Source organism: Fundulus heteroclitus, unplaced genomic scaffold (genome assembly GCF_011125445.2).
Source record: "Fundulus heteroclitus isolate FHET01 unplaced genomic scaffold, MU-UCD_Fhet_4.1 scaffold_227, whole genome shotgun sequence".
NCBI classification, from domain to species: Eukaryota; Metazoa; Chordata; class Actinopteri; order Cyprinodontiformes; family Fundulidae; genus Fundulus; species Fundulus heteroclitus.
In genome coordinates this window covers 132,499-262,016 of record NW_023396639.1, presented here as the reverse complement: position 1 = coordinate 262,016, position 129,518 = coordinate 132,499, and the positions used below count along the sequence as shown (strand labels likewise).

General features: G+C 41.8%; 2 protein-coding genes across 3 annotated transcripts in view; one reads left to right on the top strand and one right to left on the bottom strand.

The window, feature by feature from the left end:
- Nucleotides 1-16,594: 16,594 nt before the first annotated feature.
- Nucleotides 16,595-85,219, bottom strand: cldn19 (claudin 19). 2 transcript variants are annotated; one of them, XM_012852686.3, is made up of 5 exons: nt 84,375-85,219; nt 78,949-79,113; nt 78,572-78,656; nt 27,314-27,460; nt 16,595-19,191 (listed from the first exon to the last, which is right to left on the bottom strand). In XM_012852686.3, exons 1-5 carry the CDS (start codon nt 84,595-84,597, stop codon nt 19,155-19,157), a joined length of 657 nt encoding a protein of 218 aa, XP_012708140.1. In that variant the 5' UTR covers nt 84,598-85,219; the 3' UTR covers nt 16,595-19,154. The 2 variants fall into 2 exon arrangements, with proteins under 2 accessions (XP_012708140.1, XP_012708139.1); XM_012852685.3 differs by having other exon boundaries at nt 16,595-18,725; nt 84,375-85,201.
- A 34,062-nt stretch (nt 85,220-119,281) lies between these two features.
- Nucleotides 119,282-129,518, top strand: part of LOC105924473 (prolyl 3-hydroxylase 1-like) — a 25,008-nt gene continuing 14,771 nt past the window's right edge. The window contains exons 1-2 of the mRNA XM_036129834.1: nt 119,282-119,311; nt 121,106-121,201. Of these exons, the coding sequence (XP_035985727.1) occupies nt 119,282-119,311; nt 121,106-121,201 (126 nt within the window). The remainder of the gene's footprint in view (nt 119,312-121,105; nt 121,202-129,518) is intronic.

Sequence of the window (129,518 nt, the reverse complement as noted above, 5' to 3'; positions counted from 1 at the left end):
CTTATTCAATAGCCAGGAAGTGAGCGGCTTGCTCCTTTATTATCTTCTTACACATTTAGTCAGCATTTCTGACTGCTTTGAATCCGGTGTAAAACTAGAAAAGAAAGAATTTAATAAACAGCCATGTAAATATCAGTATTAACGTATCAAAGTATCAGCTGCTTAATAGTAACTCAACAGGTATTTTCACAGCCGGCTAGAAAAGCGGCAAATTAGCAAGTAAACACACACACTCTGCTGTCACACAGACCCACGACATTTTACTGTTGCTTTTATACACAAAATAACCATAAAAGATATTAACATATCTTATCGAATCTGTAAACAATGAGCAACACTTACAACCATTGCTTTCGGAGAGATTAACTGCATTGTTGCTGCCCTGGGACGATGCACACACGCTCTCTTCCTCTGTTTGCGTCTTTACTTCCTACTTCCGGTTCGGAAGATTTTCAACATAAAAGCACCGCAAATTCATTTAAAACAGAGAACGGTATATTAACATTTCAAAGTAGTTTTTTAAATGTCTTTTTAAACATATTAAACATATTCAGGGCAGCAGAACAAAGATCTAGAGAGAGTAAAGCAATTTAAATTCTTAGGAGTATGGTTTGATGAAAAACTATCCTGGAAAGTGCACATAGATAAGGTTATTGAAAAATGTAAAAGGATACTTAATATATTGAGATGTTTAGTTGGGTATGAATGTTACAAAAGAAAGGGTTCATAATAAGGTTGGACAATTATTCAGAAAGCTACAGAATTAGGATTAAATAATTTAAATATTAGTCCAACAGTACCATTATCAATAACACCACCATGGATTTACCTGAAAACAATAGTAGATTTAACAATATTGGAAAAGAAAAATAAAGATAAAATGTATATGTGTAATTCTATAATAGTGGAGGAATATATAGAACAGTTTTATAATTATGTAAAAATGTATACGGATGCATCAAAACAGCAATTACGACAAACTGGAGTAGGTGTAATAATTCCAGAGTTTAAACTGCATATAGAGAAGAAATTAAATGAAGGAATATCTGTTTATACGGCAGAAATGATTGCATTATTAGTTGCTGTAGAATGGATTGAGGAAGTGAGACCATTAAGAGCTGTCATATGTTCAGATTCAAGTTCATAATTGATCAGTTTAAAAAGAAATCATTCAGAAAGCCGTCCAGATATCTTATAGTAATTCAACAAATATTATATCATATTCAGATGATGGGGTTATCAGCTGTGTTTCTTTGGGTTCCTGCACATATAGGAGTGAAAGGTAATTAAATGGCTGATAAGAAGCTAAAGAGTCGATAAATAAAAGTAAGAGTGATTAAGAATAAACATGGGTAAATCAGAGGTTCAAAGTATTATGCTGCCATCTTGTGGTCAAAAATAATACCCGTTTTTATGACAAAATGACATCTTTGATAAAAATTAATTGACTTTCTTTAGGGTTTACACAATTGGTCCAAGAGACTTTTTTGTAGGGACTTAGAAGTTACATCTGCTTACCGAGTTTCATAATTCTCAGACAAAGCATGGCTTGGGGCTTACTGATTTAATGCGTTTTTAATGGTTTTCCACAAACCTGATTTTTGCAATGTGACAGCTCAGGCAAATATGCATATTTCATAAAACCTTTGATAACTTTTAACCCTCAAGGTCTCATCTCCACGCTGAAAAAATTTGAAAGTAATATGTTAAAATGCCTAGGACTAGTTCGTTAAAGTTTGAGGCAGAAACCGCCAATATTTTACCCTTTGACCCAAAATAGCAGACTTCCTGTGGGTTTTAGAGCATACACCCAAGAGACTTTTTTTCATAATTTTAAAAAAGCTACCTAGGTAAAAAATTTCAGCTTTCTACGTGTTACGGTTTGGCCCAACTCACTCTAGTTGGCGCTGTTGAGCAGGTTTGCCACGCCCGTTTTCAATTACACTAAAATCATGCGATTTCTCACGGGGGACAATTTTGGTCAAAGTTTGGTGAGTTTTCATGCATGTTTAGGCCTCCAAAAAGCCGTTTCAAAAGTCCCAAGAATAAATAATAATAATAATTAAAGCCGCAAGCGGCGATGAGCGGCCCTCGCAGCCAAGCACCGCTGGGGTACGCGCACCGCCTGCCGCCAGCCACCGCAGAAGCTGTCACGCATTTTCCTCGCCCGCCCACCGAGAGAGAGAACAGAAAGGTAAAGCAGAAATGACAACACGTAATGCATAATTGAAGAACAGTAGAACTCTATAGAGTGAGAAAATTAGATCCTAAAGTCCTCCAGTAGCCTAAGCCTTATAGCAGTAAAACTATAAAGGTAGCTCAGAGTAACATGAGCCACTCTAGTTATAAGCTTTGTCAAAAGGAAGGTTTTAAGATTAGTCTTAAAAGTAGACAGGGTGTCTGCTTCACGGACCAAAACTGGGAGTTGGTTCCACAGGAGAGGAGCCTGATAGCTAAAGGATCCTCCCATTCTACTTTTAGAGACTCTAGGAACCACCAGCAGACCTGCAGTCTGAAAGCGAAGTGCTCTGTTAGGAACATACAGGGTAATCAGAGCTCTGATATATGATGGAGCTTGATTATTAAGGGCTTTATACGTTAGAAGAAGAATTTTAAATTCTATTCTTGATTTTACAGGAAGCCAATGAAGGGAAGCTAAAATTGGAGAAATATGATCCCGCTTGTTGATTTTCATCAGAACTCCTGCTGCAGCATTTTGGATCAGCTGAAGACTTTGAAAAGATCATGAAAGAGGAGGTGAAGATAACATTAAAATTCAAAAAGGAAGATGAAAATATTGCTCTGAGCCCAAAAATAGTTTCTAAGGAAACAAAAAAGAAAATAGGGGAAGTTGAAATGGCTAAAACGCTGAGAGATGGAAGCTTGTTAAATGTTTGTAAATTGGAAGAACAAAAAAAAAAAGCAATGAGTGTTGAGAGTATTGGAAATAAAAGAGTGGAAAGTAAAAGAGTGTTGGGAGAAAAGAAAGGATCCCGAGGAGTTATTTATGGAATTCCAGTTAATGAAGATCTAGAGAAATTAAAACATAAAATCATGTTAAAGTCAAGGATATAAAGAGATTGCAGAAAACAGTTAATAATGAGCGAGTTGACAGCTTATCTGTGCTTCTGGAATTTTCTACTCCAGAAGTTCCAGATAGAGTCAAAGTGGGTTTCTTGTGTTATTCAGTTAGGCCTTATGTTCCACCTCCACTTCGGTGTTTCAAGTGTCAGAGGTATGGTCACATTTGCTGCAGTGTGCAGGGGCAAACAGAGCTGTTTAAAATGTGGAGGGGACCACAAAATACAAGAATATGGTGAACATGTTCAGGATAAATGCTGTAATTGTGGTGGGGAACATAGGGCAACATATGGAGGGTGTGAAAGATTATGTAACTGGTAATTTAGTAGAGCAGATTGGGAGAAATATAAGGAAATAAGTGAAGATAAAATTAAGGAAATTGACATGAATCTTGGTATTGATTCATTAAACAAAATCTTTTGTAGTTCAATCATAGAAGCTGTTCAACAGTCAGTTCCAAAGAAAGGAGGGATACATAAAAAGAAGATAATTCCATGGTGGACAATAGAATGTGACCAGGCTATTAAATCCTGAAATAAAGCTTTTAAAATTCTATAAGGAAATCAGAATTTTCAAAATTTAATTGAATACAAGAAAATGCAAGCAATAGTAAAAAGAGTTATAAGAAATACAAAAAGAGAATATTGGAGAAATTATTGTAATTCATTAGGAAGAGAAACAGATATAGGGAAAGTATGGAAAATGATTAAACGAATGAATGGTATTAAAAGGGATTATAGTTATCCAGTTTTAGTTAGTGATAGAACAACGGCAGGTATTAATGAAGAAAAAGCAACAATGTTGTCATAAACATTTGTACAAATACATAGTTCCAATAATATTAGTGAAGAGTAGAAAACGGATAGAGCTATAACATTATTGGAAAAAGGACATATGATAAACAGAGAAGAAGGAAATAGTATTATTAAAATTGATTTTTCTATAGCGGAGTTAAGACGAGCCATGAGGAAAGTTAAGATGTCAACCCCAGGGAGTGATCAAATATGGTATATAATGATAAATAAGCTAAGTGAATACTCAAAATTAATATTATTAGATATTTATAATAGAAAATGGGAAATGACCTAGAAGTTGGAATGAGGCTATTGTGGTTCCAATTCCAAAAACGGGTAAAGATAGCTCAAAACCAGAAAATTATAGACCTATTGCTTTAACATCATGTTTAAGTAAAATTATGGAGAAAATGGTAATTGAAAGATTAATTTATTTTGTTGAATCAAAAGGGTACTTATCAAATTATCAAAGCGGTTTCAGAAGAGGAAGGAATACTATGGATCCAATTGTGTGTTTACAACATGAGGAACTAACAGCAAAAGTTAATAAAGAAAGTGTTTTGGCAGTGTTCTTAGATATAGAAAAGGCTTATGATATGATGTGGAAAGAGGGATTATTGATTGATCAAATTGAGGAAAATGTGAATTTGTGGAAGAATTTATCATTGGGTAGAGAACTTTTTAACAATTCAATTCAATTCAATTTTATTATATAACGCCAATTCATAAACATGTCATCTCGAGGCACTTTACAAAGTCAAAATCAATCATATTATACAGATTGGTCAAAAATTTCCTATATAAGGAAACCAGTGATTGCATCAAAGTCCCAACAAGCAGCTTTCACTCCTGGAGAAGCGCAGTGCTACAAGGGGGAGTCGTCTGCATTGTCCATGGCTTTGCAAAAATCCCTCATACTGAGCAAGCATGAAAGCGTCAGTGGAAAGAAAAACCACCCATTAGCAGGAAGGAAAAACCTCCAGCAGAACCAGGCTCAGTATGAACGGTCATCTGCCTCGACCGACTGGGGTTACAGAAGACAGAGCAGAGACACAACAAGACAGACAAAAAAGCACAGAAGCACACATTGATCCAGTGATCTGTTATACATTAGATGGTAATAGTGGTGATCTGTCTTCCCTGGATGATGTCACAGTTAACAGAACGTCAGACTAGGTGTACCTACTATGAAGAAAAAAGAGAGAGAACAAAAAGTTACAAGCTGAAATGACAACAGTCATTTCAATGTAATGCAATGCAAAACTGGAGAACAGTAGACTGGAGAACAGTAGAAATCAGTAGAGTGAGAGAAATAGGCCCTGATGTCCTCCAGCAGCCTAAGCCTATAGCAGCATAACTACAGATGTAGCTCAGGGTAACATGAGCCACTCTAACTATAAGCTTAAATTCTATTCTTGATATAACAGGAAGCCAATGAAGGGAAGCTAAAATTGGAGAAATATGATCCCTCTTGTTGATTTTCATCAGAACTCTTGCTGCAGCATTTCGGATCAGCTGAAGACTTTGAACTGCATTTTGTGGACTTCCTGATAGTAAAGAATTACAATAGTCCAGCCTTGAAGTAACAAATGCATGGACTAGTTTTTCAGCGTCACCCCTGGACAGAATGTTTCTAATTTTGGCGATATTCCGGAGGTGAAAAAAAGGAAACTCTGGAAACCTGTTTAATATGGGATTTAAATGACATGTCTTGGTCGAAGACAACACCAAGATTTTTAACTTTATTTCCAGAGGCCAGAATGGATAATACAGGTAAGAGTTGGTAAGAGTCTTTCAGGGAGAAATTAAAAAGAACCACACAAGGCAGTATTATCAGTCCTTTATAATTTTCAGTTATGATAAATGATGCACTTAAAGAAATAGAAAATGAATTGGGTTGTTCATTGTTTGCTGATGACGGAGCTATTTGGAAACGTAGAAGGAATGTTAAATTTATTGTAGGGAAAGTCCAAAAAGCAATTCATAAGATTGAACAATGGTCTTACAAATGGAGTTTTAAATTTTCGGTAGATAAAACAAAAGTATTGCTTTTTACTCAGAAAAGAAATCAAGAAGTACAACTGAAGTTCTATAATCAAGATTGTACTGTTCTCTCTATGTGTTTTGCTCTTGCGTGAACACAGATAAACAGCCAGCCAAACTCCTTATTCAAGAGGCAGGAAGTGAGCGGCTTGCTCCTTTATTATCTTCTTACACATTTAGTCAGCATTTCTGACTGATTTGAATACAGTGTAAAACTAGAAAAGAAAGATACAAAAAAATGGCTTAATAAACAGCCATGTAAATATCAGTATTAACGTATCAAAGTATCAGCTGCTTAATAGTAACTCAACAGGTATTTTCACAGCCGGCTAGAAAAGCGGCAAATTAGCAAGTAAACACACACACTCTGCTGTCACACAGACCACGACATTTTACTGTTGCTTTTATACACAAAATAACCATAAAAGATATTAACATATCTTATCGAATCTGTAAACAATGAGCAACACTTACAACCATTGCTTTCGGAGAGATTAACTGCATTGTTGCTGCCCTGAGACGATGCACACACGCTCTCTTCCTCTTGTTTGCGTCTTTACTTCCTACTTCCGGTTCGGAAGATTTTCAACATAAAAGCACCGCAAATTCATTTAAAACAGAGAACGGTATATTAACATTTCAAAGTAGTTTTTAAATGTCTTTTAAACATATTAAACATATTCAGGGCACAACAAAGATCTAGAGAGAGTAAAGCAATTTAAATTCTTAGGAGTATGGTTTGATGAAAAACTATCCTGGAAAGTGCACATAGATAAGGTTATTGAAAAATGTAAAAGGATACTTAATATATTGAGATGTTTAGTTGGGTATGAATGTTACATTCCTGCAGTTAAAAAGAAAGGGTTCATAATAAGGTTGGACAATTATTCAGAAAGCTACAGAATTAGGATTAAATCATTTAAATATTAGTCCAACGGTACCATTATCAATAACACCACCATGTATTTTACCTGAAACAATAGTAGATTTAACAATATTGGAAAAGAAAAATAAAGATAAAATGTATATGTGTAATTCTATAATAGTGGAGGAATATATAGAACAGTTTTATAATTATGTAAAAATGTATACGGATGCATCAAAAAAGCAATTACGACAAACTGGAGTAGGTGTAATAATTCCAGAGTTTAAACTGCATATAGGGAAGAAATTAAATGAAGGAATATCTGTTTATACGGCAGAAATGATTGCATTATTAGTTGCTGTAGAATGGATTGAGGAAGTGAGACCATTAAGAGCTGTCATATGTTCAGATTCAAGTTCATCATTGATCAGTTTAAAAAGAAATCATTCAGAAAGCCGTCCAGATATCTTATTAGTAATTCAACAAATATTATATCATATTCAGATGATGGGGTTATCAGCTGTGTTTCTTTGGGTTCCTGCACATATAGGAGTGAAAGGTAATTAAATGGCTGATAAGAAAGCTAAAGAGTCGATAAATAAAAGTAAGAGTGATTAAGAATAGACATGGGTAAATCAGAGGTTCAAAGTATTATGCTGCCATCTTGTGGTCAAAAATAATACCCATTTTTATGACAAAATGACATCTTTGATGAAAATTAATTGACTTTCTTTAGGGTTTACACAATTGGTCCAAGAGACTTTTTTGTAGGGACTGAAAAGTTACATCTGCTTACCGAGTTTCATATTTCTCAGACAAAGCATGGCTTGGGGCTTACTGATTTAATGCGTTTTTAATGGTTTTCCACAAACTTGATTTTTGCAATGCGACAGCTCAGGCAAATATGCATATTTCAGAAAACCTTTGATAACTTTTAACCCGCAATGTGTCATCTCCACGCTGAAAAAATTTGAAAGTGATAGCTTAAAATGCCTAGGACTAGTTCGTTAAAGTTCGAGGCAAAAACCGTCAATATTTTACCCTTTGACCCAAAATGGCAGGCTTCCTGTGGGTTTTAGAGCATACCCACAATAGACTTTTTTTCATAACTTTAAAAAAGCTACCTAGGTAAAAAATTTCAGCTTTCTACGTGTTACGGTTTAGCCCAACTCACTCTAGTTGGCGCTGTTGAGCGGGTTTGCCACGCCCGCTTTCAATTACACTAAAATCATGCGATTTCTCACGGGGGACAATTTTGGGCAAAGTTTGGTGAGTTTTCATGCATGTTTAGGCCTCCAAAAAGCCGTTTCAAAAGTCCAAAGAATAAATAATAATAATAATAATAATAATAATAATAAAATCTGCAGTTACAATAGGCCTTCGCAGCGCTTAGCTGCTCGGGCCTAATAATAATAATAAAATCTGCAGTTACAATAGGCCTTCGCAGCGCTTAGCTGCTCGGGCCTAATAATAATAATAATTAAACACTACAGATACAATAGGCCTTCGCAGCGCTTAGCTGCTCGGGCCTAATAAAAGCAAGTAGGTAGGAATAAAATGTAGATAGAAAAAATAACAAAAAAGTGGTGATTCAGTTAACTAGAACAGTTGAAGGCAATCCTAAACAAATGTGTTTTTAATCTTGATTTAAAGGAACTCAGGCTTTACGCACCTTTACAATTTTCTGGAAGTTTGTTCCAGATCAGTGGAGCATAGGAACTAAATGCTGCTTCTCCTTGTTTAGTTCTGGTTCTAGGTATGCAGAGTAGGCTAGAGCCAGAAGACCTTAATGGTCTGGATGGTTAATACACTGATAACAAGTCTGATGTATTTAGGTGCTAAGCCATTCAGGGATTTATAGACGAACAGAAGTTTTTAAAGTCTATTCTCTGATATACAGGGAGCCATGGAAGGACTTTAGAACTGGGGTGATGTGCTCTACTTTCTTAGTCTTAGTGAGGACGCGGGCAGGAGCGTTCTGGATCAGCTGCAGCTGTCTGATCCACTTTTTAGGCAGGCCTGTGAAAACACCGTTGCACCGTTGCAAATATAAACGCATGGATTAGTTTTTCTAGATCCTGCTGAGACATTAGTCCTTTAATCCTGGAAATGTTTTTCAGGTGATAGAAAGCTGACCTTGTAACTTTCTTTAGATGCTTTTGGAGGTTCAGGTCTGAGACCATTACTACTCCAAGATTTCGGGCCTGATCAGTGGTTCCTAGCTGAAGCGACTGAAGCTGTGTGTCAACTTTTGATCTCTCCTCTATTGGTCCAAATATTATTACTTCTGTTTCGTTTTTATTCAACTGAAGAAAATTTTGGCACATTTACCAGAGTCGTGGGGGAGCGCTGCCGAACACGTTCGTGTGAATCGCCCAGTGGACGGGCGGGCAAAATGCGTGACAGCATCTGCGGTGGCGGGCGGCCGGCAGTGCGCAAATCCCAGCGGTGGCCAATAGGCCAGAGCGGCGCTTTGCTGCGAGGGCCGCTCATCACCGCTTGCGGTTTTAATTAGGCCCGAGCAGCTAAGCGCTGCGAAGGCCTATTGTAACTGCAGATTTTATTATTATTAGGCCCGAGCAGCTAAGCGCTGCGAAGGCCTATTGTAACTGCAGATTTTATTATTATTATTATTTATTCTTGGGACTTTTGAAACGGCTTTTTGGAGGCCTAAACATGCATGAAAACTCACCAAACTTTGCCCAAAATTGTCCCCCGTGAGAAATCGCATGATTTTAGTGTAATTGATCAACAGCGCCAACTAGAGTGAGTTGGGCCAAACCGTAACACGTAGAAAGCTGAAATTTTTTACCTAGGTAGCTTTCTTAAAATTATGAAAAAAAGTCTATTGTGGGTATGCTCTAAAACCCACAGGAAGCCTGCCATTTTGGGTCAAAGGGTAAAATATTGACGGTTTTTGCCTCAAACTTTAACGAACTAGTCCTAGGCATTTTAAGCTATCACTTTCAAATTTTTTCAGCGTGGAGATGAGACCTTGAGGGTTAAAAGTTATCAAAGGTTTTATGAAATATGCATATTTGCCTAAGCTGTCACATTGCAAAAATCAGGTTTGTGGAAAACCATTAAAAACGCATTAAATCAGTAAGCCCCAAGCCATGCTTTGCCTGAGAATTATGAAACTTGGTAAGCAGATGTAACTTCTCAGTCCCTACAAAAAAGTCTCTTGGACCAATTGTGTAAACCCTAAAGAAAGTCAATTAATTTTCATCAAAGATGTCATTTTGTCATAAAAACGGGTATTATTTTTGACCACAAGATGGCAGCATAATACTTTGAACCTCTGATTTACCCATGTCTATTCTTAATCACTCTTACTTTTATTTATCGACTCTTTAGCTTTCTTATCAGCCATTTAATTACCTTTCATTCCTATATGTGCAGGAACCCAAAGAAACACAGCTGATAACCCCATCATCTGAATATGATATAATATTTGTTGAATTACTAATAAGATATCTGGACGGCTTTCTGAATGATTTCTTTTTAAACTGATCAATGATGAACTTGAATCTGAACATATGACAGCTCTTAATGGTCTCACTTCCTCAATCCATTCTACAGCACCTAATAATGCAATCATTTCTGCCGTATAAACAGATATTCCTTCATTTAATTTCTTCCCTATATGCAGTTTAAACTCTGGAATTATTACACCTACTCCAGTTTGTCCTAATTGATTTTTTTGATTCATCCGTATACATTTTTACATAATTATAAAACTGTTCTATATATTCCTCCACTATGAAAGAATTACATATATACATTTTATCTCTATTTTTCTTTTCCAATATTGTTAAATCTACTATTGATTCAGGTAAGATCCATGGTGGTGTTATTGATAATGGTACTGTTGGACTAATATTTCAATGATTTAATCCTAATTCTCTTGCTTTCTGAATAATTGTCCAACCAAATGACTTATTATGAACCTTCTTTTTCACTGCAGGAATGTAAAAGTCAATTAATTTTCATCAAAGATGTCATTTTGTCATAAAAACGGGTATTATTTTTGACCACAAGATGGCAGCATAATACTTTGAACCTCTGATTTACCCATGTCTATTCTTAATCACTCTTACTTTTATTTATCGACTCTTTAGCTTTCTTATCAGCCATTTAATTACCTTTCACTCCTATATGTGCAGGAACCCAAAGAAACACAGCTGATAACCCCATCATCTGAATATGATATAATATTTGTTGAATTACTAATAAGATATCTGGACGGCTTTCTGAATGATTTCTTTTTAAACTGATCAATGATGAACTTGAATCTGAACATATGACAGCTCTTAATGGTCTCACTTCCTCAATCCATTCTACAGCAACTAATAATGCAATCATTTCTGCCGTATAAACAGATATTCCTTCATTTAATTTCTTCCCTATATGCAGTTTAAACTCTGGAATTATTACACCTACTCCAGTTTGTCGTAATTGCTTTTTTGATGCATCCGTATACATTTTTACATAATTATAAACTGTTCTATATATTCCTCCACTATTATAGAATTACACATATACATTTTATCTTTATTTTTCTTTTCCAATATTGTTAAATCTACTATTGTTTCAGGTAAAATCCATGGTGGTGTTATTGATAATGGTACTGTTGGACTAATATTTAAATGATTTAATCCTAATTCTGTAGCTTTCTGAATAATTGTCCAACCTTATTATGAACCCTTTCTTTTTCACTGCAGGAATGTAACATTCATAGCCAACTAAACATCTCAATATATTAAGTATCCTTTTACATTTTTCAATAACCTTATCTATGTGCACTTTCCAGGATAGTTTTTTTTACCAAACCATACTCCTAAGAATTTAAATTGCTTTACTCTCTCTAGATCTTTGTTGTGCCCTGAATATGTTTAATATGTTTAAAAGACATTTAAAAACTACTTTGAAATGTTAATATACCGTTCTCTGTTTTAAATGAATTTGCAGTGCTTTTATGTTGAAAATCTTCTGAACCGGAAGTAGGAAGTAAAGACGCAAACAAGAGGAAGAGAGCGTGTGTGCATCGTCTCAGGGCAGCAACAATGCAGTTAATCTCTCCGAAAGCAATGGTTGTAAGTGTTGCTCATTGTTTACAGATTCGATAAGATATGTTAATATCTTTTATGGTTATTTTGTGTATAAAAGCAACAGTAAAATGTCGTGGTCTGTGTGACAGCAGAGTGTGTGTGTTTACTTGCCAATTTGCCGCTTTTCTAGCCGGCTGTGAAAATACCTGTTGAGTTAATATTAAGCAGCTGATACTTTGATACGTTAATACTGATATTTACATGGCTGTTTATTAAGCCATTTTTTTTTTGTATCTTTCTTTTCTAGTTTTACACTGGATTCAAAGCAGTCAGAAATGCTGACTAAATGTGTAAGAAGATAATAAAGGAGCAAGCCGCTCACTTCCTGCCTCTTGAATAAGGAGTTTGGCTGGCTGTTTATCTGTGTTCATGCAAGAGCAAAACACATAGAGAGAACAGTACAATCTTGATTATATAACTTCAGTTGTACTTCTTGATTTCTTTTCTGAGTAAAAAGCAATACTTTTGTTTTATCTACCGAAAATTTAAAACTCCATTTGTAAGACCATTGTTCAATCTTATGAATTGCTTTTTGGACTTTCCCTACAATAAATTTAACATTCCTTCTACGTTTCCAAATAGCTCCGTCATCAGCAAACAATGAACAACCCAATTCATTTTCTATTTCTTTAAGTGCATCATTTATCATAACTGAAAATAATAAAGGACTGATAATACTGCCTTGTGTGGTTCTTTTTAATTTCTCCCTGAAAGACTCTTACCAACTCTTACCTGTATTATGCATTCTGGCCTCTGGAAATAAAGTTAAAAATCTTGGTGTTGTCTTCGACCAAGACATGTCATTTAAATCCCATATTAAACAGGTTTCCAGAGTTTCCTTTTTTTCACCTCAGGAATATGGCCAAAATTAGAAACATTCTGTCCAGGGGTGACGCTGAAAAACTAGTCCATGCATTTGTTACTTCAAGGCTGGACTATTGTAATTCTTTACTATCAGGAAGTCCACAAAATGCAGTTCGAAGTCTTCAGCTGATCCAAAATGCTGCAGCAAGAGTTCCAATGAAAATCAACAAGAGGGATCATATTTCTCCAATTTTAGCTTCCCTTCATTGGCTTCCTGTTATATCAAGAATAGAATTTAAGCTTATAGTTAGAGTGGCTCATGTTACCCTGAGCTACATCTGTAGTTATGCTGCTATAGGCTTAGGCTGCTGGAGGACATCGGGGCCTATTTCTCTCACTCTACTGATTTCTACTGTTCTCCAGTCTACTGTTCTCCAGTTTTGCATTGCATTACATTGAAATGACTGTTGTCATTTCAGCTTGTAACTTTTTGTTCTCTCTCTTTTTTCTTCATAGTAGGTACACCTAGTCTGACGTTCTGTTAACTGTGACATCATCCAGGGAAGACAGATCACCACTATTACCATCTAATGTAGAACAGATTACTGGATCAATGTGTGCTTCTGTGCTTTTTTGTCTGTCTTGTTGTGTCTCTGCTCTGTCTTCTGTAACCCCCAGTCGGTCGAGGCAGATGACCGTTCATACTGAGCCTGGTTCTGCTGGAGGTTTTTCCTTCCCGCTAATGGGTGGTTTTTCTTTCCACTGACGCTTCATGCTTGCTCAGTATGAGGGATTTTTGCAAAGCCATGGACAATGCAGACGACTCCCCCTGTAGCACTGCGCTTCTCCAGGAGTGAATGCTGCTTGTTGGGACTTTGATGCAATCAACTGGTTTCCTTATATAGGAAATTTTTGACCAATCTGTATAATATGATTGATTTTGACTTTGTAAAGTGCCTCGAGATGACATGTTTATGAATTGGCGTTATATAAATAAAATTGAATTGAATTGAATTGTTAAAAAGTTCTCTACCCAATGATAAATTCTTCCACAAATTCACATTTTCCTCAATTTGATCAATAATCCCTCTTTCCACATCATATCATAAGCCTTTTCTATATCTAAGAACACTGCCAAAACACTTTCTTTATTAACTTTTGCTGTTAGTACCTCATGTTGTAAACACACAATTGGATCCATAGTATTCCTTCCTCTTCTGAAACCGCTTTGATAATTTGATAAGTACCCTTTTGATTCAACAAAATAAATTAATCTTTCAATTACCATTTTCTCCATAATTTTACTTAAACATGATGTTAAAGCAATAGGTCTATAATTTTCTGGTTTTGAGCTATCTTTACCCGTTTTTGGAATTGGAACCACAATAGCCTCTTTCCAACTTCTAGGTCATTTCCCATTTTCTATTATAAATATCTAATAATATTAATTTTGAGTATTCACTTAGCTTATTTATCATTATATACCATATTTGATCACTCCCTGGGGTTGACATCTTAACTTTCCTCATGGCTCGTCTTAACTCCGCTATAGAAAAATCGATTTTAATAATACTATTTCCTTCTTCTCTGTTTATCATATGTCCTTTTTCCAATAAAGTTATAGCTCTATCCGTTTTCTACTCTTCAGTAATATTATTGGAACTATGTATTTGTACAAATGTTTGTGACAACATTGTTGCTTTTTCTTCATTAATAACTGCCGTTGTTCTATCACTAACTAAAACTGGATAACTATAATCCCTTTTAATACCATTCATTCGTTTAATCATTTTCCATACTTTCCCTATATCTGTTTCTCTTCCTAATGAATTACAATAATTTCTCCAATATTCTCTTTTTGTATTTCTTATAACTCTTTTTACTATAGCTTGCATCTTCTTGTATTCAATTAAATTTTGAAAATTCTGATTTCCTTATAGAATTTTAAAAGCTTTATTTCGGGATTTAATAGCCTGGTCACATTCTATTGTCCACCATGGAATTATCTTCTTTTTATGTATCCCTCCTTTCTTTGGAACTGACTGTTGAACAGCTTCTATGATTGAACTACAAAAGATTTTGTTTAATGAATCAATACCAAGATTCATGTCAATTTCCTTAATTTTATCTTCACTCATTTCCTTATATTTCTCCCAATCTGTTCTACTAAATTACCAGTTACATAATCTTTCACACCCTCCATATGTTGCCCTATGTTCCCCACCACAATTACAGCATTTATCCTGAACATTTTCACCACATTCTTGTATTTTGTGGTCCCCTCCACATTTTAAACAGCTCTGTTTGCCCCTGCACACTGCAGCAAATGTGACCATACCTCTGACACTTGCTCTCAGACTGCAGGTCTGCTGGTGGTTCCTAGAGTCTCTAAAAGTAGAATGGGTGGCAGATCCTTTAGCTATCAGGCTCCTCTCCTGTGGAACCAACTCCCAGTTTTGGTCCGTGAGGCAGACACACCGTCTACTATTAAGACTAATGTTAAAACTTTCCTTTTTGACAAAGCTGATAGTTAGAGTGGCTCATGTTACCCTGAGCTACATCTATAGTTGTGCTGCTATAGGCTTAGGCTACTGGAGGACATCAGGGTATATTTTTATCACTCTACTGATTTCTACTGTTCTCCAGTCTACTGTTCTCCAGTTTTTAATCCCATTGCATTGGAATGACTGTTGTCATTTCAGCTTTCAACTCTTTGCTCTCTCTCTTTTTTCTTCATAGTAGGTAGACCTGGTCTGACGTTCTGTTAACTGTGACATCATCCAGGGAAGACAGATCACCCGCTATTACCATCTAATGTAGAACAGATTACTGGATCAATGTGTGCTTCTGTGCTTTTTTTTGTCTGTCTTGTTGTGTCTCTGCTCTTGTCTTCTGCAATCCCCAGTCGGTCGAGGCAGATGACCGTTCATACTGAGCCCGGTTCTGATGGAGGTTTTCCTTCCCGTTAATGGGGAGTTTTTCTTTCCGCTGTCGCTCCATGCTTGCTCAATATGAGGGATTGCTGCAAAGCCATGGACAATGCAGACGACTCTCCCTGTAGCTCTACACTTCTCCAGGAGGGAATGCTGCTTGTCGGAACTTTGAAGCAATCAACTGGTTCCTTTATATAGGACATTTTTGACCAATCTGTATAATATGATTGAATTTGACTTTTTAAAGTGCCTTGAGATGACATGTTTCATAAATTGGCGCTATATAAATAAAATTAAATTGAAAATTTAATTGAATGTGTTTCATTGATGAGGGCTTCTTACATGCTTGTGCTTAACTCAGGGATGACTGGACACTGTTTAGTTACTTGAGTGAAACCACCTGTTCTGTAACCGAAAACCTAGTGAGGTATATATATTCCGAGCAGCTGATTTCTAATCATTGTAGAAGACCCTTTTTGAAATGGGGCCCTGGGATCATTTATTGCTAGTAATATTAGAGGACAATAGGGGGTTAATGAGTTCAAGTGCTTGCTTTACCTCAGGTTTTGTATTTCTGCAACTAGCTTTAGCACTGATAAACTGCTTCTTTCCAGGCTTCTAATCCTACCAAGGCCAGAGGGAAGGACTGCTTTCATCAGGAAATGGTAACAAGTTCACAGAGTTCTCCACTCAAATCAAATGTGAGATGTTTAAAACCTTTTTTCATCCATCTAGTTTAAGACAAAAAACATTTAATCTTCCTGCTGTTTATTTTGATATGACCCATCATGTAATGTGTTTTTTTAAACACTGCTAGCACCACATCACATTTCTTCACTTCAATAATGCCACCTTTACTTCAGCTTAAAATATATGAATATATATGATTTATAATTAATCTTACGTGAGGTTGGAAAAAATTAGACACCTACAAGAAAATCAGTTGTAGATGTTGAACAAATGTAGTTTGAGAAAATAGCTTTAATTCTCTGTCAAGTAACACTTGTACATTGACTTGGCTAAACTTTGAGCTAAACATTAATCCACAATTACTAACATCAATGAGGATAATTGCCATTAGGAGAAGAAACATTTACAGATAAAATGATCTCAAGGACCAATTGACTAGTTCAACAACATTAGGTATGTAGATAGAAAATCATGTGGTAGAAAAAATGTTTGAGCGACGTTTTCTTTTTATTCTGAAGTAACAGTTTTACAAGCTGCAGTGGAATTATTTTTGTTGATCACACATATATGTGGCCATGGTTATTTAATGTTTTCTTCACTCAAGCAAAAAAGACATTAAGCCTTTTCAGTCGTAACAGTAGTGAGCAAGTCAACCTTGCTGATCACCCTGTTGAGGGGTCAATCAAGTAAATCTGGAATTCCACCGCTATAATTATGGAACAACAGGGTACAAAAGAAGGAGGAAGGAGACTGGGGAAATACCAAAAGATTAAGAAACAATTTACAAACCACTGAGTCATAGTCTGTAATCATTTTGTGTCTCTGTTTACTTCATTTTAGGAGACAGGCATGAGTATACTGTGAATAAAATAATACACAACACAGAGGGGATAAATATTAGGCAAATGAATGCCATGGTAAATAAATGCATTCAACATACTGGCATTTACACAGACGTGTATTCTTTAGTTCATAGGACAGAAAGTAGAGCAGAACATCCTGTGGGTAGAGGTGCGCTGATCAGTTGACCAGCTTTTGAAATTTACTGACTTTTATTTGACTTTCCAGCTATAACTAGGGATCAGAAGGTCAGACACTGAACAATGTTTTATTGCTCTTCCTATTTTCAGTCCCACCATTTTCAATCTATAAACACTGCTACTAACTATGGGAATTGTAACATACTTGAGTTACTAAAGTTTTTTTTAAACTTTGTGTTATAAGTCACCCTGACAAGCAGTTTGTAAACAAACTGTCAAAATAAAAGGGCAAACCAGGAACTGCTCCAAACCTCACTTGAAAATTAAGACTCAAATATTGATACAACTTGGTGTGGAGCTTGAAGTACTTACCATCTCTTCTGGGCTCATAATTATCACACATATATATCACACATATATATTGTTATACTGACAATTTAACATCAGAGGACTGTGCCATGACAAGCTGAAAGAATCTTATTTGGACATCCCTTATTAAAATTTCCTTAAAGTTCAGTTGGATATAAAATTACAACATCATTCAGTGTTCTTTTGCCTTTGTGTTATAGTCACCATAATATAATTGTTATCTTTATATATTGTCAGAATAAAGAATTGTAATCTGTTGAAATTAAAATTGGCATGTTAGACCCCAAAATTGCTAATTAATGTTTTTTTAAAAATACATCAGCCAGGAAAAGCTTAATCAATGCATCTCTACCTTTAAGAGCAAAAACTCCTTGATGACATTGTCAGCAAGACCTGACACAAATGAGAACTTAAAGACAAACAGTAAAATAAAATGCTACATCCTTGATATAGACATTTTGGCAGCAAGCAAAATTCTTCTTAAAAACAATGACATAAGATAGTACTAATTTACTAATATTATTTTGTTCATAAGCGATACTGCAGAGTAGTTACATATTTCTGAAAATCCAACATAAAAAGTCATACAGAAGTAGACAAAGGACAGGAAGGGAGAGCAAAGGTAATCATCTCATCAAATACATTGGAAATTACATTCACACAAACTGGTTATAATGTACCATAGTAAAATATTACATATTTAGTAAATAAAAACACAGTATGGAGTGTGTGATATATACACCCATACCTTTAAACATGTTATAGAAAACACACCCTGAATGACTGTGTCTCCCAAAGTTCATAAAAAAGACAAGGTTGTGATCTATGCCTCTGCCTCTCAACACCTCAAATTTTTGAACCTCCTCAAACATTTTCTATAATCCAAAAAAATATTCTGCTACAATCAGTTCAGAAATATGTTCTTGTCTGGTTTGAGTTCCTCTTTGGGAGGGTTTTGCCTGTTGACAGAATCTAAGCCACAGCAAGATCAGAAGACAGTCCCAAACTACAAGTACTGCTCCCCTTTCTCTGGTGGGGTACTTTTAACATTTGGTCTGCAATTCAGAGGGGAAAAAGACATGTTTCAGTGAAAATACAGTTCCATTGAACAAATTAAGCGAGACATATCATACCAAGAAATCAGTAAATATAGTTGATACCATAAAAAGGCACAATGTCATATTTTCATTTCACTTTTAATTCACTTATCAGGCCAATAACAGGACACTACAGGAGATATGGAAGGTGTTGACAGGGCTAATACCTCATCCCTGAAAAAAGCTCTATTCAAATATCTTTTAAAAATCCATATTTACACTAAAGACTCATTTGAAGATTAAATGATCTGGCCTACATCTTTCCATTAAAACTGACAAAGTGAGGGATATAGGAATCCAAATTTGGGGCCAACAATGTAACAGGAACCACAAAGGGAATTCTGTGGTTGGACAGTCAGATAGTCCTCGATAAAAATGCAGGGCTGATCAGTCAGGGAAGCTAGTTTCACTCAACAACTCTGCCCTGAGTTAGAGGAGAGAAGACAATCACAGAAGAACAGGGTAAGACATAAGGGACACATAAATACTTCTGAGATTCCATATGTTACAAGGCATGCATGTAGCGTTAAAACAAAGGGAAAAGGTGAATAAAGAGGAGATGGAGGTAATGCTACAGTGCAGCTGACAAGATATGTCAGGGATAAAATTAAGTTTCAACGAAAAACTTGTCTCCACAGACTGTGTAATAAAGATCAAATCAAAGCAATAAAATGGACTCAATCAACCAGAGGTAAAACTTTATGATAAGCTAGTTTCCCCAGATATACCACAGCTAATGTTGTATAGCATAAGTCTGGATTTAGTTATTTTGTGTTTATTAAAAGGAAACTAGAAATTGCCTTCAAGTACCCTTAAAAAGGGCTTAACTACCTAAAGTAGAGTTATGTGTAGCATCATGAGTAAGTTTTTTCTCTGAAGTTGATAACTCAATGGCTTGGATAAAGAGAAAGCTTACAACTAACTTGGTGAACTAGAAACTTCTGAGGACAAATTCCACACTCTAGATGATGTTTAACATCTTCACAAAACTAACGATTCTTTGGGAGGAAGTTGGAGCATCTGGACAAATCATGCAAATATCAAACATAAAAGGCCCTAGACTGTTGCTGCAAAGCAGTTACCCTGCTGGACACACTAACAATGTTCACGTTTCAAGTACATATAAGTAACTTTTACCAATTAATGGAACTTATTGACCCCATTATTGCAGATTTTAACAATCAAAAACTCTATCTGAAAATGGTTGCATCCCTGAGATATAATGCTCTATTAGTGTATATTAACCGTCTAAATTTTCACCAGAGTCCATTGTTAATTTTGACCAAATTACATCTGATTTCCTACGCAAAATCATATTGAACAAGGCTACCGGCAATATAAATTCACCTGATTGGGTGAGCAGCTGATTGCTGCTATATGCTTAGACTTCTGGAGGACATTAAGCCATATTTCCCTCACTCTGCTAGAATCTCCTATTCTCCCATTTTGCATTATTTGTTGTCATTCCAAGCTTTATATTTATGCTCTCTCTGGGTTTTTTTCTCTTTGTAGTGGCTACATCTGGCCTGGGATTCTGTTTATCTGTGACAACATCCTGGGGGCAGATCAGCATGGCTACTACTGCCAACAACTTCATCTTATAAATTATACAACTGGCCCTGTCTCTCACTGTCTAATACTGTTTCTCTCCTAGACATAACTATTAGCTAAGCTTTTGCTGCAACTAACTTTATGAGCTCTCTTTCATCCTCTTGACTGGAGAACTAGTTCAGGGCCTGTCTTTTTTGCCATGTTCCTTTCCTGGACATGGCTGCCTGTGGAGCTAGTCTGTCATTACCCTGTAACATAGAAGCTTTCCTAGATCAGTGTACCTATGTTCTTTGTTTGTGCTCTGTCTTCTCTAACACCCATTCAGTTGTGGCAGATGACCATTCACACTATGTAGGTTTCAATTCAATTAAATTGTATTTATATAGCACCAATTCATGATATGTGTTATCTCAATGCACTTTCCAAAGTCAAATTCAATCAAATTATACAGATTCAATCAGATTATACAGATTGGTCAGCATTCACTCCTCCTGAAAGAGCTTAGAGCTGCAGGGATAGTCATCTGCATTGTCCATGGCTTTGCAGCAATCCCTCATACTGAGCAAGCATGAAGCGACAGAGGAGAGTAAAACTCCCCTTTAACGGGAGGGAGAAACCTCCAGCAGAATCAGGCTCAGTGTGAAGGGTCATCAGACAAAGCAGAGACACTACAGCCCCATTTACACTACCCTTGTTAAACCGAGCCGAGCCGAGACCAGTCCGAGCTTGGATCAGTTAACCAAGCCGAGACGACCGTTTACACACCACGCTATACCGGTTCTTGGTTGCTCTTCGCCTCCTAGTGACGATCTGCAGTACTGCTGCTCTCTGGGATTGAAGGCGGGACAAAGCAAATCAAAACGGCGGCGCCCGTAACATTCAGGATGTTATGGTTGGAAAGAGTCGGCTTTTGGGACCGACAAACAAACAAACATCTAATAAGGATTTACAGATGCAGGAAACAACGACAGACGCTGAGGTTCATCACGCTGCTAAGTAGAATCATCTCTGGAAATCGTGTGGCATGGTAAGGAAGCTAGTATTATTATGAATGTCTGAAATTTGTCTGAATGGAGTGTGAAACGGGACGTGCAGCCAGACACGCCGAAAAAAACGCAGACAGTCCGCTGACTGTAAGGGGATGACGCTGTCTGCTCATGCTCTTTTCGTTATCAGATAACGGGGATAAAAAAAAACAACAGTCCGAGACCTCCCCAGGAAATCGTCTGCATTTAGCGCGGTCCGGTTATGTCTAGCGTGGTTCAGTTCAGTCTGCTGACCATTTACACACGAGAGATATCTCGGTTACCGAGCTCGGACTGGTCTCGACTCGATTAAAAAAGTGTAGTGTAAACGGGCCTAATATAAAAGAAAAAAAGCACAGAAGCACACATTGATCCAGGAACCTTTTCTACATTATACGGTAATAGCGGGTCATCTGTCTTCCCTGTATGATGTCACAGCTAACAGAACGCCAGACCAGGTGTACCTACTATGAAGAAAAGTGAGATCAAAAAGGTAAAATATGAAATAACAATCAAGCAATGCAAATTGGAGAACAGTAGGAGAACTCAGCAGAGTGAGAAAAATAGACCCTGATGTCCTCCAGAAGTCTAAGCCTATAGCAGCATAACTATAGAGGTAACCCAGGTTAATCTTTGCCAAAAAGGAAAGTTTTAAGCCTTGTCTTAAAAGTAGACAGGGTGTCTGCCTCACAGACAACATCTGGGAGTTGCCTCCCATTCTACTTTTAGAGACTCTAGGAACCACCAGTAGACCTGCAATCTGAGAGTGAAGTGCTCTGTTAGGAACATAAGGGGTAATCAGAGCTCTGATATATAATAGAGCTTGATTATTAAGCACTTTATATGTGAGAAGGAGAATTTTCAATTCTATTCTAGATTCAACAGGAAGCCAATGAAGGGAAGCTGAAATTCAGGAAATATGATCCCTCGTGTTGATTTTCATCAGAACTTTTGCTGCAGCATTTTGGATAAGGTGAAGACTGAACTGCATTTTGTGGACTTCCTGATAGAAAAGAATTACATTAGTCCAGCCTTGACATAACAAATAGATGGAGTAGTTTTTAAGCATCAACCCTTGTAAGAATATTTCTAATTTTGGCAATATTCCACAGGTGAAAAAAGGAAACCCTGGAAACCTGTTTAATATGGGATTTAAATTACATGTCTTTGTAAAAAATAACACCAAGATTGTGTAGTTTAATACCAGAGGCCAATTTAATGCCATCCAGATTAAGTGATTGACCAAGAAGTTTAGTTTTTGAGGACTTTGGTCCAAAGATTGCAACTTCTGTCTTGTCAGAATTTAAAAGCAGGAAATTTAAAGTAATTTGGTTTTTGATGTCTGTGATGGCACACTGCAAAAATAGACCTAAAAATAAGACATTTTTTCTTGAAATGAAACCATTTTTCCTTGATTTGAAAGGACTATTTGCCAATTGAATAATATTTTTGCACTTAAAATAGGAACAATTCATCTCTGTCATCTTATTTCAAGTGCAGGATATCTAATTATCTTATTTTAGGGGTAAAAATACTCATTCCATTGGCAAATAATCTTATTTACCTGCTCAAATCAAGGGCAAATACATTCATTTCAAGAACATTTTCCTTATTTTTAGTTCTCTTTTTGCAGTGCAGCTTGTGCAGCCACAGAATGAATGGTCTGGTAATTCTTTTCATTTAAATAAATCTTTTACATTTCACTGTACTGTATTTCACTCTTTTACTTAGGGGATTTTGCATAGGTTAACTATTTGGGTGCACATATTTATCCATCCTTCCATCCATTTTCTGACCCGCTTAATCCCTCATGGGGTTGCAGGGGTTGCTGGTGCCTATCTCCAGCGTCTATATAACTATCTATAAGCTATATATATATATATATATATATATATATATATATATATATATATATATATATATATATATATATATTAGGGCTGAGTAAGTTAATGCGTTAATTCATTAGACTATTAACGGCGATATTTACTTCATCGCGCATTAACGCATTTTGCTCACATGCTTTTATTTTGTGAAGGTCTGTTGCTGCGGTGTAGGGGTTTGAATCAGAACAGTAGGTGGCGATAATGCGCCAATAACCTCGCTGTCAGCCCAGCCTAGGATTCAAACAGGAAGAAAGGTGCTGGCTAGAAAAAGGAAAACGCGGAAAAAAACAAAGTCGACATGGGGAAGGCGGTGTTTTCCCTAGGAATTTGCTTAGGCGAGGCGGTGAGTTGGTGGCCGGAACAAGTTTTGTGCGGATGACCGGCGGAGTGGGGGTGGGGTTGAGGGGTAGTCGGTGAAGTCGCTTCTCGCTTTAAAGTATCCATGTATTTTTGCTTGTTTTTTCCCTGCCATTCACTATATGCACGTGAGAAAGCAACAACAAAAAATCGCATGTTAACGTCAAATAAACATGCAAGTATATCGAGTTAGCAAGCATTTCAGTTTAAACTTCTTCCAGCAACGAATATGACAGAAACAAGTTAGTTGTAACCACTGCCAAGTTAAATATTCTTATCACTGGTGCACCTTGAGCTTAACATATCACTTAAATGCCAAACACACTGTAGACATTGAGTCAATTCAATGACTCAGAGAAGCTAACCAATGTAATGGCGAATTGGATAGCTACTGTAGTGGATAGCTACTGTAGACCTTTTTTTGTGCTTCACACTTTGGTATTGAACATAAAATTGTAATGCTGCTTCCTGTTGTTAGCCTCGTGAGACCATCCTGATCTCGCAAGCTTTCAAGGTTTCACTCGCAGATCAGTCTGGCTACTCTCCGTTAAAGAAAATTTGGAGCCGTTCACCAAACGAACGTCCAATCAGCTTTGGCTTTGAGGCGGATGAGGTGTGACGCAACGAGAAGATCGACAGTTCAGTCTAAAGAACATGGCGGCTTCAGCCGATAAAACTAGCGTTAGCGTGGCTATCGAGCAAGTTTTATCAGCATTACAGAGTATTTCTTTGCTGAGCTAACGAGCCTTTACCTGCAGCAGCAAGAGTAGCTTGGCTTGTGGTTGTGTTTTCGTCGTCGCTCTGTTACGAGCGACGACGAAGCATGTTGACAAGTACGTCATATGCTTTGTTGATCTGATTGGTTTATTTGGCTTGTCTATCACCAACATAGGCCAATCAGCTAACCAGCATTTTCGCCCCTTCCCAAAATTACTTCAACGGAAGGTTTCCAGATGGATATGCAAAGCAAATCCATCTGGCGGCGTCAGGTTACCCTGTTGTTACCTCAGAAATTGCCTGTTTTTGGTAGATTTTTTCCCCATTAAGAGAATTTCCAGTCAGTGGCAATAAGCTTTAATTTATTATTATTGCTATTTTTTGTTTTACATGTTTAAATTGAGCTTTACACTAAATATGTGTTACTGATAAGTGCTACAAATGTTACAACACTTTTGTTCATATAGCAGCAGAACATTAAAATAAAAGTGCTCTTTACACTACTTTTGAATTAATTCTTGGAGTTTGCGCATACAATGCGATTAATCATGATTATTCAGGCAAATTATACAATTAATCGTGAAAGATTTTAATCGTTGCCCAGCCCTAATATATATATATATATATATATATATATATATATATATATATATATATTATCAGACAGCATGGGGATTAATTTCCACTGTTATGCTGATGACACTCAGCTATGGCTTCTCGCCCATTGAAAGCTGGAGATAGGCACCAGCACCCCTCGCGACCCCAACAGGGATAAGTGTGTAGGAAAATGCATGGATGGATGGATGGATAGTTAAACTTAAAAATTGCAGAATACATCTATTTTTCCTCTTCTTGGTATTTTTGAAATATTTTGCAAACTAATAACTGTTTTTTTTAATGATATTTATTGAAATTATTGAAGGCACACTTAGAATTTATTGACTGTATCTGTCATAATTGATTGAAATAGCCAATATTTCTGAATGCTGGAGCCTGTCAAAACATCTGTTGTTTTGAGTAATCTGTCAATCGTTTTTTACTGATTAAATGGTACAGTTTTTTTAAGCCAGACATTAGTTTATGATTTAGATTATACAAAATAAATGCTTTATAGGATAGCTTATAGTTTTTGTAAAATAAAAAAAACTAAAGCATGGCCTTCAGCATTAATGGATGAAATATGATAATGAGAACCTGCCCGGTCTCTTCTTGCGGAATATATTGGTAATAAACCAAGCTTATGCTAATTACAGATAAGTAAACAGCCTAATGTAACATTTTCCTTCCTCTGTTGCAGTTTAGATTGTGGCTTATGATTTGAGTTAGGTGCCAAGGTAGTTCTTTTGAAATAACAAAGGCACTCATTTGTTACAATGAAACTAAAACTTTCACTGAGCCATCTGTGGAGGATAATGTATATCTGGATATTCTGGAAAATCAGTTATGCTCCTACATACTTTCCCTACTAATTGGGGGGAAAAAATCAATGTAAAATGTTTTGTAACAGTAGCTTCCACATCTGATTTCACACAAGTCCACTGCATCAAATGGAAATAGAGAGGTTATTAAGGGTTAAGAAAACCAATGTAGCTCCAACCAGGAAGCATAGGACATGCAGATAAAGACTTTTTAGTTTTCTGAGCTGGAAATTGTATATCTGTTCCTAAATTCAAAAACTTCAATGCAATATGTAAGACAAGCTGTCATACATATTTTATGTAACCATTTTTTCACCAAGCTTTGTGTCGGGTACCTTCTTGGGTATACCTTTTATAGTAAATTCCGAAGAAGCCTTGGTTTGGTTGTTTGAATTTGATACACAACACTGTATAATGAGTTTGAGGCAGATGAGAACTTTTCACTCACTGCATTAGCTTAACACTATGTAACATTAAGCTGAATAACTGGGTTGAAATATGTAGCTCACAAATACCTTCAGTTTGCATTTTATTGAGTCTTTAAAGGTGCATAGCCACGTTATTTGACTTTTTCTTTATCTATGTCAGTAGCTCACTCTGGTTGCAGTTTTTATGAAAGATTATCATGTCCTGTTGGTGTATTAGTTGTTATTTTATGCTTTGTTCTTGCTCAATTTGTTAGTAAATGAAGCCTTTTCTGTTTATTTATGATATATTTGTTTTGTTTTTTTGGAGCTTTTTCACAGCTCTTGTGGCTCGCTTTTTTAACACAGTAGACTGACAGGAAGGGGGGTGGAAGAAGAGGAGAGAAATGCGGGAAAGGACAGTGGGTTGGAGTTGAACCCGGGTCAACCGCATCGAGGAGTAAGGCCTCCATACATGGGTCGTGCTACCCGCTGCGCCACCAGCACGGCCTGTTTATTTACAATATTAACAGAAGTATATATTGCGCATGCGCAGCAGGGGTTAAACCAAGGAAGAAAGGTCCAAAATTCAGAGAAGAAAAGCGCAATAATATATAATACCAAAAGGGAAAAGACTGGAATGTCGCTGGGAATACAGTGTGATCGTTGGTGTTCAGTGAAGCGGACGATAAACCTGCTAAGGCTCAGATGTGACAGCAGAGTTGATTGAGGTGAGTAAATGTTCTGATATGAGGTTTTTAAAGTTTTTGTAGATTGGTTTATTTAATTAATAATGGTTGATCACACCGAGCTGCCGCTTCATTGCAAGTCATTGCAAAGGGTCAAGTTTGGTCTGACAAGTGATTTATTAATTTCAGCTTAAAAAGGACTATCAAAACACTATCAAGATGGAGGCTTGGTGTGTGTAGCCTTATTTTATCATCATCAAACAGTTTTTTGTCTTTGTCTTGTTTTATAAGCATATTACGTGGCTATATACCTTTAATGCTGCTAAATCATGTAATTGTGTCCAATAAGTTTAGTTGAAGTGCTGTGTGACAAAAGATAGTCTTTGTTTTATTTTATCTTTCTTTTTCTGAGAGAAAAGAAGGGTAGGTGGTGCAAAACATGTCCTTTGCTCTCTGTTTCTGGAACAGCTGGAGTTGTTGGGGTGGGGTTTACACATACTCTCTGGCTGTTGAAGGCTGTGATTGACGATAATACTGTTGCCCTCGTATGTCATCTTTGGAGCAGGAGCAGCACAGCAAGGAGCCCCCCAGAACGGTCAGACTGGCAGCAGCCCAGCCCACAAACAGAGCCGAGCCAAACTCATACCTGAGCAGGAAATAGAGTAGAAGAAGACAGTAAAGTAATTAGAGGCAATCAAAAGTTTATGTCAACATTTGACCTACATACTGAGCTGTTTTCATTGAAAAATCAAACACCTCTAATTTAAAGTGCAACTCTATATTACAGCTGTAATCAGATCTCATGTTAAAACTCATGTTACTTATCAAAAGGAAGCCTGTACTGTACTATTACCACTTTGTTATATACCCTTTGTATTGTTATGGAAAAATACAATTAGTTGTTGTATTAATCAGGCATTTTTCTGAAAAATAATAAGAGGTACCTTTTAATCCCTAAACTGTGTCTTGGAAGAAAGTGGGGGTTGCCCCTCTGAGGGACGGACAGTTTGTTTTAAAATCTGAAAGCTATTTTATGGTTCTTGAGGGCATCTGGGTTGACCCCCTGATAGGACATCTGGGTGCTAAATCAGCCATACTTCATGAAGACTCTCGAGAGAATAGTCTCCTTGATTTGGAAGCAGATAGGACCTGGAGCCTCAATGTCTGGACACACACACACCCAAACTAAGTGAGAGGGGCGGTCAGTCTTTTAAAAAGATGTGTTTGAGTAGTGTAAAGCAGACAAAGGGCTTACAATGGCTGGGGAGAAGGACGTTGGTAACATACTGAAATTAGGCTTGTACGTTTTTCCCTTGTGTCTTTGGAATTCCAAATGAAATAAATATGCATATTTTAAATGTTTGCCTCTGATAATTGTTTCTCCTTTACTGCCAAATCTTGAACCGGGGAGAGACGGGCCATGGGGAATGGACAGGAGCGGCACCCTTTTAATCTTAACAGTATGTTTACGTAGATGAACAGCAAGCCAAACTCGTTTTCACAAGCCAGGATCCGAGCGTCTGGCTTCTTTATTACAGTCTTCTTAAAACTGGTCACAATGTAACATTGCAGCTTGGAAAGCTGAAGTGAAACTGAAATCCACCAGAAACAGAAAAAGTGTGCATCAGCTTGGTATTAGAAAAATAGTTACATCAGAAAAACAATTAACACATAAATCATGTGATAAACTAAAGTACAGTATTTTTCCAAAGGTCACAGAACATTTTTAACATTTTTAATATATTAATATATTCATATGCTAATTAGATCGTTAACACACACGAATGGTCGCATTTTATGGTAATGTCCTGCAACAAGCTAGCTGGATGCATGGGCTAGATCGTTTTTGTGCATGTTTATCACCAGGAAATATCCTGGTGATACAAAACCCAGGAAAGTGATATAGTCTTCTTGCATTAGCTATTAAACATGTATTAAACTTACAGCAATTTCTTTGGGTGAGATACAAGAAACAGGAAGAACTTGAGCATGAATAGGCAGGCTTACAAAAACACGTTGCCCATGATGCATGGGCTGTAATTCTTTTTCATTCACCCCTTTTCACTCTCTGCACTTTCTTAATTCTCTGTCTTCCTTTATCTTATTTGTCTGCTTCTTTCCTGTGAATCAGACAATCACAAGCATTGTATGATGTCACCTTGGTCTATGTATAACAATTTCTATAGGGACATTAATTTTCCAGCTTCAGCTTCTCACTCACACCTATGGTGAATGTAAGGTTTGTGACATGGAATGTGCATGGAGCTGGCACCAGAGAGAAAAAGTTAAAAATCTTTAACCAGCTTAAAAAATTAAAGGCAGATGTTGTCTTATTGCAAGAAATCAACTACAACTGCCAGCCATCTTAACTCACCTGAGTTCCCTAATGTGTTTGCGGCCTGATATAACTCTAGACAGAGAGGAGTAGCAATTTTAATCCACAAAAAACGTTACTTTTACAATATTAGACAAAATTGTAGATCCTGAAGGTAGATTCATAATAATAAAAATATCTATTCATAACCAAAAGTTATCTGTTGTCAGTTTATATGATCCAAAAGTTGATGACCCCTCATTCTTCCACAAACTTTTCCATGCACTTTCAAAACACGGGGATTGTTCTCTAATCATTGGGGGTGACCTCAACTTTGGTTGACTACAACAGGAACTCATTAAATGTAGTGTTATGAATATATATAATAATTTATATAATAGTGTATTTTAAAGTTATACAGATTTAACCTTTAAAACAGTAACTTGGGATGGGGAGTTTTTGCAGAACAATGACTTCATTCAGGCTTCAGTAATGGTACCAGGTGCAGGACATCACGGGAGATATATATGGGGGGGTTTGCAGAATAGTTAATGGTTTTCAAAACTTTCTCATGGTTTTTAATGTTATCTTAGTCAACTCCCAGGAACAGGCTAAGGCCATTACTTACAACTAATGGCTGAACCTATCAGGAAGCACATATCTGTTAGCCCAACTCCCTCGGGAGTCCTTGAGGTGTTGTTAAAGGGGAAGTCCAGTCAACTGAAGAATTAAGGCTTTGAATATCTGGAACATTTATTTGATGGAACTGAGGTTATCACATTTGATAGATTAAACATACAGTATGGTATCAATAAAAATAAATTCTTAGAATATCAACAAATTAAAACTATAATTAGAAATAAATTTAATCATATTAAAGGTGGTTTACAAATTCCAACAAATATATTAGAGTTTCTGGATTTAAGCCCCCCAAAACTACTGACTAAATTATACAGGACACTGACTAAATTAGATGATTCTATATGTCTTCCTATTATGAAATGGGAAGAGGATTTATCAGTCAGCTTTGAACAAAACATCTGGGCTCAGATATGTCTGAAAACTTTCAAAATGACTAGAAACCCAAATTTACAACTAATACAATACAAAATCCTTCACAGAGTAGACTATACAGGTCAAACATTATTTAAGATGGGTTTTGCACAATCCAATATCTGTCGACAGTGCACAGGCAACAATCCTGACAATTATATTCATGTGTTATGGTTATGCACACCTGTTCAGAGGTCCTGGGTTGAGATATGTAAGGAGTGCCTGAGTGGTAAAATTTCACCTTCCCCATCAGTTTGCTTGCTTGGTAACTTTGAGGATAGCTCTTTTGAAAATAAAATAGTTTGCATGGTTTTCACTGCCCTATGTATCGCAAAGAAAACTATCCTCATGAATTGGAAAAGCAAAAAAAATCTCAGTATCGATCAGTATAGAGATCTTTTGTTGGATCACATTACTCTTGAGACAGCATCTGCAACCGCATTAGATCGAACTCTCTGGGCTTCTTTGATCGTCTCCATCACTTAGTGGGGGTGGGGGGCTGTGGGATGCGTCCTGTGGGCGCAGAGGTTGCTTTGGGGGGTGCCTGAGTCTTGGGGCTCTGGGGGGTGCTCGGAGTAGGGTGTCTGGTGGGTCTGACCCAAGGGTCTAAACCCAGCCTGGATGTCTTTTGTCGTATGTGTGTTGAAAGTTGTTTGAATGGTAGTGTTGGGGTGGGATTATATTTTAGGATGGGGAGGGGGGCATGGGGATATGTTTTTTTGGAGCGCTCCCTATCTTGTTCCTGGTCTATGTCATCTCTCGGTGTGGGTTCCATCTGAGGAGTGGGGTCTGCGTGGTTCGGGCGGGCTGGTTAACCAGAGGGGTTCAATTTATTTATCTGCTTAATTAATTAATTTATTTATTCATCTTTTTTTTTTTAGATTTGGTGGGTGGGTTTGGGGGTGGTGGTGTTGGTCCTGGTGTGTGGTCGCCCTGCTGCCTGTCCATGGCCCCGGGTGGTGTGGCTGGGGGGACCCCCCTCTCCGGGTGGGTTTTCGGGGAACGGAGGTGCCTATCGGAGTCAGTAGGGGAGCTGGCTCCCTGGAAGAGCATGAGGCTCCTCAGTTCTTCCCTCCCCATCCCGACTCCTGCTCTGCCTGCTCCATCACACTGCCTCACATATAGGACCTTGGGGAGGGGGGCGTTGTTGGAGGGTACCACTTCCAGTTGACGTCCCACACCCCAATTTTATTATGCATCTTAGACATTTTAATTTACAACATTTTCACAACACACATATATTTAGGACTCTGTTTTGGGGGCAGGGGTAAAGACATCTAAGGGGTGGGCTTATTTTGTAGGCCTCACCCCTGATGGCTCCCTCTGTCCCCATCCACATTTAGACATTGAGGGTTCTGGGTAGGTTGCTTGGAGGGGGTTCGCTGGCACCAAATATCTTCCGGGGGGGGGGGGGGGGGGTGGACTGTGCCTGGCATCCCCTTTGGCACTCCCAATTTTAAACACACTTAAGAACAACACACAACAACACAACATCTGAGCAGGCAGAGGGAGGATCTGGGTCTTTCTCACACCTCTGATCACTGATTGCTGTCCAGAGTCTGGGACCTGAAGGAGGAGCGAACCACCTGGTCGGGGGTTTTGGCTGGTGTTGGGCCCGGGCAGCTGGCTGGGACTGGGGTGGACACCACTGCCCTCCTGGGAATGGGTGTGTGTGTGTGGCTAGGGCATGGAGGGGGAGGGAGTGGGGGGATAAATATTCAAGATTTATTGCGGGGGGGGGGCGGCAGTGGGCTCTGGTTGACTAGCCCATCAGGGCCATATTGGCAACATCCTCTGGGGGCCTGTCCCATGGGCTGTCTGGCCTGGGTTTGGGATGGGGGGCCGGGACAGGAACCAGGAAGGTGGGGTTGTGGTGGAGTTCACCCCTCCTCATCTTGACTTTAGGGTTTACATACTGGATCGGGGTGCCTGGTCCTCCTTTGGGGTGCCAGCACCTAGACCTGGGAATAAGGGATGTGTGTGATGAATGCAAAGGTGTATATTGCGTCACCCCCCTCCGTTTTTTTTTTAGTGTTTGTGTACTGCGTGTGGGGCACTGGGGTGGGAGAGAGTGATTGAGACTGTGCGTGTTTTCTTTTGTCCATATGTCAGGTTGGGTTTGAACTGCTCCTTCTCCCAAGGACATCTCAAGTCTCCGCTTAGTGCGGAGTCCATCCCCTCCCCGTCCTGCCCACTTTATACATTTTGTATTGATTAACACTGTATATAATTCAGTGATGGTATCAAGGTGTTACTGTATTGTATCTGTAGTTTTATTGGTTGTGCTATTTTTTTACATCTCTCTTTGCAGGTAATGAAGCAGACTGATGAAGCTTTGTCAATCTCTCTTCTGTCTCCTGTTTCTTTCACCTTTTCTCCCTTTCTTATTTTTCTTCTCATTTCTCTCTCCTCTTCTACTTTTTCAATGTAGTGTCCACATAACATAAATTATTCCCTACGTAATAGAACACTTTTTTCTCAAATGTTCACCATTCGTACTCTCGTCTGTATTACTTTCTAATAAGCAGCTCACTGCTGTCGGAAGTTTCAGAGACGATAATTCATCCTATTGCTATCAGTGATCACGCTCCTGTTACTCTCACCTTAATTAATAAAAAATAACCCCACAAAACAAAAGCTGGAGATTTAATACATCTCTGCTTAAAGATGAAGAATTTATAAAATTCATCAAAGAACAGTGGGCTTCATACTTGGAATACAATGATCAACCAGGTACATTGGCATCGATATTGTGGGAAGCTGGAAAAGCAGTGATGAGAGGTAAAATAATTTCTTTCTCATCTCATAAAAAGAAAAAAGAAAACAAAAATATTCAGCAATTAGAAGAAAAACTTAAGTTACTAGAATTCTCTCAAGAGGAAGGAAAGTTAGGTAAAATCCGGGAAGTAAAATTAGAACTAAACCACTATATTGAAAAGCAAAATAGATTTCTAATACAAAGACTTCGAATAGAAAGTTTTGAACATGGCAATAAGTCAGGAAGCTTCCTAGCTAATCAGCTTAAAATAAATAAGGAGAAAACTACTATATTTGCAGTTACAGATTCAACTGGTAATACAGTAAGTGAACCGGAATGTATAAATAATACCTTACGCGATTTCTACAAATCTTTATACACGCCACAGATAAATCCATCAGAGAAGGATATCAAACAATTTCTGGATAAAATTACACTTTCTAAATTATCAGATAACCAAAGAATGACACTGGATTCCCCGCTGACAACAGTTGAAACTCAGGAAGCTCTTAAAAGCATGCCTAATAAAAAGGCTCCAGGTCCAGATGGATTCCCTACTGAGTTTTACAAAGAGTTCTGGAATATTCTAGCCCCCAAGTTCCACAGAATGTTGCAGGAAATACAGGAAAAAGGCAGATTTCCAGCTAATATGAATTCTGCCACCATCAACCTTCTGCTCAAGCCAGACAAAGATCCTATGTTACCCACCAGTTATCGTCCCATATCCTTAATTAATGTGGATATTAAGATAATCTGTAAAGCTTTTGCAAAAAGATTAGACAAAGTAACTCCATTCATACATCCAGATCAAACTGGTTTCATCAGAGGAAGGCAGTCATCCACAAATACACGCAGATTACTTAATTTAATTGGATTATTCCTACAGTAAAAACATTAAAACCAATATATTGTCTTTAGACACAGAAAAAGCATTTGACAGAGTAAACTGGAATTTTTTATTCGTTACTCTTCATATATTCGGTTTTGGCAATTTTTTCATAAATTGGTTAAAAATTGTATACAGTTCTCCAACAGCCTGTGTCAGGACAAATAATCAAATATCTTCCAGTTTTTGTCTACAGAGGGGCACCAGGCAAGGTTGCCCTCTTTCTCCATCACTTTTTGCCATCTTTATAAAACCTCTAGCATCAACAATTAGACAAACAAAAGCTGTAAAAGGTATAAAATGCATGAAAATAGAGCATAAGATTAGTCTAGACGCGGATGATGTATTACTTTATCTCCAGCATTCAAATAATTCTCTTTCACAAGTAATTAGAATACTAGAATCTTTCTCTAAAGTATCAGATTACTCTTTAAACTGGTCTAAATCTACGGTGCTGTCAATTAATTGCTCTCTCGAAAACTCCCTAGATTTACAAATGCAATCAGGAAATATTAAATATTTAGGTATTACTGTATTGTCTAAATTAACGGATTTACTTAAACTTAACCACGCCCCACTTTTAAACAGGATAGAAGAGGACCTTAAAAGATGGAAATTGCTTCCAATCTCACTTATGGGTAGGGTAGCTTCAATAAAAATGAAGGTCCTACCTAGAATTAAATATTTATTTTCAATGACCCCTAATAAACCATCATCTGACTGGTTTAAATCTCTAGAACTCTGCCATTTCTAAATTTCTTTGGAAAGATAAACCCCCACGTATTAGCTTAAAGACAATACAGAAGACTAAAGACAGAGGAGGATTAGATTTGCCTAACTTCCTTAGCAAATAGGCTACAATACATCTCTAAATGGATAAAAAATAGTCATCTAGATGAGCCTTGGTTAGATTTAGAACAGGAAATGTGCAATAATATCATGATTTCGGATTTGCCGTTTATTAGCTCAAATATAAAACGGCATACATGCTTCAAAAATATCAACATTAGTTTTACTCTGACAGCATGGTGGGAGTTCCTTAAAATGACAAAGTCATCACTTATCCCATGCAGTCGTGCACCTATCTGGAATAACCCTGATATCCTACAAAATAATAAAATGATAAACTTTACATACTGGAAGAATAAAGGTATTAAATATCTGGTACATCTACTTGACGGAACCGAATTCATCAATTTTGGTAAACTAAATATGCAATATGGCATTAGTAAAAATAAATTCTTGGAATATGAACAACTTAAATCTATAATTAGAAATAAATATAAGCATATTAATGGTGGTTTACAAATCCCAACTAATATATTAGAGTTCCTAGATTTAACCGCCCCCCCCCCCCAAACTACTGTCTAAATCATACAGGACACTGACTAAAATAGATGATTCAATATCTCTTCCTATTATGAAATGGGAAAAGGATTTATCGGTCACCTTTGAACAAAACTTCTGGGCTCAGATATGTCTAAGAACTTTCAAATTGACTAGAAACACCAACTTACAACTAATACAATACAAAATCCTTCACAGAGTACACTACACAGGACAAAGATCATTCAAGATGGGTTTGGCACAATCTAATATCTGTCCACGCTGCATAGGCAATCATCCTGATAATTATATTCATGCGTTATGGATATCCACACCAGTCCAGAGGTTCTGGACACAGATATGTAAGGACTTATCAAAGTGCCTGAGCTGTAAAATTACACCTTCCCCATCAGTTTGCTTGCTCGGTAATTTTGAGGAAAGTCCTCTGAAAAAAGAAATAGTTTACATGGTTTTCACTGCTTTATGTATCGCAAAGAAAACTATCCTCATGAATTGGAAAAGTAAAGAAAATCTCAGTATCAATCAGTATAGAGATCTTTTGTTGGATCATATTAATCTAGAGACAGCATCTGCATCCACATCTGATTGGTCTCTTTGGGCTCCTCTGATTAACACCATCACTTAGTGGAATAGGGGGGCGGTGGGTTGCTTCCTGCAGGGCGCAGTGGCTGGATGGAGGGGTTCCTGGGGCTCTGGGGGCACTTGGAGTGGGGCGCCTGGTGGATCTGACTCCAGGGTCTGTTGCCCCCATCTGGGAGGGGCTTGGGAGGCCCATGGGCGGCCTACAGCAACTGCTAGCGGCGCTCTTGGGGAGCTGCGTGGTGACGGATGTGGGTTACTGACGTGGTAGCTGTGCTACCGCTGGGTGGGGCCGGGGTGGGTCTGGGGGCCTGGGGTCCCTGGGTCGCGCCGCCCTCGGGCCTCGGGGGTTTCCGGTTCCAGGGGGTGTGCCGCTTTTGGTGTGGGCCGGCGCAGGCCCGGGTGTCCGCCCCTGCACGGGGCCTCTGGTGCGCTGGGGGGCCTCGGGGCCTGTTGAGCTGGTAGGGGGGCATGGTCATTAACATCTCAGGGCAGAAGCTCTTCTCCTTCATTGGATGGGCACTCTGCTAGTGGGGGGAGGAGGAAGGAGGGGGAGTAGAGACTTACCCAGTCTGGATGTCTACTGTCGAATGTATGGTGAGTTGTTTGAATGTTAGTGTTGGGGAGGGATTAAATCTACGGGTGGGGGTGGGGGGGGGGGTGGACGTTCTGGTGGGCTTGTGTCCGGATCCCTGTCCCGGTCCTGGTCCATGTCATCTCCCGGTGTGGGTTTCGCTTGGGGGGTGGGGTTTGGGATGGCTCGTGCGGGCTGGCTGGCCAGGGTCCCCCCCTCTTATTTATAGATTTATTTACTTTTTTTGGGGGGGGGGGGTAAAGCCAGTAGGCTTGGGGGGTGGGCTGGGGGGGTTGAGGTGTTAGTCCTGGTGGTTGGTTGGCTGGCGGGCCCTGCGGCCTCTCCCTGGGCCCCGGGCTACGGTGGTGCCGCTGGCGAGGCCCCCTTCTCTGGGTGGGGCTTTCGGGGAGCGGGGGTGCCTATTGGAGTCAGTAGGGGAGCTGGCTCCCTGGGATGGCTTCCCAGTCCTTTGCTCCCCATCCCCGGACTCCTCCCTCTGCCTGCTCCATCACGCCGCCACACATGTAGGTCCTGGGGAGTGGGCATTACTGGAGGTTGCCACTTTCTGGTGACGCCCCTCTCCCCAATTTTATCATGCATCTTAGACACTTTCACTCCAAACATTTTCACAACGCACACTCATGTAGGCCATGGTATGGGGGGGTGGGGGGAAGACGTCTGGGGAGGGACTTATGTTGTGTGAGCCTCACCTCGGACGGCTCCCTTCACCTCATCTCGCACTTAGACATTGAGGGTTCTGGGCAGTTGCCTGGAGGGGGTGCGCTGGCACCAGCTTCCTTCCGGAGGGTGGGTGGGCTGTGCCGTGCACCCTCTTCGGCGCTCCCAGTTTTTAAACACACTTGAGAACAACATGCAACAACACAACATCTGAGCGGGCATAGGGAGGATCGGGGTCTTTGGCACACCCCCATTCTCCGATGGCGGCAAGGAGGAGGTGTGGGCCACTGTGTCCGGGGTCTTGGCGGGGGGCTGCTATGGGTAGTCAGCGGCTTGCCAGGTCTGGGGCTGACGCCTCCGCTCCCCCCAGGAGGGGTGGGGTGTAGGGGTGGCTAGGGTAAGGTGGGGGAGAGAAGGGGGTTTATTAGGTATTTAGGGGGTGAGGGGGGTTCTGGCTGGGTGGCTCGTACGGGTCGTGTTTGCCCCCCCTCTTTGGGGCATCTGTTCCGGGGGGCGTCTGGTCCGGGGGCGGGGCCGGGGGTCGGGCACAAGCAGTCGTATAGTTGATTTGGGGTGACCCCCCCTCTTGTCAGTGTTGGATGCGAGTGTTATGTGGGAATGTTGTACAGCGTCTTTGTTTTTTTTTTTTAATCTGTGTGTGGCGAGTGGGGCACTAGGGAGGGATGGTGTGAATGAGTTTTCCTTTTTTTTCCCAGGTATGGGTGTGGTCCGCTCCCTCTCCCAAGAACATCTCAAGTCTCCGCTAGGTGCGGAGCCCATCCCCCCACGTCCTGCCCTCCTCCACTGCGCTGGCAGGCGGCTTGGCCTTCTGGCGCATTGGTGGGCCTCGGGTTTGGGGCGGGTTCCCGGGCGTGCGCCGGCCCACTCCTGGCGGCTGCTTCGCGGGGCCTGGCCCCCCGGGGGGTGGCCGGGGCCCCCGCCGCGGGGGCGGTGTGCCCCTGGGGCCTCTGGCCCTCAGGGCCCATGGCCGGGACCACTTCAGCGGGGCTGGCTGCCAGTGGAGCCTACGGGCTCGTCCCCGCGGCTCATGGGGGGCGTCGGCATTGCGGTGGCTGGGGGATTTCCTCGGGATCGTCTCTCCTCTTTCCTTGGGGGTGGGGGGGGGTTGCAGATATCCTGTGTCGGCCCCTCCTGGGCGCCCTGCTTTAGGGGCCCCTTTGGGAGTCCGGGGTTATGGGTCCCCTGACTCCTGCCTCTGTGCTCAGGGAAGGCGGGTCTTTGGTTCTCCACAACCACTATTGAGCTATTTCCTTCTGGATAATTTTCATCTAAACTAGTGCACTCTCACAAACTCCCACAGGTGCTGGGTCCCAGGTATTAAATGTTCACTTATATACAGAAAGGTTATAATTTATTTATTTATTTATGTTCTTTCACTTTCTTTTTTCAGGTATCACATTACCCATGTCAGCTTAGATAATAATACATATGATTTAGCAATGGCATCTAGGTGTTATTCGATTGTATCTGGTGCTTTATGTCTGTTGGTTGTGCAGGACAGTGGGAGAAAAAAAATAACTATTTACATATATAAATCAAGCAGAGCACTATGGCAAAAGCGATAATGCTCCACTTGTGATAATAAAATCTCTTGGGCTCTTTCTGGCATTAAGACAACAATTATTATTGCCAGACAGGACACACACAAAAAAGTATCTGGCAAGCTCTCATTACTGAGTCAGATTCTCAGGGAACCACCCAAAAGGAACTACAATCCTACGGTTAAACCAGTACAGGACATGACAGACTGCAGTTCCCATGATGCAATGTGGTCAAAATGGCCACCAACTCCCATCATGCAACACAGTCAAAATGGCCACCGACCCTGACGACAAGATAACGTTGCTATGGGAAGGTATTTAACCTGACCGCACATTGCGATCTTTCTTCTTACTTGGCTCCCCGCCAGACTGGGAAGACACCCACAGCTGTTCATCCCCACGTGCCACATGCTCGCTGGACCGAGATTTATCGAAGCAACTTCATCCCTGCACTGCCGATGCAGGAGGTCGAGTTAAAAATAAGTAATTTCAAATCCACTTCGATCAAAGACTGAGCCGTTATCTCCCAGTGATCGTGAAAAGGGGACCACGCTTTCGTTTTGGCCAAACAAAGCCCCCGAAACGCCCAGAGAGAGACGAAGGGATCTTCCTCCTGTTTCCTCGCTGACCGTGCTCTTGATTTGAATTCCTCATTCAGGACCGTCTCCCTAGTCAAGGCACCACCCCACATTAGCGTAAGCGCTGATTACATCATTAAGACCTCCCCTTTACGCATCACGCAAGATCGTAGGTTGTGTGTGTCGTCATAGTCGCTATCTTGGGAAGGTGCAGCGTAGCTAAACTGTTAGCTAGCTTGTTGGAAAACATTGAAGCATCCATCTGGATTCTCAAAGCTGTTTTGTCTTTCAATGCTGCTACGTCAAGTGTCGACGTCTTGAGTGTGATGTTTAAACAACTGAGTTGAACTAAGATTTGCTACCTCTTATTTTAATCCATCTTTTACTTGTTTTATTTTCTTTTAGTCTTATTTTGCATGTTCAGTTTAGTAGTGAGTAGAGCTTCCTAAGTTACTGAATTAGAATAATTACTGTAACAGGGAATTGTTTTGGTTCAATAAATAACAACGTGTGGAATAGTAATTGTTTGTGTTAATTTCAATCCAGAGTCTGCATGTTCATCAGCATACAAAGCTATCTCTTTTTGAGTTAACATCTGACATAAATACAGAGACATTTACATTGGATTGGTGATAAAGGAGTAAGATTAAACACTAATTGCAGTTATAATTTGAGTTATCAGCTTGCTAGATAAATCTCATTGGTCAGAAACCGATCGGATAATCTCTTCCCGGCATAAATGAGTTCATAACAGCTAATTAATAAATGCATTAGTGGTGTTAGTCATTGCAAGCTTATAGCCCTGAGATCACCACCACTTGAACCATATTTTGTTATAGCTACTATTTGAGTTTGAATGACCTATTATTAAAATTATAAAGCCAAATTATAATTATTAATAATAATCATATTCAAACAGCTTTCTGGCATAACACTACATCCATCTGATCCTGTGTTATCCGGTGGGCTCATTCCTCCAAGGTCTCAGGTCATTCTGGTTTGAGCCACACAGGTGGCCTCTCCCGATTATATTTCTGGTGGCCATCACTTAATAGAGATGTCCTGGACTTCTAATTCTCTTCTTCCATTATATTGGTCCCACATCGCTCTAGATTTTGTCAGTGGCCTACCACTATGTAAATCTGTTACACTAACCATGATCAATGTTTCTCCAAAGCCTGCCACACTGACAGCAAGATTTCTTTTCCATCACATAATTTTGTTTCGTAGGATACCCTGTGAAATCTCAGATAGAGGACACCAATTCAACTCTCAGGCTTGGCACAATTTCCGTGCTTTTCTCTGGACCAAGGTCCAACTATTGTCTGGTTTCCACCCATAAACCAATGGCCAATGTGAATAGATAAACCAAGACTTTGAGAATACCCTCTCTTATCTCTGCAGTGAGAACCTAACATCTTGTGCAGGATTTAGACTGTTGGGAAAATATCTAAGGCCTGAAGGTATTGTTTTTAGACTGTTTTGTGGTTTCATTAGCAAGAGGAACAAAAGGAAAGATCTGGACTGTGACCCTATGACACTACATTTTGTTTTTTCCAAAGATCTCTCAAACAGTAAGATTAATCGGCCTGTTATTTTGTTTTTAGCTAAGAACTTCTCAGAAATAAGAGCACGTCTGCCAAGATCTATCACGCGCATACAGCATTGTTCCAAGAATGTTCTCCACATACACATTAATGGTGTACACACAAATGTCTATCGAAGCGCACACACATACTCGGCTTTTAAAAAGGGTGTCCGGATGCATATGGTTAGAACTTTGCTGTTGCACTGTTGATGTACGTGTAATAAAGTTCTTTTGTTTGCAAAGAGAGAAGCTGGAATTTTGTCCCCCGAGTCTTCTTCCTTTTTTAAGGTTCAATAAGTTAAATAATTTCCCACAAATTGGTGGAGGATGCGGGCATTGACTTGAAGAGGGAGATTCTCTTCCCAAGGCGGCGTAGGGCCCGTGGCGCGAGCTGGCCACTTGCGCCGGGGCACAGAGACACGGAGAAGGATAGAGGGTGAGTATATGCTTTATATTTCTCTCTCTCTTTCTCTGCTTGTTAATGACAAAACTGCCACCCGTGAGGTTTGATTTGGGAAGAGTGTTTTTGTTTGTTTGACCAGTGGGAAAGGTGTTTCCCCTGCTTGCCTTCAGTCATATTTGCCACATGTGGAAAGGATTGTCTTAAAATAGAAAATGTCATGGTTTTCTTGTTATTTTGCAGTTCACTCAGCTCATCCTCCCTCAGCAATTAGTCACACTTGTCTGGACACTCGTCACCTTCATTCTTCTTCATTCTCGTCACCTGTCAGGCTCCCTTTATAAGCTCACCTTGTTTGTTTGTTTGTCGCTGGCTCGTAGTGTTTGTTCCTGACCATCATGCCTGTCTGCACCTGTTTCCCGGCCTTGGTTCCTGTCTCGTCAGGTTTGGTTTTTGTTTGGCTGCGCTGCTAATTTTTGGTCACTTCGTCTTGGTCTCGTTTCTTGTTCCGCAGCAGCCCAGCTCCACTTTGGCTTTGGATTATTGCTCATGTTTTTTGGACTCTGTACCTGCCAGCCAGCTCCTGCATCCTTCATCTCTGCCTGGTAACAGATTCTGGTTCTTCATGTCACCACCATCCACCTGCAATAAACTGTCTTAAAGAACTACTCTGTGTGTGCGTGCTGTGTCCGGGTTCATCCACAACAAAGTCGTGACGGAAAAAGATGCAGGTGACCGACACAATTGACGACACGCGACAATCTAAAAAAGGAAATTTGTTTTTTTACTCCGAGCTGCTTGAATTGCTGGCCCCGTTTCAACGCGTTTGTGTGGCGGCAGATATTGAAGCCATCTCTGACTTTTTTGGTCTAGTTGAAGTTTCAGCTAACATTTATAACTTTTTAGAATCAAAATCATTGTGAGAGGTTGATTTTATGACATTCACGGCTGGTCGGAGTTTGATGGGGTGCGCCCCGGTAATTGTAAGCACTTGAAGAAGAGAAATAAGGTTTTTCTTGGACCATCCGTGTGGGAATCCAATGAAAGTGTGGCCTTAAACAGTTAACTGCAGTTTGGTTTTGTTGAGTACTCTGGTTTAGGAAATGAGGTGAAAGAGCCTCCGATCAAATTTGAAACAGTAGGCCTTGTTCTGAAGCACGTGCAATATAGACTTTTACTCTTACTTTTATTTTGTTACGGGTCCGTAACAACAGTGATGTGCAGTTAGGGGAGGCAAGTGAGGCCAGGCCTCACTTGCAGAAGGAAAATATATAATAATGATAAATAATATAAATTGTGAATAACTGTTATAAAAGTTATTTTTTATCTAATTTCCTCATTTTTTTATTATATTGTATTTAAAAATCGCAGACTTTTCGCTATTTTTCATGAAAAACCTTGGTGGCGCTTGATAGCAAAACCAGTGAGGCCGCAGCGATCTTGGCCTCCCCTGGGTTTGCGCAATCCCATGTTAACTGCACTGGCTTCCATTCTGTGAATGCATCTTCCTGTCTCTAGATCATAAATCCAATTGTTCAAACAAGTATGAACTGATTTTCCACAATTTAATATATGTGGATTACGAATTGTGTTTTGGTCATCAAACTGTGTGCAAGTAACATGTTTTCGTGCACTGCTGGGCTATCATAAACGGCAAAGAACGGGTTGTAAGTGAGGCCTGCAGTTCCTTGGCCTCTAGGCAGGGGGCGCACAAGGGGCACCGCTCGTGATCCCAAAACTGTAGAGTGACAACAAGTTATGGATGTATTATTAGCGAGTTATGCTAAACAAGTAAAGCACTAAAAAGACTCTAAACATACAGCTGGAACAGGACTGATAAAGGAAGGCTTTCCTCCCTGGCAGTGATCTCCATTGAGACTGAGAGACTTTTAAAACTGAAGAAGATAAAGAAAACTTTAACCGGAAACTGACCGATATTTTTGTTCAGAAAGAGTGCCACATGGACTTCATTTATAAGTAGAGGTAAGACAGCGATAATTATTCATGTTTTGTTTTTGTAATGAAATGTGCGTAATGTGTGTTATAGTTTTTGAATGTGTTACAAATGCAGAAATCCATCATAACTCATAAACTGTTACCAATCAAATGACAAATAATTTATTATTTTTCCATCAAAGAATCAATATTTTTTCCATGTCTCTTGGTGAATTTATTTGGCTCAATCAGTCTCCTTCAGCACTTTGCAATGCGTCTTTGTATTTGTAAATCTGACTCTGATGATGCCAGTGCCTCACCAGCTATGAACCCTACCGCACGTCGCTTCGTTAAAATATGAGTTGAATTGTATGTGCGCACAGTTGTTGTTTGACTAAAACGTAAGTATGAAACTGAGTTTTGGTTGCTGTTGCTTTGCTTTTTCTCTTCAAAGTCCCATTATCAGAAGTAAAGGTAAAGTGTGTCAAATTTGATGAAGTAAAAGTGCATGGAAACTTTTATTTTTTTTGTGAGGAAATCTTGCCGGACTAAGGTGCACATACTTACTGAAAACTGCTTTGTTGAAAAGGAGCGGGTGTAGAGACTTAAACTTTGTGGTTGAGGTTTGGATCATATCACATAGTGGCTTGGCCGGTGCAAAACCTTTTGGCAGTAGGGTCTGCCTGCCTGCTATTTTGCCTGTCAGTAAGAGACTAAGCGCAGACACACTAGGCTATTTTTGGGGCTGCGGTGAGTAGCGGCAAGAAAAAAACACACACACCCACCATCACACACGAGCTGTGAGCGCCAGTAAATACGCACGCAGCACCTTTATCCCCCCAGCACAGTACCCCCCCCCCCCTCCCTCCCTTTGCTTTGGCAGAGAGTGTGAGCGAGTTCTGCTTTGCTCCACCACGCCCAAAGGGAAACACACAGAGGAAAGTTAAGTAGCCAGTAGGAGTTTCTTTGTTTCTGTGAGAAAGTTAACCCCTTGGTACCTCGGGTTGTCTTAATTTGGTTTAACTAAACTAGCGCAGAGCAAAATGGCAAACATTCCTATTGTTATTATTGGATTAAAATACCCTGAAAATGCTTCAAAAATTCTGAAAATCTCTAAAAAGTGGAACAGGGATCTAACTCGCCCTGGCCTGAAGCAGGCAGTTTTGACGCCTCTTTTTGCGAGCAACTGGAATCCATGATCCAGAATCATGGATTACAAGGCAAAGAATAACACTAAAAAGAGAAAGGAAAAGCATGAGCTTGAGCTAAAAATTCTAAACCTTTTTAAGGAGGAAGGTGAGGCTTACAGAAGCCAATTAAAATAGAAATTTATGGAAATGAAACAGCAGTCTACAAATGGCAATCTGGATGCATTAAAGCCAGTAGGACTTTATTCCTCGCTCTCTGGGACAGTAAACATCATGGGGATTTTCAGTACAAAAATAATGATAGTCTGGTCATAGATGCAATAAATCAAGGTGATACAAATGAAGAGGCTGTAAGTGAAAACGGTTCCACAGATCATAGAGAGATTATGACAAGGGCCCTCACATGTCTGTGTTACGAACGGCAGAGAGTCGCCTCACCAAAATGTAGCATCCCTTACTGCTACACAACAAAATAATGCCGCCCCAGTAAACATATATTCGTCTGCACAGAACTCAGGATTCCCCTGTAAACACGCGGTAGTTTGGTACCCCAGCATTGCAGCACTACAAAGAAAACAGCTGGGCATCTGAGAAGCTCTCTAACTTTGAGAACTATGGGAGATGAAAAAATAGTGGATTGTTATGCGGAATACACTTCACGGCCAAAGAGCGATAGTTTTTGGGTAAATCTGAATCACGAAGGGTTAGACTTGCAAAGAGAAATAAACGAACCGTGATTGAAGAGTTGGAACATGAGATAGAGGAGCATGCCACAAACTAGTGATGGTGAGATGAAGCCTCATGAGGCATTGAACCACTTGAGCCAACTGGTTCGAGAAAGGGTTCATTTCTTGGAGCTTCATGTGCACACGGAACCACCTACTGGCCAGGTGTATAATCACAGCCAGCTGTATCTTAACACGTGTGATGCATTGATTTTTTTTTGTCTATTATGGCTCTTGGGAATGACTTCACAAAAGGTGTAGTACGAATTCCCAATTTGTCTACATAAATTGTGTACACACATATGTGTATAATAAAATATTGTTTGAATGTAAATAAACAGTGGGGAAAATGCATAACTAAATATACAGTGGGGAAAATGCATAACTAAATACTGTAAAGGGCTCCTATAAAGGGAACAGGGGTACTGACAGGTCTGAGATGAAGCCCCCGATGTTACAAGTTCTTTAAAATGATCCTTAAAAGTGCGCACCTGAATTAAAGCGCGAGGCAGCAGCCCACCGAAGCGCCACTGATTCTATGAGAATCAGAGCATGAAACACAGCTAGTAACTGTCCTATTGACTTTAACTGGCACACATTGCTGCCGATGTGAGGACATTAAACGTAGTGATTCACGTTTTGAATGGTGAACGGTGATAAAAGCACCTGCTCCGAGGGAAAGGAGGGGGGAAGAGGAGCAAGCGCTGAGGCACAGAAATACGGTGCATGTAGTTAAAAAATGCAGAATTAATAAAAACAAAACTTATAAACAGACCAAGTGGTGTTTTAAATTGCATCTGGTTAGCAGAACTGTTTTATGATCCAGCGTGCAGCCATGACTGGTTCCGAATGAACTGGTCATCTGGCAAACTCTGAGCCACTTCCCGAAGCAGTCACGTGGTACAGCCGGGCAGCGAGGCTTCGGCCGTCATCGTTTTCGGCTCCTCCCCTAAATGAAGCAAGCCTCGATACGCGCTTTACGGAAACGCCCCCTCCATTACTCGACACACGCCTCGAAGCCTCGGCACATCACGTAACATCACTACCACAAACTATAATGTTTTACAGGGAAATGCCAGTGAGCTCTTAATAGCGGATTCAGCTACAGCAGAGCAAGAAGAAGTGAAAGCCCCTCCTGGCAGAAGGTCTGATTTTGATTTGAGATTCAGACCCGACATACATCCGCCTGACAGGTACACAGACAATAAACAGCTACCTATTCTTGTTAAAGGGAATGTTGCTCATTATGTTCCGTGGGTGTCGGTGGACCATGAGATATCCATGAGGGTGCCAGCAAGTGGATAAAGGTGTTTGAGGAAGAGACAGTTGGTAAAATGCTTGCAATAGGTGACATTAAAGCTGTTTTTTGCACAGTGTCTGGGAACACCTGCTATGGAAAACATCTTAAAGCAACATTACGCCTGGATGCTCCAGCAATGAGCAGATGGCTTGGGGTTCAACCTATTCCGGACAGCGCTGTGGAGAGCGCTGTGAACAGAGTATCCAACCAAGATTGATCCCAAAGCACTGAAAGGTGATCCTCTTGATGCCACAGAAAACCCAGCCACTTACATTGCAAAGCAGCTGAAGAGATGGAAACAGGAAACAGAGGAGGAAGTTGATAATAGCCCTGTGCAACTCTGTTCCAAAATACCATCATTGAAGTGATGCCTCATCCAGTGAGAAGCAGGCTCGAAGATGTGGTGGCGCCTCACAGAGAATTTCGTGATCATGTGATGCACGCAGTGGAGAAGTACAGAAGAGAAGAAATGAAGATTGCAGAACAAGATAAAAACATGCAAAGAAAACTGGCACAAATGCAGCTTGGAGAACTGCAAGGAAAAAACAAAGCCAAAACACAAGCCACAATGATTAAAGTGGTTGAAAATGCAACTCCATCTCAAGGTTTTTCAAAACCTGTACCTGATGTGACAAATCAAGCACAAAGGAGTTTTCTGGCTCCTCAACCCACCCAGCTGCAATAACCGGTGGTTAATGTCTATCCTCAATCATTTAATTCACAACCATATGGGCCTCGGGGACGACAGCAAAGAGGCCCGGCATGGACCAACAGAGGCCAGTCTGGTGCACCTGGAATAACAGGAGCATGTTGGACATGCAGTGAACTTAGACATTGTGCCGAGCAATGGCCAAGAGGCAATAATTCCTACCGAAGGCAGCCGCGTGGCAGATTCCTTCCAGGTCCATCAAGACGTCAAGTAAATCCACCAAATTTTGGTTATTAGGGGGGCCCAGAGAACCTTACAGTTGAGAACCAGTGCCCAATCATTAGCAAGGGTGCTGAAAACGAACCAATGTTAAAAATTCTAATTGAAGAAAAAGAAACACCGATGCTGGTCGATAAAGGAGCAGCTTACACGTGTGTAACTCCAAATTATGCAACTCTGATAAATTCATATCAACAGTAGGGTTCTTGGGAAAAAGACAGCTAATACAAATGACAGCTCCTGTATGAGTGGCAACTGATGAGGATGAGATAAAAATACCAATTCTTTATATCTAACCAAACACTAATTAACCTGTTGGGAAGAGATGCATTGTGTAAGATGAAATTATAAATTTGGTGTTCTCCTCAGGGTTTGTATGTTGACAAAGCAGGTCTGGATCTTCAAATGTATATGCAAACACATGAAGTCAATGTTTATTGGCTAGGAGATATTTCTGGCCCAATTGGAGATGTAGTTTCTAAATGGGGCCGGTACATTAACGCTCAAATTCCAGAAGCCAGAAAACCTTTTCTAGATTACCACTGCACCATGTTCTACAATATTTCAAAGAGTGTGGAGTTTGAAGAAAAATGGAACAGTTCTACAAAAAGCAGAACTGTAAATCTTGAAACACAATGCATTGTTATTAGAAACCAGGGCGCAGCAATAAATGTGAAACAAAATGATTTCATTTCAGAGTGGTACAATGTTCCAGAATCAGTACCACACATAATGTTGTTTGTAAATAAAAGGATTTCATGCAAAAGACCTGGGACCAATGATGAAACTTACAACCGAAGCAAAATAGGAAGAAACAGATTACCTGTTATTTTTTCAGTCATGTGATGGAACAATGATTAAGATCCTATGTGAAGCAATAATGACAGCAAAACCACAAGTTGTGACAGTGCCAGTTGATCTAAAAGATCAGTCCGTTGAAGATGGTTCCTTTGAAGATGAACCCCTGTTGCAGGACATGCTAAAAAATGTCTCCGAGCACTTATGGTCTAAACATGACACATATGTGGGCTAAGTAAAATCTGCAGAGCTGGTCTCAGTTTAAATAAAACCAAATGCGAGGTTTCCTTTTCGCCAGCAATACCAATTAAAACCAGAAGCAGAACAAGGCATTCAGAAAACCATTGACGGATTGATGCAAGCAGGAGTGCTGGTGTAAGTATAAAGTCAATCCAACACACAATTTTTCCGGTTTTGAAAGCAGATAAAACCAAATACCGTCTTGTTCATAATTTACGAGAAATAAACAAGATAATAGTAGACGCAGAATCGGATGTGCCAAACCTCTATTAAATTCAATACCATCTGAAGCGCGTTTTTTCACCGTGATTGATCTCTGTTCTGCATTTTTCAGCATTCCGTTATCGGAAGAGTCACAACATTTATTCGCAACTAGTCCATGCATTTGTTACTTCAAGGCTGGACTATTGTAATTCTTTGCTATCAGGAAGTCCACAAAATGCAGTTCAAAGCCTTCAGCTGATCCAAAATGCTGCAGCAAGAGTTCTGATGAAAATCAACAAGCGGGATCATATTTCTCCAATTTTAGCTTCCCTTCATTGGCTTCCTGTTAAATCAAGAATAGAATTTAAAATTCTTCTTCTAACGTATAAAGCCCTTAATAATCAAGCTCCATCATATGTCAGAGCTCTGATTACCCCGTATGTTCCTAACAGAGCACTTCGCTCTCAGACTGCAGGTCTGCTGGTGGTTCCTAGAGTCTCTAAAAGTAGAATGGGAGGGAAATCCTTTAGCTATCAGGCTCCTCTCCTGTTGAACCAACTTCCAGTTTTGGTCCGTGAGGCAGACACCCTGTCTACTTTTAAGACTAATCTTAAAACTTTCCTTTTTGACAAAGCTTATAACTAGAGTGGCTCATGTTACCCTGAGCTACCTCTATAGTTATACTGCTATAGGCTTAGGATAGACATCAGGGCCTATTTTTCTCACTCTACTGATTTCTACTGTTCTCCAGTCTACTGTTCTCCAGATTTGCATTGCATTACATTGAAATGACGGTTGTCATTTTAGCTTTTTGTTCTCTCTTTTTTCTTCATAGTAGGTACACCTGGTCTGACATTCTGTTATATGTGACATCATCCAGAGAAGACAGATCGCCGGCTATTACCATCCAATGTAGAACAGATTACTGGATCAATGTGTGCTTCTGTGCTTTTTTGTCTATCTTGTTGTGTCTCTGCTCTGTCTTCTGTAACTCCCAGTTGGTCGAGGCAGATGTTTTTCCTTGTCGCTAATGGGTGTTTTTCTCTTTCCACTGTCGCTTTATGCTTGCTCAGTATGAGAGATGGCTGCAAAGCCATGGACAATGCAGACGACTCTCCCTGTAGCTCTACGCTTTTCCAGGAGTGAATGCTGCTTGTCGAGTTTTTGAAGCAATCAACTGGTTCCCTTATATAGAAAATTTTTGACCTATCTGTGTAATATGATTGATTTGACTTTGTAAAGTGCCTCGAGATGACATGTTTCATGAATTGGCGCTATATAAATAAAATTTAATTGAATATATATATATATATATATATATATATATATATATATATATATATATATATATATATATATACCAAGCTCCCATACCACACAGTTGTGCTGGTATGGGAGCTTGGTGTTCTCTGGCAAGTGCCAAACGTCCTGCACATAGTTGGACTGTAAGCATAACCCCCATTGTGGACGTCGGCCCCTCATACTCCCCTTATGGAGTCTGTTTCTGATTGTTTGAGCAGACACATGCACATTTGTGGCCAGCTGGAGGTCATTTTGCAGAGCTCTGGCAATGCTCCTCTTCTTCCTCCTTGCACAAAGGCGGCGGTAGCAATCCTGCTGCAGGGTTGTTGCCCTCCCACGGTCTCCTCCACGTCTCCTGATATACTGGCCTGTCTCCTGGTAGTGCCTCTATTATTTGGACACTACGCTGACAGACACAGAAAACATTCTTGCCACAGCTTGCATTGATGTGCCATCCTGGATGAGCTGCACTACCCACTTGTGTGAGTTGTGGACTCCGTTTCATGCTATCACTAGATAGCATGAGACTTTATTTTTTGAGCAGTGCATTTTCCTTTTTTGTGCCATACAAATTTGCATAAAAATGGAACACTAAACTGTGTTTTGTTAGACCTGACCCTAATGGGAAGAGGTAAAGGGACTCTCTGCATGGGTGGGAATCTGTAATAAAATAAAATTTTAAAAAGTAGTTCTCCATTCATGTGTCGTGTGTGTCAATGGATTATGACTTTCACAGGATCTCACCATTTACTACAGTGGTCCAGAAGTTTCTTTGTTGTGTTTGTGGCTCCAAGTAATCTTATAGATGAAAGGTTCTGATTATAATTTTTTTCTTCTGACAGTTTAAAGATGTTCAGATAAACATAGGTCTTTCTCCTACCTTTTAGCGTGTATCTTCTTCATAGTGGAAGAAAGTGGAAGAACCATGGTGCTGGTATTATTGGACCTTAGTGCAGCATTCGACACAGTTGATCACCCCATTCTGTTAGAGCCCCTGGTCAACTGCATTGGTCAACATAAGTTACCATAACTATGAAGACAACACAGCTCTACTTCACCATATCACCAAGTGACTATGTACCCATTCAAGCGCTGAGTAAATAATTAGAAAAAATCAATGTATGGACGTGGCGAAAAATTTCACCAGTTGAATAAAACTGGTGTGGATTTTTCGGAGAACAAATGCAGTCGTGATGGCACAGAAGAGGAAATGTACCATTCAGCAGGCTTTGGAAGAACTTATGAGGGAGAGTCATGCTGAGATAGAGGAACCTTCTAACTTTTGCACAGATTTTGAAGAGGACAAAGACAAGCAGCAGCTGACTCTGGAACCGGTTCATGAGTAGGTCCTATGGTTACTTTTTATTTCCAGCATCTTTAACCTGCATGTCGGCTGCAATTAGTTACAGTCACGAATAACACAAATGTTTTATGTTATTTTGCTATTTTTGGAAATCTGTAGGTTATAATTGTGTTGTACCGTGTACTTAATAAAGTATATAATAAATGGACCGGAGCCAGGACATACGTTTACTGCCGTTTACTCGTAGTAGCAACTGACCAACGCGCATGCGCGCATGATACATTCTGTATCACTACATCTCCCCCTTTTAAACCAAAGCTATTTATAAAATCCAGAATTATGTCTTTTCAAGCTGATACTATTATTTTACATGCCGCTGATCTTACTTAACTCAGGTAGGGGGTACTATTGTTACATTAACTTAAGATCAAACATAACTTAAAAATAAACTGTAAACATTTTGCATCTCGTCACACATCACATTACTGTCTCTTTTTTTTTTTAGAGAACAGTACTGCAACATTCAAACTCAGAACACTCACTCACATTCACGCACACACTCACACTTAAGGAGAATTCCATGCAGAAAGACCCAGGGTAAGCGTAGGACTCGCGACCAGGACCTTCTTGCTGCAAGGCAAAAGGTTTTTAGCAGAGTACAGAAGCAGGGACAGCTTCAGAATCACAGGTGAGACAGGTTGACTGAGATATACAAAATGCATTAAAACCTGTCTCATAGTCTAATTTTACAGCAATTAAGTAAGTATGCTATATTTAAGACTCATTATATCTTGTCGGCTATGTGTTATTTAGAAAGGCACATGAATATTTATGCCAGCCAGTTCAGAGACAGCTGTGGAGTCTGAGTCACAGGTGAAAAAGACTGATAGAAATATAGGGACCTCCATTTAAACCAGGAGAGACTCAAAGCACAAACAATAGAGTTAAAATCAGCAAAAGAATGATTTAAGATATAACTTTTCATGCTTAGATCTAGGCTGTCAGAGATATTGTGGGACAAAGTCTAAATATCTGGTGATGGTAGAAGTGAATGATGTACTCTGAAGTAGGGCAGGACAATAATTCAATATATAAATTGATCGATAGACGCATATCGATGATAGAAAAAAAGGGTCAATAAAGAGTTCAATAGAATACCAGTTTTCCTTCCTTTTGCATTATACAGTCATTACATCCTCCCAACCAATCACAAATGCAAATGCAGAAGCATTCCATCACCAAGCTCCTCCTCCTTCAAAGAAAGGACTAGCATTTAGAGGACATGATTTGAAAGATGGCAACTTGATACAGTTTCTAAAATTTAAATCTGAGGGTGATGCTCAGATGGCTTTCGCAGCATCAGGACTACCCCTCTTTTCACTATTGTGAGAGAAATGGCTAAATGTATCCAGTCTTTACCTGCAGTTTTTCCAATCATTGATGGAACACAAGACATCTCAAGTACAGAGCAGGAATCTGTATTTGGTTTGTAAATCATGACCTACTACCTCAGGAAGTTTTTGTTGGGTTGTATCAGGTTCCCAGAACCACAGGTGCAGAAATTGCGAAAGCAGCCCTTGATGTACTGCAGTGACTGTTAAGTCACTGCAGTACAGTGACTGTGTCTGACCACGTATCTTCATTACGTGGTCAGACCTATGATGGCGTTGCAAACATGTCTGGAAAATATTCAGGAGTACAAGCAGAGCTGAAGAAATGTAACCATTGGGACCTGATCACTGAAATTGCTTGACAGGCCAGTCCGGTCATATGTGATGCTTTGCAATGGTTCATGAGTTAGGTACTCTAAGCAAATGTGTGAAAACAAAAAGAAGACAAAAAAATTGTTATTTGTGTGTAGCACAGCTACACACAAATGTGCACCGCTGGCAGAGCTAGCAGTCCAGCCAGCCTTATTACGCAAATCTTTTTGCAACCTAAATATGGCTCATTTCAATGCAATACAGAAGCAGAGCCAGGCGCAGAGTTTGAGCCTGGTGTGTCGCACACAGAAAACAGGTATAAGAGGAAAAAAACAGACTAATGTTAGCAGTGAAACCTGAATGCTGACTAATGGCTTTATTGTAAGATACAGCTAATCATATGAGAGAGCAGCCCTTGATGTACTGCAGTGACTCAATATACCTGGTCAGACCTATGATGGAACTGCAAACAAGTCTGGAAAATATTCAGGAGTAAAAGCAGAGCAGAAGAAAATGCACCGATTGGGACTGTTTGTTCACTGTGGAACCCACTGCCTCAACTTCATCGCCGAAGCTGCTTGCCAGGCCAATCCGGTCGTACGTGATGCTTTGCAATGGGTTCATGAGTTAAGTACTCTAAGCAAGCTGTCAGGAAAATGTAAGTCATTATTTACTGCTACTGGTTCAAGTGCAACAGGACCAAGTGTGTCTCCAAGACCATTATGTCCTACCCGATGGACAGTTCGTGGTAAAGCTATTACTGCTGTTCTAAGTCAGTATGATTCTGCTTCCATCCAATACGGAATGTACAAAGTGACAGCTGAAGACAATAGGGGTTTTCTGTACAGAAGTGAATCTGCAAGCACCTGGATCCAAGCACCTGCAGGTGTTTGTGAGTGCCTGTGCATATAAGGTTTATCCATGAGAAAAATGCTCAATGGTGGTTATGAAGAGCCAAAGACAAAACCACGGGGGGCCAGGCTCTGTGAAGCAGCCACCAGGAGCAAGCCGGCACCCGCCCAAGCACTCAGTCCCAGACACAGAGGACCACGAGCGGGCCAAGGCGCCAGCCAGCGGAAGGGAGCAAGATGTGGGTGGATGGGCTCAACACAGTAAAGAACCGAGACTGAGAGGGCACAGTACAAACCCAACCTGACATATAAACAAACAGAAAACTGCATACATATTCACTCGTTCCCATCCTAGTGCCCCACATGGAAACACTCCTACAAGAGAAAAAAAAGGGACACACACTCTCACATCCTATATTGCCAGGTCCAGGCACCAGCACCCAGGAGGGGAAACAAGCCCCCGGAGCTGGTAGGTGAACCCTAAAATCAAGGTGGGGGGGCACCACAGCCCAACCTACCCAGTCCATGCTCCGGTCCTAACCCCCCATCCCAGCCCCAGACCAGACGACCCACAGGCCCACCCACCCGGAGAAGGAGCCAACATGAACTGAACAGGCCAGGCACCTGCGCATACACTGGCCCAAACCCCAAGCGACATACTGAACCCAAACCCCCGAGGCACCGGCAGCACAGCTACCAGGCCAATAACTCACGTCCACCAGCACAGAACCCCCTAAGAGCATTGCAAGTGGCCGCTGGAGGCCGCCCTGAGGCCCCCATGCCCCGCCCAGGTGGGAACCACAGACCCTGGGTTGGACCCACCAGACACCCCACTCCGGGCAACCCCCAGGCACCCCCTGAATTAGTCATGAGGATGTGCCCTACAGGACACATTCAACAGCTCCCCATCCCCACTAAGTGATTGAGCATATCAAAGGAGCCCAGAGAAATCGATCTGATGCCGATGTAGATGCTGTCTCAACACTAATATGATCCAACAAAAGATCTCTATACTGATTGATACTCAGAATTTTTTTGCTTTTGTAGTTCATGTGGATAATTTTCTTTGCGATACATAAGACAGTGAAAGTAATGCAAACTGTTTTTCCCCCCCAAAGTGCTTTCATCTAAGTTACCAGGCAAGGAAACTGTTCGGGAAGGTGAAATTTTACAACTCATGCTTTTTGACAAGTCCTTACATATCTGAACCCAGAACATCTGAACAGGTGTACATAACCATAGTGTGTGAATATATACTCAACAAAAAAATAAACGCAACACTTTTGGTTTTGCTCCCATTTTTTATGAAATGAACTCCAAGATCTAAAACTTTTTCCACATACTCAATATCACCATTTCCCTCAAATATTGTTCACAAAGCAGTCTAAATCTGACAGTGAGCACTTCTCCTTTGCTGAGATAATCCATCCGACCTTACAGGCGTGCCATATCAAGATGCTGACTAGACACCATGATTAGTGCACAGGTGTGCCTTAGACTGCCCACAATAAAAGGCCACTCTGAAAGGTGCAGTTTTATCACATAGCACAATGCCACAAATGTCAAAAGATTTGAGGGAGAGTGCAATTGGTATGCTGGCAGTAGGAATGTCAACTAGAGCGGTTGCTCGTGTATTGAATGTCAATTTCTCTACCATAAGCTAACTCCAAAGGCGTTTCAGAGAATTTGGCAGTACATCTAACCAGCCTCACAACCACAGACCACGTGTAACCACACCAGCCCAGGGCCTCCACATCAAGCATGTTCACCTCCAAGATCGTCTGAGACCAGCCACTCAGACAGCTGCTGAAACAATCAGTTTTCATAACAAAAGAATTTCTGCACAAACAAACCGTCTAAGGGCAGCTGATCTGCATGCTTGTTGTTCTCATAGGGGTCTCCACCTGACTCCAGTTTGTCGTCGTAACCAACTTGAGTTGGCAAATGCTCACATTCGCTGGCATCTGGCACGTTGGAGAGGTGTTCTCTTCACGGATGAATCCCGGTTTACACTGTTCAGGGCAGATGGCAGACAGCGTTTGTGTTGTCGTGTGGGTGAGCGTTTTTTTATGTCAATGTTGTGGATGGAGTGGCCCGTGTTGGCGGTGGGGTTATGGTATGGGCAGGCGTCTGTTATGGATGAAGAACACAGGTGCATTTTGGTGATGGAATTTTGAATGCACAGAGATACTGTGACGAGATCTGGAGGCTCATTGTTGTGCCATACATCCAAGAACACCACCTCATGTTGCAGCAGGATAATGCACGGCCCCATGTTGCAAGGATCTGTACACAATTCTTAGAAGCTGAAAACGTCCCAGTTCTTGCATGGCCGGCAAACTCACTGGACATGTCCCCCATTGAGCATGTTTGGGATGCTCTGGATCGGCGTATACGACAGTGTGTACCAGTTCCTGCCAATATCCAGCAACTTCACACAGCAATTTAAGAGTAGTGGACCAACATACCACAGGCCACAATTGACAACCTGATCAACTCTATGCGAAGGAGATGTGTTGCACAATTTAGACAGTATTGTTGGGGGGTTTAGATCCAGGAACACTGATATATTTATTAGAATTTGTAAACCACCTTTAATATGCTTACATTTATTTTTAATTATAGATTTAATATGTTGATATTCTTAAAATGTATCTTTATTAATACCATATTGTATATTTAATCTGTCAAATGTGATAAACTCAGTTCCTTCAAAAAGCATGCATGCCGCTTTATATTTGAGCTAATAAACGGGAAAAACAGAAATCTTGATATTTTCAAGATTTGACATATTTTCTGTTATGTGTATAGCCAGGGGTCATCTAAAGGATTAAGTTTTATCCATTTTGAGATATATTGAGGCCTATTTGTTAAGAAGAAGGGATGGATGTTAGGCAGATCTAGTCCTCTTCTATCTTTAGTCTTCTGCAGCGTCTTTAGGCTGATATGGGGGGTTATCTTTCCAAAGAAATTTAGAGATGGAGGAGTCTATAGATTTAAACCAGTCAAATGATGATTTATTGGAGATCATTGAGAATAAGTAATTAATTTTAGGTAAAACCATCATTTTAATTGAAGCAACCCTACCCATAAGTGAAATTGGCAGCGAATTTCCATCTGCCAAGATCCTCTTTTATCTTCTTTAAAAGAGGGATGTGGTTAAGTTTTGGTAAATCAATTTAGACGACACAGTAATACCCAAATATATAATACTCCCAGACTGCAGCTATAAATGTAGGGGGTTCTGTAAAGAGCAATTCTTGGCCATACTGTAGATTTTGACCAATTTATAGAGTAATCTGAGACTTTTGAGAGGGATTCTAGTATTGTAATTACTTGAGGGATAGAGGTGTTTGAGTGCTGGAGATAGAGTAATACATCATCTGCATAAAGATAAATGTTATGCTCTATTTTCATGCATTTTGTACCTTTAACAACATTAGTTTGTCTAATTGTTGCTGCTGGGGGTTCAATAAAAATAAACAGTGAGGGGGGAAAGTGGGCATCCTTGCCTAGTGCCCCTCTGGAGACAAAAGCTGGGGAATGTTTGTTTATTTGTCCTGACACATGCTGTTGGGAAGCTGTCAGGATTCTCTGTGCTGCTCTACTCTAACTCTATTCCTCAGGTGTGTCTGGTTGGCTGAGGAGGCGTGGCCCACACCTGCAGCTCGTTGCAGGCGGCTTCCTCTGGCTTCTTAAGCAGAGCGCTGACAGATGGAAGACGCCAGAGCCTTAACCAGTCGTGGTACGACGTGGCCTCTGTCCCTACGCTCGGACACCAGCTTGTGAGTTTTGCTCTTCGCTTTTTTGACTAATTTTTGGATCTCTGTTTGCCTCAGATTTTTGTGCTTGGATGCACTCACCCGTCTTGACGTCTCGTTCCGAAGAAACAGACCAGCAGAACCGCCTGCTCAGATTTTGCTCTGGCGCTCCCCTCATACTTCCTGGATGTTACCCAGCGAGGCCTGAGTTCCCCTCTCCCGGTTCCTGCTGGTTCTGCATTCACTCTGGTCAATCCATCTGTCAACCGTTGCCGACGAGGTTCGCTCAGGATCCCTCGCCAGTTACATCAGCCGTCCTCAGCCACCAGCCGCCTACTCCAGCTGAGTAGAATCATAGAGTATTCCCGACGCTACTTCTTCCCGGTTAGGTCCGCCCGGCTAAATGGTAAGCAGCGCACTTCTAGCAATTCCCCTGGTTCAACTTTCAGAGTTTCTGACTCCCTCTTTCTTACAGACTCGCCAGCCTTGACGTTCTGACCCAGCCGACTCACCCGTAGTTCCGTCCATAAGATCTGCCTGTTTCCTAAAATAAACATCTTAAAACTGTGCTTTGCCTCCCGATCGTATCTGCATGTGGGCTCGTCACCTGAAAACCATGACAGAAGAAGGCTCTGGCCACCAAAGTCCAGCGGATACGTTCGGGCGGCAGTTAGCCGCACAGCAAGAGCAGATGCAGTCGCTAGGTTTAGCCGTCAATTCAACACAGGAACAGCTTCATAGATTAGCCGCTCAGTTTAGCCAGCTCATGGACACAGTTACTTCCGCGATGACGTCGCCTGTCACTCAAAACATTAGCACCCCGCCTCCCGCCGCTCCGAGTACTGATAATCAGCGTTGGGCTCCGCCACTTGAGGGCGCGTCACCTAGTCCGGAGAAATTCTCTGGTGACCATGGGAGTTGCGGAGGTTTCCTTTTTCAGTGTAAACTGGTGTTTAACCGATCCCCCCAGACTTTCGCCTCAGATGAGGTTAAGATATCTTATGTATTACGACTCCTAACAGGTAAGGCACTTAGTTGGGCTGAGGCTCGATTCCCTGATTGTCAGTCATTCGGGGTTACTTTTCAGGAATTCGTTACCGAGTTTAAAACTATTTTTTCGCCCGAGTTAGATTCGGCTCACCAGTCTCGTCATCTCCTCTCGTTAAGACAGCGCGGTCGACGCGTATCTGACTTCTCAGTGGAGTTTCGTACGGTTGCCGCAGCGGCGGATTGGCAACCAAGACCGTTAAAGGCAGTATTTTTTCAGGCTCTTGATGAATCCCTTAAGGATGAACTAGCCCGGGTGGAGGAACCCGAGAATTTTGAGGATTTTGTGGCGCTAGCTATCCGGTTGGATACCCGGCTACGTAGTCGGAGCCGAGTTAGACCGAACCAAGTCATGCGATCATCCACCTCTTCCACGCTCACCCATAGGGAACCGCGGTCCGCTCCATCACCTCCCGAACCCATGCAGTTGGGCCAGGTTGGTTTAACCAATAAGGAGCGTCAACAGCGCTTCGCGGGCAACTTATGTCTATACTGTGGAGGGGAAGGTCATTTCCTTAAGGATTGTCCGGTTCGGCCAAAAGATCCAGTCCACCGTTCGTAACGGGGAGAACGGTGGACGTTAGTAGTTCTAGCCCCCGAGTAGTCACTAAGGCGCCATCTCTTTCTCGCTTACATTTACCAGTGACGTTAATGTTTGATCAAGATACTTTCGATGTCTCGGCTCTAGTTGATTCCGGTTCGGACTTCAACCTAATTGACCAAACCGTAGTGGATCAGCTTCGTGTGCCGGTCGAACCTTTACCCGAGCCTCTCCGGGTGTCGTCCTTGGATGGGCAGAGTTTAACCTTAATCACCCATCGCACTCGACCTCTAGTAGTGATAGTTTCGGGTAACCACCGGGAACAACTTTCGTTTTTCGTGTTCCCTGTAAAGCGTTCACCCGTTGTTTTGGGTTTAGCCTGGTTAAGTGTCCACAGCCCGCAGTTTAACTGGGCCGAGTCCCGATTAGAATCTTGGTCTCCAGCTTGTCATTCTCGTTGCTTACAGTCCGCTCGCCCTGTATCTGTTACCCCTTCCCCTGAGACAGAATCTGGGGACGTTATTGACCTATCGCTAGTTCCGGAAGAATACCACGATCTTCAGAGGGTATTCAGTAAGACTCAGGCTTGTTCACTTCCCCCACATCGCCCTTACGATTGCGCTATTGACCTATTGCCTGGGGCTCCACTACCGGTGAGTCGGCTCTACAACATCTCCAGGTCAGAACGTCAAGCGCTCGAGAAGTATATAGGGGAATCTCTAGCTACGGGGTTAATCCGTCCTTCATCCTCCCCATTGGGCGCCGGCTTTTTTTTCGTTGGTAAGAAGGATGGAACCCTTCGACCCTGTATCGATTATCGAGGGCTTAACCAAATAACCGTTAAGAATAAGTACCCGCTCCCTCTATTATCCTCAGCCCTCGAACCAGTCCAGAATGCTAAGATCTTCACTAAACTTGATCTGCGCAACGCTTATCATTTGGTTCGGGTGAGACAGGGGGATGAGTGGAAAACGGCCTTTAAGACCCCGCTAGGTCACTTTGAATACTTAGTCATGCCTTTTGGTTTGTGCAATGCTCCGGCAGTTTTTCAAGCATTAGTGAACGATGTCCTTCGGGATTTTCTGAATGTTTTTGTTTTCGTCTATCTTGACGATATCCTGATTTACTCTCGTGACCTAGAACAACATAAACAACACGTCCGTCTTGTTCTCCAGCGATTATTAGAGAATCGCTTATTTGTTAAGGCCGAGAAGTGTGATTTTCACCAGTCTTCTGTTTCCTTTCTTGGTCTGATTTTAGAGGGCGGACAGGTGAAGTCTGATCCGGAAAAGATAAGGGCAGTGGTGGAATGGCCTGTTCCTGAGTCGCGCAAACAGCTCCAACGCTTTCTTGGTTTCGCTAACTTCTATCGGCGCTTTATCAGGAACTATAGTCAGGTAGCATCTCCTTTACATGCTCTCACTTCCCCCAAGGTACCTTATGTCTGGAGTCCAGAGGCCGAGGAGGCTTTCAGTAAACTTAAGGCCCGTTTTTCCCAGGCTCCCATACTAGTTCACCCCGACCCAGCCAAACAGTTTATCTTAGAGATCGATGCCTCTAATACCGGGGTGGGAGCGGTTTTGTCCCAACAGTCGGAGGTTGACTGTAAGTTGCACCCTTGTGCGTTCTTCTCCCGTCGTTTATCACCGGCAGAGCAGAACTATGATGTAGGTGATCGTGAGCTACTAGCTATTAAACTAGCGTTGGAGGAGTGGCGGCACTGGTTAGAGGGATCCGAGCAGCCCATCATAATATGGACAGATCACAAGAACCTCTCCTATCTGCAGTCAGCCCGTCGACTCAACTCTAGACAGGCCCGTTGGTCTTTGTTTTTCTCTCGATTCAACCTCACCATCACCTACAGACCCGGCTCCAGAAATGTCAAGCCTGATGCACTGTCCCGTCTGTTTACATCTTCTGAACAAGAGAGGGAGCCGGAACCGATTCTTCCTCCCACTTGTACTGTTGGAGCGCTGCATTGGGATCTGGAGGACAGAATCAGACAGGCCCAACTCTTAGACCCGGACCCAGGTACAGGGCCACCTGGGCTTAAGTACGTTCCCCAGTCTGTTCGTCCTGAGGTTCTACGTTGGAGTCATGACACGAAGTTTTCCGCCCATCCGGGCATTTATAGAACCCAGTCCCAGGTCTCCCGGCGGTTCTGGTGGCCTTCATGGACTAAGGATGTTAGAGAATATGTTCTCGCCTGTCCCGTTTGCGCCCAGAATAAGTCTTCTACGCAGCCACCTTCCGGTTTGTTAAATCCACTTCCCATCCCCAGACGTCCATGGTCCCACATAGCGATTGATTTCGTTACCGGTCTCCCCTTGTCCCAAGGTATGTCAACTATCTTGACGGTAGTTGATCGGTTTTCTAAGTCCTGTCATCTTATTCCCATCCGCAAATTACCCAACGCCCTCCAGACAGCCCAGCTTCTTATCAAACATGTGTTCAAACTTCACGGCATCCCTGTTGACATCCTCTCTGACCGGGGTCCTCAGTTTATCTCCCAGGTCTGGCGGCACTTTTGCTCTGCTCTGGGTGCCCGTTATACACTCACCTCTGGATATCATCCTCAGACTAATGGCCAAACGGAACGCATGAACCAGCAATTAGAAACTACTCTCCGCTGCCTGACGTCATCTTCACCCTCTGACTGGAACAAGTTTTTGCCCTGGGTGGAGTATGCCCTCAACTCACACATCACCTCAGCTACTGGACGTTCACCTTTTGAGGTTGCTTTAGGATATCAGCCTCCACTGCTACCTACAGATGAACTCAGGATTCCCTTGACCCCCGTAAACGACTACATTGCTCGCTGCCAGGACATCTGGAGAACAACTATCACTGCCCTCACTCGCACCGCGGAGCGGAGCAAGAGGTTTGCCGACCAGCACCGCCGACCAGCTCCTCAGTATCGCCCCGGTCAGAAGGTTTGGTTATCCTCCAGAGACGTTTTGTCCAACCCATCCGCTAAGAAGCTTGCTCCCCGGTTCACTGGTCCCTATGAGATAGAGACGGTGATTAACCCGAGCACCGTCCGTTTACGTCTGCCCCCTCACTCCCGAGTACACCCTACTTTTCATGTGTCCCAGATCAAGCCCGTTTTGGACAGCAACTTGTGCCCTCCTTCCGGACCCCCTCCACCCTCCCAGGACAGTCAGAACCCTCGGGTTCTCAGGGTTGTGGATGCCCGTCGGCGAGGTAGGGGTCACCAATACCTCGTCGACTGGGAGGGTTGTAGCTCTGAGGAGCGCTCGTGGGTTTCCGCAGCTACTATATTGAATAAGGACTTGATTTCAGATTTTTGGGCTACTCAGCCCAGCACCTCTTCGTCTGGGCCGCCAGGAGGCGGCCGTTGAGGGGGGGGTAGTGTCAGGATTCTCTGTGCTGCTCTACTCTAACTCTATTCCTCAGGTGTGTCTGGTTGGCTGAGGAGGCGTGGCCCACACCTGCAGCTCGTTGCAGGCGGCTTCCTCTGGCTTCTTAAGCAGAGCGCTGACAGATGGAAGACGCCAGAGCCTTAACCAGTCGTGGTACGACGTGGCCTCTGTCCCTACGCTCGGACACCAGCTTGTGAGTTTTGCTCTTCGCTTTTTTGACTAATTTTTGGATCTCTGTTTGCCTCAGATTTTTGTGCTTGGATGCACTCACCCGTCTTGACGTCTCGTTCCGAAGAAACAGACCAGCAGAACCGCCTGCTCAGATTTTGCTCTGGCGCTCCCCTCATACTTCCTGGATGTTACCCAGCGAGGCCTGAGTTCCCCTCTCCCGGTTCCTGCTGGTTCTGCATTCACTCTGGTCAATCCATCTGTCAACCGTTGCCGACGAGGTTCGCTCAGGATCCCTCGCCAGTTACATCAGCCGTCCTCAGCCACCAGCCGCCTACTCCAGCTGAGTAGAATCATAGAGTATTCCCGACGCTACTTCTTCCCGGTTAGGTCCGCCCGGCTAAATGGTAAGCAGCGCACTTCTAGCAATTCCCCTGGTTCAACTTTCAGAGTTTCTGACTCCCTCTTTCTTACAGACTCGCCAGCCTTGACGTTCTGACCCAGCCGACTCACCCGTAGTTCCGTCCATAAGATCTGCCTGTTTCCTAAAATAAACATCTTAAAACTGTGCTTTGCCTCCCGATCGTATCTGCATGTGGGCTCGTCACCTGAAAACCATGACAGAAGATGTATAAAATTTTTAACCAATTTATAAAAATAGTTCCAAAACCAAATTTAGGTAGAGTGCCAAATAAAAATTTCCAATTAACTCTATCAAATGCTTTTTATTTATCTAAAGACAATATATTGGATTAAATATTTTTACTATAGGAATAATTAGTTTTTTTGCATATATGTCACACTTAAGTTTTTCAGAACTTTAAACTAAATAAAATTTTAGTCGATGACAAAACAAGTAAACACAAAACTCAGTTTTCAAATTAAGGTTTTTATTATTAAGAGAAGAAAACATTCCAAACCTACTTAGCCCTGTGGGGCTAAGCAAAAACATAACTGTGTTCATCAAACCTGAGTTCACCTTCTCTAGCCACACCCAGGACTGATTACTGCCACATTTGTTCTCAACGTTCCTCAAAAATCAGACATTATGCCAAGAGCTAAACAAGTTCAGGAATAAATGAGAAAGTTATTTTGATTTTTCAGTCTGGAAAGGGTTACAAAGCTATTTTTTAAAGCTTTGGGACTCCAATGAACTCCAATGAGAGCCATTATTCACAAATGGTGAAAACTTGGAACAGTGGGGAACCTCCCCAGTAGTGGCCAGCTGACTAAAATTACTCCAGAAGCGCAGCAACGACTGATCCAGTAGGTCTCAGAAGACCCTGCAACAACATCCAAAGAACTGCAGGCCTCAATTTCCACAAGTAATTGCAAGATTGGCCTGCATGGTAGAGCTCCAAGATGAAAATCACTGCTGAGCAAAAAGAACATTAAGGCTTATCTCAGTTTTCCAGGAGACATCTTAAACATCCCCAAGACTTTTGGGAAATTATTCTGTGAACTGAGGATACAAAAGCAGAACTTTTCAGAAGGTTTGTTTCCCGTTACACTTGGAGTTAAAATAACATTACATTTCAGAAAAAGAACATCATAGCAGCAGTAAAATATGGTGGTGGTAATGTGATAGTCTGAACCAGGCCAGCTGACAGCTTTGCCAGGGCCCGGGACAACACAGTCTTTTTGGGGCCCCCCTCCACACCTGCTGCCACCAGACACACACACACACACACACACACACACACACACACACACACACACACACACACACACGCACACGCACACGCACACACACACACACACACACACCAAAACAAAGTCAACTTAACTGTATACTTCATGCCCTGGAAATATCTGTATTTTATACTGGATATTTTCAACCCATCTATTGAATTTAGTGCACTGGTTGATCTTTCTTCATAAGAGAACAGCAAGCACTGCAGCCAAAATATGGCCTTTTTTGACCTGATGTATATTAGCCAGTCCTTAAGCTTGATGTTTTATGAAACTGTTTACCTTTCGGGTTTTGTGATTATTATTTTATTATTACAATTAAATAATAATAATAATAATAATAATAATAATAATGTTCATAGTGTTTTTTTCCTAATCCACCTCTTATATCTTTCAATATTTATGTAATTGTGTCTGTGTTGCGTGCACCTGCCTGTTGCTTTAATCCTATAAATTTCCCAGTCGTGGGATAAATAAATCATTAGCTAATGTTACCTTATCTTAAATAACACTTTTTAATAGGATATATGTACTGGGTTCTTTCAAGGTCTTAATTACATTTTCTGTGTGGGCTCCAGTAACATATGATAGATAATATCTACTTTGAAAGTTAACATGAACTGCTGCTGAAAATGACCACTCTTATCTACCTGGATGTTCTCTGGAGGACTGAAACGTCTCAGTCAGTGACGTCAGTCTGTGGGTCTGTCGGGGCAATGAGAGAAGTTTCGTCTCCTCTCTCTGTTTCTGTGGCTCGATGTTTTCTTGCTCATGGTTTTTCATGTGCTTATATAAAATTGTTGTGTTTCCACTGAATTTAACCGGCTTTTTACAAAACATACAACTTGATTTCATTTGCGGTATTGAAATAAAGCCAACCGGCGCTTCTTTCCCTCTTCAAGTTGTTCCGCTGCTGTGGTGTCTCTTTCTGTCCGAGTCTCTGAGCAGCAGCGCGGTTGTTTGTGTGTTGAGTTTGTGTGAGAGCTTAGTGTGCGGGCCAGGCTGAGCCTGCGTGCTGATTGGCTGGCGCCGCTGAGCCATGTATGAGAGGGGAGGGGGAGCAGCAGAGTGCCGTGACGACTGGGAGACTGGTGAAGCTGCCGCAGTCACGCGCGCGCTGACTGACACTCGGGGCCCAAAACTGACTGACCATTTGTCAGTGTCAGTTTTGGGCCCCCCCTCTGTCCTGGGCCCGGGACAACTGACCCGTTTGTCCAACCCCCCACCCCTCTGTCGGCGGGCGTGGTCTGAACTGTTTTGCTGCTGCAGGACCTAAAAGACCTGCTGTGATCAATGGAACTATGAATTTTATGGTCTACTAAGAAATCCTGAAAGAAAAGGCCCAGCCATGTGTTTGTGATCTCAAGCAGAAACCAACTTGGGTTCTGCAGCAGAGCAATGCTCCAAAACACACCAGCAAGTCCACCTCTGAATGTCTGAAGAAAAACAAAATAAGGACTTTGGAGTGGCCTAGTTAAAGTCCTAACCTGAATCTTATTGTGTAGTGTCTGCACAGGAGGCGACATGCATGGCATTTTTTCACATAAGGCCATGTATGTTTGGATTTTTTGTCCCTTAATAATAAAACCCTTTATTTGTAAAAAGTATTCTGTATTTAAATGTGTTTTCTTTGACTAATTTTTTACATTGTTTGATGTTCTAAAAGGTTTGAGTGTCACACACACATGCACAACAATAGCCCCTTTTCCATTGATAGCCTCAGGATTTAAAGTACCAGGCTTTGGATTATTAAGTAAAAGCTTGGGGCTTTTGGTTTTTCATGTTTCCATCTGATAGGGGCCATTTTAGAAAACAACCCAATGATGAACGGGACAATGTAATGAAAAACTGCAGTACCACTCTGGTACAGCGGGTGGAGGCAAGAAGCCAGCGGTCAAGTTGTATGCATATCTTGCCACTCAAACTGTCTACCACTCATCTGGACTCCAGAGGAACAGGCAGATAACCCACAACTGATGGCGTTACATCTCCTTAACTATGTATACTGCACGGACTGCGGAACCGGTAGGGCCGGTAGGGCCAATTGGGTCGTGTCTGGGCATCCCAGGTCCTGTTGGAAGCAAAGGCCCAATAGGAAAGCATGTGAAATCCAAAATGGAAAAGAAAAGTGACAGATGGCTGAAAGTCACTTGAAAATTTTAAAATGTCAAGAGGAAGTGACTGTGCGAATTTCAGATTGCTACATTGACCACAGCAACTGCAGTGAGCGTCGAAAGTTGCCATTCTATCTCAATGGAACCTCTCCCTCTGGCCCTCAGAGTTCCGTCATCATGGAAACTCACTGACACACCTGCAGCGGGCAATTCTACAGAAGTGCAGACACTTTGTGTCAGAGACTGCCTATTAGATTATAATGGAGAACTTTGCCTCGAACAACGCTTCATATCTCCTGATCCGTATATGGTAGAGACGTAATTTTTTCTGCGTTTAGTTCGTAACGGATAGGGGAAGAAGAGAAGCTATCGTTTTTTTGCTGGAAAAAGTTTAATAAAGGCGTAAAAAATTATGATCTAAAGGAGATTTTTATGGAATTTCAGAAATCCTCTAAAAATGGTCCCGAACAAATCACTGTAACTCAAAAAGTATAAGAGATATCAAAATAATTCTTTCACTGTGAGTATCAGCAGGCTTTTGAGGACCATGAAGCTCATTTTTATGTTTGTACAAAAATCGGTGTAGACACAGCGACGATGTAAAAAAGTGGTTGATATGGGAAAATGCAGCTCCAAAGCGTTTTTAGGATTTTGCACATTTTCTACTCCCAAACAAATTGTTCCTGCGGACAAACCGTAACAGTTATCAACAAAATTCCTTTTTTGTGAATGCCAGAAGGGTTGGGACATTCATGTGTGAAAGTCTCATGTCTGTATATAAAACGGTTTAGGAGTAGCGATGATGCGAAAACATGTGATGTTTTGGATTTTTAGACGTCATTTTTCAAAACCGCTCCATAGGAAATGAATGGGGGAGGTTTCGGGTTTGTGTCGGTCTGAGGTGATTTGCGAAAAATCTATAAATGCCACAGCAATGAGGGTTACATTTTCCGAATCCTGACAAAAGTACCTACGTTCTGATGTATAATTTGTCTACATAGAGTGAAAATTGAGCGAGTAAGGTCAAGTTGTTCGGAGTTTTGAAATCTTTAAAAAAGCTAGAGTGGGCCACTCTGGCGGATGGAGAATTCCGTCATTGACTTTCATTGTAAACGATGATTTTGCTGATTTTTGGACATGAGATTTGAGGAGTAACTGTGAAGAGACGATAAAAGATATCCACATCTCGTTTTCACTTCTGAGTAGTTCACAGATTTATCTACAAACTGGAAGTTAAACGGTGTTCATAGGTGAAAGCATGATGACACCGTACAGCATTGAAAATGGTAATTTGAAAGCTTTTTTGGGGCTTTCTTTCTACCCGACTCCATTCATTCCTATGGGTTTTTTGGGGGTGTTTTTTCGCAAATTTTGTTGCCATGGTAACTCGAAACCCCAATAAAAGTAGTAACACACCATTCCCGACCGAGCCACAGGTTTTGATATCTATATTGTGGGGGTGCACGCTACGGTTCGGGCCGCATTAACGCACGAATAAACTGGAATATTAATAGTTAGAAAAATTTCTGAAGAAATTTAGCAAGGCGCCTTCCTCTTGGTGCGTACCATACCGTCAAAAATACTAACAGGAAGTAACACTGCAAATTTCAGGTTCCTACGGTCTTCACAGCCCTCGCAGCGGCCGTTGAAAGGTGCCATTTTAAGTCAATGGACCTCCTAGGAGCCTCTTGCTAGCAGCGTTGTCATGGAGACTCACTGACAGCTGCGGCCCTCTCTGTCTGTAAAGGCAGAAAAACTCTGGCTAAGCAGCAGTTGGTAGGACCTTCCTAAAGCTATTTCCGGTTAGCAACATGCTAACAGTTAGCCGCTAGCATGGCTGTGTTCAGTATCACCGGGTGATGTTACTCTGTTAGTTTGGTTGAAATCCTGTACTGAGAAGTGCCTAAAAAGGGAGAAAATCCTAAAATTCACAAAATCTGTCAAGCAGGAGTTTGTACAAGCTTCTTATAGCTACTTCCGGTTAGAAACATGCTAACCGTTAGCCGCTAGCATGGTTGTGTTCAGTATCACCAGGTGATTGTACTCTGTCAGTTTGGTCCAAATCCTGTGCTGGGATGTGCCTCAAACAGGGAGAAAATACGTCGTTTATAACGTTGTCATGGTAACTCAAAATGGCGGGTGGTACAAAAACATACTTCATGTGATCAGCACACATGTTTTGATATACACAATGTGGGGATTATAATACAAAACTCCAAGTCTTCCACACCGGGAATCAATCCCACGACCTCTTGCATGCAAAGCCTTCACTTTCCATCTGAGCTACACTGTAGCGCCATACATGGGCATGCATTATTGGGACCATAAGGGGTTTGGTCCCCCATTGAAAAGCATTGGATGTTTGACACCTCATAGCTTTGAGATGCTTTATGCGACGTAGCCCAAATTTCTTGTGGAGCTTTCTCTCTAAAGTAAGAACAGACTCTGTGAAGCAGAAGTTGGTGAGACCTTCCTAGAGCTACTTCCGGTTAGCAACATGCTAACAGTTAGCTGCTAACAAGGTTGTGTTCAGTATCACCGGGTGATTGTACTCTGTCAGATTGGTCCAAATCCTGTACTGGGAAGTGCCTCAAATAGGGGTGCCAATACTTAATGTCACCAGACATGACCAAAGTTCATGTGTCAGATTGGCCTCCTTTAGCAACTCAGCTTCACCACATCTGGGCCCAGAACTCAACATTTGACCAAAATGATGTGTAGCACCATTTCCCACAGGTGGGTGGTGCTGTATTGGCCAATTGGGTCGTGTTTGGTTTACATGCCAGGTCCTGTTGGAAGCAAAGGCCCAATAGGAAAGCATGTGAAATCAAAAATGGGACAGAAAAATGACACATGGCTGAAAGTCACATAAAAATTTTAAAATGTTAAGAGGGAGTGACTGTGCGAATTTCAAATTCCTACATTAATCACAGCCGCTACAGCGGGCGTCGAAAGTTGCCTTTGTATCCCAATGGAGCTTCTCCCTCTGGCCCTCAGAGTTCCGTCGTCATGGAAACTCGCTGACACAGCTGCAGCGGGCCAGTCTACTCAAGTGCAGAGACTTTGTGTCAGAGGCTGCTATTGGATTATAATGGAGAACTTTGCCTCAAACAACACTCCATACCTCCTGATCCATAAATGGTAGAGACGTAATTTTTTCTGTGATTAATTCATAACGCATAGGGGAAGAAGACCAGCTATAGTTTTTTGCTGGAAAAAGTTTAATAAAGGCGTAAAAAATTATGATCTAAAGGAGATTTTTATGGAATTTCAGAAATCCTCTAAAAATGGTCCCGAACAAATCACTGTAACTCAAAAAGTATAAGAGATATCAAAATAATTCTTTCACTGTGAGTATCAGCAGGCTTTTGAGGACCATGAAGCTCATTTTTATTTTGTACAAAAATCGGTGTAGACACAGCGACGATGTAAAAACACAGCGACGATGTAAAAAAGTGGTTGATATGGGAAAATGCAGCTCCAAAGCGTTTTTAGGATTTTGCACATTTTCTACTCCCAAACAAATTGTTCCTGCGGACAAACCGTAACAGTTATCAACAAAATTCCTTTTTTGTGAATGCCAGAAGGGTTGGGACATTCATGTGTGAAAGTCTCATGTCTGTATATAAAACGGTTTAGGAGTAGCGACGATGCGAAAACATGTGATGTTTTGGATTTTTAGACGTCATTTTTCAAAACCGCTCCATAGGAAATGAATGGGGGAGGTTTCGGGTTTGTGTCGGTCTGAGGTGATTTGCGAAAAATCTATAAATGCCACAGCAATGAGGGTTACATTTTCCGAATCCTGACAAAAGTACCTACGTTTTGATGTATAATTTGTCTACATAGAGTGAAAATTGAGCGAGTAAGGTCAAGTCGTTCGGAGTTTTGAAATCTTTAAAAAAGCTAGAGTGGGCCACTCTGGCGGATGGAGAATTCCGTCATTGACTTTCATTGTAAACGATGATTTTGCTGATTTTTTGACATGAGATTTGAGGAGTAACTGTGAAGAGACGATAAAAGATATCCACATCTCGTTTTCACTTCTGAGTAGTTCACAGATTTATCTACAAACTGGAAGTTAAACGGTGTTCATAGGTGAAAGCATGATGACACCGTACAGCATTGAAAATGGTAATTTGAAAGCTTTTTTGGGGCTTTCTTTCTACCCGACTCCATTCATTCCTATGGGTTTTTTGGGGGTGTTTTTTCGCAAATTTTGTTGCCATGGTAACTCGAAACCCCAATAAAAGTAGTAGCACACCATTCCCGACCGAGCCACAGGTTTTGATATCTATATTGTGGGGGTGCACGCTACGGTTCGGGCCGCATTAACGCACGAAGAAACTGGAATATTAATAGTTAGAAAAATTTCTGAAGAAATTTAGCAAGGCGCCTTCCTCTTGGTGCGTACCATACCGTCAAAAATACTAACAGGAAGTAACACTGCAAATTTCAGGTTCCTACGGTCTTCACAGCTCTCGCAGCGGCCGTTGAAAGGTGCCATGTTAAGTCAATGGACCTCCTAGGAGCCTCTTGCTAGCAGCGTTGTCATGGAGACTCACTGACAGCTGCGGCCCTCTCTGTCTGTAAAGGCAGAAAAACTCTGGCTAAGCAGCAGTTGGTAGGACCTTCCTAAAGCTATTTCCGGTTAGCAACATGCTAACGGTTAGCCGCTAGCATGGCTGTGTTCAGTATCACCGGGTGATGTTACTCTGTTAGTTTGGTTGAAATCCTGTACTGAGAAGTGCCTAAAAAGGGAGAAAATCCTAAAATTCACCAAATCTGTCAAGCAGGAGTTTGTACAAGCTTCTTATAACTACTTCCGGTTAGAAACATGCTAACCGTTAGCCGCTAGCATGGTTGTGTTCAGTATCACCAGGTGATTGTACTCTGTCAGTTTGGTCCAAATCCTGTGCTGGGATGTGCCTCAAATAGGGAGAAAATACGTCGTTTATAACGTTGTCATGGTAACTCAAAATGGCGGGTGGTACAAAAACATACTTCATGTGATCAGCACACATGTTTTGATATACACAATGTGGGGATTATAATACAAAACTCCAAGTCTTCCACACCGGGAATCAATCCCACGACCTCTTGCATGCAAAGCCTTCACTTTCCATCTGAGCTACACTGTAGCGCCATACATGGGCATGCATTATTGGGACCATAAGGGGTTTGGTCCCCCATTGAAAAGCATTGGATGTTTGACACCTCATAGCTTTGAGATGCTTTATGCGACGTAGCCCAAATTTCTTGTGGAGCTTTCTCTCTAAAGTAAGAACAGACTCTGTGAAGCAGAAGTTGGTGAGACCTTCCTAGAGCTACTTCCGGTTAGCAACATGCTAACAGTTAGCTGCTAACAAGGTTGTGTTCAGTATCACCGGGTGATTGTACTCTGTCAGATTGGTCCAAATCCTGTACTGGGAAGTGCCTCAAATAGGGGTGCCAATACTTAATGTCACCAGACATGACCAAAGTTCATGGGTCAGATTGGCCTCGTTTAGCAACTCAGCTTCACCACATCTGGGCCCAGAACTCAACATTTGACCAAAATGATGTGTAGCACCATTTCCCACAGGTGGGTGGTGCTGTATTGGCCAATTGGGTCGTGTTTGGTTTACATGCCAGGTCCTGTTGGAAGCAAAGGCCCAATAGGAAAGCATGTGAAATCAAAAATGGGACAGAAAAATGACACATGGCTGAAAGTCACATAAAAATTTTAAAATGTTAAGAGGGAGTGACTGTGCGAATTTCAAATTCCTACATTAATCACAGCCGCTGCAGCGGGCGTCGAAAGTTGCCTTTGTATCCCAATGGAGCTTCTCCCTCTGGCCCTCAGAGTTCCGTCGTCATGGAAACTCGCTGACACAGCTGCAGCGGGCCAGTCTACTCAAGTGCAGAGACTTTGTGTCAGAGGCTGCTATTGTATTATAATGGAGAACTTTGCCTCAAACAACACTCCATACCTCCTGATCCATAAATGGTAGAGACGTAATTTTTTCTGCGATTAATTCATAACGCATAGGGGATGAAGACCAGCTATAGTTTTTTGCTGGAAAAAGTTTAATAAAGGCATAAAAAATTATGATCTAAAGGAGATTTTTATGGAATTTCAGAAATCCTCTAAAAACGTTCCGGAACAAATCGCTGTAACTCAAAAAGTATAAGAGATATCAAAATAATTCTTTCACCTTGAGTATCAGCAGGCTTTTGAGGACTATGGCGCTCATTTTTATGTTTGTACAAGAATCGGTGTAGGCACAGCAACGATGTAAAAAAGTGGTTGATGTGGGAAAATGCAGCTCCAAAGCTTTTTTAGGATTTTGCACATTCGCTACTCCCGAACAAATTGTTCCTGCGGAAAAACCGTAACAGTTATCCACAAAATTCCTTTTTTGTGAGTGCCAGAAGGGTTGGGACATTCATGTGTGAAAGTCTCATGCCTGTACATAAAACGGTTTAGGAGTAGGAACGATGCGAAAACATGTGATGTTTTGGATTTTCTGACGTCATTTTTCAAAACCGCTCCATAGGAAATGAATGGGGGAAGTTTCGGGTTTGTGTTGCTCTGAGGCAGGGGATATGAGGCAGGGGATCAGGTGAGCAGAGTTTGGACTGATTAGTGGTGACAGCAGGTGGAACTAATTAGGTGACTGTTGGATGGGAGGAGTGGACGTGTTGAAGTGGAGTAATCTTCCAAAACGTCCAAAACTCATGACAGTAAGCTTCTAGGGAAGGCACCAACTATGCAAGCCTGATAATCCTTTATCACCAAGAGAGCTTACCATACCTGAAGTAAGAAGCCAAAGCTGGTTTATTAAAAGCAAGTAGCATCTGATGCAAATAAAGTCACTCTTTTCTAGCACCTGACGTCAATGCTTTTCTAGTTTGGGGCCCTTTTTATGAAATCAGCTTCAAGACAGGTCTTTAGACTTCAGAATTCTAAATATTCATGTTAACATTGACCATTTAATACAGTTAAAAACTTTATCAGCCAACAAAAATGTGAATGTTATCTAATCCTTTGAGAATCCTGTTTTAAGTAATTAGGTTTTATGTTTGATTGTAAATGTCTTGTTTGTTAATAACTGATAATATTATCGTTTTTTTTATAATTGCAACATAAATTATAATGAATGTGCCCTATGGATTCAATCCATCCCTTAGGGTGAAGTGGAGTGTCATGGTGCAGCCTTGCCTGCTGCACCATGGACATTTCATGGCACTCTCCACCTTCCATACAGCTCCTGATTCCATGCTCAGTAATCATCTACACCTGTCAGCCTCTAATCAAGCCAGAACTCATCTCACCTGTCATCCTCTCTATTTAAGCTGCCTGCATTCAGTCCTTCCTTGTCGGTTCGTTCTGTTGGTTTCTGTTTACTCTTGTGGATTTTGCTCTTTGCTGCTCGCCTCATCTTGTTCTCATCCAGCCTGAGTTCTCCGCCTGTCTACTGCGACTCTGGTCCTGCTCTCACTCCAGTCATGCAAGTATTCATCCAGTCGTGCTGTTGATCAAGTTCCGGTTCTCAAGTCTCCATGCTGCTGATGCTGCTGTGCTGCTGGTCCAGCTGTCTTCATGCTCCGGCTCTGTCCTGCTCGCCAGCTCCAGCCATTTACAGCTCCAGCCTGGTCTGAATTCTGGTCATCTTCCTCCACAATTCATCATCTTCAATAAACTCTCTTTTTAAAATGTACTCTGTGTGTGGTTACGTTCGGGTTCATCTAAAAACATGATAGAACGAACCGACCATTTGAACCCGAAACCCACACAGAGTTTCACTGCAGGAACCGGCAAAATGGATCCTGCTCTGTTCCCGGACAGCAGCGCAGCGGAGCACATTCTCCAGGAGAACGCGGGCCTCCTCATGGAACAGGTTCGAGGTTGTCTGGATATGATCGCCACGCTCAGTCCACCTTCGAGGCGGGTGAGTGCAGTGGCTCAGGTGCGGAACATGCTGAAGAGTAAAACAGAACTCTTACCATATTTCGAATTCTCGGGGGTGTACGAAGAGCTCGACTGGAATCAACGGGCTGCAGTCGCCCAGCTCTTCAGCAGGCCACTTCCACCCAGACCTCCGCCCTCCAGCCTGTCCATCTCGGCAGCTGTTTTTGGCGCTGCTGATTCGGCCTCCTCCACGTCAGCGGCCCCTGATGCACCTGTTGCTGAAGCTGCTGCTGAGTCTGCCGCTGTTCCAGCCTCTGTCCCTCTCGCTGTTGAGGCTCCTGCTGCTGCTGTCTCTGCCGCAGCTCCTGCTGCCTCATCACCACCCGGTCCCTCCCGGCGCAGACGCCGGGTCCGCCGGCACATGACCTCACCGGAAGCCCGGCCAGATGCTGCTGTTGCAGCCGCACCAGCTTAAGTTAACGTCACCTCTCTTCCCCTGGTGAGTCAGTCCGACAGCATTGCGACTGTCCCAGCAAGCCAGAGCAGAAACCATCTTGTTCCTCCTCAGCTCGGTCACCACCTCCACGGCACTCAGCTTGCTCCCCGGGTGAAGTCTTCAGCCGCCGCTCGGAGGTCCACGCCTCGTCCAGCCAAAGCGCCCCAGATCCATGAGACCCAGCTGTGGGACTTCTTTTACGGGGATAGGGATGACCTGCTTCCCTATCGGGCCACACCAACATCAGAGGCTGAGGTCTCCATAACCCCGCCACCAGCTCATCAGAAAGCCCAGTACCTGCTCAGCCCGCAGCCAAAGCCTCTCAACCTGCTCAGCCTGCAGCCAAAGCCTCAGAACCTGCTCAGCCTGCAGCCAAAGCCTCTGCACCTGTTCAGCCTGCAGCCAAAGCCTTTGCACCTGCTCAGCCTGCAGCCAAAGCCTTTGCACCTGCTCAGCCTGCAGCCAAAGCCTTTGCACCTTCTCAGCCTGCAGCCAAAGCCTTTGCACCTGCACAGCCTTAGTTGTTGCCCAGACGGCCACAGTAAGCCCTGGTCCTGCTTCGCTGGCTGCATCAGAGGAGCCTGGTACAGAGCATCTGGTTGATGCCAGTACGGCGTCCGACGTGGGGACCCAGGAGGGTCCGTCGCCTGTCTGCGACGAGGAGACCCAGGAGAGTCCACCGCCTACATGTGACCCAGTAACCCAGGAGGGCTCACCGCTTACCATCAACACGGGGACCCAGGAGGGTCCGCCGGCCGCCGTCGACGCAGAGACCCAGGAAGGTCCGCCGGCCGCCGTCGACGCAGAGACCCAGGAGGGTCTGCCGCCTACCATTGACGCAGAGACCCAGGAGGGTTCGCAGTTTCCTGAAGCCTGTAGCTAGGCGTTTCCTGAAGCCTGTAGCCAGGCGTTTCCTGAAGCCTGTAGCCAGGCGTTTCCTGAAGCCTGTAGCCAGGCGTTTCCTGAAGCCTGTAGCCAGGCGTTTCCTGAAGCCTGTAGCCAGGCGCCTCTTGTATCCTGTAGCCCGGCGCCTCTTGTATCCTGTAGCCCGGCGCCTCTTGTAGCCTGTAGCCCAGGGCTTCCGGTAGCCGGTAGCCAGGATTCTCCTGAACCCTGTAGTCTGAGACCTTCTCCAGTGTCCTGTAGCCCGGTGTCGCCTGTCTCCTGTAGGCCGGTGTTTTCTGAAAACCACAAACAGGCGTTTCCTGAAACCCCTAGCCCAGGGTCTCCTGAACCGCGCAGCCCTGTGGTCTCCGTAGCCTGTAGCCCTGTGGTCTCCGTAGCCTGTAGCCCTGTGGTCTCCGTAGCCTGTAGCCCTGTGACCTCCGTAGCCTGTAGCCCTGTGACCTCCGTAGCCTGTAGCCCTGTGACCTCCGTAGCCTTTAGTCCTGCGACCTCCGTAGCCTCTAGTCCTGCGACCTCCGTAGCCTCTAGTCCTGCGACCTCCGTAGCATGTAGTCCTGTGACCTCCGAAGCCGGTAGTCCTGTGTCCTGTGGCTTGACGCCACCCTTAGTCAGTAACCCAGTGTTTTCCAGGGTCCTCTTCCGCCGCTGGCCACAACAGACCATGTCACTACGTCGGGGTCGCCCTCCGCCACGCCCGCATTCAGCCCTGCCACGTCGGGGTCGTCCTCCGCGACACCCCTTTCGGGCTTGCCGGCTCCGCCGTCGGGGTCGCCCACCTCGGCGCCCAAGTCTAGTTCTGCGTCGTCGGGGTTGCCCACCTCAACGCTCACGTCTGACTCTGCGTCGACGGGATCGCCGACCACGATGCCCACATCTGGCTCTACCACGGCGGGGCCGCCCTCCTCGAGGTTTCGATCGGGCGATGTTGCTCTGCCGCCTGCCACGTCCTGGCCGTCCTCCACGACCACTCTATGTGGCATAGCTGCTGCCGGTCTCCTAGCAGCCGTCACTGCCTGTGCCCATAAGGCCCCAGTGCTCTCTAGTTACATTTGTTCTAGTTCTGCCTTAGTTCTTGAGTTGTTTAGCACCCCTTAGTTTTTGTTTTGCACGCCTTTATTTTTGAGTTATTTTTCACTCCTTAGTTTTTGAGTTACGTAGCATCCCTTAGTTTCTGAGTTATTCAGCGGTTCTTAGTTTTCCTAGCATTCTTTAGTTTTTGAGTTCTTAGTGTTAGTTTATGTTGGGTGTTACCATAGTGCTTGCTAGTGCTCCTATGTTATGTTAGATTACCTTTGTTTCCCTGGCGTGTTTGGACGCCCTCTGTTCCCTGGCATTTTGGATTTTCTGTTTCTTGGTATTTGATAAATCTGTTTCCCTGGTGTCATAGAGATTCCTGTTTCCATACGTGCTGGTGTTTTTTCTTACGCTCCAGCGTTTTCCCCCTGGCGTTTTCCTTTGCCCTCTAGTTCCCCCGGTGTTTCCTAGGTTTTTTACTGCCAGTGTAGTTTAGACACTTTCTTGTTTGCCTACGTTTTCTTCTTTATTTTGGTTTGCTCTGGTTGGGAAGTTTCGGTTCTAGCCCTCCATCCAGTACCTCCCTCCGCCCACCCTGGGTGGGTCATTTTTTTTTTTTTATTGGATTCTTTTTGGGCCGTCTGGAAGCCGGCCTTAAGGGGGGGGGGGGTGATGTCATGGTGCAGCCTTGCCTGCTGCACCATGACATGGCACTCTCCACCTTCCATACAGCTCCTGATTCCATGCTCAGTAATCATCTACACCTGTCAGCCTCTAATCAAGCCAGAACTCATCTCACCTGTCATCCTCTCTATTTAAGCTACCTGCATTCAGTCCTTCCTCGTCGGTTTGTTCTGTTTGTTTCTGTTTACTCTTGTGGATTTTGCTCTTTGCTGCTCGCCTCATCTTGTTCTCATCCAGCCTGAGTTCTCCGCCTGTCTGCTGCGACTCTGGTCCTGCTCTCACTCCAGTCATGCAAGTATTCATCCAGTCGTGCTGTTGATCAAGTTCCGGTTCTCAAGTCTCCATGCTGCTGTGCTGCTGGTCCAGCTGTCTTCATGCTCCGGCTCCGTCCTGCTCGCCAGCTCCAGCCATTTACAGCTCCAGCCTGGTCTGAACTCTGGTCATCTTCCTCCACAATTCATCATCTTCAATAAACTCTCTTTTTAAACTGTACTCTGTGTGTGGTTACGTTCGGGTTCATCTAAAAACATGATATGGGGTGTCACTGTGGCGTGCCTGGGGAGGATCCTGGGGCCAAGAGTCTTGCACAGGCACCCACAGTGACAGTCTGTGGGATTCAAACCTACTTTCGGGCCATGTAGCAAGTGGCCTGTACTAACCACTAACCCATCATTCCCCCTAATATGAAAACCATATTAAGTTTTCATATTAGGGGAAATTCATATAGGCCATCATATTCATTTATTATTTAATTGAACAAATAAAGTAAAAAACGTTTACTTTCCAAGTTGAATGTTAATATTGTGATTCTGCCAAATCCATATATTTTTACAATATGTTTATCTCTTTACTTTCATGAAGTATTCAATTAAGATAATTTACCTTTCAGAGTCAGATATATTAGACAGGTAGTTTAATAAGACTAATATTATTTCTAACACATACTGATGCTACCACCCCACTTTGTGTAAGCTTCAATGAGACATTGATCAACAATTCCACTTTTATGTTCTTTACAACTGCATTTATTGATAATGGCAGTAATTACATTAGATGATTGCTTCAATTAATGGTCACAGGGTGTACCTCTTTTGCTGCCCTTTTATATTATCTGTGTGACTTGTTATCCATACTCAAGAGACATTGGAGGTTGAGAGAATACCTGGAAGTGAAAAATCTGTATCGTTTTCCAGCAGGCAGTGAAGTCTCTACACAATTTGCATGCAATGCCTTGGACAGGTATTTTTACATAGTAAAAAACAACTTTAGAAGAGAAAGTGGTGTAACATAATGAAGGACATACCTGGCATTGGAAGGTGTATTTGGGTTAAAGAATTGGTAGGACACTTGAGTGGCATACCAGGATACAGACACAAGAGTGCACAGACCTGTAAAGGAAAAAAGTAAGAGGTTTATCTCCCTGCTTTAACTAGAGGTGCTACAACAAAACACAAGTGGAAGACCATAAACCTGTGTTTTAGTCATCTTCCCCTCAGGGATGAGTTTAATTGATATCTGAGGTCGGCAGCCAAAATGACCACTTCCTGTTTACAACAAGGATCTTGACTGCTTAGCAGAATCCCAGTTTCAGGCTGGAAATATGTGAGACCACTTGCACGTTACAGAAACTACAATAGTATTCCTTTTGGAGTTTATATAAAAAATATTTTAGAGCCACACCTGCAAGCAGGAAGAGAGCCCCTCCAGTGACAGCAATGCGGGTCTTGGTGGATGGATTATTATCTCCCACCTTGGTGCACTTCATTCCTACCACACTGACGATGATGGCAATAAAGCCAAACAGCACTGACACCACCATAAGAGCTCGGCATGTTTGGATGTGGACTAGATAAAGGAGAGAAAAAATTAGTGGGAAATATAGAACAGAGCAGGAGTTGGTGTGCAGGTTGTAGCATATGGGTAGCAAAAGATACAAATGGATTTAGAGATAAAAATAAAGGGTGGATATTTTTTGAAAAAAGTTAACTGTTAATTACTTTACTCGGGGAAAACACCCAAAGGACTGCTGGATATTAAAGTGATATTTACTAGTGCTGTCAGTTAAACGCGTTATTAACGGCGTTAACGCAAACCCATTTTAACGCCGACAATTTTTTTTGTCGCCGTTAACGCGCGTCGCGTCAAAACACACACACCGTTCCCTAATGTTTTTCCCCCGCCGCGCTCTCCGTACTGTGTTTCTTTTACCCTCGGCGCTTTCCGTAGTTTCAAGAGTGCTAGAAAACTGTAGCAAAACACACCCGCCCCGAAGGGTTTCTTTTACCCTCGGACACATGCGACTTTGGGCTTCTTTTTTCTAAAAGCGCTTCTAAATTTCATGAGTCACGGGTTGCGTTTTTTTTTTTTGGCACGTTTCTGAAAGTGAAATCGCTTATTTGGGCTCTAAAATAAGTGACGAAACAGCGGTTATTATGAGACCTGCCTGCACTGCCCACACTTTGTATCCAGCTGAACTATCCCTCCGCCATAGGAGCCGACGGTAGTAAAGGCAGACAGAGCAACTCTGCCCGTATTTTCTGCAGTTTACGGTGCAATAACCGGTGATAACTGCTGAAAGTAGATTACATGGTGCAGATCACCATTTTATCAGACATTGGTTCTGAAGATGAGCTTTTACACGTTGATAACATTGCAGAAACCCAACCCATAAACCGTACTTTAATGCTTATTAATTTGTTTTCTCTGTATTTGACAAACTAAGGCTGAATCACGTTGCCAAACGAAGGACCTGGAGTTACTAAATAGTTGCTAAACTGTTTAGTAACTCTCATTCAGGGTACTAAGCTCCTGGCCAGTTGCAAGCAAAGTGTAAGACTGGAATGACCTGAAAATTTAAAACCTTTTTCCAGGCTTAAACTGTATAAATATGGATATAAACAGCAAGCAAAAATATTGTTGTTGGTGTGAAAGCTCAGAATTAGATGTGTGAGAGAGAGAGAGAGTGAAGAAATGAACAAAACTTATGACTTTATTGAAATGTACAATTTTTATTAATTTATATGTTTATGCATAATACCATGTCTAGCTTTGTTTAAGAGGCAAAAAAAATATATATATATCGGCATGAAAACAGGTATTTATTTACACATTTGTTTACACATGGTGTAAACATCAGGGCGTCATGATTAGTCATTTAGCCATTATAGTCCAGAGTTTAACATTTGGCACCAGGATGTTTTCATTCCAATTCTGAAAAGTGCTTGAAAAATAACATAAAAATATGTTTTGTACAAGCATGTATTTTATTAGTGTGATTTATTGCAAAATTGCACATTAAAATGCCCAAACAGGCTATTACACTTTCAGAAATAAAAGGATAAAATATGTGATTAATTGCGATTAATCTCGAGTTAACTATCGACATTATGCGATTAATCGCGATTAAAAAATTGTAATCGTTTGACAGCACTAATATTTACACTACAGATGCCACAAAGCACTGATCAGAGACTGCATGCATTTATGATGGCTCTTTCGTCCACCACCGTTCCACTTTTACCTGTATAGTCATTTCTAGTTATTTGCACCTTTGGGCAAATAACTAGGGTCCCAACATTAGCTAAGTTGTGGGAGTCTAAATGGTCCACCAAATCATCATTCCAGTGTGGCTTTGCTGTTTGAAAATTGTAATACATTGCCCACAGTGGCCTCAACTCACATAACTTGGTGGGAAGAACAAAACTGCACACAGCACCACCCCCCCCCCCCCCCCCCCATCGCCCCCACACACGCGCACACACACACGTATGTACAGAGTGCACAATGTCTGTATATATGGAATGGCCGTAGGTGGGATATGCACAGATGAAGCACTTTCTTTGGCACTGGACATCTGTAGGAGGTCCTGTTTTACATGCTTCACACAGAGAAATTAGTGTGGCTTTATAACAAAGCTAGACTGTTTTCATTCACACATTACTGCCTCCATTGATGCTGTGGACATATTGTGTGGCAACCACAGTCACTGAAACAAAAAGCAAGTCAAAAGGTCTTTGAACACAATGTTACAATAGAAAGAAGAGAATCAACATGCATATAAATGTCTGCATTTTTATGTCTGTATATTAGCACCACAGCTCCTTTTGTTGGATAATTTAAAGACTTTGAACACTCTTTCTCATCTTCTCTTTATACATCAAGTATAAAGCTATTATATATATATATATATATATATATATATATATATATATATATATATATATATATATATACTGTGTATATATATATATATATATATATATATATATATATATATATATATATATATATATATATACAGTATATATATACATAGTCGGTGACAGGCGCTTTGGGTTGAAGGGAAAGAACAAAGGGGCAGACTAGGTGGCAGCAGACTCATGGTAAGCCTTTCTGTCTGAAGCCAAGACTGGTACTGCCAGCCACAAACATTTTGTGAGCCTGCTGGTGCTAGCATGTGTGTGAGGGCACACACAGTGTGATATCTCATTGTGAGGTCAATTGGGATTTTTTTGGAACATAATATCCAAATCGATAAGAACAATTGGTACAAGAAATGAACCCCACTTGATCATGCCTCAGTGGGGAGATTCAGCTTTACCAACAGTAAAGTGAACCAAAGTGAGGCAAATGGAAATGCATATGCACACACACAATATAAAGATAAAAAATTAGAATAAGAGACTCCACCAAAAGGACACATTTAAATGTAATAAAAAACTGCACTGTTCCTATTTATTAAAAATGGCATGGCAATAGTATGCAACCAAGTAGAGTAAAATTTCACAAAATAGGCAAAATGTGAATGTCTATTCATGCATAAAAACACTAAGTGTATTTAAAAAGAATGGAATAACTGCAAATACTTGAACTGTTGGAAGCAGTGATGGTTATAAGTTTTAACAGATACTGTTTTAACAGTATTACTGTGCAATTAAACAGCTCTATCCTTTTTCCAAGCAAAAATCCTCTCAGACTCATTACACTTATTTTATTGAGCCAGGATTAAATTGCACTTAACTAATTTTTCCTTTGGTTAAAATTATTTTGATTGTAAAAAGCATTTTCAGCCTGATCTTATAGGGACCCTATGAAGCCATCAATGAAATAACTTAACACTAATACCTCTCTCATCTCTCTTACAAATCACTTTAAGGCAGGACTAACACATATTTTCCGTATTTCTGTGGACACACAAGGCATGAGCCAAAGAAGGAGGCAGTCACAGCCTTGTAACAGTTAACTTATGTAAGGGAAAGCTGGATTCACTGCTCAATGTGATGTTGCAACGACAGTTGGCTCATGTGATGAACTGGTTAGTTAATTTGAAGAAAAAGCACTCTCTGGACACCACTGTAAAGTGTGTCACACATAATCTATGGCAATTAACACACATTGGATGGGTTTTGGTGAAGTGCTCTGACACAGAACAGATCATTGGACTTCTGCCAAGGGTTCTTCAGAAGCTATAGCTTTTGAAGTTAGAATAAAACTGAGAAGGCATCATGAACCTCTGATGTGTTCATTCCTTTCTACAGTTCGTGCATAGCTCCACTCCAATCCTCCTTTGGTTATGTGAAGCCTGCTTAAAGACAATGCTTTCATACACTGTCCTTTGACAATACTAGGTATTCCGCTATCAGAAAAATATTTTCTGTCTCGAAGAAAAAGCAAGCTCTATAAATGATTTGAGTACAATTTCTTTAAAATTCAGGTCAATACTTAATATTATATGCATGAAATAGGCTGCCTTTTCAGCACAACCTTCCTGGTTTCATTAAGAAGCTCAGAAACCAAGCATTACTTTCCACTATGTTTGTTTGACAGTTCAAGCAGACAAAGTACAGTCTGGTGAACATATGCCCATTGTCACATGCTGCTCCTGCTGTGAACGCATCCAGAGAAGAAGAGATATCATGCTGCTCTGACTCTAAGACCAAAAAAAAAAAAGAAAACACACCTTCTGAGGCTTCTCTAGGGCTCTGAGATTCTGTTCAAGCCAATAAAGAATGCACCTGTGTGGAGTGTGAATGCTTGTTCTTTAATTAAGAGTAACACAAAGATGACTGTCAGGAAATATTTAATTTGCTGCTTGCCTTTGGTCAGTGGGTGTGAAAACAGAGAACTTAAACAATACACGTGTGTAGAGAAAATGGAACACATTCTGGGAATATCTTCAGTGTTTGCCTCAACAGTGCCCCTTTCTTCTCATAATAGTAGCTGTTTATGCACACGGACAATACACTGTTCTTATTGGTACAATGCTCCAAAGGGGGTAGAAGATCGGTTTGGGTGCTCTATTACCTATATCTCCATGAAAAATTATTTGATACAAGGATTTGCAAACACACCAAAATGTTTGCAATTTTGAAAGAGCCTCATTAAGTCAAGCTCAATTACAAAAAAAAAATGTTTGTGTTAGAGAATACCTTCTAACTGAGCTATGTCTCAGCTCTCCCACATCCAAATTATTTAATTAGAATCTGTAACAAATTATTAAAGCAGAAAGAAGATAGAGCTCCTCATATAATCCATAATTAGGACTCTTTGAATCTTACTTATATTTAAAACTAACTTATCTCTAAACCGAACATTCCTTAGCCTTTACCACTCTTACTTAATTAAAGATGCAGATTCTTTTGTTAGATTTACAGCTTGGGTACTGTGCCAGGTCAATCACAAAGGGGGGTGTAAGGGATTTGTACATCAACCGCATTTCTAATGGAGTTTATGAGAAAATAATACAGCAGTTGATATGCAATCATTAAAACCATATAAACATAGGGCATCTAAAAGTTAAAACAACTTGAATGATTTTGAGATTCCACTTGTGACTTGATAGAAGTTGAGCAAGAAAGAATTAGTTCAACTACAATTCATTTCAAATATCTGGGAAGTTATTCTATTAAAATTACTACACAGTTACTCTTAGTATTTAGCTTTATTTATTGCTTTCAAATAACAGTATAATCATAACACATAAACAATAAACTCTTGTAAATAAAAAAATTAAGTTATAAAAGATAGAGTTGGCACATAACATATGCTAGAATAAATCAGTGTATTTCTTGGGGGTTTACCAAGCCAAATTTAAACAATATACTCACTGTCCAGCGAGAGCATGGAGTCAAAGATCTTGCACTGCACCTGTCCTGTACTCTGGGAGGCACAGCTCATCCAAAGCCCCTCATACAGACCTACAGCTGTGATGATGGCCTCACCAGCATAGGACGACTGCTTCCACTGGGGCAGTGCAGTGGTGGAGATGATGCCGATCCAGCCGCCTAATGCCAGAAAGTACCCCAACAACTGGAGACCTGAGTTGGCCATCCTCACTCTAAAAATATGTTTTACTATGTTATTTGCCTCTCTCTCTCTACTTGACCTGCTTATTTAGCCTGCCCCAGTAAAAGTCCTCTTCTCTTTGAACAGTCTTTGTTTTGTCAATGCTACTTATTTCCCCTTTTTCTCACTTTCTTGTCCTTCTAAGCATTCCCTTCTGTTTGCTTTAATTGACATTTGAATTGTTCTCCACTTTATGTCTATGTTACACTTTCTTGGTCTGTACCCAAACCCTGTTTTCTTTTGCCTGTCAGCCAGAAAGATAGATAAAAGTTTCCTCCTTGAGATCTGTCCTATCCAGTTCTTTGGGTACCTTCCAGGGATGAGTCAAAACAGAATAGTTTGTGCTGGTCAGTCGTCATTAGGCTTGTTGAGCAAAATTGCTGAGCTGCCCCGTTGTTTGCATGGCTTTCCTCTATTCCTTCTCTTTATTCCTCTTGCTTGTGTGAGCTCCCTCCAAAAAAGTTCTTTCAATTGCCCCAAGATCAAGTGGCTGGTGGCTAAGTGAGTAGGGGCCGAAGCTAGAAAAAAGCAAAAAATAAGAACTTGTTGAAACAACAGGCTAAACATGAAGGGATGGGTAAAAGAGTTGACGAATGAAGGAATTCTGGCATGCTTTAGGAACGCCCATGGGAGGGATGAGGGATGGGCCAACTGAGGGGAGTAAAGACTGTTCAAAGAGAGAAACAAAGAGAAAGTAAGAACTGCTAGTCAGGCAGAAACACTACAGGTACAGGAAGAATTACACATTTTTTGCCATGCTTTTCCTACCCAAGTGATTAGATAAATCTGCCTGAAAAAACTCTAGAATACTGTTAAATCCGTTATTGTTGAAATGAATCCCTCAATCTGGATTGGAAGCAAAGAGGGGATGTAGTTGAAATGCAATAATGCACGTAAATCAGCACGAAAACAATGGAGCTGCTGAAAAGAACATGTCCTATTCAGACAGGCACCCAGAAAAGTAAGGTCCACCGAAGCATACCAACCCCCATCTCCATGGAAACCTAGATGAGTCAAGAGCGGGAATCACATGGGAGCAGATGAGAGTTCACAAATTTACACTCTTGTGGGTTGGGAACACAGTCAAACTCCTGCCTGTGCGTACGTACGTGCGTGCGTGCGTGCGTGCGTGTGTGCGTGCGTGCGTATGGAGAGGGAAAGGGGAGCAACAAGTCTCTTTCCCACAGCTGCTTAGCCTGTCAGCTCTGCTTCAACTCAGCTCATTGAATTAGCTTAAATTAACTCCTGACTACCACACTAATTCCATTCTCCCAATTAGACTGTCCACACAGCCATTCTCAGAGACATAGTCATGTCTTTGCTTCTGCAATGGACATGTCTCACCCCTACTTGTAATATTATTTTCTACAAATCCAGCTTGTCTACTTCACAGCCACCATGATGTTATCTAAATTCCCACAGATTTAAACTCAGTGGTGCAAGAAGAATTTTTAGGTACTTTACATAAAAAACATCCACCTTCATATGGAAAAGTTTTGGTTTTTCTGGGTTTTTTTGTGTGTTTGCACATAAAATTTCAGTCTTGAACTTTAATTCAGCTTTCACACAATCAGCACACGTAAACATGCATGTAACATTAACTTTTCCAGCACCAGGCACATCTATGAAATACCTCACTGCACACACTTTTTCTGTGTATGTGTTACAGAATGTCTGTGTTAAATCATGGACTATTTGAGTAAGTTGTGATAGGGGAAAGGAGGTTAGCTGAGCCTGAGATGTGAGAAGAGATGAAAGAGAAGAAATAAAGTGTCCAGTTCCATGAGTTGTGGGTCAAATTTTAGATGCATAGGAGGGGGAGTGAGGTTCATCCCATTTTGAATCATAACAACACACTAACAATGATAGTTGACTGGCAGCACAGTAAAGTAAAACAGTTCCTACCTAGTGTTTGCACTACTTTGGAAGTTTTGGTTTTAAGGAGCATATGTCCCACCTTTTGTCCTACCACTGATAGATTTCAACTTAAAAATGTGAAGAGTTGAAATATCGAAAAGTTGTGCACTTGAATACAAACTGTTATTACATAATTTTTACCTCTGTTTGAAATTTTGTTTAAGTCCTAAACTCTAGTGGTAGGACTTATTATGCAACTTTAATAAGTATCAAGATGGAGTTTATTGCCCCCCTCTAGACACCCTTGTGTTTGTTGGGCACATAAAATGTGTGTGCGGACTAGTTGGAAATAACAGGACCTAAGAGGATTTGATTTAACTGTTTTTTTGACTCAACTGAGAACTCACCAGAAAAAGGGAGGGCTCAAATGATTTATTTCACAAAATGTACTCACACCGAGTATCTGTGCCTACACTCTGAGTAATTAACCTGGCAAGACAGATTGATAATGTTTAACACTCTCCTTTCTGCACATAATCAAAGTGGGACTGCTTCCATCAAATTCATTTGGGGAAAGGAGCAAAATTCAGCAGAACCTACCGAGCTGATTGGGCATAGTAATAACTAGCCCCCGTCTATGGGGTAAGATAGCTTTCTAAATAGATTTGTACATAAAAGGATAGTTGTGTCCATATCAGTCAGAAGTTGTGCATAACAAACATTTGTAAACTCATAATAATTTAAATCACATTCATAAGATACAACATACGGTTTAAATAGTTACAACTTCAATAACTAATAAATACAAATTTCAAGTTTAAATTTGTGCTTTACTCTTTATGAACACAAACAGCAGCGGCTGCTTGAGAATACGAATTTTTTCTTTGAGAATACGAATTCACAACAGTGGTCTGATGTCACGGTTGCCAAGGCTGGTTAATGGAGCATAGAGTGCAAAGATAGGAGCCGCGCATGCGTTCTTCAGACTGACCGTCTCTGAATGCACCGCGGCTGCAGCTTCATTCCAGACAGCGCAGAGCTCACAGTGGTAAGTTAAACACTCCCTTTTCTGCTGCTGCTGTTCTTCAAAAGTATGTTTTCAGGTAGTTTGAAGCGAGAACATTATACTTTTAAGCTTCCCTATGTGGCCTGTTTACAGAGTTAGTGCGTAATTTTAATAAAAAGTCCGACGTTGAGCGTCTGTGCCAACTGGTAGGTTTTTTATGATTGACAGCCTATTTCCTACTTTTATCTTTAAAAAAACAACATTGAGGATGGTATTAAACATGTGATCACGTTGAAATTGTGACTATTTATCTGTAAATAGTTAAAATGAAAACATAATTTTTATATATTAGTAACAGTAAAGGAAGTAGAGTTAAGCTACTTTGTCTAACCTTCACAGCATTGTTCATTAAGGAAAAGTTATTTCTGTCTGTCCACCTTTACAGCGATTAATCTATAAATCATGTGCAGTTAGTTCAGTTAATTCTTTCAGTCAAATGGTAGAAATACCAGAGAAGGGAAGCCATTTGTTACATTTACTACTATACATTTGACCCTTTCTTTCTTGAGAACTATAATAATCTGCATGTTAACCACATATAGTTTTATGGTGTGAAAAGGTGCGAATTGAAAAAAACAATTATGGTAACATTTGGCATTTTTATTTACAGGAAGAAACAGAAACAAAATATGTGAGGATAAACACTTCTGTGCCAATCCTCCAAATATTTTTTAATGAAGGGGACCTGAAACGAGCCTTTAGGCTAAACAGGGCCACCATCGTCCTCCTCCTTCAGCTGCTGCCCATCCAGAAGGTCCATGGATGGCCACAGGAGATAGAGGTGCTGCTGATCCTCTACTGGCTGGCCTGTGGTGCATCCTATAGGGAAACAGCTTGCCAGTAAGATCTCTTACCTTCTTGTCCTTAAATAGAGCCAACAATGACACACAATTGATACATAGATTATATTAATTGGATAGAAGATTAAGACATATCAGCATATTACCTAAATTACAAGTTAATTTTTTATTTGGTACAGGTCTAGTGGAGGCACGCTACAACAGACACCACGCCAAGGCTGATAAACATCACTGAGCGTGTCTTTGGTGGTCTGAAGACACAGTGGCGTTCCATCTTCTTAAGGGTGCTGGAGTTCCGCCCGACGTTTGCCCAAAAAGTAATCGGCGCCTGCTGCATCCTCCACAGTATTAGTATAGCAGCAGGTGATCAGCTAGATGAGGAGGTCGACCCAGAGGAGGATGGCCATCAGGCGGCTGAAGACAGGGAGCTGCTCCAGCTGGCTGCATGTTTAAGTGAACATGACTACACCTGACCTAATGTAGATCGGTTCTAGTCATGTCCACATGCTGCTTCATTTAATTTTTTTCACCACCTGTAACAATACATAAAATAATCAGTGAATTAATTTCCATTCCAACTATTTTTAATTGTATGTTTGTAGGTGTTGTCTATTTGTATAAGATGTTAATAGAAGTTATTTATTTGTTTTAAACCACGTTAGTAACTGTTAATTTGTTGAATATGTTACACCTTCATTCTGTTCCAAAGTTGAAACATTTGTATAAAATAAATCTGTTTTTTTTTTTCATATATTGTTACTATTGTTTTCTTTCCCACTTTCTCTTCTCAATTTTTCGTGTCCTCACTCAGAGGAAACTCACTTAGGAAAAACATTTAAAGAATTTATTTATTTATAGATTTTATATTAGGGCTGGACAATATAGAAAAAAGCATATTGATAAAAAAATGCATATTGATGGATAGATAATTATCAAAAAGATTTAAAACCTGGCTCTTATAATATTGCTAAATGACTTAATTTTAATATATCACACACAAACACTCAATCCCAAATAAATTCTTATTTACCCAACATTTTTAACCATAACTGATTTTTTTAAAAGAAAAATAACTCAACTTAAGAGACCTGGGTGATGTTATTAAATACTGACAAAGAATAAACTAAAGTGACCAGCGCTGTTAGAGAAAAACTTGCGTACCAGAACTTTATATAGCGGATCAAGAGTGGCGAGTTTGAAGCCAGGTTTTTCATGTCCATCACTATGAAGCATGTTACTGCATGCGTGATGTCCTTATGCCGCCTGGACGCTTTGTCATTTTATCACAAAGAAGGAAGCCCAGTTTAGTTGCTGTACCTGCTTTGTTTTGGAAGAACTTCAAGAAGATTCCTAAGAAGATGACGCGGAGCCGCGCGGGGCTAAAACGGCTCGCGCTGCTGCGGTAGTGAGCGACTGAGCGGCTTACGTGATGAAACAAGTTGGTTGCGTTACCAGACTTTGTTTTTACCGGTTCCTTGCAAGTTTTACAAATCACTGGTTTATTTCTTTCAGACTGGCGAACTAGTAAAACCCCGTTTTGGGACCGTTTCCCCCGCTGCTCCTTGCTGCGACATATTGCCGTGCTCTGTGTTGTGGTTTGAGAGGGCGGCGCTTTGTGACGGCGTGCCTGGGTCCGCGATTACGATTGGTCGAGAGGAAGCAGTGACTGTAGCATCAACTAGGTTAAAAGGAAGAAAGGAAAACTGTGTATAACCAACTTTTATCGATCCTTTTTTCCCTTATTGTGCCACACGTCTTTCGACTGATATATATTGTTATTAAATTATCGTCCAGCCCTATTTTATATGATGCTGTCATCCTTGGGAGACATTTACAATTTATTCCAGCAATTATTGAGTTAATAAAGCAACACACGTCAGTCTGATAAACACAAAACAAATAAATCAGACTCTTTTTTTAAATTACGCACCAACTCTGTAAATTGGGAAGCTTAAAAGTATATTGTTCTCGCCTCAAACAATCTGAAAACGTACTTTTGAAGAACAACAGCAGCAGAAAATGGAGTGTTCAACTTACCACTGTGATCTCTGCGCTGTCTTCTTCTTCTTCTTCTTCTTCTTCTTCTTCTTCTCTTGTTTTTAATGGCGGTTGGAAAACAACTTATAGGTGCATTACCGCCACCTTCCAGAATGGAGCATGGATCAGACACTCTGCGCTGTCTGGAATGAAGCTGCAGCCGCGGTGCATTCTGAGACGGTCAGTCTGAAGAACGCACGCTCCTATCTTTGCACTCTATGCTCCATTAACCAGCCTTGGAAACCGTGACGTCAGACCACTGTTGTGAATTCGTATTCTCAAAGAAAAAATCTGTATTCTCAAGCAGCCGCTGCTGTTTGTGTTCATAAAGAGTAAAGCACAAATTTAAACTTGAAATTTGTATTTATTAGTTATTGAAGTTGTAACTATTTAAACCGTATGTTGTATCCTTTGAATGTGATTTAAATTATTATGAGTTTACAAATGTTTGTAATGCACAACTTCTGACTGATATGGACACAACTATCCTTTTATGTACAAATCTATTTAGAAAGCTATCTTTCCCCATACCCGTCTACCTGTTTTAGTCAAGCACGGTATAAAATAAAACTGTAAGCAGTAGGACCCATGAGAAACCACAACAAATTCCAGGTCAAGACCTCTCCTTACAGTTCTTTTAAGGAAAGAACTGGCAAAACAGATGTTGTAGCAACAGTTACTTGCACCACATCCTGCACTGCCATGTTTTTTTTTTTTTTGGTTCAGTTGTGGGCCCAGTACCTCTTGCTTTTGTCACAGCTGTATGTCCTGCCTTAAACCATAATACAGCAACGTGATTGGCCCAAACTGTTTCTAGTTCGGTTGTAAGTAGTTGAAGCGCAAACGGTACAAGATGGATTCTTGTGTGTTTGTGAATGCACAAATACTGCGAGAATTGAACATGCAGCCAAGGTTACTGACAATATAAACTGAAGTGGAGTCCCAACACAGATGCTCTTTATAGGAAGGTCAAAGCGGATTATCTGCTAAGGTCTTTTGGAGTGCAAGGGGTACTTCTGAAGTGCAAGAACCATGAGCCATCTTTTATGTTTGGTTTGCTGGAGCAGGATCTTATCTGTAGCTGAGAGGAAGTGTCTTGATAAACTCATTACGAGGGCCGGCCCTGTCCTGGGCATTCCGGCTGATAAGGGGGGACAAATGGGTCAGCTGTCCCGGACCCAGGAAAGAGGAGGGCCAGAACTGGGGCTCGGATCATTTGATTATAGGCAGGTAAAATTTTCAAAACGTTATCTATGTGAAAAATGTTTAATATTTGAAGTAACAAAACATTTAAATCCATCTATATATATATATATATATATATATATATATATATATATATATATATATATATATATATATATATAGTTTGATTCGGGGGTATTATGAAAGGAATGCCTTTTTCTATTTGTTTTGCAAGAGCTTTACTGATTCAATTTTCAATTCAATTCAATTTTATTTATATAGAGCCAATTAATAAAACATGTCATCTCAAGGCACTTTACAAAGTCAAATTCAACCAGATTATACAGATTGGGTCAGATTATACAGACTGGTCAAAAATTTCCCATATAAAGGAACCCAGTTGATTGCATCAAAGTCCCAACAAGTAGCATTCACTCCTGGAGAAGCGTAGAGCCACAGGGAGCGTCGTCTGCATTGTCCATGGCTTTGCAGCAATCCCTCATACTGAGCAAGCATGAAGCGACAGTGGAAAGAAAAACTCCCCATTAACGGGAAGGAAAACCTCCAGCAGAACCGGGCTCAGTATGAACAGTCATCTGCCTCGACCGACTGGGGGTTAGAGAAGATTATTTTTATATCTACGTTAATAAGGGATGTGGGACGATAGCTGGTTGGAAACACAGGATTTTTGACTGAGCGTCCTGGATACACCGCTGGATACACCTCTGACAACAGTTGATTTCAACTGTTGTCAGCGGTGTATCCAGGGTCATCGTTTGACTATCTGATTATTTGGGAAGCGTTATTTTATCTAGAAATTGATTGATTTAACTTTGCAGATAAACCCATCTGATGGGTTTATCTGCAAAGTTTATAAAGATTTGTAGAATCTCGAAATGTTTGTTTATACTTTCAGGATCATATATATTGTATTCCCCTGCCATAGACTGGTGACCTGTCCAGGGTGTACCCTGCCTCTTGCCCATTGACAGCTGGAGATAGGCACCAGCACCCCTCGCAACTCCACAAGGGATAAGCATGTAGGAAAATGGATGGATGGATGGATGGATGGATAATTAAACTTAAACATTGTATTTCCAGTTGAATCTGTAGCTGATTAGCTAAGAAGATTCCTGACTTATCACCATGTTCAAAGTTTTCTATTCCAAGTCTTAGTATTAAAATGTATTTTTCTTTATATATTATTATATAATATATATTATATATTATATATTTTCAATATATTCATTTAATTCTAATTTAGCTTTGTCAGGGTTTTGGTTTTGATCAGGCTTGTGTTTACCATTTTTTCGGGGGGGGGGGGGGGGGGGGGCGGTTCAGTTATGATTTGACTTTATTTTCTGTTAGTTTTCAGCTCCTCCTTCCCCTCACTTAGCTTTCCCCTCACTCCCTCTGCAGTCAGCCACACCTGTTAGTCATTAATCAGCCAGACTCATTTCACCTGCCAGCCTCCCTATTTATGCCTCCCTCTGCTTCCACTTCTCTGCCGGTTTGTCATCATGCAACACCTACTTCTTGCCTGTCCACATGTATAGTCCCTGTTTGCCTTTGCAACTCTGCCACCTCTACTTCTCTTTAAGGTTCGTTCTCTGCCGTACTGTGGATCCTGCTGCCTTGCTCTGGTTCCCCTCTGCCGTACTGAAGGGCCTGCTGCTGTGTAGTGATGGGCAAATGAAGCCTCATGAAGCAATGAAGCTTTCCAATACTTTGCTTTGGAAAAAGGTTCATTACTCGATGCTTCATTCATCACTCACTAGTGACATCTGCTGGTGAAACTGTAACAGCCTTGTCACTTAGTTGGATCATACTTCCAAAAATTAGTAAATGCAATATTGTCACAACGTTTTCATCAAACTCATGTTTAGTAAGAGAATCATTTAAATCATATTTAATTGTCATGTTTTAATTATTAAAATGATTTGTAGCCAATCTATTCCTTTACCATCAGTGGTTGTATTGGGGGTTTTTTTATGTCGTGGACTTATTTGACAATGAAGATATGTGTTACTTTAGTGTATAGCGAATTGAGTGATTGTTGGGGCAGACTCTGTATGCTTTGAGCTTGAAACTTGCTTCCTAAAAGACAGAATTTGTTTAAAATCATCTCTTCCTGGGAGTTCTAGTTCTGGTTCTTAATATTAAGTTACACATAGAGTTTGCCTCTTCCAATGGCTTTTAGTCTTCTTTTGATGAGTGATTCTGATGTATCTCCTGATCAAACAAAAGAACATTTAGAAATATCTGGATTTCAGGTTTAGTTGTTTTTATTTAGGAACAGGACTTTTTTTCACTGTTTCAGATTTTCGACGGTTTCTTCATCAGCAGATGACCTTACCCACGGAGCAACAGGGTTCATTGTGTTTTATTTTGAAAAATGATACGCAAAATGAAGCAATGCCGTGGCAGATGTAATGCGAGGCCTCATTTGTTGTTGATCATGTGATTTTCCTTAATATGACACAAGCTCCGAAGTGGGGCTTCGTCTGACATGCCCCCTTTTTACTCGGTACACGCCTCGAAGCCTTGCTTTAAATGTCCCATCACTACTGCTGTGCTTTGGTTAGCTCTCTGCCGAGCTGTGGATTATCTGCCGTGCTGGGAAGCCTACTGCGGTGTTCTGGCTAGCTCTCTGCTGAGCTGTGGATCCTGCTGCCTTGCTCTGGTTTCCCATCTGCTGTACTGAAGGGCCTGCCGCTCTGCTCTGGTTAGCTCTCTGCCGAGCTGTGGACTCTGCTGCCTGTCTCTGGGCTCCAAGAACTCTCTCTCTCTCTTAGATTTTGACTTAGACAACTTTATTTATCATTTTGTATGCACAGAGTGCTTACAGAACAAAATTTTGTTGCATACAGGTTGTAAATTGCAGTAAAATTAAATTGCAGTATAGCGTACAGCAGTGATTTAAAAGTAAATAATTTAAATGTAGACAATGCAGGAGAAGTCACAGTGTACAGATGAGTATTTTTAAAACCATTTGTATGTGCAGAATTGATTGTGCAAAGGGCATTTTGTGCAAGAATGCATTTAAAGACTAAGAGTTCGGCAGCATTTGTAATGCTAGATGGAGATACAATGATGCAAAATGTGCAAATATGCGAATGTTGTGCAGAGTTTATGGGTTATAGTTCAACAACAGTTCAACAGTCAGATGGCAGCCAGGAAAAAGCTTTTGCAGAACCTGGTGGACCTGCAGCGGATGCTGCGGAACCTCTTCCCAGAGGGCAGCAGGGAGAACAGTCCATGGTTGGGGTGTGAGGGGTCCCTGATGATGTTACGGGCTTGGGACACGGAGCGCTGAGATGAAATGTCTTTTATGGAGGGAAGAGGAGCCCCGATGATCTCTTCTGCTGTCCTTACCACTCTCCTCACGTTCTTCCAGTCGGGGGCACTGCAGCCTCCACACCACACAGAGAGACAGCTGGTCAGAATACTCTCTATGGTGCTTCTGTAGAAGGTCGCGAGGATGGGCGGGGGCAGGTGGGCTCTCCTCATCCTTTTCAGGAAGTACAAGCTCTTATGTGCCTTCTTCACTAGTGACGTGGTGTTCACAGACCAGCTGAGGTTGTCTGTGATGTGCATCCCCAGGAACTTGGTGCTGCCGACTACCTCCACAGCTGAGCTGTTGATGAGCAGTGGAGCATGGTGAGGCTGGTTCTTCCTGAAGACGACGATGATCTCCTTCATCTTCTCCACGTTCAAGATCAGGCTGTTTTCTCTGGACCAGCTCACCAGCTGCTCCACCTCCTCTCTGTAGTCCTGGTCGTTGTCGTCTCTCCGGGCCGTCAGCTCCTGCCCTCATCTACACCCCTGTTCCTGTGTAGTCCTGCCTCCCTGATTACATCATCCACCATCCCATCAACCTTTTAATAAAAATTCTCAATTTTAGTCTTGTGTTTTGTGGTTCTGGGTTCATCCATAAACAAATTGTGACAAACTTAATGTATTTTACCCAGCTTTCCCTCTTCCTGGGAGGCTTCTAGTAACTTTTTTCTTTAAGTTTTCTATCTCGTTTTCTAACTTCTGAGAATGAAATTATTTTACCGCTCATCACTGCTTTCCCTGCCTCCCAGACAATAGATCCTAATGGTAGATCATTGTATTCCAAGTGTGAAGCCCACTCTTCATTAAAATATTTGATACATTATTAATCTTTAAGCAATGATGCATTAAATCTCCAGATTTTCTTTCTTTTTTATTTATTAGGGTTAAAGAAAAGGGAGCATGATCACTGACAGCAATAGGATGTACTACAGCATCTGAAATGTCAGACAGCAGTGAGCAGCTGATTAAGAAATAGTTCAAATGAGAGTAGGAATGATGGGCATCCAAGCTAGTTAGCATCTTATCTATGGATTCCAGAACGTCGCTATAGCACCTATATGGAGAATTAGTGGGAAGGGACACTGGTTGAAATCAAAGGGGAACGTTTTGTTGATGATGTGTTTGTGGCTGTGGAACTTTTTGGCTTCCCCATTAAAATGCTGTCAAAACACTCGTCCAGGTAGCTCTCAAGTCTGGTCAATGTCTCCCCCTTCATCCATTTTTGAGTACCCTTAGACATATGCATATTGGATATTCACGCTCTGCGGCTTCTGTGGTAACTGCCTCTTGTTTGAGCCGATACATGTAGGGTGGTCTGGAGCAGGAGTCTGCCTGCCTCTCCACCTTCCTCCTCTCAAGTGGAGCAGTCAGGCATGCTAGCACAACTCACAGACAGTGCACAGGCTGAGGGAGTGGGAAGGGGAGGGGGAAGGCTGTTTGCTTGATGGTGTGCTCTAATTCGAGAAAATTAATTATGTAAAAACATAAACTGTTTTCTGATCTGACCTTTTTGGGGCAAATCAACAAAGCTGACCACCCCTAAGCAGGTCCTTTGGTATTCACTTTTGACACACAGCCTCATCAGTGCACAACAGATTGTATTAATCAATTAAATTTATTTATATAGCCCCAGTTCATGATACATGTCATCTCAAGGAACTTTCCAAAATCAAATTCAATCAAATTATGCAAATTGGATACAACTGTAGAGATTGGATCAGATTATACAGATTGGTCAAAAGGTTTCCAATCTAAGGAAACCCAGTAGATTGCATCAAGTCTTGACAAGCAGCTGTCACTCCTCCTGAAAGAGCATAGAGCCAACTCAATTCAATTCAATTTTATTTATATAGCGCCAATTCATGAAACATGTCATCTCAAGGCACTTTACAAAGTGAAATTCAATCATATTACACATATTGGTGAAAAATTTCCTATATAAGGAAACCAGTTGATTGCATCAAAGTCCCGACAAGCAGCATTCACTCCTGGAGAAGCGTAGAGCTACATGGAGAGTCGTCTGCATTGTCCATGGCTTTGCAGCAATCCCTCATACTGAGCAACCATGAAGCGACAGCGGAAAGAAAAAACTCCCCATTAACGGGAAGGAAAAACCTCCAGCATAACCAGGCTTGGTGTGAACGGTCATCTGCCTCGACCGACTGGGGGTTAGAGAAGACAGAGCAGAGACACAATGAGATTGACAAAAAAGCACAAAAGCACACATTAAAGCAGGAATCTTTTCTACGTTCTATGGTAATAGCGGGTAATCTGTCTTCCCTGGATGATGTCAGAGCTAACAGAATGTCAGACCAGGTGTACCTACTATGAAGAAAAAAAATTACAGAGAACAAAAAAGGTAAAAGATACAATAACAATCAAACAATGCAAATTGGAGAACAGTAGGAGAACTCAGCAGAGTGAGAGAAATAGACCCCAATGTCACCCAGAAGCCTAAGCCTATTGCAACATAACTATAGCGATAGCTCAGGTTAAACTAAGCCACTCTAACTATAAGCTTTGTCAAAAAGGAAAGTTTTAAGCCTAGTCTTAAAAGTCGACTGGATGTCTGCTTCACGGACCAAAACTCTGAGTTGGTTCCACAGGTATGGAGGACCAAGTCTTCCATATCTAAAAATAAATACAGAAATAAATAAATGCTCAATAAATAAATAAGAATACAATTAATTGCCACCAAATTAATAAATGTAGGTAGAAATTAAATTATACAGTGAGACATAAATGTATATATCTCTTTTAATTAGCTTATTTATTTATTTGCCTTTGTAACAATTACCTTATTTATTTATTGTGCGTTATAATCTTCAACTTTATTTATTAATTACTTATATTTTTTAAGTATTTATTTATGTGCATGTTATAATATTTTTGTCTGTTTTATTCTTTCTTTGTATTTTTTTACCCTATATATTTCTGTGATGCTATTTATTTCTGCCTGTCCTTTTTACATTTCCGTGTGCATTTCTGCCTCATTATGCAAATGAGGAGGGGCTGTGTCTTAAGGGCTCAACTTCTTCCCATTGGTTGGTTAGCATTTTACTGCATCGGTCAAATCTACATGGCTTTTCCCCGCACTAAAGCATTGTTTAGTAATGTCAAACTCAGCAGTCAGACGTTCAGTGTCAGACCTCTTAAGGAAAGCTGCTAATAGACTGGAAGAATTAGAACGCTGTACATTTGGGATCTGAATGTTTTTTTTTATGGTTTCAGATTCGGTTTTTCCAGATCAGTAACTCATCGGCGGATGGTTTATTCTACAAAACAGACACCTCTCTCCAACCACAGCAAGGCAGGCAGTGAGCTACAACCATAGTTTCCTCAAAACGAGTCTCCCATCGCGCTGGGTGAATTACATTGGACCCTATGCAGAGCTCGCTTCATAAGAAAATACTGTAGTTGATTATAAAAGTCCCGTTGACTCCACGGAGTCATCAGGATCTAGCTCATGGTTGATCCGGTTGAGGGACTCCGATTTCGGCCAGCGTCTCTCAGCTGCTCCCTCCTCCCACACGCGGTGGTGCATTTAGGGACCGTCAAAAAACATTTGAACCAAGCACTCTTGAGAAACAAAAGTCAATAAATTCCGTATCTTGTGACCACCTATGACAAAACTAATATAAAATCAAGCCACTAAAAAACATCTGTAAGGAAAAGTCCCAATTTTTGTCTTGAAAATTGAAAATAGCTTAAAAATGAATAAAAACAAATGTGCCTTACAGATTTTATCTATTGACATCAATTTATATTAGTTTATCTTAGCTGGTCACAAGATAATACATTTATTGATTTTTATTTCTCAAAAGAGCTTGGTTCAAAAGTTTTTTGACAGTCCCTAAATGCACCACCACGTGTGGGAGGAGGGAGCAGCTAAGAGACGCTGGCCGAAATCGGAGTCCCTCAATCGGATTAACCATGAGCTAGATCTCGTTGACTCCGTGGAGCTTGAATGTCCAATTCCAACTTCACTGCGGTGCTGGATCATGCTTAAAGACGCAGCATGAACCCCACGTGTTGCAGCTGAGGGGAAATGTTGGCTCGGCTTGATGAAACTCCGCCTCCTTCACAAATTAGACCAACATGGATAGAATAATGATAATCTGTAGTGCTTTTTATTGCCAACGACAGTATTTTCTTATCAAGCGAGCTCTGCATAGGGTCCAATGTAATTCACCCAGCGCGATGGGAGACTCGTTTTGAGGACACTACGGTTGTAGCTCAGTGTCTGCCTTGCTGTGGTTGCGGAGAGGTGTCTGTTTTGTAGAATAAATCATCCGCCGATGAGTTATTGATCTGGAAAAGCCGAATCTGAAACCATAAAAAAACATTCAGATCCCAAATGTACAGCGTTCTAATTCTTCCAGTCTATTAGCAGCTTTCCTTAAGAGGTCGGCCACTGAACGTCTGACTGCTAAATTTGACATTACTTAACAATGCTTTAGTGCGGGGAAAAGCCATGTAGATTCACCGATGCAGTAAAATGCTAACCAACCAATGGGAAGAAGTTGAGCCCTTAAGACACAGCCCCTCCTCATTTGCATAATGAGGCAGAAATGCATACAGAAATGTAAAAAGGACAGGCAGAAATGTAAAAAGGACAGACAGAAATAAATAGCATCACAGAAATATATAGGGTAAAAAAATACAAAGGAAGAATAAAACAGACAAAAATATTATAACATGCACATAAATAAATACTTAAAAAATATAAGTAATTAATAAATAAAGTTGAAGATTATAACGCACAATAAATAAATAAGGTAATTATTACAAAGGCAAATAAATAAATTAATAAGCTAATTAAAAGAGATATATACATTTATGTCTCACTGTATAATTTAATTTCTACCTACATTTATTAATTTGGTGGCAATTAATTTTATACTTATTTATTTATTGAGCATTTATTTATTTCTGTATTTATTTTTAGATATGGAAGACTTGGTCCTCCATACACAGGAGGGCAGCCTGATAATTAAAAGATCTACCTCCCATTTTACTTTTAGAGACTCTAGGAACCACCAGTAGACCTGCAGTCTGAGAGCAAAGTGCTTTGTTGGTAACATACGGGGTAATCAGAGCTCCTGATATATGATGGAGATTGATTGTTAAGGGCTTTATATGTTAGAAGGATAATGTCAAACTAGAAAAAGCTGTTCCTGCGTAACAGCGAGTGAGAATGCTAACCTGCAGAATGATTGAGCAGAAGATGCAGAAAACATAGAAATCAGATTTGAAGAATTTGAAAAAATGTAAAAATTTGAAGGAATTTGAAGAATTTGAAAAAGTTTGAAGAATTGAAAGAAATAGAAGAATTTGAAGGAATTTGAAGAATTTGAAAAATTAGAAAAAATTTGAAGGATTTGAAAGATTTGAAGGAATTTGAAAAATTTGAAGAATTTTAAAAAATTTGAAAAATTAGAAAAAATTTGAAATTTTTTTAAAAATTTGAAGAAATTAAAGAAATTTGTAAAATTTAAAGAATTTGAAAAAAATGAAGAATTTGAAAAAAATTGAAGAAATTTGAAGAAATTTGCAGTAATTTGTAAAATTTGAAAAAATTGAAGAATTTGAAAAATTTGAAAAATTTTGAAAAATTTGAAAAATTTTGAAGAAATTTGAAAAATTTGAAGAAATTTGAAGAATTTGAAGAAATTTGAAAAATTTGAAGAATTTGAAGAAATTTGAAAAATTTGAAGAATTTGAAAAAATTGATGTAGGCCAAATTTCTTGTGGAGCTTTCTCTCTAAAGTAAGAACAGACTCTGTGAAGCAGAAGTTTGTACGAGCTTCCTAGAGCTACTTCCGGTTAGCAACATGCTAACCGTTAGCCGCTAACAAGGTTGTGTTCAGTATCACCGGGTGATTGTACTCTGTCAGTTTGGTCCAAATCCTGTACTGGGAAGTGCCTCAAAAAGGGTTGCCAATACTTAATGTCACCAAACGTGACCAAAGTTCATGGGTCAGATCCGCCTCCTTTAGCAACTCAGCTTCACCACATCTGGGCCCAGAACTCAACATTTGACCAAAATGGTCAGTAGCGCCATTTCCCACAGGTGGGTGGTGCTGTAATGGCCAATTGGGTTGTGTCTGGGCATCATGCCAGGTCCTGTTGGAAGCAAAGGCCCAATAGGAAAGCATGTGAAATCCTAAATGGGGAAGAAAAGTGACACATGGCTGAAAGTCACTTGAAAATTTTAAAATGTCAAGAGGAAGTGACTGTGCGAATTTCAGATTTCTACATTCACCACAGCAACTGCAGTGAGCGTCGAAATTTGCCATTATATTTCAATGGAACCTCTCCCTCTGGCCCTCAGAGTTCCGTCGTCATGGAAACTCACTGACACACCTGCAGCCGGCCAGTCTACCGAAGTGCAGAGACTATGCTCAGACTCTGCCTCATTGGGTTATAATGGAGAACTTTGCCTCGCACAACACTTTATATATCCTGATCCGTAAATGGTAAAGATGTAATTTTTTCAGCGTTTATTTCGTAACGGATAGGAGAACAAGAAAAACTATAGGTTTTTGCTAGAAATATTTTAATTTAGGCGTAAAAAATTATGATATAAAGGGGATTTTTATGAAATTTCAGAAATCCTCTAAAAACAATCCCGAACAAATCACTATAGCTGAAAAAGTATAAGAGATATCAAAATAATTCTTTCACTGTGAGTATCAGCAGGCTTTTGAGGACTATGGAGCTCATTTTTATGTTTGTACAAAAATCGGTGTAGGCACAGCGACGATGTAAAAAAGTGGATGATGTGGAAGAATGAAGCTCCAAAGCGTTTTAATGATTTTGCACATTCGCTACTCCCGAACAAATTGTTCCTGCGGAAAAACCGTAACAGTTATCCACAAAATTCATTTTTTTGTGAGTGCCAGAAGGGTCGGGACATGAGTGTGTGAAAGTCTCATGCCAGTACAAGAAACGGTTTAGGAGTAGCGACGATGCGAAAACATGTGATGTTTTCGATTTTCAGACGTCATTTTTGAAAACCGCTCCATAGGAAATGAACGGGGAAGGTTTCGGGTTAGTGTCGCTCTGAAGTGATTTGCGAAAATTCTATAAATCCCACACCAATGATGGTTACATTTTCCGAATCCAGACAAAAATTCCTACATTTTGATGTATCATTTATGTGGATAGGGTGAAAATTGAGGGAGTGAGAAGAAGTTGTTCGGAGAAGAAGAATTTGTTGAATTTCTAGAGTGCGCACTCTAAAAGAGCCTCCTTGACGACCATAGCAACGCATGTTATTTGCAGAATTTCTTGAAAAGCCAAAATTATTTTAAAGACGTACCATACGAAAATGGTGAAAGATATGAAAAAGCTGAAACATACCATAATAGCGAAAAGATATTACTACATTTTAAAAGTTGAATGACGTTTATAGCTGAAAGTAGGCTGAAGCAGTAAGATGTCAAAAAGTTGAAATATTTGAAGAATTTGAAGGACTTTCCATTCATTTTCAATGAGAGCAAAAAACGCACAAAAAGTTAAATATTTTCAATATTATAAAAGTTATAATTACAAAAAGACATAGCAGTTAATGTCGTGAACGAGCTGAACGTTTTGATATGAAAATTGTTTAAACCGGTTAAAGTATGCAGGAGTAGTTAGATGCCAAAAAACGTACGGAATAATAATCAAGACCTGAAAAAACTTAATTATTATTCCGTACGTTTTTCGATTACATTCTTGATTTAACAGGAAGCCAATGAAGGGAAGCTAAAACGGGAGAAATATGATCCCTCTTGTTGATTTTCATCAGAACTCTTGCAGCAGCATTTTGGATCAGCTGAAGACTTCAAACAGCATTTTGTGGACTTCCTGATGGTAAAGAATTGCAATACTCCAACTTTGAAGTAACAAATGCATGGACTAGTTTTTCAGCATCATCTATGGACAGAATATTTCTAATTTTGGCAATATTTCACATGTGAAAAAAGTAAGCCATGGGAACCTGTTTAATATGGGATTTAAATGACATCTCTTAGTCAGAAATGACACCAAGATTTTTTACTTTATTATATCAGAGACAAATTTAATGTCATCCAGATTAAGTGATTGATTAAGAAGTTTATTTTTTGAGGACTGCTGTGTCATATTGCCATGGAGTGGAAATTCAGATTGAATTGACAACATGTACCATGGGGGGAAAGTCAGAATAGGTTGTAAGCAAATTAATTTCACACATCCACGCAGAGATAGCCTCTCTCAGCAGGAAGCTTGCTATAGAAAGCAGACTACACCGCTTTCTGTCACACTTCTTGCCTGGGACTATGAAAGAGATGGTTGCCGGGGCCAGCCACCTATACTGGTCACCCATGCCTGGGGGAAATTCACGTCCTGACTGGCATCGGAGAAACAGCCCGCCGAATCAGAGTTAAGTCTTAACTTCTGCATCAGATGCCGGAGCAAAGAATCCCTATGCCAAAGCCAGCTTTGTTTATTTTTCTCTGCTGTTGCAAAAAGCTGATTCCAGACAATGTGGAGCGGCCAAAAGCAGACACAGGACTTAGTATAATAATAGTAATAATAATAATAATAATAGTAATAATATTTCTACTACTACTACTAATAATAATAATAATACATTTTATTTAAAAGGCGCCTTTCTGGACACTCAAGGTCACCATACATGTATCTCATGCTGAGAGCAAAAGCTGATCTTGAGTCGCCATTGCAGGGCTGAGTTTCGCATGCCGGGGATTCGACTGCATGCAGGACCTCGGACCGGCCTATCCCGATCACGTTTCGGCTAGCTCATAGCCGCTAGCCCGCTGTTGAAATAACCAACGGTTTTCCTGGACCACTGCTCTCCCGAGGATGGCCAAAGTGAACCAAACTGGCACAGAGGCACCGACAGGTTTGGCAGAAAATAAACAGGGAAAGTTAAATGGTTTATTTAGGTTTACGCAATGCGTTTACATGGTGTTTTAAAACATATGGAGCTGACCGGCATAGCTCCCATTAGCATTTTGATACCATGCCATTGCCGATGTAATCCGAATGTGTTTTTATGGTTATAACAAACATTATCTTCACAAGGGTTTCATACATTGATGGGATATTAATGTTTATGTTATCCGGTCCACTCATTAGGACTAAAGTAAAGCCTAAGCTTTTTAAAGTTAGCACTTAATGTCAGCTAGCCTAAATGCTATTATCTTCCGGGTAGCTTCCGCTTGTTTTACTCCACCATCGTTCGATAGTGCTATAAGAGTTATTACCGCATTAATATGGAATATTAATGTTGATTTAAAGGTGTTGTGTGTAACTTTAGGATCAACCGATTTTAACAACCAATCGCTTCAGCGACCCCTAGCCTCTCGGAGGTATAATCACATTAATAAAAATCAAGCGTTCTTGAAATACTGATGTTTACTGAGAAAATCCTTCTATAAAATGTTATTTCATCAAATAATATTTTAACTCAGGATTTGCATTGTGAATGCAAATCCTGCATTTAAAACATACCAAAGGTTGTTTTAAATTAGTTAAGCCAATTAATTACATTCCATATTCTTTAAGTTGAACGTTGGTTCTTTAACTGAGATCTGCAGTGAACCAGGGTCCACTCAATTGTTCTGATGATGCTGATGATCAACCACTTTATTTTGTCTTATATACAGGACTGTCTCAGAAAATTAGAATATTGTGATAAAGTTCTTTATTTTCTGTAATGCAATTAAAAAACATGAAATGTCATACATTCTGGATTCATTACAAATTAACTGAAATATCGCAAGCCTTTTTATTGTTTTAATATTGCAGATTATGGTGTACAGCTGAAGAAAACTCAAAAATCCTATCTCAAAATATTAGAATATTTCCTTAGACCAAGTAAAAAAAATATATAACAGCAAAACAAAATCAAACATTTGAAAATGTCTATTAATGCACTCAGTACTTGGTTGGGAATGCCAGATCATGCTGGAAAATGAAATCATCATCTCCATAGAGCTTTTCAGCAGATGGAAGCATGTAGTGCTCTAAAATCTCTTGGTACACAGCTGCATTTACTCTGGACTTGATGAAACACAGTGGACCAACACCAGCAGCTGACATGGCTCCCCAAACCATCGTTGACTGTGGGAACTTCACACTGGATTTCAAGCAACTTGGATTTTGCGCCTCTCCAGCCTTTCTCCAGACTCTGGCGCCTTGACTACCAAATGACATACATAACTTGCTTTCGTCTGAAAAGAGGTCTTTGGACCACTCTGCAACTGTCCAGTGCTTCTTTTCCATAGCCCAAGTCAGACGCTTCTTCCGTTGTCTTGAGTTCAGAAGTGGCTTGACCATGGGAGTACGGCTATTGTAGCCCATTTCCCGGACACGTCTGTGAACAGTGGCTTTTGATACTGGACTCCAGCTTCAGTCCACTGTCTTTGAAGCTCCCCCAAATTCTGGAAGCGGCTCTTTTTCACAATGCTGTTAAGGCTGCGGTCACCTCTCTTGGTTGTGTAGCGTTTCCTGCCACATTTCCACCTTCCAACACACTTTTTGTGAATGTGCTTTGAAACTGCACTCTGTGAACAGCCTGCTCTTTGAGAAATTTCTTTTTGTGTCTTACCCTCCTGATGGAGGGTCTCAATGATGGTCTTCTGGACAGCAGTCAGATCAGCAGTCTTCCCCATACTTGTGATTTAGTTTACTGAACCAAGCGAGTGTTTTTCAAGGCTCAGGAAACCTTTGCAGGTGTTTCGAGTTAATTAGACGATTCAAGTGATTAGTTGAATAGCCTACTAGTATACTTTTTCACGATATTCTAATATTTTGAGATAGGATATTTGGGTTTCTTAAGCTGTAAGCCATAATCAGCGATATTAAAACAATAAAAGGCTTGCGATATTTCAGTTGATTTGTAGTGAATCCAGAATGTATGACATTTCATGTTTTTTAATTGCATTACAGAAAATAAAGAACTTTATCACAATATTCTAATTTTCTGAGACAGTCCTGTATAGTAAAGAGAACTGACCCAAGGACTGAACCCTGTGGTACACAATTGACCCTAGAGTTTGATGAAGACTTATTATTAACATGAACAAACTGGAATCTGTCAGATAGATAAGATTTAAACCAGCCTAATGCTTTCCCCTTAATCCCTACGGTATGTTCAAGTCTTTCTCGGAGAATATTGTGATCAACTGTGTCAAATGCAGCACTGAGATCTAACAGGACAAGTACATTATCTGAGGCCATGAGAATATCATTAGTGACCTTCACCAGAGCTGTTTCAGTGTTATGATGAGCTCTGAAGCCTGACTGAAACTCCTCAAGTAGGTCATTATATTACATTGTAAGTGTTCACATAGTTGATTAGCAACTACTTTCTCAAGCATTTTAGATAGGAAGATTAGAGCCAACTTATGGCGGGCAGAGGGGAGGCACTGAGTGGAAAGCCAGACTCACTGACCGGGGTGTTAGCAGGGGGCGAGAGCTCACCTCCGGTCAGCGAATCAGTGGTTTTGCTCAGCAGTTCTGTGCAGGGCCTGGGTGGTCTGTGACCAGAACTGCTGACAGCGATGGATGTGGTATTGAACGGAGGGGACTGTTATCTGTCTTTCATCAGAGGGGAAGAGTAGTGGTTGGTAGCCTAATGAGACCTCAAAGGGAGAGAAGCCAGTAGCGGTGGAGGTGAGACTATTGTGTGCGTACTCCACCCACGGAAGTAACTTACTCCAGTCCGATGGGTTGGAGGAGGTGAGGGCTGACTCAAGCTCCTGGTTGAGCCGCTCTGTCTGACCGTTAGTCTGGGAGTGGTACCCAGTGGAGAGAGTGTACCGAGCCCCAAGGGTGGAGGCAAACTCCCTCCATACATGTTGTCCGGCCACGGTCGAACAAGATGTCCTGGGGGATGCCGTGTAGGCGGAAGACATATCTAACCAGGAGCTGAGCTGTTTGGAGGGCTGAAGGGAGTTTTATGAGGGCGACAAGATGACAGGCCTTAGAGAAACGGTCTACAATAGTTAAGATAGTTGTCATCCCCTGGGAAGGCGGGAGACCAGTAACAAGATCTAAAGCTATATGAGACCAGGGGCGCTTAGGGACCAGGAGCGGCTGCAGGAGGCCCGCAGGGGGTCTGTGGAATGGTTTATTTTGGGCACAAACGGGAAAGGCTAGAACATACTCCCAGATGTCTTTAGCCATGGATGGCTACCAGAAACGCCGGGAGATGAGAGTTAGCATTCTGTGAGTGGCAGGATGAGTGGAGAGCTTGGTGGCGTAATTCAAACTAATCACCTGGGAGCATGCAACACTGGGAACGTAAACCCGGGAGAGTCTTTTAGTTCCTGATACACTGTGTTGGCATCAGAGTTCCAAGTGAACTGGGCTTTGAGTGACGTGAGAGCATGCAGGGGGTGGCGATCTGGCTGTATCCCCTGACAAATCGGCGGTAAAAATTTGCGAAACCGAGGAAACGTTGTAGCTGTTTCCGCGTCTCGGGCATGGGCCAGTTGAGAACCGCCTTAATCTTTTTTGGGTCCGACCGGACCCGCCCACCCCCTAAAATAAGGCCGAGAAAGGTTATGGAGGACTTGTGAAATTCACATTTTTCTGCCTTGACGAAAAGGCGGTTCTCGAGCAGGCGTTGTAGGACTAGGCGTACATGACGAAGATGTTTTGTTTTGTTTCGGAAGTAGATTATTATATCGTCCAGATAGACAAAGACGAAAACATTTAGAAAGTCCCGGAGGACATCATTCACCAGAGCCTGGATGACCGACGGGGCGTTACAAAGTCCGAAAGGCATGACCAGGTACTCGAAATGACCCAGGGGGTCTCTAAAGCCATCTTCCACTCATCCCCAGGCGGATCCGCACCAGATGGTACCTGTTGCGCAAATCAAATTTTGTGAAGATGGTGGCATTCTGGACCGGATATAGCGTGGAAGAGAGAAGAGGTAGTGGGTATTTATTCTATACAGTTATCTGATTGAGACCACGATAGTCAATACGCGGATGGAGAGACCCATCCTTCTTCCCCACAAAGAAGAAACCTGCTCCTAGTGGAGAGGAGGAAGGACGAATCAGGCCATAGGAGAGGGACTCACTAACGTACTTCTGCAGGGCCTGTCGCTCAGCCCAGGAGATGCTGTAAAGGCGGCAAAGGGCAGTGGGGCGCCAGGGAGCAGGTTAATAACGCAATTGTATGTGCGTTGGTATAGACTCGACCTTGCTTTTACTAAATACCAACTGTAAATCGTAATATTGTTCTGGGACACTAAACTTACGTCCACTGAGTCCTCACTCTTAGCGGGTCTTCCCATCGAAGGGCTAGAGGGGATGGCGAAAGTAAGCAGTGAGAGTGACAAGCTGACGACCAAGATTCGAGCTGTCGCTCTGCCCAGTTAATATGGGGATTGTGCTCCTGCAGCCACGAATAACCCAGGACAATAGGAGCATGTTTAACGGGGAAAACATAGAAGGTGTCCACGCTGCCTGAGAGCTAGCAGGAGGCGGGACTGCTGCACTGGGTCAGACTCGGCTGAAAAAAACAGCTTAAACTCTTGCACAAAATCATTAAAGGAGCAGCCAAACTGTCGGCAGTCGGGAAAGCAGGCCTCGGCCCATCTTAAGGCTCTTCCCAATAATAGGCGCAGGACGAATGAAATCCTAGCGTCATCCTGGGCATATGTTTGTGGAGATCGGTTGAAAACCAGCGAGCATTAAAAAAAAAAAAAAACACCACAGTCCCCACTGTCCCCAGAAAACTTCTCTGGGCTAGGTGAGGTGGTGTGATCCACCAAACCGAGGGTCTGGAGTTGCTCTTGGTGGGAGGAAAGTGTCCTCCCGAGTGTGTCTGCTGGGTCAGATTGGTCAAAGTGTTCCTCTGTCATGGTTTTAATATGACCCACATGCACTCGAGAGGCAAAAAGTAATTTTAGATGTTAATTAAAGCACACTGTTGTACAAGGGAGAATGTGCGGCTAACCCTCGGCTAAGTTATGCCAGAGGCAGATGCGAGGTCGGGCTCGAGCGATCTGCGGGTGAGAGGCAGAGATTAGACAAGCTTCGAGAATGAAGGAGCGAGAACATAAGGACGGGGTAGGAGCTTACCGCCGAGCACAGGAACCAAGCCGGGGACCAAGCGGGTGACTTCCATTGATGGCAGGAGATGACTGAGTGGCTTGTGGGCGGGCAGATGGAACTTGAGTCGGGTCCGAGCAGTGCTGGTGGGGGTACTGGTCCGTGGACAACTGGAGGAACCAGGGAAGATCCGATGAGGTCCACAGCCTGGCTTGGTAATACCAAGGGAGTGTTGGAAGAGAGCTTGAGTGTGGACAGCTTCTGAAATGGGATCCAGAGCATGCAGGCGTGACTTGAGTGCTTTGGAGTGGAATTCAGAGTGCAAGGTGAACCTGAAGCACAGAAGACAAAGGATTAATCGCAGGAAATGCGTGTACTGTCAGAGACAGTGGCCAACTGAGGTGTACCACTCTAGGTTAACACTCTGGTGTCCTCCAGCTGTCAGATTTTATTCATGAAGAATCCGATAAAGCAATTTCTGCTGAGAAGTGAGGGAATGGATGGATCAACAGAGCCATGACTCTGGGTAAGGTTGGCAACTGTACTAAAGAGAAATCTAGGATTATTTTTGTTCTCTATTAATGATGAATAATATGCTGCTCAAACTCTGAAGGGTAGACGGTTTTTCTTGGTGTGTACTAGGGATGTAACAATATCAAAATCTCACGGTACGATACAATTTCGATATTGACCTCACGCTGATCACATAGTGCTTTTAAAGTGCAAGTTATGGTCAAGAACATCAATATTCTGTTGATTCTTCTGTGCAATATTCAAGTTAAGAAGCAACCAGAACAATTGTAAACAATAGGGAATTCCCTTTAAGTGCAAACAAATATCAAGTTAAGTCAGGTTTAAATGTGCAAGGCAAATAAAAGCAGCCTTTTAAAACTGGTATTTAGGAACATAACTTAAACTTAAATAAAATAGTCAGTCAAAAAGCCTTTAAAAAACACTGACCCATCAGTTAGCTTATGTTCATGTTTTTCATCAGAAAGATTAAAAGATCTACATTTCAAGAAAAAAAAATCCTGAAACAGTCTGGCAAAAAAGCCTTCTGAAAAACACTGAACTATCCTTTAGCTAATGTTTTTCTTTAGAAAGATCAAAAGATCTACATTGCAAGAAGAAGAAACCTCTGGGCATTTACAATTCCCCCTGCAGTTGAAAATACCCTTTCACTGGGCACTAAGGTAGCGGGTATACACAGGTAGGTCTTTGCTAATGAAGACAGAATAGGATACCGCCCTGCATTGTCTCTCCACCACTTAAGAGGGCAAGCAGACAGAGAAACTAATGCTTCTTTGCAGTAAGAGTACATTTCTGCCTGAATTCCACCTGTGACTTGATTACTGCTAAAAGATGAGCCAAGGAGGTCCTCAAGGGCATGCTTCCTAAGAGGAGGCACAAAGTTCACGCTGCTGTCATCCAGATCTGCTGGATGTGGGCTCCTGGGCAGCACATCTTGGCCCTGGTTCATAAATGATAAAAAATACATAATATTAGGATTTTGTTACATTTTATTGTATTTCTCTCAATTTTGTCTATGACACAGCATTCATTTTTTTACCTGTTGTTGCATTTGTGATGCTTTCAACTTTAATCTTTCAAAGACGTCCTCTCTCTCCACTGCCTAGATGTTGCAAGGTTCGAAAGCGTGGATCCAAAGCACTGCTCTCCTGCATGAACTTTTCATCTTCTCCTTGGTATCTGTCAGTAAGATCCTTCAGAATGGCTGGCTTCATCTGAGCAATGGCATTTGAGTCGTGATTATCTGTGACCATGCTGTCTTGAATCATTTGTTTTAGTGGTGAAATGAGAGATATTGTTGGTTGCGACTCATCACAGAGAACTGTTGTGGCTTTTTTTTATTGGTGAAATAATCTTCACAAGATCCTCTGCATTTGCAATGTCAGATGTGTCCAAAGTGTCAATTTCACGTGACTAGTGTCTCAGTTCAGTAGGGCTGCCGCAACAGCTTGTTGTTGTTCAAGGTATCGCTCTACCATGTCCAGAGAGCTATTCCATCTTGTCACTACATCAATAATGAGTTTATGTACAGGGAGATTGAGTAGTTTTTGTTTGGTGGTCAGCATGGCTGTGGCGTAGTACTGCGGTGAAAAAAACTTGCTACACGTCTAACTCTACCGAGGTGGCGACTCACTGCGTTGACCTTTAAACCTGCTTGGGAGGCGAGGTTTAGTGTGTGCGCAAAGCACCGTATGTGAGGGGACAGTTCGGCTTCCTTAACTGCTACTCGCATATTACTTGCGTTGTCTAAAAAATGCATGCACATACAAAGAAAATATTCAGCAAATAAAAAGAACTCCGTCTTGGAGTAACAAGCATTAACCTAAGGTCCTACTCCTGCCCAGGCACGCTACGGTCACCTTGTAGATGAAAAAGAAATAAAAGAAATAAAAGGGGAAAACCCCGTTACTTGTGGTGTATAAGGGGCTGTCCCGGAGCGCTCCGAGTAACGCGGCGTCCTGAAGGCGTCTTGACGAACGCAGGTGCCCGCGGGCGGCGGGAACGGGATGAGAAAGTTCCTTGGTATCTCTTTACCAGGCTTCCAGACGCTTTGTTCAGCCAAAACAAAAACGTGGTCCTCTTTCGATCAACTGGAGATAATGACTCTGAGTCTTTGATCAGAGGGAATCCAAAAAGTACTTTTTAAGTCCACCTCCTGTATCAGTAATACAGGGAAAGTTTTACTTTGGTAATCTCCCACCTATCGTCCAGCAAAGAGTTATCGAGCACGTGGCGTGGGGGTAATCCCAATGGAGTAAAGCAGCTGCGTGTCTTCTCAAGATGGCAGCATGCCAAAAGAAGGAAGATTGCTGTGCACAGCTGTGTTTTATAGTTATCACCATAGCAACCTTATCTCGATCAGTCGCCGTTTGGCCGTGTTGCGCCAAACGGCGTTGGGAGTTGGTGGCCATTTTGACCACATTGCCTCATGGGAAATGCAGTTTGTCACGTCTGAAATGGCATTACGAATTAAAGGATGAGCTGGCTTGCCGGTCCAATTAGGTTAAGTCCATGAGGAAATAATCACTTTAGCCATTCAGGTAGATAACAGCATTTAGGAGAGGAACCATGAGGAGTATCTTTCAACACCTTTTTTCTGGTCTCAACATATGATTAGAAGTTCACAACCTCCCCTTCAGTTCTAATCTGGCAAGCCAGATTAATAATGTGTAGCCCTCTCTGTTTAGTTCTACACATTATCAATCTGAGCTTGCTTCCATCAAATCTGCATGGGGAAAGGAGAGCCATTCGGCAGAATTTTCCAAGCTGATTGGGGGAAGTGACACCCAGTGCCCACCTACCAAAGTTTTGTTTTAGTTAATCACTGTATCAAATGAAAATATGGTAAGCATTAGGCACCATGAGAAACCACAAGTTACGCTTCTTGCTGTTCCTTCAAAGATGGAATTGTGGATTCTGACAAGACAGATGTGATAGTAGCAGCGACATGTGTGCCCTCCTACGCTACCATGTTTATTTTGTTCATCTGTGGACTCGGCACCTCTTGCTTTCGTCACGACTATATGTCCCACCTTAAACCATAATATGGAAACATGATTGGCTGACTATTGTGTGCTGTTTCTTGAACAGTTGAGGTGGGATTCAGACAAGATGTTTGTGAATGCACAAATACTGTGAGAATTCAGCTTGCAGGCAAGTTTACTTCAGTTCAGCCCCCAACTGAACCTATGCAGATTGGTCACATCATTCTGTCATGGTTTGAGGTGATGAAGGACCAAAGCAGCAACAGGAGATTGGCAGGCCATTAAATAGATGTATTTTTTAGTAAAAAAAAAACAAACTCACGGGACATAGTGAATACAGGAGCAGCAGCCTACAACATAATTTCCCAGAAAGGTCCTGTGTAAATCAGAGAAAAAGTACATATATTGTCTTGAGTCAGCAGGTGGCAAGGAGGGTCTGAGTAAGGGGACAATTGGCACTAAGGGTCTGATTGAGGGGACAATTGGCACTAAGGGTCCAGCTTCAGTGTGCCCCAAGTGCATGGTGCATCTGGAGGACAGGTGCTGAAGAATGTTGTTCTGAAAATCAGAGAGAAACAATTGATCAATTGTAGAAGAATATTGAGTAATTTGTGTGACACTATGTTTGACTAATCAAACACATCAACAGAACATGTTAAAAAGTGAACCTGTTGCTGTCTTAAACATCGCCTGACATCCTCATGGAGCCATGCGCTGTGTTGAAATTCCTCTTGTTGGGGAGGGGCTGTACATCAGGATCACCTACAGGTTGCTCAAGTGCAAGCCACCAGAATTGGCATAGGTGTTGAAATGTTTTCGGAAAGAACTGAACAAAAGTCTGGTTGCCTCTGATTTAACTGTGTTTGTTGTTGCAATGACCTGGATAATTTGCACAGGTATAAGGATATTTCCTCTGAGGAGGAAGGAAACCAGGAAGGATGATATAAGAGTGTCGCCCTGACACATTCATCTGCCACCAACATTTTAGGAGGCCAATGGCACGCTCCACAGTTGAGCATGCATGGGTATGAGTAGTGTCAAAACATAGTTCCTCGTGTGTTCTGGGGATTTGGAAAGAGTTCTCTGCGGGTTATAGCAGAATCCAATGCTCTAAGGAGTCATCATCATAGGCCAGGAAATCTTTGATCCCATAAAAGACATTCCCACCTAATGCTCCCATTTGTAAGCTCGTCCAACAGTGCCACATTCATCGTACAGCATTACGCACGAGTGTCATCATGGTTTTTAAATGTTTACTATATTTAATTGTGGCAGCGCTAGTGTTTGAATCGGATGCTCTGCTCTTCACAGCAGGGTAACCAAAGGGTGTCAACCACGCCACCTTTGGGATTGCGCCCAAGGAAATAGATAGTCAGTAAGGTACCTAAGGTTCGCAACCAATGAGAACAAGACTTCATTCCACCACAGAATAGTTATGTTTTATTATTCCATGTTTAAAAACAATTAAAATTAAAAGAACCACAATAGGGAGGGAAGTGCACCATACTGGTTCCTAAACAGAAAAGAAATCCCAACACCGGTCGCTCGCACAGCAAACAAGTCCAGTTCCCCTGGATGCCCCTCCCCACCGCCTTCAGCTCTCAGCCTGGAGACAAAAGGGTGGGGTTAAGCAAAACAAATACAAAAAGGAAGAAAGCCACTACAATCTAGACATGGAGTGCTCTTTGGTATTAAGACAACAATTCTTAATGCTACATTGCCAGATTGGACACACAAAAAAGCTATTTAATGTTAAAGTGTGACTTCCTCACAACTTGTCACAATGTTTGTGTTAATCTCTGGTCCACATCACCCTAGTGATCATTGGGTATAGGAATGTGATGGTAGAAAACTGATGAAATGTCATACAGACTTTGATTTAAGATTTAAGTTGGCTTACAGTCCTGTTTTATTTGTTTGAAAGTTCATTATGTGTAGTTATGGCTCACAAGTGCAAGCATTAATAAAAATGTGGTTATGACATCTTATAATAAAGTTTACCTATAATTGAAATTTGTGTCATAATCTGCCCCTGTTTGTTGTTTTGTTAATTACACACACCTAGGTAATATCCATTCTTTTCCAGTTGTTTTTAATTTCTGGGTTTTGGTTCATTGTTGTGTTGTCTGTTTTTGCTTGTTTCTTGCCATTGCTTTACAATAACAATGATCATTGACAATAGACATTTAACAATAACATGGATCAGATGGGTGATTAAAATAAACATTGACATTCATGAAGTGTGTTGCATTAAACATTAATGTAGGTGCGTAGAGGGCAGAACATGAGGTGGAATGTTGAGGTGCAGTTGTGATCTATAAAGAGAAAATTGCTTGTGTGCAGTCACATGGTTTTATACATCTTTGTTGATTTATGCCATTTTCCACTTTTGGGTTTACAAACACTTTTAATATAGATCCTATGCAACATATTTCTAAATGAGATCCTGGGTTTGCATATTTTCTTCTACACAAAATTGCTTCTATCCATCCCTTTCCGCTCAATCCATCTTAATTATTATTGAAAGTATTGTCACATTCCATTACAAGTTTGATTTTTGGTCTCCTTTCAAAAATAATTCCATAAGCTCCGAATGCTCCAAAACTCAGCTGCTCAACAGAAACCAGCCCCTTACTTATCTGATCTCCTTCATGTTACCTCCTCCTCCTGCTTCCTCAGAACCTCCTCTTTTATCTATCTCCCTGTTGACTCTGTTCCCCCTTAGCACCATTGGGAGCAGACCTTTCTTCCACTTTGCTCCCAATCTCAGGAAGTCTGTCCAACCAGACATCTGTAACACTGGTACTCTTTCCTGTTCAGATCAAGACTTAAACCCTTTATACATGTTTATAAAGTAAGTTTTACAGCTCCTAACGATCAGTGTTCCTTTTGAAAAAACGTTTTGGTGATAAAAACTGCTGTACATGAGTGTCATGTTACTTGCCAATTTTAATTTTTTCTGTACTCCTAAGCCAGGTCTGCCTCAAAGGTAATTTCACCATGGTAACACATACTCACAGTAAAGTCTTCTTGAATCTCGAATATTTACACAGCCATTGTAAGGATCGGAACTAGATGGAATCAGTGTTCAAAACCAGACAAACAGTAAGTACCGATAAACAGTTTATTGAACTGAAACGGGGCAATCAACGCCAACATCAGCGGCAGGAAAACTAAGGACAGAGACAGTAGGTTAGTGACCACGTCTATCAGGAGATGATTGTTCAGAAACGTGACGGTCACTAACCTCAGCTTAATGTCCAGACTTGCTCCGGAGTCCGATGTAAAATCCCAGCCGGCTGGCTGTTTACGCTGCGCAGCGGTGGCCGCCCTGGGTGTTCCGGACGCTGGTGCGTCGGCAGTCGTCAGACAGGCGGATGGTCGGAGCCGAGGAGGGAAACGGTAGCAGGATGTTCAAAAAAGGATAATCCAGAATCAGTGTCGGGGATGCTGTCCAAGGTCAGAGCCGGGTTGTCATAAATCCGAAGAGGCGCCAGAGAATAATCCAAGACATGGTCGGGTCACAGGTCCAAGGTATGGTACACAATCAAGCAGACAGGCAGGCTCAGTGGTCGATGGACGGAACTGGTCGGGATCAGGAAATCAGACAAAGTAAGAACGCTGGAAAATATCGCACTTAAGGCTTGAAAATAATCTGGCACTGCTGTCTGGTTTGGAAAGTGAATATATACTGTTCTAAGCAGGTGGAACAGGTGAGCGGTAATGAAAAACAGGACAGAGTTCAACAGGTGTGTGGCATAGGTGATCAAACCAGACCTCAGTGCCGAGATCTTGACAGCCATCATATTTACATTAGATACTTCCTGAGAAATACCTTTTCAGTAGTTTGGTGGCCATAACAAGAAGTTGTCAATGTGAATGTACTGCAAAACAAAAGTTGTTACAGAAGTAATATAAATATATATTATAGCAGTTGAAGTAAATACAATCTACCTGATTTTTTTAATATAACAATGCTGCCCCATCAGTTTGAGTGAATGGGTAAATATAACACATTCCATTTTGTAGTTTTACATAGAAGGATATTTGCTACAGACAGCAAAACAAAAAAACTGTTTTTGGTGTAAATAACCAAAAATCCCTAAGCACACATCCTCTTGATAGAACAGTAAGAGGGGTATATTAACTTAAACAGTTATGACTTTTATAATAAAAAGTAAAATCTTCTACAACTCACAGGAGGCTCTACTGTGGTACATGACTAATTTCTTCCAAGCTACACACGTTTTCATTTCAGTCTTAGTGAAAATCTAGAAAGTTTTTAAAGAAAATTCTGTCAGAATTTAATAGTTGATTTCCAACCTCCACTAAGCTTTGCCCCACCGAGTCAAATTTCTTCTAAAGAATTATAAAACATTTGAACAGCATTTAAAAATAAATTCAAGCCTCCCTGCCGTTTGAGATTAATAATTTTTTATATTAGTAGTAGAGGCAATGTTACATTGTGTGTTATAGAAAAGTCACTGTACAACCATTTAAAACACAAAATGATATACTTGCACCACCCATATGGTTTTACTTTTCTTTTCTGGGTTTTTCTTTTCAAACCAAAAAGTATATTTTTTGGTTTGCAGCTGCATACCTGACAAATGACTAATACTTATATTTATAATGTTTCTCTTTTGTCTTCTGTTTTCACTTAGAGCCTTGCAATGACATTTTGCTCAAATGTACAAAGAATCAAAGTCAAAGTATCTTTATTGAATGTTGAATGACGATAAAGTCAGTCATTCAACTTCTATCTGAAAAACTCATCATTAGTTTTACCATCATATATTAGAAATTAACATAAGCCCCCTTTCCATTGAGAGCCCCAGGATTTAAAGCCCCAAGGGGCCATGGCTGGAACGATCGAGGACGGTTTTTAAGTACAGTATTGTGGACCTTTGATCACAGCAAAATTATTTTTAAATAGGTTAAAGGCTATACGTGCCCACAAGGTCTCCACCTCCTCTTTCACCTCCAGTCAAACAATATACAAAAACATATATATACACATATATATATATATATATATATATATATATATATATATATATATATACACATACACACATATATATACATATATATATATATATATATATATATATATATATATATACACATATATATGTATTAATTTAATACAAATAACATGTAAAATATTTCAGCACCTAATTTCCTAGTACTTGATAGTGTTAGTACATCCACTGACTGTAGACTTACCTGTGAAACGTTTTCCCACAGCCAGAAAACTACTTGTTGTTGCAACCAAATCCTATGGGATTCTGTGAGAGTAGGGAGTAGCAAGATGGCGGCCAGTGACTTCAGTTTTTCGGCAAAATCAACACTCCAGTGTATAATATACCTCAGTGGATGTACTTGGTTTACAGAGTACTTAAACGGTGTAATTCCCATGCCCCACCACTAGTAGAGCTGTGATTTTTGAAGCTCCGTGTCAAATTGCCCAGAAGAAGAACACAGTGGCTGGCGGAGGACTGTTTCGGTTGCAAACTGTTTTAAACAAACCCACAGCTTTAGCTGAAAGTCCCCCTAAGCAACAGTTAAACCATGTAGTGTGTAAATGGAGAGTACAAAGGCAACACAAACCTGTTTTCACCGTGTAAACAGAGCCAGAGACTGTACTACAGTGATGCAAGTGTATCCAGAGCATAGTTGTTTACCATAAATTACTGATCATTAATTGATCAAATTTCAAGTAGAGGACTTGCTGTATATGCATGACTTACCTTGTCACTCCTCAGAGCAGAAATACATTCCTGCGACAAATGACGACTTCTTAAAAAGAAATAATCTCCCTCCGTCTCTCCTCTTCCCCTTGACGCTCAAATATCCCGCGAGCTGATGCCGGGTTATGTTGCGTTGTTATGAGAAGAAAATCATCTCGTTTTAGCAAGATAAGTCTCTCATTAAAACAAACTTTTGCTGTTAAAGGGAGAAAGTCATATAGTTATAACAAGTTGCCTTGTCAGCCGTCTGGAAGCAACACGCTTTGGTACAATCCTTGAAAGTCACGTGACCTCCCACAGCTGGAAGAGGAAACATGTGAGCCTGTGAGCCTGCGCTCGGGGTTACAAATCAAGAAAATATGCATACAAATCCTTCTACGCATTTGTGAATTTCACGCGGCAAAAATCACGTGTGTAAAGAGCCAACCGAAAAACTTGTAACCAATGATTTGTCTGTATTTCTGGGTCTTGAAGCGAAAATACTTCAGACACAAGTGTCTCTGTGTGTGCTTACAGATTCATCTACACATTTCCAAATCTTAGTACACATTTTCAAATCTCAGTACACATTTGCAGATCTGAATACAGATTTGTGGATTTTTTTACACAAATGCATATCTCAGTACACATTTGCAGATCTGAATACAGATTTGTGAATTTTTTACACATTTGCAAATCTCAGTACACATTTGCAGATCTGAATACAGATTTCTTTACACATTTGCAGAACGGATTATAAACAAGTAGTTTTACACATTTGCAGATTGTTGTACAGACAAACAAATCTCCTCACACATTTGCAAATGTTAAAGCTACTATTTTGGCCCCATAAAATCCCTCCCCCCCATGCCCCCCAGCAAATCGCACCCAGGATATAGATATATATAGATATCCATCCATCCATCCATCCATTTTCTGACCCGCTTAATCCCTCATGGTGTCGCGGGGATATATAGATATATATATAGATATATATCTATATAAACATATTTTTTGAACAGGCTAGTAGGCACCGCATGTGGTCCTTGGGGGGTACCTGGTGCCCACGGGCACCATGTTGGTGACCCCTGCTCTGAACAGTGATGTACTTGTGTATATTCTTGGGAATATTGACCTTTACCTTTACTAAAATTTCCAAATAACTGTCATAATTTTCAAACTGCATGTTTCCTTTCACACTGAAGTTATTAGTCAAGAAGTATAAAATAGAACAACTTAGCTTTACTCCATTCAGACTTAGTATTATTCACTTGCTATTGTTTTCACTTGCTATCTAATGTTTTCTTGTTATAGGAGAGTTATCATTACCAATGTAACTTATATTTGCTAAATGCCAGAAAAAATATTTAATTTCCCTCTGGGATAAATAAAGTATTTTTGAATTGAATAAGATTAAACTGAATTTAACTGAAAACTACTGATTTTTATTAGTCTTCACTCTTGAGGACAATTTGTATTATTTGGAGGCAAATTTTTGGATATATTTTAATGCAACATCTAAGAGGCAAATTGGATGAAACAAAAAATTTGAGACTGATCTTACATCCCTTGGTGACGGTGATGAATGATTCAAACTTGTGACTTGAAATAAAGTAAAACAATGCTCCTGAAACCATGAAATTGTCTTGCTCTATAGATCCCTCTCAGCAGTGGTCCCATGCTCAGACTGGTACAGCTGTGATCCGAGTTCTATGGAAGAATAAGGAGATGGTTGATGGAGGAGTTGAAGTCATTCAACAGACATCCATTTGAACAACCACCATAACAAAGGACCCCTCTGTCCAAAAAAACACAAGATTTATTTTAGATAAGAGAATGGAGCAGTAGCAGCAATGGAACTGAGAGACACAGTTTGACTTTCACTTAGATTCTAATAAATCTGAGCTCTGGAGGGTGTTCATTTTTCCACAACCCAATTAGTCAAACATATTCACAACAGGAATTGAATAACTAGGGTTTCACACAGACATAAACTATGAAATATTTCCTTTTCATAACTGTCTCTTTAGCCAAGAAGAGAAAACAATGATGGCCTACTGTTACATTGTCCTTTCAGAGTCACAGTCTGGGCACTTGATCAAGAATCAAACACAATCCTAATGAACCAAGAGCCTCAGGCATCTGTGGAGGCCAGCATCGCAATCAGCTGTGACAAACCTCAACCTTATAGCACTGTTTTCATGCCCATCACATTAATGTGCCAACAAGGACATAGTCTGAGACAGAAACGAAGGATATTTTCAGCAAGAAAACTCACTAATTTAGAATTGTAATCATGAGTCTGTATTACATGTATTAAAATATAGTCATGGATTCAGAGAAGGCTGTGTCAATTACGGAGTAGACCTCTGCAGTCTACTGTACTTATACGCTTACTCCCCTTCCCTATGTTGCAGAAACAATGGGTGAATCTATAAGCCTCAAACTCAAAAGAAAAACAAAGTTGCCTGTGTGTGTTCCTCTCTCTCTTCCAAATGAAGGAGAGAAAGATTGCACAAAGAAAGCACTGAGCAGGACAGAAGTGCACACACTGCATCAGAGTAGAGGGATCCTGCTCATGTATTCAACGTTGTGGGAGGGTTAGTTTGTGCATGACAACCAAGTCCATTTGTCCTTCATAAAAATCTTTGCAAGTGTGATGAAATGGTGTCCCACCCTCCCCACTCTGTGCACCAGATGCAGTGAGGAGTGCACCTCTGATTGATGGGCGGGGAAAACACCTTTATAGTCAGGCAGTCGGTGCCAAGGTGTATGTCTTTGTTCCTCCTGCTGTCTAGGAGTTCCCATTTTACTATCAGTGGCTGGGATTTTTGTTGTTTTTTTGGGTGCTCCATCTGCCATGTGTGTTTGCTGCGAGTTGCTCCGCTGGCATTACTAGCTCCAGCTGGGGTTTATTGTGGTGCACGGGCTGTGCCTGTTCCTCGTTTACTTCTCGTCTGCTGATCCACTTCCTCCCTGGGTAGGCTGCTTTTGGGTAAGCTCATGTTATTTAGGTCTTTATAGTATTTTATCTGATTTGACAATTAATGTCTGCTTTTAGACACGTGAGTATCTGCATGCTGTGTTGGGGCTGCAGCACTCTAGACACTATGCTATATTGTCCATGCCTGTGGTTGGTGACAACTTGCTGGGGTTGTTCTGCTACTACATGCTTCCTCCAACCCTTCTGAAAAGGGGTGTGGAATTGGACACTGATCGTTGCTCCACTAATTGGATTATGTTTGCTTGAACTTTTGTTTTTGTGTTGTTGCATTGTTGAATTTATTTTGTGTTTTTCTTTTGTGATTTGATTAATAATTTGAATCACATTGCTTTTGTGTGGTGTGTGTGTGTGTGTGTGTGTTAGAAAACAGTGTGTTCACGTGCATTTATGAATCTCAACTTGTTGGGAAAGAACATCTCCCAACTGCCAATGTATCATTTTACAGATCTGCCTCTCTAGCGTGCTCTGCCGCACCCTCCTGGCCACACAACCTCAAGTGCCTTAAAGTGATTAAGCTGTGACCTCTGCAAAGAATTTTACAGAATCGCTGTGTTTTTACATAGATACACTGCATTTTAATGATTTCAGTGCTTGAATTTGTGGGTCATCTTTCACAGATTAATGTCTAGTACTGGAGAACCCAATAATCAGCCAAGCATAGAGTACGTTTTTAAAAGGTTTATTGAGAAGATAAATAGGGGTTGACAAGGCATACATGCAAAACCAGACTGGATAGATGAGTAGGGGCAGGTGAGGCAGGCAAGCAGAATCAGATTGACAAGGGGTTGCAGGCAGTGAGAGGACAAACCAGATGATTAAGGCAGGGACTGACCAAAACAGGCGAGGAGTATCGAGGATTCACCAAAATGAGCAGAGCAAGCAGCTGGTATTCAGAGGGAAACAGGAAGACTTTGTGCAGCATGCAGATACAGGCAGCATCAAGCAGTGTGGGCTGAACACAACAGGACAGAAGAATCCAACTGGCTGAGCACATAGAAACTGGTAGAGGCCCGGTGGCATTATGCAAGAAGCAAGACAAGACGTTCTGGCAGAGGGTGGATGAAAGAGGCAGGTATATGTAAACAAGTGAGCAGAGTTGACATTAATTAGTAGCAGCAGGTGGAGATGATCTGAGCTGATAGACCGGTGACTGAAAAGTGGGCTAAGCTGATTGGATGGGGACAGATGGCTGCTGGCTGATTATCCCAGAAAAGTCCCCCCCCCCCAAAAAATAAATCATGACAGCAGAGTTGTCCCACAAAAAAAGAGCTCAAACTCACTAAAGCCTCACGCTCCCTCAGCTGACAGAGATGCCCACAGCTCGTAGTAACCATACAATTAAACCATAAAAATATAACTGCAGTTAAAAATCTTTAAAGCTATCAATGAGTTCTCCTTGCTTTTGCCATGAATGACGCAAAAATATCTAATATAAAGCTTTAAATAATAACTACATAACAAAATCCTCTGGGAAAAACAGCTGTGGTCTTCGGGAGTGCTGTGCGCTCTGCAGAGACTTGATCCGGAGATATTTCTGGAGGTTGTTCAGCCCAAAAATCATACCACTAAAAATGATTTCCTTGCAATAAAAAATTATTTTAATTGACGTGTTAAAATATTAACAAGGAAAAAGATTTCAGATTTTAACGCCGTGGATGAAAACAGCTGGAGAGAGCAGCAGTATGATTTTGTGACTGCTATATGAAGCTCAGACACTGGGGAAACTGTAGAACCTCTCCCCAGCATGGAAGCCCAACCTTTTGCAAGCTCAATGGCGCCGCCTCCCTGCTTCTGTCTCTCTCCCAACACACAGATGTGAACACAGTGAGTCAAACCACCGCTCGACTGGCCATTGGGCATACTGGGCACTTGCCCGGTGGGCCAGTGATGTTTTTGGGCCAGGCCGGGGTTTTTTCATAGTTATGAGGCTTATTGGCACACAAAACTGTTAGTTGGGCCCAGTAGTCATGATTGATTCTGGGTAGGACTAATTACAGCATCTGAAGGCAGATGCCCCTCGCTCCCAGGCCACTGCTGTCAATCACTCAATCAACGCAGAGAGAGGAGAATGGATTCAAATGCCCTGTTTACACTACCCCTTTTTAACCGTGCTGAGATCATTCCGAGCTCGGTAACCGAGATAACTATCGAGTGTAAATGGAACACAAGCTGAACTGAACCAAGCCAGACACAACCGGGCCGCGCTAAATGCAGACCAGTTCCAGGAGTGGGTTTGGCTCGGTTTTTCAGTAGCCCGGTTTTCGGATAACAAAGAGCGCATGTGCAGACAGCATCATCTCTGTGCGGTCAGATGACATTTCATCCATCCATCCATAAAAATATTAGCTTTCCTACCATGACGCACGATTTCCAGTGATGATTCTGCTTAGCAGTGTGATGAACCTCAGCGTCTGTCATTGTTTTCTGCATCTCTAAATCTTTATTAGATGTTTGTTTGTCTTATCCACTTCCCAAAAGCCGACTCTGTCAAGTAAATCTACCAAAAGTTGCGGTCTTCGCCTGACTCTCCGCAAACAACAACATATCACCAAGCTTAACTGCCTGAATGTTACGGCGCTGCCATTTTGATTTGCTTGGTCCCTCCTTCAATCCCAGAGAGCAGTAGTACCGCAGATCGTCACTAGGAGGCGAGGAAACCAAGGAACCGAGATAGCGTGGTGTGTAAACGGTCGTCAGAACCAAGCTCAGCTTGGTTAACTGATCCAAGCTCAGACCGAGCTCGGCATGGATCGGTTTAACAAGGGTAGTGTAAATGGGGCTAAAATGTCTGGAGTAGTGTGGAATTCCAAGCTATATAGACTTGTTGGCGAGGCCTCATTAGAGCTTAGATTCATGTTTAATGTAAAAGACAGAGGGGACCTTGGCATTCCGATCCTCGCCTACAGAAGCTAGCTCTTGGGATGTGGAATGTCACCTCTCTGGTGGGGAAGGAGCCTGAGCTAGTGCGCGAGGTTGAGAGGTTCCGACTAGAGATAGTCAGACTTACCTCAACGGATGGCTCCTTGAGAGGGGCTGGACATTCTTCCATCTTAGTGCCCGTACGTTGGGGTTTACCCCGGTGAACGAGAGGGTAGCCTCTTCCACATACATGTGGGGGGACGGGTTCTGACTGTTGACTGTGCTTATGCGCCAAACAGCAGTTAAGATTACCCACCCTTTTTGGAGTCCTTAGAGGGGGTACTGGAGAGTGCCCCTCGTGGGGACACCTCGTTCTTCTGGGGGACTTCAACGCTCACATGGGCAACGCTCAAATGGATGACTGTGAGACCTGGAGGGGCGTGGTTGGGAGGAATGACCCCCCTGATCTGAACTCGAGGTTCAGAATCAGGTGTTCTGTTGTTGGTCTTGTGTGATCGTCATGGATTGTCCATGACGAACACCATGTTCAAGCATAAGGGTGTCCATTTGTGCTACCGCAGGGTTGATGGTGCATGTCACAGTGGAAACCCTCGGACACGCTGGTGGACACCAGCGGTGAGGGAAGCTGTCAAGCTGAAGGAGTCCTACCGGGCTTTATTGGCCTGTGGGACTCTGGAAGCAGCTGATGTGTACCGGCATTCAAAGTGGCAGGTGGCTCGACTGGTCACTGAGGCAAAAACTCAGGTGTGGGAAGAGTTCGGAGAGGCCATGGAGAAATATGTTGTACAGCTTCAACGCGATTCTGGTCCACTATCCGGCATCTCAGGAGAGGGCAACACTGTTTATAGTGGGCATGGTGTACTGCTGACCGCGACTTGAGATGTCATGTGTCAGTGGGCGGAAAACTTCGAAGACCTCCTTAATCCCACCAACACGTCTTCCATTGAGGAAGCAGAGCCTGGGGACTCTGCGCCGGGTTCTCCCATCTCTGGTGCTGAAGTCACTGAGGTGGTTAAAAAGCTCCTCGGTGGCAAGGCCCTGAGGAGGCAAGGGGTGAATGAGATTCACCATGAGTACCTTAAGGCTCTGGATGTTGTGGGGCTGTGTTGGTTAACGTGACTCTGCAACATTGCATGGACATCAGGGGTAGTTCCCCTGGATTGACAGATTGGGGTGGTGTAGACTGCAAGGGTGTGTTCCAACTACAGAGGAATCACCTCTTAAGCCTCCCTTTGTCTATTGCGGGGTTCTGGAGAGGATGGTAAGTCGGATAGTCGATTCTCGGATTCAGGAAGAGCAGTGTGGTTTTCGTCCTGGCCGTGGAACACTGGACCAGCTTTACACCCTCAGCAGGATCCTGGAGGGTGAGTGGGAGTTTGCCCAACCAGTCTACACGTTTTGTGGATCTGGAGAAGGCATTCGACCGTGTCCCTCGGGGGGTCCTGTGGAGGTACTCCAGGAGTATGGAGTACCGGGTCCTTTTAACAAGGGCTGTGAGGTCTCTGTATGACTGGTGTCATAGCCTGGTCTGCATTGCCGGCAGCTTGTCAGACTTGTATCCGGTGAGAGTTGGACTCTGCCAAGGTTGCCCTTTGTCACCGATTCTGTTCATAACTTTTATCGACAGAATTTCTCGGCGAAGGTGTTGAGGGGATCCGTTCTGGTGACCTTAGGATCGCGTCTCTGCTATTCGCAGATGACATGGTTCTACTGGCTTCATCATGGCGTGATCTACAGCTCTCACTGGAGCGGTTCGCAGCAAAGTGTGAAGCAGCCGGGATGAGGATCAGTGCCTCCAAATCCGAGACCATGGTCTTGAGCCAGAAAATTGTAGAGTGCCTTCTCCAGGTTGGGGAGGATGTGCTGCCCCTAGTGGAGGAGTTTAAGTATCTTGGGGTCTTGTTCACAAATGAGGGGAAGATAGAGCAGGAGATCAACAGGCGGATTGGTGCGGCGTCTGTTGTGATGTGGGCGCTGTACTGGTCCGTTGTGGTGAAGAGAGAGCTGAGCCAAAAGGCAAAGGTCTCGATTTACCGGTCGATCTATGTTCCTACCCTCTTCTATAGTCATGAGCTTTGGGTCATGACCAAAAAGAACGAGATCCCAGATACAAGCGGCCGAAATGAGTTTTCTCCTTAGTGTGTCTGGGCTCTCCCTAAGAGATAGGGTGAGGAGCTCAGTCATCCGGGGAGGACTCAGAGTAGAGCCGCTGCTCCTCCACTTCAAGAGGAGCCAGTTGAGGCAGCTCATCTGGTTAGGATGCCTCCCTGGTGAGGTGCCTTCCAGGCACGTCCCACCGGGAGGAGACCCAGGATACGCTGGAGGGACTATGTCTCTTGGCTGGCCTGGGAACGCTTTGGGATTCCCCTGGAGGAGCTAGTCCATATGGCTGGGGAGAGGGACGTCTGGGCCTCCCTACTGAAGCTGCTACCCCCGCAACCTGACCCCCGATAAGCAGAAAAAGATGGATGGATGGATGGATGGATGGATGGATGGATGGACAGAGGGATGCTTACAGCTTCAGTACTGGACTCTCATTCACAACAACACCACGGGTAGATTTCCAGACGCCAGAGAACCCTGTTCATTCCTCACACAGACATTAAGTAGGACCAATTGTGTACAAACATTCAACTAATCAGTTGTTCTGTCCAATCTAAGTATGTCAGGTTCTGTGCCTCCAGGGACTGTTGTTTATCTGCAGTTTCCATGCATTTATGAACAATCCATGCGTTTATCAACAATCAGCATGAATAATTCGCAATTCAGCATCTATTACTCAAGACAAATCTCAGCATTTATCTACAATTTACGTTTCAACTAATTGAGTAAGGCCTGTTTTAGGTTCCTAAAACTCCTAAAAATCTGCTTCAGACAGATTTCATTGGTTGAGCGCAGTTTCTGTTTAAAATCTTGAATAAAAAGACTGCACTGAACATTTTGCGCTCATTTTCCAAATGACGGAAATCCGTCGCAGCGATGGCTAGCTTTAAACCCTGATAATATTACCTATTCAGATCAGAGGGGAGAGGAATGTATCCACCCCCCCCCCCCCCCCGGATAAAACATGAATGACCAGAGGGGGGCATCAAAACAGAGAGGGGTAAATCCCCCCCATCCCCCCCAGCAAATCGCACCCAGCATATAGATCAGTTCATTGTTATTGTTTTGATGCGGGTTTTTGCGCGCATGCGCGCCGGACGGGTAGGCAAAAGGCGAATACAATGACGGACGCAAACAGAGAAAGTCACGAGTTCTTCATGTATTTTTCTTCTTTAGATAACGTATCAAAAGATCGTTCTGAGAGTAAGTTGATGGTTGATGGTATCAGATTGCCAGATCCACACAGCAAAAGCCTGAAGGGACGGAGCGAGTCTGTCAAATGCTGGCCAAGTGTTCCGTTCCGCGACATACAGCTGCCTTATAAACACACCAGGCCAGTACAGACGAGAGAGCACGAAAGCCCCTGAAACCACTGGATGGCTACAATTATTTTATATCGGGAAAAAGGCTCCAGCAAAGCCCGCGACACCATGAGGGATTAAGAGGGTCAGAAAATGGATGGATGGATGTAGTTCACATGTTTGTGCAATAGCACAAAGCGGCGTCGGGCACAGGCCGCGTCTCAGCAGAGAGGAAGACCCCCCCGGTAGGTTAAAAAAAACATTGTTTACTATGGACTATTTTGGTGTTTTTGTCTGGTTAAAATGGGTGGGGGTGTCGGCGACATTGCAGCGTAAACACAGACGTACTAGCGCCCGTGAACGGGCGGAGGGGAGGTGGCGATCGCTACACGGGTCGGAGTAGCCGCTGTCTGGAGCTGCTGCTGCCGCTTCTCCGGCCCGCGTAGCGATCGCCACCTCCCCTCCGCCGCTATTTAGGTAGAACAATGACTAGAGCAGAATTAAGTTGTATTTACCGGAGATGAAGTGTAGACTGCAAATTCTGTCGTAGTATGATGGCTCCCCCAGTCCATTGGGAGTATCTGCCTGCGCTCTTTTCATTGAAAATATCTATTTCTTTCATCGTCCTTCCTCCTTCGGTAAACGACAGAAAACGTACATCCCATGATTTGGAATGCCTCTCTGTGCAACCGGGAGCACAACAAGTCGTAGGCATTGTTTAGATTCCAAAAATATACGAACTAAAAGTACGCTCTAAATCACCCGTTTTGTCCCCAACCCGGAGAAGGCACTCTACCCTTTTCCGGCTCAAGACCATGGTCTCAGATTTGGAGGCACTGATTCTCATCCTGGTTGCGTCGCACTCGGCTGCGAACCGCTCTAGTGACAGCTGCAGATTACGCCCTATTGAGGCTAATAGAACCACGTCATCCGCAAATAGCAGAGACACAATCCTAAGGCCACCAAAACGGATCCCCTCAACACCTTAGCTGCGCCTAGAAATTCTGTTCATAAAAGTTATGAACAGAATCGGTGACAGAGGGCAACCTTGGCGGAGTTGAACTCTCTCCGGAAACGAGTCCGACTTAATGCCGGCAATGCGGACCTGACTCTGACACCGGTCATACAGAGACCTGACGGTCCTTATTAAAGGGCCCGGTACTCCATACTCCCGGAGTACCCCCCACAGGATCCCTCAAGGGACACGGTCAAATGCCTTCTCCAGATCCGCAAAAAACATGTAGACTCGTTGGGCAAACTCCCATGCCCCCTTCAGGATCCTGCTGAGGGTGTAGAGTTGATCCAGTGTTCCACGGTCAGGACAAAAACCACACTGCTCTTCCTGAATCTGAGATTCGACTATCCGCGGACCCTCCTTTCCAGAACCTCGGAATAGACCTTACCAGGGAGGTTTAAGAGTGTGTTTCCTCTGTAATTGGAACACACCCTCCAGTCCCCCTTTTTAAATAGGGGGACCACCACCCCAGTCTGCCAATCCAGGGGAACTGCCCCGATGTTCACGCAATGCTGCAGAGCCTTGTTAACCAACACAGCCCCACAACATCCAGAGCCTTAAGGTACTGCCGGTACACATCAGCTGTTTCCGGAGTCCCACAGGCCAATGAAGCCCGATAGGACTCCTTCTTCAGCTTGACTGCTTTCCTTACCGCTGCTATCCACCAGCGTGTTCGAGGGTTGCCGCCGCAACATGCACTGACAACTTTGTGGCCACAGCTCCGACTAGTGCTGCCTCAACAATAGAGGCGCAGAACATGGTCCATTCAGACTCGATGTCCCCCGCCTCCCTCGGGACGTGTTCAAAGTTCTCCCGGAGGTGGGAGTTAAAGCTCTGTCTCACAGGGGACTCTGCCAGATGTTCCCAGCAAACCCTCACAATACGTTTTGGTCTGCCAGGTCTGACCGGCTTCCTCCCCTACCATCGGAGCCAACTCACCACCAGGTAGTGGTCGGTGGAGAGCTCCGCCCCTCTCTTCACCCAAGTGTCCAAGACATGCAGCCGCAGG

Bases quoted from the DNA above. Each gene is read 5' to 3' on its own strand.
- cldn19 (XM_012852685.3), bottom strand. From the start codon at position 84,597: ATGGCCAACTCAGGTCTCCAGTTGTTGGGGTACTTTCTGGCATTAGGC. The intron at 79,114-84,374 runs GTGAGTATATTG...TCCTTTATCTAG, and splicing joins CTCCATGCTCTCGCTGGACA to TCCACATCCAAACATGCCGA. The intron at 18,726-27,313 runs GTATGTGTAAAC...TCTGAATTGCAG, and splicing joins CAGCCTTCAACAGCCAGAGA to ACCAAATGTTAAAAGTACCC.